At 40.6% G+C, this 144179-nt stretch overlaps 6 protein-coding genes across 9 annotated transcripts in view; 4 read left to right on the top strand and 2 right to left on the bottom strand.

Annotated features, from left to right (window-relative positions):
• Positions 1 to 46383, top strand: part of LOC147215233 (uncharacterized) — a 50574-nt gene extending 4191 nt beyond the window's left edge. Inside the window, exons 2-10 of one of the 2 annotated variants that reach the window (XM_086139732.1) lie at positions 25807 to 25961; positions 29906 to 30050; positions 32574 to 32780; positions 38918 to 39132; positions 40065 to 40195; positions 42772 to 42899; positions 43385 to 43502; positions 44616 to 44690; positions 45791 to 46383. In XM_086139732.1, coding sequence (XP_085995858.1) covers positions 25807 to 25961; positions 29906 to 30050; positions 32574 to 32780; positions 38918 to 39132; positions 40065 to 40195; positions 42772 to 42899; positions 43385 to 43502; positions 44616 to 44679 — 1163 coding nt within the window. In that variant the 3' untranslated portion in view covers positions 44680 to 44690; positions 45791 to 46383. The remainder of the gene's footprint in view (positions 1 to 25806; positions 25962 to 29905; positions 30051 to 32573; positions 32781 to 38917; positions 39133 to 40064; positions 40196 to 42771; positions 42900 to 43384; positions 43503 to 44615; positions 44691 to 45790) is intronic. The other variant, XM_086139731.1, reaches the window with a different exon arrangement.
• Positions 46384 to 49995: 3612 nt separating this feature from the next.
• On the bottom strand, positions 49996 to 64578 carry zranb1a (zinc finger, RAN-binding domain containing 1a). Of its 2 annotated transcripts, none has more exons than XM_086139734.1 (10): positions 64235 to 64578; positions 62940 to 63795; positions 58521 to 58708; positions 56154 to 56307; positions 55235 to 55306; positions 53537 to 53735; positions 52942 to 53062; positions 51611 to 51740; positions 50660 to 50889; positions 49996 to 50340 (listed from the first exon to the last, which is right to left on the bottom strand). In XM_086139734.1, the coding sequence occupies exons 2-10, from the start codon at positions 63769 to 63771 to the stop codon at positions 50128 to 50130; spliced, it is 2139 nt and encodes a 712-aa protein (XP_085995860.1). In that variant the 5' UTR covers positions 63772 to 63795; positions 64235 to 64578; the 3' UTR covers positions 49996 to 50127. The 2 variants fall into 2 exon arrangements, with proteins under 2 accessions (XP_085995860.1, XP_085995861.1); XM_086139735.1 differs by having other exon boundaries at positions 58626 to 58708; positions 64235 to 64543.
• A 3360-nt stretch (positions 64579 to 67938) lies between these two features.
• hpdl (4-hydroxyphenylpyruvate dioxygenase-like) lies at positions 67939 to 71977 on the top strand. Its single transcript, XM_086139774.1, has 5 exons — positions 67939 to 68633; positions 69330 to 69496; positions 69901 to 70052; positions 70391 to 70509; positions 70996 to 71977. The coding sequence occupies exons 1-5, from the start codon at positions 67939 to 67941 to the stop codon at positions 71165 to 71167; spliced, it is 1305 nt and encodes a 434-aa protein (XP_085995900.1). The 3' UTR covers positions 71168 to 71977.
• A 5122-nt stretch (positions 71978 to 77099) lies between these two features.
• Positions 77100 to 92321, top strand: fam53b (family with sequence similarity 53 member B). Its single transcript, XM_086139730.1, has 5 exons — positions 77100 to 77296; positions 83478 to 83683; positions 84467 to 84521; positions 86340 to 87103; positions 91334 to 92321. Exons 2-5 carry the CDS (start codon positions 83594 to 83596, stop codon positions 91667 to 91669), a joined length of 1245 nt encoding a protein of 414 aa, XP_085995856.1. The 5' UTR covers positions 77100 to 77296; positions 83478 to 83593; the 3' UTR covers positions 91670 to 92321.
• A 3739-nt stretch (positions 92322 to 96060) lies between these two features.
• lhpp (phospholysine phosphohistidine inorganic pyrophosphate phosphatase) lies at positions 96061 to 131045 on the bottom strand. 2 transcript variants are annotated; one of them, XM_086139729.1, is made up of 8 exons: positions 130893 to 131045; positions 130076 to 130263; positions 128101 to 128254; positions 126575 to 126638; positions 126377 to 126469; positions 122459 to 122550; positions 98397 to 98514; positions 97346 to 98062 (listed from the first exon to the last, which is right to left on the bottom strand). In XM_086139729.1, exons 1-7 carry the CDS (start codon positions 131021 to 131023, stop codon positions 98418 to 98420), a joined length of 819 nt encoding a protein of 272 aa, XP_085995855.1. In that variant the 5' UTR covers positions 131024 to 131045; the 3' UTR covers positions 97346 to 98062; positions 98397 to 98417. The 2 variants fall into 2 exon arrangements, with proteins under 2 accessions (XP_085995854.1, XP_085995855.1); XM_086139728.1 differs by having other exon boundaries at positions 96061 to 98514.
• Positions 131046 to 131306: 261 nt separating this feature from the next.
• oat (ornithine aminotransferase) lies at positions 131307 to 139952 on the top strand. Its single transcript, XM_086140035.1, has 10 exons — positions 131307 to 131448; positions 134799 to 135019; positions 135109 to 135333; positions 135411 to 135506; positions 135812 to 135939; positions 136499 to 136621; positions 137014 to 137142; positions 137290 to 137403; positions 137778 to 137922; positions 138497 to 139952. The coding sequence occupies exons 2-10, from the start codon at positions 134806 to 134808 to the stop codon at positions 138655 to 138657; spliced, it is 1335 nt and encodes a 444-aa protein (XP_085996161.1). The 5' UTR covers positions 131307 to 131448; positions 134799 to 134805; the 3' UTR covers positions 138658 to 139952.
• Positions 139953 to 144179: the final 4227 nt, after the last annotated feature.

The following is a 144179-nucleotide window of genomic DNA, read 5'->3' as shown; positions in this document are numbered from 1 at the left end:
GTCAGTGGCATCCCACAGAGCAACGCAGGTGGGTAAACATAACTTGGATGTCACGTGATGCACCCTGCTAGTTAGAGATGTGATTGGCTTGTAGCCTACATTTGTGCGTGGTCCGTAGATTAACCTTGGGGGATATATGCGTGCCGGCACGTGGCTTCCTCGCGGAGATAATCCACTGAACATCTTCAGATGTACTTTTCCGGGCTAGAGAATTAGAAGGCCGTGTGGGGATGCCGTCGGTGCGTCAGGGTGGGGCTGGATCGCAACACGAAGCTACGTAAGGGACCGGAACTTGGCCGCGGCGCAACCGTCAAATTAACATTGGCACGTTCCCTTGAAAAAGTTTGTCGGCGAAATCGTGCCCCGGTTGAATTTGTGAATCCCTGGAAAGTTTGTCAAAAACATGGCATAGTAATTCCTTTTTTCTCACTGACAGAAATCTTAATTGTTGCAGCTGACAGTTATGTAATTTCCCAGCGCATTGCTCTCACGGGAGGCTCGAATGGGATTTTAATTTCCCAGCCTGTTTTTGGAAGGACATCTACCAGGAAACATGCCTAATGTGCTCTCAGCTGTCCTTGTCTGAAATGCTTTGGTCAGGTGTCTGACATTGATTTTATCGTATGATCCTTGTTTTCTTTTTCACCGCTGTCCTGCTGGAAGGTAAACACGCGGCGTCCCTTTCATTTTGTTTCTCTTTAGTTCGATGCTTGCCGTTTTTTTTTTTTCCCCCCCCGCATAGCTGTGTGTGTATGAGGTCAATCTGATTTTAAGTTAATGCTTATGTTGCCTCCCAGTATGCAAGTGTCTCTCTGTTGTAATATAAAAACCTTTTTTTGTGCTCGAGTGCAAATGTACTCATGTACCCATTGTCAACACAACACTGTCAAACTCTTAAAAGCTCCAGATGTTCTTTTCCTTGCTCAGCAGCAGGAAGTGTTTGTCTTCATCTGAGGTCAGCTGGATGTGACGGAGCTGACAGCAGGACATGGGGACGGGACCTTAAATTTCCTCTCGCTTTCTTTTTCTTCCTTTGAGATGCTCGACATTTAGCGTATCATACTCGTCTTTTTATCATCAGCACATTTGGTAGAAAAATAGACCACTAGTTAAACTAGCATCCTTTCTACTTTTTATTTGAAGCGTTGTCATCCACAGTATATTCCATGACAACATTGAAATCTCACTACTTTCAGCTGAAGGATTTTCCGTTAATATGCCGCACGAGTGAAGCATGAGTTGTTTCGTGACATTTTAACCAATAACTTTTCATAGAATACTTTACGCGCTCCCGATTCAATCTCCTGACCCGCAGATCACGTCTCGGTCGTGAAAAACGGGACCCCGGGCAAACAAGAAAAACAGGCAGCGGCTCATCGGGTTTCATCCACATTTTTTTGGGCAGAATTTAACTGTAGCTTTCATGATATTTTTAAAGGAGACAGAAATATGCATGCTCTTTTATCCAAAAACTTTTATGATATAAGGAGTGATTTCTCATTACAAGTGCTGAGTGTCTGTATTTCTTCAAACTCACAAAATCAAGCAAGCTGTTTCATCTCCTGATTCATTCATTCAGTATCAAAGCTCGTAGAAGCATAGTAATTAGCAGAGGTTTGCTGATGGAATCCTGATTGCATATATATATATATATTTTTTTTAATCAAAGATGATCTAATCTCACCACTTTCCACAGAAACTAGTCACAGCAAGCTCAGATGAAATCTCCACATGCAGTCATTTAAAACATCAGTTAAAACCTTGCCGAGTCCGACCTTTCATGGTTAAAGGTGTTTCCATCGATTCTTCCTCTATTGTGATAATTTAGGATTCCTCCAAATGTCCTTTTTTTTTTCCATTAAATATGTGTGAATCAGAATTGGTATTTGAACCCGCAGGATGGAAACTTCACTGTTGGCCACTGAGTAAATCCACTCAATTGTGTTCACTTGAATTTATTCCATTTTATGTAATTACTATAATCCACAGGCTTATTTACAGGTATTCAGACACGGATGCAAACATTAAACGCACCTCCTAGGTCATTTTTCTGAAAGGTGCTGAATCTCAGAGCCGCCCCAACCATGCATCACCGTCAACGCACTTCCTGTATATTGATCCCTTCCTTACCTGTCGTTAACACGGTAGCGGGTCAGAGGATCTCATTGTGGAAGGCCAGAGGCTTATATTACCTGTCCAGGAATAGGCTGAGAATTAGTGAGGAGAAATCCTGCTGGCCATCTGTGTGTGTGTGTGTGTGTGTGTGTTCGTGTGTGTGTGTGTGTGTGAACGGAAAGTTAGCTCAGCTATGTGTGTGGATGTTACTACACAGGCATCACATGTCAGTGTGTCATCTTCTGTAATCCCTCTAATATGAATGAGTGGAGACAGACAAGCTTTTGGCTCACACAGATCAGATTTTTGCTGGAAATATTACTGTATCATGGTCACTCTAAGCTTGCTCTTTTATTAGTTCTAGAAAGAGATGTTTAATCCTCAAAAGCTGAACGATTAGAGCGCGTGGTTCTTATAGAGCCAGTTTCTTGCCTGAGTAGTTTATTGATATATGTTCAACATCATTTAATACGGAAATTATTTCATGGATTTTTTTTAACATGATATTATTGTCTGCATCCAGATATTGATCAGTTTCCAGTAAAAACATTTTGATTTTTTTTTCTCATTTTCAATTGTTTTCAGTAAATTCACTTGATCACAAAGTGTGCTCGCAATATGTACAAATTTGCAATCACTAATCTCAAAAATAGCAAAGACTTACCTCAAAAAAGTTGTTTTCTAAATATTACAACAATCAATTTAAATGTAAGTAGAAGGGAAGTTCATGAGGAAATTCCTAAGGAGCAAGAAGATAATGGCCAGCAAAATGTGCAAAATCAGGAATATTGTCTTTATATTTCAATAATTGATATGTATTTTGAATATAGTGGTAATGTGTTAACTTTAATATGCTCAAGGAAATAATGTAACTGAAATCAAGATCTTCATTATGCTTGAAAGGACTTTGTATTTCTACTCTGTTGTGTTTGGCACAAGCTTCACTGTACCCAAGCAGATATTGTGATTTATGTCGGCACTAAAAAAAAAGCCAATACTTAACGTTCACATTGTCTTTCTTATTCGATAAAATCTGAATGTGTCCGATCAATCTCCTCTTCTGTGATAAAAACAGATTTTCAGTGGAATTCAGATTACTAAAAAGTCTTGTTCTGTCAAGATCTCTGCAGGTGCCCTTTCTGTAAATCCAGGGTCATTTGACAATTGCAGTTTTTAAAGCTAATTCTGACACTCAAATATGTACAAATTTGCTCAAACTTCATTTTTATAACATCATTTTAATTCTGTCGGGCCGAAGTGTAAAACCTAAAACAATGAACCCCCACCCTACCCAGCATTTCCGGTTCATCACTTGATCCTGGAAATCTTATCTGTGCTCTGCATTCAGGCCCTCAGTCATGTGTCCCCAGTTTCAACACAACCTGGTGAATGTTACATGAACTATCAGCTGCTCCATCTCCACTCAGCCTCCGTGTTGTTTGTGTCCCGGGGGAAATATGTCCAGGAAAAATATATTTTTCCACAGCACTTTTTTTTTTTTTTTTTCCAACGATCAAAACACGTGAAAGGAAAAAAAGTGTTATTGAACACCCCCTCCTCCGAACCCCCACCTCCACTTGCCACTCTCCGCCCGTCCTTTGCTGTTTTCTCATGGTTGATCTCTCCAAACCATCAGTTGCATTCACAGAGGGATTAATGGCTTCTGCGAAGCCGGCCAACCCAAGGAGGGAGCCGAGCCTTCGAGCAAATGAGGAACAGCTGGTCTCCCCCTGCTTGTGACAGTTTGAGTGTTCGAGTGTGTGTTAGTGGCAGCTGACCCCCGCATAGGGTCACAAGGCTGTTCCTGGTCCAAAAGTGGGCTTTAAGTCCGAACTGACACATTTTTTTCTCTTGTAGTTTCTGTGTCTGTCTTCTGGTTACAGATATTAGGCTGTGAAAGTGTTACTCGACAATATGTTTTCAATTTCATACCCCTTTTCCACTGGTTAGAAACCACACCACCGCTGGCAAATATCAAGTGTATGAGTGGGGCTGTAAAGGTTAGGTATGGCTTGTTCTGCACCTCAACTTTTAGATTCTGGTGAGATATGTTCTTTGTTGGAGCAGTGGTAAAAAAAAAAAAAAAAAACATTTAGGTGTTTCTTTTATTCTATTTATGGTAAATAGCAGTTTAGTGAACAGACTATGTCTTACTTGAACTCGGGCGGTGTCTGTTTGGTGAGCAAAAGTTCCTTTGGCCTGTTTTTAACATTTGCTCCAAATTGTGGCGTTGTGAAGTTTCCTTCATTTTTTTTGAATGGTTAAATTCGGTGTCCTCCATTACATTCCTTTTTCACAGCTTGATTTATCACTTTTTTTTAACTGACCTGGAATTGTACGATCAGCACTCACTTCCACGTCAATTCAGTATGTTGTAGTAATGCATAATTATCAGCTCCATCTCTGATCAATAAATTGCGACAAGATTGGCAATGCTAATATCTGTCCATTTGTCGAGGCTAAGAGTCCGGTCTCCGGCATCTAGTATACTTTGTCATTTCTTCCAAAATATTCCATTTGTTGCATTAAAAGATCATTTAGTTCGATTTGAGATTCGAAATGAGCAAAAATGAACACGGTCAGAATTCCGTGATGCCTTTTACACTTTAGAAGAGTTGGATGTAACTGACGTCACCATTGTGATTTTGTGACTGAGATCGAGCATGACGGTTCCGACACATCGGAACAATGCAGGAAAACAAATAACAGAAACACTAACTTTTTTTTTCCAACACAACATTATGTGAGTTTTACAGAATTTGACAGCAGAAATGTCACAGACATCAGCAATGAGGGTTTTATTACACGCACACACACGCATATCATAAAGTACATAAATTGAAAAACAGTTGTGATATGTCCTCTATTGTAAGTCGCTTTGGATAAAAGCGTCAGCCAAATACAATGTAATGTAATGTAATATATCGGATCCATGCATAGATACTGTTTTGTAAGCAGAGAAGACATAATGTAATCACGATCTTTACTTCATCCCGCAAATAACCGATGGTTTGACCTTTTTTCTGGCTTGTTTATTTCCCATTACTAATGGGGGTACATCAGGAAAACTGTCCCAACATGCATTAACTTGTTCAATGTTGTTGGAAAATGGGTATATAGAGCACATATAAGGGTGTCGACTAGATACACATTTTCATTAGTGTGTTACGGACGTTTGTTTTTTTTTTAAACAAGTCTAAAGACCTGATGAGCGTGGATAACTTTTGAAGCACAGATTCACGCTGAAGGATGTGACCTATGATTAAATATTGAAATCTTGATTCGTGTTTAGTTATTCATAAATTAATGAGACTTAAAAATCGTGAAAAAGCAAGGCTCCCTTCCGTTTGAAGGCTTGACAGACATCAGAGTCGTTTAAAGGTTTAACGCGACATGCAAAATTCATAAAGGCATTGTAACTGTTTAAAAGAGAGTGCCTTGGAGTTTTTCTTGTTTTTCCATGTTAACATGCAAGCCGTCCAAACAGCGCCTCACACTGACCCAGTTTGAGGAGCTCTGCTCCCTAGCAGTGTTTTGAGTTCTTAAAAATACATTCGAAATGGTCCCAAAATGGACTGAAAATCTATTGAATTGTAATTGGAAATAAAGCACTTTCTTTTTTTAGGGGAGGGAGAAAAACAGAGTGCAGGGTAATGGCTTTACCCAATCTGATTGCAATTTATCTGCTGCCACATTGGCCCCTTCATGCTCTTTTACAGGCAAAAACTCACTGCTGATGACTGATGACAAGGGTGTGTGTGTGTGTGTGTGTGTGTGTGTGTTTTGCTTAAATCATTGTGTCATTGTTTTTGTGTTCACCTTGTGAAACGTGCTTGTTTGAAGAATCTCTCAGCTATTTAGGGAGAATGAATTGTCTTATTTATCGTGCTATACTCCCCAATCCGAGACTGTTTTGTTTACAGGATTGCTTAAATGTGTGTTTGCTGCAGCACTTTGATATAATCTCCCCCAATTATCTCCCGTCATTTCTGCCATGTATTAACGCTCTCTCCGTGGCAGCTGGGGAGGAGATTGGTTTTTGTGCTTCCCGAATGGCAACAGCTGCATCCACTAAAACAGACTACTACCTCTGCACACCTCCCTGGTCCTCCTTTTTTTTTTGGGTCTCCCTCCCCCTCTTTCTTTCTCACTCTGTAGTGGTGGGCAGGTCACCCTGAATAATTCATCAGTGTGAAATGAAAAAGCTCATGGATATTGAATATCCCCTCTGAAGTTGTGGCCAACCTTGTGCCCTCACCCTTCCGTTTTATGTTGCTGAAAAGAGTAAAGAGTGACATATGTCATTGCTGGAGTATTTCAAAGATTAACCGATTGCTTTACCTTGCACGTGTATTTACTTTTCTTTCAGTGGTCAGGGAGAGTGGGAGGATGAGATGATGAAATAAGATTTAGAAAAATGAAAAGAAAGGAAGTGGCCTCTTCCTCCTGAATAGACTAATTCCTCTACTCGGGGCAGTGGACTTTCTTCATCAGATGATTTACTAACCTTTCCTGTCATGTGTTGTGAGGCATTTCGCTTCCTGGCCAAGTAGTGCTCCTTGCGGTCGGTTGCGGTCGTCTCGATCGACCAGTTGTCATTATTCTTTCCCCCGTGTGGCCCACTGTGTTCCTCCATTGTCCTCCTGCCCAGTCTTTTGTGCTGTGTTTTGATCTGCGTCCTGTGCTGCAAATCAATGCTACTGGTTGCCATTCATTCAGTTCAGCAGCCAACAACCACAGCAGGGACTCTCAGAGCATGTCCCATGTGAAAACATAGAAAATGGGCTTGGGGGGGTTGGTGGGGGTTGGCAATCTTGAAGCCACCGAGCTCTGCTTTTATACGTCTTTGGGACATTTTCGTCATTTTCGCCATTGTTTGCAAGCTTTGGTGTTTCTATGTGCCCAACGCGGAATATTGTTTCAGTTCCCCCTGAAGGAAACGCCTTTAAAAATCTGATGCAAAGATAATCAACAAAGAAGTGCACACACACACACACACACACCCCCCATTCCTCCACGGTTGTGTGTGGCATATGTTAATAGGTGATGGAGTGCTTCATTCTTTAAATAATTTCTCACGATGTAGCTCTGACCCTGGGTCATTCTCATCGGCCATTATCCTACTACTACCCTGTACCCTTTTAGTTATTACAGTCCATTTTCTCCCATTCCCAATTTCTACTGCGGCATAGACAATTACCCAGGAATCCTTTTAAGAGTATTCCCAAGTTATACAAAGAACAAATGTGCCCACAGGAGGCAGCCAGGAGTTTAACCGGCTGAAATTGTCCAAAACTATTCTTAACAGACTCATAATGACATAATTGTGTGGGGGAGTACTGTTTTATTTTCCTATGTATGAAACTAGTCAAACTATTTGTTCTCCAGAAAATGGTTTTGAGGTTCTTCTTTTTTTTTTTTTGGGATGGAGAACACATCTTTCTTATTTACTGGCATGAAATGCATCAGCTGATGACTCCGAGGAAGAAGGGTACCCTGGAGGTGTTAGGTGTTCAAGGTGTCATATTATCTGACCAAAAACTGCAAACTCCAGTTACAGTAGAGATGTATGTGGAGAGGAACGTGTGAAATATCATCTGCCACAGTGAAGGGAGGAGGTGGGGGTGGGGTTTCAGGGGCGGCGGGTGAGTTGGTACGTATGGATCTTGTCTTTTCAGAGTGTGTGTGGGTGTGCATTGGGGGGAGTGGGGGGGTGATGAAATTAGCTGTAACTCTTTAGCAAAGTGGCTTTAAAAGGCAGTAAATGGACACCCTGTAGTATCCGATGGCGAACTCCTGGTTGACAAGACCCCGCGACCCTGGTGTATTTATCCTAATGGACCGCAGCTGGGCCGCAGCTCCGATGGGTTAATAACCATGTGACGGCTGGGTGGGAGGGTGAGGGGGGGGGGCGTTTATGGGTGAGTGTTATGCATTTTATTTGCTTGTGCAAGCAGGGGCCACACTTGGGAGGGAGGGTGGGAGTGGGCTGCATCTCTCGCTGCCAGGCCAGATGGCTCCTGTCACTGAAAGAGTGGGCGGAGCGGTGGAAAGTGTCGGGAAGGAGGGAGCTCCGAGTCGCCCTTAACAGCGCAAGGGTGACTCGTCCCCAGAGCGGCCACATCTGGAGGCCACCTGCAGCTGGCCCTTCCTGCTTTCTCTACCCTCATCCTACCCCCTTGCACGTGGGCTTGTTTTTTTTTTACTGTTATTCCAGAGGTGTGACGTGGGGCCAGGTGTGTGTGTGTGTGTGTGTGTGTGTGTGCGTCGATTCTTTCTTGAATTTCACCATGCCTGCTCTGGAAGGAAGCAAAGGAGGTGCTGAGCGGACGCACTAAAGTGCAGCATTTTTTTTAGAAGGTCTTCATCAACATCGTATGCAGTTACAGGTGTTGCATTTGTCGTTTTTCTTATCTTATTCATCCCGAAGTTAAAAAGCCATAGTCACGAGTCCCACTTTTTGCTGTTGCAGAGACCACAGGGGGGCTATTTGCTGTCTAGAAAATAAAGCATCCCCGCCCTCCCCTGCTCCCCCCCAAAAATAAATTCACTAATTTGCATTCCCATGCTGTAATTTAGCCTTCCTCTCTTTCTGTCTGTGTAACTGTGTAACTATATTTCTGTACCCGTTCCCTTCGTTTCCTCAGCCCTGGTCCTTGCCGTTCCGCAGGGATTGGAACGTGGGAGTGGAAGAGAGGTGGGGAGGCAGAGAAAACAAAAGCAGAGAGGCAGTGTTGACTCAGTGTTGTTATCTGGACCGCTGCTGAGGTGGTGGGGGCTCTTGTGTATGTCTGTGTGCATGCCTGGGTGGGGGCTATTTACCCTGGCTGCTGCTGCCATGGCAGGTGCCTCTCACTGGATAAACCTGGGCCTCCTAAATAAATATACGCCGCAGGGAAAATGAACTTGCATCACCAAAAAGCGACTCAGATGCAGCTTTCTCTCTCTCGCTATCTCTCTCTCTTTGTTTCTTTCGTATCACCGGTAATGTCCCGTCCAATCAGAATCATCCTCGAAATAAGCGTACTTGAGCATAAAGACCAAATAATCTCACATGACTTGTGGTTGTTTTTATGGAGCAATAGAATCCCCTTTTATTCTATGCAGATATCTAGTATGCATATTTCTGTTAAGATAAGTGATGTGCCATGTTTGTGCAGATTGTTTCATCTGGGCTTTAAGCTTCCGCAATAACTTAACCTTTGCTAAAGATATTATTTTACTAGTCGCACCTGCGTTCACCAATTCAGATTTTGTTTTATAGCCTGATAAAAACGAGAGACATTTATTCTGTACTTAACTTTTCATTTGTCTGCCACCCTCCCCCTCGTTCCCCCGGTCCTCTGTTCATGCTAATTAAACAAGAATTCGGGGATGGATGCAAGGACTGGTAGAGGAACAAGAATGCCTCTGTGACTTACTATAAACACAAGATGGCTGCCACCACGAAGTTGTACGCTTCCGAATATATTACCATGTCGGCAAAGACAAATCTTCATCATGTATTCCATTAATCTGATTGGTTTCACGTCTTTACGTTGCATCCTTGGTACGGGAATGTCTTGCCATGGCTTTAAGTACAGCCATGCCTGCTGGAAATCTGAAATTAACCTGCTGAGACTGGACCACTGGTGATTGTATTAAATTCTGTTCAACATTGTAATGAGCTAGGATAAAAAAAGGAAACAATATGACTGCTGCTGTGTCCCCAACGTCAAAATAATCAGCTTCGAGAACGGAGAAGGGGGTCATCTCCATAACCCCGAAATGTTTTATTCATGTTAATGTGTTGTGACACATTTGACGTTCATCAAAGAGTAGGCAGCTTCCGCCGTTCACTTGGATTTCAACAGTGTTTTGATTCGATTGTGGGGCCGTAATGAAAACCCAACTGTGACTTACATAGAAATAAGTCTAAATGAAAGCATTTCACAGTCAAGTCTGTGAACAATTATCCAGCAAATATTTTAAAGCATGGGCAGATCAAACCAAAACTATCTGCACATATAAATACCACAAAGATAAAGTAGGTGTTTTTGTGATTCAGGCAAACCAACCCTATATTTATAGTGTCCTAGAACTTCACATGAAACACAATAAATATTCTTGACATCAAAAAAAAAACAAAAAAAAACTTGGAAGGTAGGAAGATGCCACAAATCACAGTTGAGAAAGATATGTTTAAATAAAAAAAAAAACCTATAAAACTCACGCAAGGGTATTGACTCCAGGAAAGAGCGGCTCCGCGCCGACCAAAGTGCAGCATCTTTAACGGCACCCCGATGTTCTGCTGGTCAGCTGAAGGCACGACTCCAGGCGGCAGGTTAACTTGCTCTACCACTCACTTTCTTAAAATCCCTTTAAGTGCTTTAGGGGGATTTAACAAGCCTCTACACCCGGCGTCTTCTCAGCCAAGTTTCAGTGCTTACAGGAAAATGGCGCTTACAGTATAATTAGGTGGGTTAAAGAAGAGGGCTCTCGCTCCACGGCAAATCCACGGAGACCTTAAGAAGGCTTGGCCGTTTTGTCGGGTCTCCCAGAGCGTGACTTCCGCTCTTGATGTCTCACTGTGCTAAAGGTCAGCGCTTTAAGTATCAATACAGCAGGAGGGAGATGTTTTCTCAGAACTCAGAATTTGCAATAAAAACATCGATATCCATATCTACGCTGTAAATATATCTATCCATCTAATACGTGCATTTCTTTGCATGTATTCTCAGGAAAAACAAAACATAACTTGGTCTATTCAACTTGTATTATTAATATCAGATTGCCACACTTTCAATCCGCTTTTTAAATGTAAATTAATACATATCTCAGAAAGAAAAAAGACTGTTTATTTGAAATCCTAACTGTGAGGGTTTGTTTTGTATTATTTCAATGGGTGCACGTGTGCCGGGGCAAAAGGGTTAGGAGTTGGCCTCGCATTATGAGGACATTGGCGGAGCGGCAAACAGATGTTGACTTCACTACTGGATTACAACCAAGCCCGGCTGCTCACTATTTGAAAGCGGAAGTATGTGAATTGTCTGCTCGGGTGTGTGTGTGTGTGCGTGTGTGTTAGTGTGTGTGTGTGTGGGTGGGGCAGCAAACCTGTCCTGATTAGTGTTTACTTATCCTTCCAACATGTAATGACATGTATATACACTGCTGGATCCAGTAGTGTGACAGTGTTTATCTGCACCAGGTTTTTGTGCCCAGTGAATTATTCTGGACTCACCGTCAACCGAAACCCACTTAGGATCTGTGGTCGTCTAATCGGAATCAGGATTGCCACATATAATCCGAGATCAGACCTCGGCGATACGCCTTCAAGTCAATGTCACAGCTTACCTTGATTAGAATCAACGAACAATCATCATCATTTAGCTTTTTTCTAGATTGTCCTAACTGAAGCAAAAGGCGTATTGAAATATTTGCTCTATGTTTTTTCCTTGTGACGCTAACCACCACCTTTAATTGGGTTACCCTTACCTTGTATTAAAAAAACAAAACTCCACAATCCCTTTTTTTAATAAATGTTCTGTTTGTGAGATAATGAAGTGCTTAATGCTAACTAATAAATACTTCAATAAATAGGCAAGATAGGAATTGGCTAGTGTTCTTAAATGTCACATTTGAGTTTAATTGTAGTGGAGCACTGGCCTCCCTGTATCTGTTTCTTAAAAAAAAAAAAATCCATTCATATATTTCAGGCAAAAAGTCAAGTTTAATCTTACACAGTTTCCTTTACACATTGAGAAGCAGCCTGTCAGATGCACCCAATAAGGCATAAACCTTAGTGACTTTGTTAGATGTAGACATTGAACGCACCCACAAAAAACGAATCTCTGCATGTCAGCAAAATAATAGATGGTGTTTTAAAATCCCTTAAATATTATTGTACTACCGTCTCTATTCAAACCACCGTCCCGACACCTGAGACAGCCCCCCTTAGATGTATGACACGCAATTATCCCTCTCTGACGCCATGTTTTCGCCTGGGTCCTCTGTAAGTGGCAGTTTTAGAATCGGAGACACGCACCCATGACGATGGCTGCCTATTTTCCTGAAACAAGGGATGGCGTGTTAATATGGTTGGAAATATAGGGCTCAAGGAGAATGCCATATTGACTAATTTCAAGAAAAAAAAGCCTGCAAAACAATATAGTGACTGACACAACCACCCTTATGAATATGTATGATTTAGTCAAGGTTGAATGAGCTTTCAGTCACTGTTTATTTATAAAGTCTGCAACAATCTTTAATTATTCTGTATGAAACTTTGTCACTAAAATGAACCGCTTTCATTTTACAATATTTTTTTTTATGTTGCCGGTGAAAGTGAACATAAACAAAAACTGTGGACCCAACATCTGCGGCCGCTTAAAACCTCAGCCGTAGCTGACATTTTGATTGGTGAAGTTAAAAGTCACCCAAAATCTCCTCTGATACACCTCCGTCCATTTCATTTTCATACACATTACCAACCTTTCAGATCTGGCCTTTTCTGTATTAACATATCGCTGCCAGTCAGTGCCCCCTTTCCTCACATCCTCTAATATTATTAAAGAGAGGAAGATCAGAGGGCTAGCCGTATCCCCTCGCTCCATCCAAAGTATACATATTTGTGTGTGTGTGTTGGGGGTTTGGGGTTTGGGGTTTGGGGTGGGGGTGGGCGGACTGGCAGACCAGCAGGAAGCTCAGGCTGCTGCCTTTTGGTGGTTTCGCTTACATACCGTCGGTAGAGTCGCCTGCCCGGCCGACAGCCGACCGTTCGCCCGATTTTTCATCCAGACACAACAGCCGCCGATCGTCACCCGAATACACACGTTAAGTGGATACACGCAATTATTCCAGGCAAAGGAGAAAAGTGGCTTCACACTGGGATGGACACATCTGCACACCTTCTAGGTCAAAAACTGCTCAGGCTATTCCACCTTTCCACTTTACTGTCAGTGATAATCAATTTTGGCATGTGACCGTGCCAGGCTCTTTGTTTTTTTGGTTGCGCCTGTCGTGAAATCAGCGAGGTGTATGTCTACGCGTGTGTGTGTTTGTGTGTGTGTGTGTGTATCTCCGGCTACGCTGCAGAGTTACATTGTTATTCTAAACAGGGTGTTTTTCATCCACTCGTCCTTGCAGCCATTCACCTGAGCGATCTGGCAGCCCCTCTCTACCCCCCCTCCCCATCCCCCCAGGGACCAAACTGTGAACTTAACACACTCGTCTATGATGACTTCCCCAATGGTGCAAAAAATGGCCGGTTCTATTACTGTAATGTTATTGCTGGGGGAGAACTTGAATGTTGCATTGTTCTTCTGGTGTTTAAAGTGTGTGCATTTAAGCATGTATCACATATCCTGAGCAAGGGACAGGAGTGTGTGTCTGTATGGAACAATTCTAATCTCTACCCAGTAACCTGCAAAATGCCAGGGTGTGTGTGTGTGTGTGTGTGTGTGTGTGTGTGTGCGTATGTGTGTGCTGATGTGAATTTGGGTGTATAGATGAAAGTGGAAGAGCAGAGGAGGAAACCAAATAATCGGGAGGGAGAGGGAGGTGAGAAATAAAGAGAGTGTATGTGCATGCATGACTGTGTGTGTGTTTGTGTGTGTGTATGAGTGTGTGTGTGCGCGCTTACGTGCCTGCATGACTACGTGTGCGGGTGCGTGCGTGCGTGTACGCATGTGTTTGCGTATGTGCATGAATCCATATACATGTGTGCGTAAGTATTACTGCGTCTGTGTGTGTCTGTGTGTGTGTGTGTGTGTGTGTGTGTGTGTGTGTGTGTGTCAGAGAGAGGGGGAGAAGGGGGCAGGCGTTCTTAAAACACACTGGAGTCCAGATCAGAAATAAAACATAAAAAAGGGGAGAAGAAAAAGGAAGAGGAGGGAAAAAAGGAGGAGGGATTGAGTGTGAGTGTGTTGTGTGCTGATCCTATGAAGTGAACACAGAAAATTGTGTGAGCCTAGAGAGCTCTTTCCACATGTTGGAGCTGGCACTTTTGATTTTTTTTTTTCCCTTTAAGATATTTTTTGTGCACCTTTTGGTGTTTTGCCGGCTTTAGACAAAGGCAGGCGAAAAGAGCTAAAAGAGAGAGATACACTGCGAGATCCAGAGACGCGCGGTGACTAGATGTTGCGCAGCTGACATCGGAGGAAGCAGCGGAGTTTTCCAGCCGTTGCGTTCAGACCGCAGCCTTTTTTTTTTTTTCCAGAGAGATTAAAAAAAAAAAAAGGACAAAAGCGTCTCCCCCTACACCCCCACCCCCTCGCCGCCTTCGTCAACCTGATACTATCCGATCACCAAGCCTGCACATCGCATCCGTGTGTGTGTGTGTGAGTGTGTGAGAGCGCGCTCTTGTGTATGCGCGCACATAAGGACGCCGGGGGTGTATGGTGCTTTTCTCCCAGCCCTCAAAGGCATGGACCGAAGATGATGCAGCTGGGGGCTTAGTGAGAGCTCTCTCCACAAAAACCCCTTCCCCTCGCCAACAGGGCCAGACCGAGAGGAGCAACTCCGGGGAGGGGGAGGGGGGTTGAAGGAGTGAGGAGGAGGAGGAGGAGAAGAAGAAGAGGGGCGGCGAGGGGGGGCACTTTCCTTGGATTATTGTGAAGGGTCTTCCACTTCCCTTTTTTTTTTCCTTTTTTTTTTTTTTTTTTTTTTTGTGTATTTTTTCTCATTTTTCTCCCCCCCCCCCCCTTCCTCTCCGTCACCTTCTGTTTTTGTCGCGATGCGTACTTTATAAGCCGAAGAATGTGGAGGCAACATTTTCCAGGCAAGCAGCATGTTTCCTGTTTTCTTTTCTGGATGTCTAATAAAGTCTGGCATGTTGGAGGTGGAATGGAGGGTGTGTGGGGGGGGGTCAGAGTATGTGTGTGTGTGTGTGTGTGTGTGTGTGTGTAGGGGGGGTTGTTGAGTGGTTGGTGAGGCGGTTGATAAGTCCAGTGGTGTTGTCATTACCAGGTGCGCCTGTCCTGCGCCGCTGCACTTTGACCCCAACGTTTTCGCTTCCTCTGCAGTCTTGAGTGCTCGCAGTAACTCGGGGCAACGCCGGGAGAATAAAAGAGCGCGAAAAAAAAAAGCGAGAGGGAGGGGAGGTCCGGCGTGGCTGTGCCATGGATGCTGTTGACACCAGCTTTTGTTCTGTGGTGGAGTGCGGGCCCGGCCTGCCTATTCACACAGACGGTACCATTTAAAACAGGCGTGCGCTCATTTTCTTGGCAGGGGATGGATTGGTGTGGCGGGCAGCCGGGTGGTGACGGGTGGGGCATTGGCAGCACAGGACAAGTTGCCTTTGTGTGCTACTTTTGGGCAAGTGAAGGGAGGGAAGGGCAGGGAGGAGGCTGCCAACAAAGGGTGCTTTAACCCCCCCCCCTACACACACACACACACACACACACACACACACTCCCCTCCATACACCCTCTCTCCACTAGAACTCCTGCAGTGACCTCGCACTGTCACAGGCAGATGAAGGGTTGGTGCATGTTTATGGCAGGTTGTGTGTAAAAGAGAGGAAAGTAGTAAATGAGTAATTCAACCGCGGTAAACTTAAAGTACAAACTGGCAGAGAGCCACATGGAAAGGGAAGAAACTCCAGCGAGAAAAACAGCGTTGTTTGACCCAACTACACATCTGTGCATTATGCCAGGCTTCTCTGTTACTCCGTAGTGGAGACACTGGCCCTCAGCCAAGGTCGTGTGTGGGTTTCTGTTCGTTTGTTTCCACATCAGTGCTCTCCAGTTGTGCCCAGTGGTTTGTTCCAACTTGTGCATAGATTACAAACAATTAGAGCTGAGGTTTGTTCCCCTTTTTTTTACTCATTTACTCAGGCAACCTGCTCTCAATTGTTAGGATCGCTTAAATTATGAATATGGTATTAAGGAAGGTTTGTGATGCAACTATTCTCTGGTGAAAACCCACATCTCTGTTTGTACTGCCAAACTGCAAAGTCACATTTTCCTTGCAAATGTAGAGTGATGTTAGTCCCCCTCAGCCGAAATGTGTTTTCCTTGTTCCTACCGTTGAATGTTAGCTTTTTACCACGTACCGTGATTTATGCACAGAGTTCAACACGAGAAAGCCGTGTTTGCAATCATCGAAGAAAGTATCATACTGCGCTCAATGAAATCTGATTTTAGTCAGGCCCAGCCACAATTTTGGGAATCACAAGTCCATATTTAGGTAATTCTGGTCTAAAACGCGGCAAAGTAGGAATATGCCACGTGTAAACAAATGCTGAGAATAGACTGATGCAGTTTATAAGAAATAATATTTGTGTCGAGCAGTTCAACTTTATAATCATGCATTTATTATATTACATAGTGTTTTATGAGGATCACAGAGTAGAACCACTGTCACTTGGGATTTTTGTAGTCCTGCTAGTGGTGCATCTGTATGACCTAAATAGGAATAAGAGACCATCAGACAGCAGAATCTCCTTTCATATGTTGTGTTGTTGAAAAAGCCTGTATTGGTCAGAAGCACATTATCACATTTATTACAGCCGGGGTTTGGAACGCCCGGGGGGTTTTGAGACACAGATGTGAGATTGGGATTTAGGTGGAGGACTCCCCTGATGGTTTTCACAATTCAATTGAAAAATAATTAGACAAACAAAATGTTTTTGCCCAAACTAGTGTTAAATAGTAAGAAATGGCTTTTGGTTGTTTAATTTCCTAGTCACACTCTCGACTTTCGAAAAGCAATTAGAAATATTCCCTTCAGTTAATGTACATGATGACCTTTAGAATCATTAGAAATGGCCATGATTAATTTGGAAAGAAGATACCCTAAAATTATTTTCGAAATTAATCTAAAATTAGGGAGACTTCTGCAAAAAAATGGAAAAAATTGGAAATTTTGTTTTTAAAAATATGGCACTCCAAATCAGCGGGGGATCTTTTGAGAAATGAGTGTCTGGCATCTTTTATATTGTGGCTTTGGACTTGAGACGTAAAAAGAAAATCTCCTGCATTAGAGTATTTTGCCTTGCAGATGTGTTGAGGGAATCTTCAACTATTTATTTTGGCTAAGAAGAAATGACCATTTTCAGGAAGCCAGACAAGAGCCAAGTTCTGGTTTACGCTTCTGGGCAAGACCCTCAAAGAATCATCAATCAGCCACGGCTCTTAATCTACAACCAGCTATAAACAATATTTGTGAAATAAACAAAGGGGGCACCTGACTGCTCATAACCAAAAAAAAAAATAACGGCCCAGGAACTAATTCAGTTATATGAGTTTTTATGTATTTGTTAATAAATTCCAGCCATACATAATGGCCACATCATTACCCCAGTGGGCCCTTCCTTGGCGTGCTCTCCCACCTGAACACTGCCTCCTCTTGTTTGCTGCCCATGAAAACCACAGAGGATGTGGGTCATGTTTCAGCACAGCGCTGCCCCGGGTGGCACACAGTGAATCGCTGCAACAGTTGGCGGTCAGCAACTGCAGCAAACCTTGTAGTTGACAAAAAAAAGCCACCTGCAATCAGCAGGTTGAAGTTGCTAGGTAACCGGTGACGACAGGTAATGTGATTGAGAGCTTGTCTGGTTCCCCCGTTACCACTAAAGTGAACTTGTCTTCTCTACTGTGTATTTCTGACCGCAACGTAAATGCGTTTCCTTCTTCTCCTCTGGTGCCTTTTCTCCTCGCGGAGGCAACACAACACCAGCAGCTGAAGCCAGTGGTAGGAAGAGACTCCCAGCTCCCTTCACCACATAATGGAAACTCTGGCCTCATCTCCTGGTGCGCCGCTCCGCTTCCAGACTCTGACTAAGTGTTGCTGGCTCAGGAACCGCAGCCTCCAGCTCGGGCTGCGTTCAGGTTCCACAAGTATTTTTCTACAGGAATGAGTAGCATTAAAAATCTCGACGACTGGGAGCATGAGCAAAAAAAAAAAAAAAAAAAAAAAAAAAAAGATGATGTCATGGATGGAAGTAATCCACTCCAAGTAGTTATAAGCCTTTTCAGTGGAGACCTAGATTTCCAAAATAATTTTCATTGACCCAGTTCTCTTTTTGATGACTATTATATGCTCTAATCGAGAAAAATGTTATGTTTTGTTGATCGAGCCAGCTGAGCTCACCACTTTTTATTACAGAGATGTCAAAATATTTGACCAGAAAAAAATCTAATTTTGGGGGGATAATATAAAGCCTATTTTGATCATCTTGAACTCCACCCTTTAAATATTTTAATAACTTCTCAGATATTAAGAGGAGGCTTTTAGAGACTGTCACTGGGTAATTTTATTTCCTTAGAGTCAATTCCAGTTTAAAGCTGTAGGATGCACATATACATATGATCCAAATAGATACTTTTTTAGGATATTCTAAGACTAAAAAAGCATAAAGATCATTGAGATTTCAGTCAGAAAAACCTATTCATTTCCAAACATTCATATCTATATGCATTATGTGACCCAACTGGTTTAGACATCAGTTGAACATCATAAACATGTGAAAGTTATGGTACATTTAGTTTGGAATGAAGAGCTGGTTGGCATCAAAATCCAACATCTGCCTTAAAGCCAATACAATTTTAGCATCAAACAGCACTGCTTGGAGGATGCTTGATTTTAATTTCTTAAAAACTACAAAATATGCAATTCAGATTTGAAATTAAATGAAAGGCATAGAAGACCCCCTGCTTCCTGATATAACCTGCATTCAAACAAACGGTAACATCTAAGCAAGGTGGATTGACAGCTTCATACTGGCAGTATGAAGAAACGGCAAGAAACCGATCTTATTTAAAATACTGTTCTGTGGAGTTTTATAATTGGTAACAAACACAGTGGTATGTATATATCAATCAGGCATTAATTACCGGAAACATAATGTTTTGGTCGCATATGCCAGACTATTAGATTAGATGGTCAATTTTTCATCCACAATATGAATAAAGCGGGAAGGTCAATTAATGCCAGCGTCTATCATTTCCCAGAACAAGACACAGCAAGAGGTGCACATGTGTGTCAATACGTGTTACATGCATTTAGCCCTTTGGCAGGCAAAACCAATGACAGCTGCCTCCCCCTGGGAAACTATACTCCTCCCAAATCATATACACAAACACGCACGTACTCTGGCATGGCAGCAGTTTCGCAGCAAGCAGAGCATGTAAGAACACAGAGGAAAGGAAATGAGGGGGATTAATTAATGAAGAAGTGAAATTAAGAGCATTGTAATTCCTGCTGTTCCAGCACGCTCCCCATGCTGCACAACCTCTTTGCCCACCAGTGTGGACAGCTGTTGATATTTGATGCACAGCAAACAGTACGCCTTCTTGTATCTGCCGGCTTCATGGTTAGTTTGCATCTCCAACTGTTTGGCGTCAGGTGGCCAGCAGCTCCCCGACACCCCATTTCATTTCTGTGTGCAGGAGCTGTTACAGCGCAGTTAAAATGAGAGATGAGAGCGTGTTTGTCAGAGGCGGAAGCTTGTTTGCATGCAGAACGGCTAAGAATGTGTTTTTAATATTTATTGGTTTCTATCATTTCTGTGTTTCTTCTTCTTCTTTTTTTTTTTTTTCGGAAAGAGCAACGCCAGATTGGAACCATGCAGAGACGGTTAAATCACAATAGACAAAAGTAAACACTTTAAAAGATGCAAGAGCGACAATTCATACAAGTCATATTTCTTGTGAGATCTGCCGGGTAGTTTTTCTCTTTTCTCTAAACGTGGTACACAGGCTGGGAGTTATATTCATGATTTGTTAAAACGGAATCCAAAAGACTTTTGAATTCAGTAACATCTAAATATTTTCACAGCTTCCAGAATATTAATCATCAAAATGTATTAATGCATGTGTTTTAGTCAGTTGACCAATGCTTCCATCTGACATGCTCAACGAAACTGTTGAAATAATTTATCCCTGTGTTAATGTAGATGAGTGCTGTACCGGGACAAAATATTAAAAAAAAAAAATCAAATTGAAAAAGAACTAGAAATTTGTAATAAAATTTTCTTTTAAATAGCCACAGTAGTCACACTCAGTGTTATTTATTTTATCTACCAATCTGCATGCTAACTGGTTAACATGCTAACATCATCAAACCTTGATACACTAAGTCCAAGACATAATGATAAAATATGCACCTTAAGCTGTGTTGTTAGTTTGAGTCTATATTCTAATATTTTAAAACGCCTATTTATAGCATCAATAAAAGGATATCTATCCTAATTTTGAACGAAGTCAAAGAAAAGTCTGTCCTGCCAAATGGTGCTTGCTAAGCTAATAGAGGCACACTGCTAGCGATTAGCTTTGCGCCATCGAGCCGTGTTTACAGGATGGTGTTGCTCCTTCCCGTGCAGCCTAAGATGCAGCTTACTTGGGGTTCATCTGTTAATTTTTCCACAAGAAATTCAGAGAGGAGGCTAGAAACGTACATTACAAGTCCCATATACTAAACCTTTTTAATTAGACTAAACCTTTAATTAACCCACCCCTGATTTTAATATAAACTGCTAATCTTGTTAATGGTAATAATTGCGGTGATTCCCCACTTGTAATGTTTTCAAAAATGTTCGCATGTGTAACACTGTACATAAAAATGTCGGTACTGCTCATGGAAGATTATTATATGATATGAGATATATGGTTATGGATGTACTAAACGTCAGCGTGATGCAAGGAGGAAAGCTGATGAGAAGACAGTATCATTGTTATTAGAAGGGCGTCGGATGGCGTGGCAGTTGACAGACCAACGGATCGCGGCAGCTACCGGTTTGACGTGAATGCTGTCAGTTGACTACAGGTGGAGTGTTGCCTGTCACCAGTCTCCTCTCTCTGTCCTGACACATCATCTCCTCTCCATCACTATCACCAGCGTATGAATCAATGTCACACACACACACACACACACACACACACTCACACACACACACACACACAATTGCCCATTCCTCCCAGCAAGACAGAGATAGTGAGAGAAGGAACAAGAAGCAAGAGTTGGGGGGTTGGGGGGGGCGGAGTTGATAAATAGTGGGTGAAAATGATAGAAAAGGACTGGAAAAAAAACGACAATTGAGGAGACGGGATGACAGAAGAAGGAGGGGTTGTGATTCCTGGAAGACAGCTGAGGAATGATAGCTGAGGTGGGAAGGAAATTTATGTGAAAAGAGAGATAAAAGGGAGAAGTACACGGCGAAGAAACTGATATAGCAGGAGGGAGATGATGCTATCGTACGGCGAGAGATGCGGGCGAGTACGACACCGCAGACAATATGGTGAAACGTAACACGACAGTGAGAGGGAGATTGGAAGAGTAAGAGACTGAAAGGTCAGAGAGAGAGAGAGAGCAAAAAAAAAAAAAAAAGGTAGTGGATGATTCATGGAGTTCAGGCTGTCTGAGTTGTGCCTTAGGGTTCAAAGCAGCCTGCTGGCATCGGTTTCTCACCTGAACACCCACTGCCGCAAGTAATCTGCGTGTTACAAGCGAGAAGATGAAGCTGCGAGAAGGTTACAGGTGTTTTGTGTCTCTGTGAGGCGAACAGAGCCGTGCACGCTTCAAAGCTGCACAAATCAATACTTTGATATTAACTATGAATCAGATGATGTCTGTGAATGGTGTAGCTTGTACTATTGAAATCACTCAAGTGCTTTTCAGCAACCTTTTTTTTTTTTCGCTCACTGTTTATTTTTTTATGGTTTACCACTATGAACATTCACTGTTATGAGCTGTCAGTACTTGATAAACCAGGTTTACATTTTCTGGTTGGCGTAAATTAAACATCAAAATGCTTAAGATGCTACATAATGTTGTTTCTCCGCACCTCCTGGATGTTTGCTCCTACTTGTGTTAAGGTGTTATTCTGCATTTAAATGGAGCCTACAAGCTTGCCTGACATAGGAAATCATTTGCACTATATGTACGGCATTCAAGGTTGCTACGCAACACGGGCCACCACAGTATGGATGCTAAAACACTTGTGGCTCCCTCTTCAGCTATCGCATCTTGCCAAGAAATGTTGACTTTATTCTTAAACAATATTCAGAAATCTGTTCTGCATTAACATCAAAACAACTCAGCATACACTTCTGAAAGGCACTGCCTCTCTATGCGTGCCACCAAAAAGGCCCACCTGATAGTCCGAGAATTGTCAAGTGTTGACAAAAAGGGAGGCATTGATGTGCCCATTTGTCTTCTTTTTTTTTGTAATAAGGTCAAAGAACTGTTTGCCTGGAAGAGTATAACTATTCTTACAAAGGATAAAAAGCCATTGCTCTTACACCCTGAAAAAAATGTAACTTAAACTTAACATGTCCAAAAATTCAGAACCTCAAAATATTTAACTTGATGTCATAAAAAGTTAAAGAAAGTACATAAGTCTCATGATTAGATAATGTTTATATAGACAAGAAATTGTGCATTTCACTGATGTACATATATGAATTGATCAAGAAGACAGCAGGCATTTAGAAATATTGGAGAACAATTGATTCATTCTCACAAGCAAAGCGTCTCCTCCACAGCTTTTTCTTGAAAGTCTGACAAGCACTGTGTAATTCACAAGGTGAGCAGGAGCGTTCAGTCGCTTGACAGATTCCTTGTTTTGGATTATGACTTTAAAAGACCGTGTGATTAAAAATGCAATGATTTATGATGAAAAAAAGAGGCAACCTCCAAAGATACTTGAAATTTCACTTTTCAAATTTGTAATCAATTTTATGTCCGACGATAAATCAAGCGGTTGTTTTAACACTTACGTATTCATGGATGCAGTCGGACACAAAGTGCAGTTTGATGTAATTATATCACCCGCCCCACCCCCTCCACATCTATACCAGCCATCCCCATTAATATTCAACATGTTGTCAGTTGCGGATGTAGTCGCAGTTGCCACGCCTCACCTTTCCCGCTGCCTTGTCTCCCGTCTGGAACGGGAGTTTGCTACGATGGGGGCTGTGCATCAAGAAAGGAAGCATCTCACCTGTTCTCAGCGTGAGGAGGATGCGAGCTTTTGCTCCCGCAGCCCCCAAATCTTCGGCGCACATGCTGGCGGCACCAAAAATAAAGTGCAATAAAACTGGCAGTCAAAGCCTGTTAAGTGATCACCATGACAACAGGCGAAAGGCACGGGGAGACAACACCTCCGCTCTGATCCTCCCCCCTGCCCTGAGAGACTGCACTACTGGACTGCTCGCTTTCTGTCAGCCGGGCTTTCCATGTGGCATTAATGCACTTTCTTTTTCTACTCCTTCCCCTCTCCTTGATGTGTCTCCTGGGAGCTCCCTGCGCCAACGGGTAGTGTTTAGTTTAGTTTATGCATTCTTGTTTAACATGTAACCTCACCTTTTGTCTCCCTGGTCTGTGTTTGTGCAACGGCCACACACTTTCTCAGTCTCCAATCTCCTTACCTCGACTTTATCTCCTCTAATCAGCCTCCTCTGCTGCTGTAATACCAGAGAGCTTGACCATTATAGGCCCGCCTCATCTTCTTCCCTTTCCTTTCCTCCATCCTAGAATATTATCTTGATCCCAGCAACTGATATCATTGTGATATTTCAATGCTACTTGCAAGACATGCATATAAATATATATACATATATATATATATATATATATATATAAAGAAATATATAAAGAAATATATATATATAATTCATTTTATTTATGCAAAAACTAAAGGAAAATGCCATGAGGGAATTTAAATTCTAGCAAAAAATAATGCCAAATTCAGCAAGAAAGTCATTTCAATTTGAAGGAGAAATGAAAGAAAATAGAACAGCGACACATTGCTTAAAACCAACAAGAATTTACATGAAAGCTACAAAATATTGCTTTATAATAAGCGAGAAATAGAAATTGGCAAGAAACTTAATGAAAAATGATCCCAAAAATATCAGTCGGAAATTACCTAAAGTAGTGTTTTGTCACACTTCAAATGATTTTGGCACAAGCTTTTCACAAACACTGGAGTAAAAATGAAGTTAAGCTTCTCGTCGTCATGCCGGGGACACACTCCAAAACAGAACTGCCAATACCAGAGCAGATATTCTTCCATAAATCCTTATAAGAAAACTGCCCTCTGAATATTGAGATCTTAATTTTTCCTGTAAAGCCCACCACAACACGAGAATGAGATCACATAGAACCATCCAGATAGAGATCTTCAGCAGGAAACCACAGGAGAGCAAGAAAATACTAGATAAGAAGTAAATGGCTCGGTATCACAGCAACATCCGCAGGGGCTGCTGTTGTTGTAGGTCATTTCTGGACAGACTTTCGCGTGTTTTGTCAAATGGGAAGGATTCGAAGCAGAGTGAGGATCATGACCTGTCTAGTGTTGAAACACTGGCACTCAACAGGGAACTGTTCCTCTCCGTCTGGTCTTCCTATCCACCGGATGGCTTTCGGATGAAAACTCCGCTCTGAGGCAGCATGAATATTAATACTCCTCACTTGTTAACATTGTATGAAGCAGGCCTCATAATTGTCTTCCCAGCACCACGTCTTCCTCAGTGAGATGTGTGAGAAGGTCAGCCCGCTGGGGAGCGTGTCTCTCTTCACTTTAAGTAGGGATGGGAGCTGCAAGAAGCAAATCCCAAATTGTAAGACACATTTCATCAAGTGCGCTGCAAATGCACATGCGAGTCAGCTTGCAGTTTTTTTTGTGTTTTTTCCGCGTATCTTTTGACGCGGTGTTTTGTCTGTCTCTGATACATGGCACTTTCAGGCAGCGGTGTTGCACATTTGTCTATTCTCTGTTCAGCCCCTCCGCTACAGGTTTCTCTCCGTTGGTGGAAATTCAGCATCCTTGTCTTTGTGCATGTGTGAGCATCGGTACGCATTTGTAATGTGCACACACACAAGGGAATATATTGCTCTCAATGAGATAGAGTGCATGTGTTATTAAACCGGAACACAATGTTTTATCACCTTGCACATTTGTGCAGATTTGGTTATGTGATGTAAGTGTTTGGGAGCCATGACAGCGAGAAAATTCCAGTAAGTGAGGCGGTGGTCTAATCCAGTCATGAGTAGGTGCATTGATTTATTGAGCACCGCCTGTTAGCTCAAGGAAGCTCTGCTTTCTACTATAGCCTAATCAGCATACACACGTGAACACATACACACACACACACACACACACACTCACACACAAACAGCAGTTTGCAATTCTCTGTCTTTCTTTCTTTTTTTTTTTTAAATCCAACTAAACAGTGACGATTACCCTCTAGCTATCATGAGTCTGTAGCTCAGCTTTGATTGCCATACGAATAGAATTGAAGGTAATTTTTTGCAGATTTAGAATTACACACCTTATGCATCCTGAGAGTTGGTTGATGCTGGTAGCGACGGGCCAGGCTGGCTGTTTTGGGGAGATTGTTTGTGCCAGTATTTTTAGATAATCCCTTTTGTCACCGCTATGATATAATCGAAACCGTAATCTGACAAACTCTTCTGTTTTTGTTTTGGTTTTTTGTTTTTTTTTTCAAATTGTATTTATCTGTTTGTTTGACTGTCGAGACTTTTCCGAAGGATTATTTCTGCCGCTGAAAGTAGGACCTGTTTGACTTTAAATCCAACTGTTTGAAAGTCCGTTCATTCCCTTTTACGATCGTGAAAGCGGTTTCAGAAAAACATGTTTTGTATTGCTGTGAACCGACTAAAACTAGAACGATGGCCAAGTTCCCAGGCTGGAAGCCCAACATTCACCTTCCTCTCGCTAATCCTCTGCTCCTCTATGTTTATGTCCAGGTATTCGGCCCCAAATCATGAACGGGCCAATGCATCCACGCCCCCTGGTGGCGCTACTGGATGGGCGCGACTGCACTGTGGAGATGCCCATCCTGAAAGACTTGGCAACTGTTGCCTTCTGCGATGCACAGTCAACACAGGAGATCCATGAGAAGGTCGCGGTCACACACACACACACACACACACACAAGGGCACGCAGATACACAAACATACACTTTGCTTTTGCCATGCTCAATATCAAAGCAGGATGTTGATAGCGCTGAAGTCTGCCGTCCCTCATGTCTGCTTCTCTCCTTTCCCATCACAGTGCTGATATGTCAAGTGCCCTATACGGGGCTCGTGCTCAGTCTCCAGTTAAAATATAGTAGCTTCATTATGTTTTGATGTCACTTTGCGGTGCAGAGCGGGATGCCTACAATGCCATTGCCATTGTTCTAATAGAGAGTCTTGTAGAGCAGAGCTGCGGTGTAATTATATTCGCTTGTAGAGGCTCTTTATTGCTTTTATTCAGCACCATGGCTGCAAAACAATATATGGCCATGAAGATGGGTATCGCTGAAGTGCTATCTCTCTATCTGCAGACGGAGTGAGAGCTGCTACATCTCTCCTCTTACTGTTTTTATGAAAATGGGACATATTAAAAAAGCAGAATTTGCATAGAGATCAATTCAATCATAGACCTTGGGCGATGGGGAGCGAGTAGCTTTTTGTTTGTTTTAACACTGCCTTATCAGGAAAAACATGATTGTAATGTTCCCCGCGCCGGCATATTCAGCAGTTCACAGTAATAAGGTGCAGTCTAGATAGCCGGAGGGGTGTTGTAGATTGAAAATGTCCAATCTCGTCTTTCTGCGGCATGGATGCAGAGATGCAGCACTGATAAGTTAACTCAGGGAGTTTCGGTGAAATGCCGTCAGGCCAGACAGCAGCTGCCACGCTCGCCTCCGCTATATAAGCCCGGAGAAACTCATTGGAAAGGTTGGTCAAGGGTGGAATATGAAAGTTGCCCGAGGTGATGGCAGGTCTTCTGCCAGCTAATCCATTACTTTTTTTGGGATGGTACAGGCATGACAAACCACTCGCAAATACACAGCTTCGTCTTCCATGTTGGATGATTTCTGTCCGCCTCATAGTCTCTCAATTTCACATGAGGTTTGTCAAAGTTGGATGGCGGCCCCTGTGACACAGAGTCAACATAACATGCTGCCTGAGCGTTCATCTAATCGTGGTGTCGAGATTAACGGCTGCAACCAATGACGCAAGCTGATCATCTAATTGTCTGTTTTTCCATTAAGTGATTGGGCTATGTCCAAAATGTCAGAAAATTTGAATTATCTTGAGCACAAGATCTCAAATCGACAGTCATTTTTGTAAAGACGGCTTCTAGAATATGTGTTTATTCGACACATACGAAAACAAGGATCAGAATTTATATATTTCAAGTATCCCACTACTTTACTTTCTCCGATTACAGCTTTATCCCTACCTGTATGTCTTTTTGTTTGGACATACTTAAGGATGGTTAGTATATTGTTGTAGTGTCATGATTACCAATATGAGTACAACAACAATCTATTTTTAAATGTTCAACAATGAACATTTAAAAATAGAAGTCTAGAATTCTAGAAAAGAAAAGTAATTGATTATTTTCTGTTGATACATATATTTTTATACATATATATTGTTTGTATATTATTGATAAATCATTGTTATTTTTCACATTTTATTGTGTCTATTTATTAATTTCAGTTGCTTTTTTTTTCAAAATATATCGGAAATGGTGTGAGATAATCATCAGATCTTTCTATTTTTCTATTTACAGACTTTAAATCACTTTGACGCGGAATAGGGAATACCATAAAACCAGAAAAAAATGTTTCAAAACTGACTGAAATGACTTTGAAATTGCCAAAATCTAAATGAATTTCGATTGACTGTTATTTTTCACCTTGCTGATAAATTATTCATCTCAGTGTTTTGTGTTAAGACTGTTTTCCATCTTAATAGAAATAATAATAATTCATCCTTTATTAATCCCTGTGGGGAAATTCATTCTCTGCAATCAACCCATCATAGATGAACGCCAGGGGAGCAGTTAGGGGTTCAGTGTCTTGCTCAACAACACTGCGGCACAGGGAACGTTCGGTTCCAAAGCCGATCGCTCGATTTTAAAACGATTTGTTAATTGTTATTTGTTTTGGGGTCTCTCGGCCCCAGTCTCACTGGGATGAAGATTTTATTTTAGAGTGCGTAGACGATCACTCCTGATGCCAAACATGTTCCGTGATCCGTGATTCACCCCTTTTCTCAGTTTCCCGAAAATCATTGTTTAATCCTGCTGATAAACAGACACACAAAAAAAGAGCATGACAAAGTGCATGTGGATGCCAATGTGACCTCCTTGGCAGAAATAAAGAAGTTTTATCCCTCCTACTTCCATCACTGCTTCTTTGCTGAAGTGGATGGAGAAAGTGTGCGATCAATAACCCATTCAAGTTCATTCACTTTTGTTTATAACGCATGCAATTTTTGTGTTGTTTTGCAGCGTTTCATTCCCAGTTTGTGTAAATCCCTTGAAGGAGCTCTAAAGGCTAAAAAGACTCAGCCGGGCCAAATAAAGAGGCCTTGGCTGTGTTTTAGAAAAAAGCTCAGACATCATCAGAAATGATAGATGTTAAAAGCATTAAGGCTTTGCTGCAGTGGAGAGAGGAATATAGATTAAATCAGAGTTTATTTTCCTTAAAAAAAGGTCCATTGCTCAGGCTAAATAATACAATAGGGAGGTAAGCTGCCAGTGTGTGTTTGGCTCGATATGTGTGTGTGTGAGGAGGGTTTTAACCTTGAACTAGTATCTTGAAGGCCTGGCTGGGATGTGAGTCTAATAAAAGCTGTATGGAAATTTTCGAGCTGATTCGCGAATCATGGGAGCGCTAATGTCGTTTGGCTGGAGGTGAATGCAGAGCTGTTATTTAGGCGCTGACAGGGGAAATAGTTTTAGATCAGCGTTAGGCTGAACCGCAGACCAGGTCACCTTGCCCGTTTAAGTGACGTCGCACCAAATTGGATGTTATTTGCTTTGCTCTCATTTTTTACATTTTAAACCAATGTTTGCTCAAGTGCCGCGTGACGTTACCGAACAACGGAAAGAAGTAAATGTATTAGCTTTAGTCCCATCGGTATCCCCGTGTTGTCATTTAAGGGACTTTATTAACCGATTCATGTGATAGTTTCAGTAGGCCACTACAGGGGTGTTTGGGTTATTATTTTTTCCAGAATAAATTGTTATTGCGACATTAAAAGCCTTACATGCCACCCCCACCAGCATAAAGAGAATCTAAAATATGTTGATACAGATATTCTTTGTTTCAAATTGGCTGGCAGCAACATTTTTCCCTTCGATCTGAAACGGTCCATTTCCATTGTTCTTTACATGCCAATCTCATATTGGCTGATGAACGGATAGGGTCATCTTCCCAAACATTTGTTATCTGCAAAAACTGCCATTTTAATGCGAGACCCTGCCAATTCAAAATTCTGGACGATCATGTTTAGACATTCAACAGAAGCTGTAAGAAGAAAAGCATCTTTGACTGAAGAGAAGGGGGGGGCTGCGTTAATCCCTTGAAGCATCTAGGGGTCTGTTCTGTGACCAGTGGCTTCCCTGAGCTCTCTGTCCACTCCCCCAGCCAGATCCTTTGTCCAGGAAGTCCACGGGGGGTTCGAGTGCAGACCTGCTGCCCCTTAAAAATGCAGTATAATGACTTGTTTCGCTTCCCCCTCCACTCTGTATGACAGTGCACCACTGCTGCTGGTAACCATGTGATGTGTGTGGTTCCCCTTGCTGTGAAATCCTAAATATTTTTTTTTTAAGTGTCCAAAGTCATGCCAGACATGTGATTTTCATGGCTCCTCTAAAAGGAATGTGATCTTGTGATTGTCATGGGCCCTTATGTAAGCTTCGCTTCTTAGTCCTCATGAATGAATGGAAAGAACCGTGAAGAACGAATGAATCAAATGCAGTCGTCAAAAAGAACAACTCTTTTCACCTTCGGTTTTCTGTGAAGTTATCGGGTAAATGACATGACGGTGTGTCTGCAGGTGCTGAATGAGGCGGTGGGCGCCATGATGTACCATACCATCACTTTGACCAGAGAGGACCTGGAAAAGTTCAAAGCTTTGCGTATCATCATCCGCATTGGCAGCGGCTACGACAACATCGACATCAAAGCTGCCGGAGAGCTCGGTATGATTTCTCCTGGTTCCTGGCGAAATTTAACAACATTGAATTGTACCCCGCTGTTTCAGTGCAGGTGGGAGATACGACCTCAAAATCAATATCACCGTTACTTCAAAGCTTTTTCATAAATCACAATAAATGCGCTGTAATTAATTTCAAACTTCACTGTAGTCTGTCGAGTTTAAAGAAAAGTCAGGCTCAGCAGATTCTTTAGCTCGCCAGGTCATTTCCTGGCCATTTAGCTATTTGACAGCCGGCTCAGTTTAGTCATATTTCTTTGATGAAAAACTTTTCATACGGCCTTTACTGTAGTGCTCCACTTCACAAATGAGAGCCAAGGATGAAAATGAATGTCAGCATATCCCCCCTTCATCCAACACAATTGGCCTTCCCCAAAAAAAAAAAAAAAAGGCGGGCGAAGGATGAGTAGAAAAACAGAACTAATTCATTGACTTAAAGTGTCGTCCATTTTAGCAATGATGAGACCTTGCTTGTTAGTGACTTTAGTGGGGGTGTTTTACTTTATCGCAAGCCGATGCGGGCCGATGCTAAGTTTCTCAGAATAATAGACCGCAGGTTGAGACCACAATCAAATTGGTCCTGGTGGGAGTTTCCTAGCTATCTCTCATTTACATGTTACTTGTGGAGTAGCAAACCGATCAATTGTTGTATCCCCTATTGATTAATGGTTGGCCATTCTGCGCATGATATATCTCAGCTGATCGTGATCAGGTACGGATGAAGGGAGCAGCTGATCCCGAGAAGCGCGGTAATTGGGCAAAAGGGGGGCGCGATGCCTCAAAACACGATTTTACAGCCGACGGTGGTTTCGCCTGAAGGGGAACAGAGTTTACTTACTTTTTTTACCGCACAGATTTTCAAAACGGTATCAAAGAACGCAGTGAATTAAGGAGTCAGATGAATGCCGAGCACCCTGCTGTGAGCCAGGATGTTCAAAGAGACAGAACGGGAACAACAGACAGCAAGAGTTCAGTTGTGCCTCTGAACCACTACCCCGGCTTATCAGCAGGACGGTGGCTCAAACAGCCATTACTGTTGACAAAGCTGCCATTTCCCTGCCAATATGAGATACTGTGTCTAACCGCTACCCACTCACTGAAGGCGCTCGGCCTCGCAACGCAGGAGTCAAAAGCTATCGTGCCTGGAGAAGGCGGCGCTGATATGACTGCTGTTCTCTGGGAAAAGAAAAGGGGCCATTGGTTGAGCAAGCGCCGGATATTTTTCGCTGTCCAGAGACGGCGGTGCTGTTACTCTGAGATACAGAGTGGGATGAGGACATCAGAGGAGAGCAACAGCCGGCGAAAGTGTACAGGAAAAAGAAATGTGCAGTCGGAGGATAGGAAGCCCAAGGTTTGAATTTCCCAAAGGAAATAAAACTGTGATCCCACTGCTACAGTTAGGTACAGATAGAGTAGATATATGTTTAAGACCCGGAGGTGAGGATTCGCGATATTTTCAAAAGCGCCGCATCACTTGTGACATTCGTTGAAGTTTGGAATAGGGCCCCCTAGAGGTATCGAGAGGCCATGGAAGGTAATTTGTAAAGTAAAACAAATGAATGAAATGTTATATCTGGTTTTGTGACTAAACATTGACTGTAACGCATTTTAAGTCTTTACAAACTGTTTAATTTCTTGTCATCCAGATCACTTTGTTTGACAGTATATTGAATTGTGGGGTTTTCAATATTAAGGGAAACTTTTGTGAGGCAGTAAGTCAACTTAAAATATCCGCAAAAGGATACTTACAATTCCCTGTAGATGTACTAGTAAAATTACCAGAAAATAATGAAACATTAACATCCCAAAAATGTAAGAATGCAACCAAAAATTGTGAAAGAAATACCCAAAAAACCTGCAAAAAAAAAAAAAAAAAAAAAACAACAGGGAGGTATTGGATGAAAAAGTTTTTCGAGAGCATTTATTGATATTTGTATATATTTCATAGGTCAGATCAGGGATGCCTTGTCTCGATAAACTAACATCTGAAAAGTTGTCATTCGATGTCGTAATACCATCTTTCATCCTTATTGCTCGGCTCGGAAGACAAACACTCGACAACGGCTGACGCGTGACCTTTACTCACGTGTTTCCAAGCTTTATTATTTTGTGCTGTTGTACATTAGCTCAAATACTGAGCAGCATAAATGAACTTGTTTCTCTGTGCCAAAAAGATTTCCACAACCTCAGCTCATATCAATAAAGTAAGAGTGAATTTATCAATGTTATTTCAAAGATTAAATCTCACTTAACTAATGCAGTGCAATAACACTCGTGTAATAAATCCTCCCGTCGGGAGGATTATAATGTTCGGTTTTTATTGAATCTGTTTGAGAGATGTTTTGATTTATTTAAATTGTAATCAGGAGGCCGTAACTTACAGTGCTACGATGTAATATTTTATTAATACTATTTATGGATCTCTGGATTGACAATTCCGAGGTCTAAATCTCTTCACTGATTTAGATCAGTAAGTACGCAACTTCTGGGATGTCTCGTGTCTCTGTAGGCATCGCAGTGTGTAACATTCCCTCGGCGGCGGTGGAGGAGACAGCGGACTCCACCATGTGCCACATCCTCAACCTTTACCGACGAAACACCTGGCTCTACCAGGCCCTCCGGGAAGGCACGCGGGTCCAAAGTGTCGAGCAGATCCGCGAAGTGGCTTCGGGCGCCGCCCGCATCCGTGGCGAAACCCTGGGACTCATCGGCTTTGGTGATTAACAATTACACTGCCCTGTTTTGTTTTTGGTTCCTATCTCCAGTGACTCAATCTTAGCTTCCCTATTATTTTTGTCATGTTTGATTTGGATTTGGCGCTCCCTGCTACCCCCCTTCCCCCGCCCCCGTGTGCATTTTCATATCCTGTCGCCGTTTGCCATGCCCTCTTGTTTTTCTGTTCTGATAAGGTTATTTTTTCACCCTCTGCCCGTCCCAGATTATCTCAAGGTTGTCTGTTCCGCCTCCTTCCTGGGCCGCTTCCTTTCCTTTGCCACCCTGTCCTCTCACCTCCCACTGCTCTAATGTTCACCATTATATCTCTATTATTCCCCGCTCTTATTTTTTCACCCTCACCTCTGTCCCCGCGGTCCCTCGCCCTCCCTGCACAACAAGGCCCCTCATGCTCAGCTATGTCTTGCACCGTTTCCCAATCTGCACCTGTTTTACTGCTGATTGTGTGCGCTTTGTACGTTACCCTGCACTGTCTCAACATCGAGCGAGCTGACAGATGCTCCTTCTTCACACAAGCTTTTCCAGAGTGCCACCTTATCTCAATGTCCACATCCCATCCCCCCCCCCACCGACACACGTAAGCACACATCCCCCTCCAGTCCCAGACAGCTGCGTCGACGTGCTGTGCCCAAACAGCAGGTCCTGCCAGCATTTATTCCCAGAGTCACTCCCTTTCCAGACCAGTCCTCCCACCCCTGGCCTCATCTCCCGCTCTCCCCGGCCACAAAAACAATGTCTATTGTCAGATGGAGGCCGGGGAGAGCAAGGGCCTCCTGGTGACTGACTTATAAACACACACACACACACACAGACAGACACACACATACGCGCACAAAGCCAATGCCACAACTCTGCGGGCTGCAGATGCAGAGAATGGAAAAAAGAAATATGTGGCTTAGGGGCGGCATTAGGCTAAGGAGGAGCCCTTGAAGCACCAGCAGAGCACAGCTTTTACTCTTGTCTTCGAAAACACGAGTAAATGTTAACTGATTGTACAGCCCTTGTTTTAGGATTAATAATTTTTGGTCTTTTCAATGCATTTCAAGCCCAAAAAGTGAGACTATGATCACTTGATGCCTTTTTGTATAAGTTAGCCTTAGAGTTAACAAGTTTTTGTAGAGTCCCTGCTTAATTTGGTTTAATTGATTTGGGAATTTGTGGAGGGGGGGTGGGGGGGGGGGTTGTTATTTGTCTTGGAAGCTCATCCCTCCGTAGGCTGAAAGTAATTATTACTTTAATTTGTACATTTTAGTTTTTTGGGTTTTATTTTTCTGTTGGCAGTGGGGCTGGAGTTTTAATATTGCTTAATATTGTTTAGTTGCTGCTGCATGGATGAGTTTTATTCCACAAAAATATGACCACTTGAATGCCTCTTTTGTGTGAATCAAGAGCCCATGAAAATCAGATATTTTTAACAGTAACCACATTGTTTTTGTGGATCCTCGCCGTGACTTGAAATTGATTCGGAAATTTTGTAACGAGTTTATTTTTAAGTCTTACTTATTTCTCTTCAGAATAGAGATGATACCTACAAGTAATGCAGTAATGATTATTTTCTTGGAAGGACAGTTTCACGTCTAAGGATTAGCCTTTTTTCTTGCAAAAAGTAATTTAAAATAAATGTGTATTACAATTAATTGAACAAATGGTTTTCTTAATTTGATCAGCGACGCTAATTAGCAATGAGAAAAAAAGACATCAATAAGAAAAACTGAACATTTAATGAAGCTTTTGTTATTTTAATGTAAAAAGTAACAACCGATATGATTATTTGAATATGAAAATAATTTCTCTTTCATCTTCGCTTACCTAGTTATCAAATTAGTAGATTCAGTTCAAAATTCCTGTCATATAAAAGCAGTAAAAGCTGCTGTAATTAATGTTCATCTTTTTAAAACATTAATATCCATGTTATGTGAAAAGTGGCCAGCAATTACAAACTTTGATATTTAAAGGTCTCCTTTGGGTTCAGTTGATGTTTGACCGAAGATTTCACCTACTGTCCGGTAATGGAAAGCAAATGAAAAAAAAAGGGTGAGAGCGCTAAAAGTTACGATACTGTAACCTAAGAAAAAATAACCTATCTAAAAAATAATGGGCGCCCCATTTTTTGCGATTTTTCACTCTTTGAATTGAGCATTTTAGTGCTTACCCCGGCAGGCAATTGTATTCGTTATTCAAACAATTTGAACTGTAAATTCGACTGAACAAAGCCAGATTGTGGAGAAGCGCTGTAAATGGGATGGTTAGCGTTCTAATAAAAAGGAAAAAGCAGATATGCGCAGAAACTTTAATCTTAATGTCATGCAGCCAGCCAGTCTAGCTACTTTGGGGAGAAGGGCCGTGGAGCAAAGATATGGGTGACTTTAAAATGAATTAGTAATTTAGTATTATCATAAACTAAATTATACACTCATTGAAATAAAAACTAATGTTATGAGTTTTAAGTCTTATTTTTAACAGTCCTTTAACTGAATCTGACAGTGCCATATCCCTGAACATATATATATATATATATATGTCTATATATATATATATATATGTGTGTGTATATATATTTGTAATTTCTGGATCATTTCAAATGTGACTAATTGCTAATTTACTCTGTGATTTTTTTTCTATTAATCCATAATTATTATGTGTGAATTGGTTCAAGAAAAATAATACATTCAATTTACTATACTGTTTATGCAAAGAATATTCATTCATTTCCAATACCGCTTATCTTGCACTCAAGATTGAAGGGGGGTTGGATCCTGTTCCAGCTCTCGCGGGGTGAGAGGTGCGGGGCGGCTTACACTCCGGACCAGTCACCAGTTGATAGAATATATGCAAAGACATAAACTAAAACAGCAATGTCAAAAGTAAAGTGATATTTCATAATTCATATTTGGGAGAAAATACCCACTACAGTTAACATTTAGGACAGTATCGGTTGACATTTTTAGTCTAGCACATATCAATATTTGAATATGATGATGTTGCCATAGTTGTAGTTTTATGGGTCAATGCACCGCATTTCTAACTTGTTTCTTGCTGCTTTTTCACGCTCAGAACTAAAAAAACACCCATCCGCTGTTTTTATTGTTTCATGTTAGCCTTGACCAAATCACACAGCCTGGCTGGACAGTGTATTCCTCACATCTTTGACTTCTGGGGCTAGCATTGCAGCTCACTGAGTCTTATCCTCAGTCCTTAATATGTGAACAAATGTGCAACACACAGAGAAAGTGTAAGAAGAGTGAGGTGCAGATGAGGCTTAATGGGTGGCAATAACTCTGCTCCTGGTACTGTTGTTCCCTGTGCAACAATATAAAATGTTTTGCAGGCTGACAGGAATGTGCAGCAGAGGTACACGGTACAGGCTGAGTAACAGCAGATCTCCCAGGCCGTGGCATCCCTGCCAGGCTAATGTGATACCGAGCACATCTAAATGTGCCAATCTGTCAATCACTCTCAAATGAAAAAGGCTGTGGGATTTTTGGCAGGAAACTCAAATTATTTTTTCTTCACTTTAAAGCAGGTCGCTCTCATTATCTTTGAAAAACAACCTTTATTACTACTGATAAGAAAAAAACAAAAACAGCATGGAAGACACCGTGTGAACATTTTATTTTCTAAATAAAAAAAAAAATCCCCCTTTTTTTTCGAAATTATTTCATATCTTACATGAACTGTAGCCTGAGACAACCTTTTCTCATCCCACTTTTGACCCCCAGACCGTCCCCCAAACCTTCAAGAATTCACACGAAATCCATCAATATCAAGAAATGAACAAAAGCAGATCACTTCTGTCACAGTTGTTCCAAAATACAACATTTAGGATAATCAAGGTGGAAATAATTACACTGAAAATTTAGATGGACAGTAATAGTATCTTTGACATGGAATGGTTAGACTTGTTAAACTCCTCTTCTTCCTAAGTGAGGGTTTCTCAGTGTTTGGCAACCACAAAGTCTTATTATTGCCAAGACTTCAATGTCTGAGTCTTTTAAGTATGCTTTTCACATGTGGTCCTATTGCTGTTCTGTGCACCACTGCTATGGACACTGAGACCACTGCTGAAATCAGTGGTCTGCTTTTATGAGAAAATTCTTTTCTTTTTTTAATCACAGGACCACAGTAAGTCCTGTATCCAGTTTAAAATCTTGGTACTTTGACCTCCTTCCCGTACACCCCTTATTTTTCCATTTCTCCACCATCTCCGTCAAAATATAGCAAGATTGAGTTGTAGATTACAGCTGCTGCACAGGGAAATAAAAAGCGAAAAGAAAAAAAAAACTTCTGCAGCTGAATGTGATTTTAAAACAGTAAAATTAATATGAGCACAGGAAAGGAGGAGATTGCACCCCACCCCCCTTTTTTTTTCTTCCTGAAAACTTAAGGTGCAAAAGCACACAGTTAGTTATTTTAAGCCTATGGGTGCCAGGTATGGCTGCCAGTCCAAGAGTAATGGCCACAGATTGATGGCTAATTTAAACAAATTCCAGTTGCAGCTGCACTATATTCCAGTATATTAAGCGCACCCGTTTTTCATTTCCGAAAGTAATTTCTCAAATTGAACCCTTGTCCAGCGTGACCAGCCCAGCTACTTATGAGATGTTTTTTGTCTCTGCATCTTATAAGTAGTGAGAGGTAATTAGTAACGTGATGTCTCAGCGGTGACTGGGCAAGGAAAGATTGGGGAACGATGCTCTGCACTTGTGCAACTTCTAAAAGGGAGGAACTTCAGAATCCAGAGAACTTTATTGATCCTTTTCTTGTGCAACAGTGACAAATCCTGCAGACTCAGAGCCGGGCATGCAGCAACCTGCTGATTTTGGATTCTGAGTCATTGTCTCACAGCGTCACCGACAAAAATATGGACACATTGTTCATTGTTCCATTTTTTTTTTCCACAGCTCTATTATTTGTCTTATTATTTATGACACATTCCTTTCTTTTGTATCACATGGGTGCGTCTGCATGTTAAGGAATTTTTTTCTCAAGGATGAGATTAGTTTTAGAGGCCTATTTGTCCAGTGAACTTTTAAGACCAGGAATTCACACAAAATGCGCGAACGTACCAATTGTTACATTTTATTTTTTGAATCTTATTTATTCAATAATTCATACAATTTCAATTTTTTTTTTCTTTTTTTGCATACAAAAGTCAAGTGATCTTCCAAAGTCTTTCATATAAAGGCAAATTAATTGAATGTTCTAGTTTCTTTTTGAAACTAACTTACTGGCATTGTATTGAAATATTTTGAACATTTTAATGTTGTAATCAAGGTAATTTAAAGTAACATTTCAATATTTTTGTGAAAAAGCAAAATAGTAACATTAATTAATTGTCTCGTTTGGTATTACAGTTTTACTCAGACCTTTAGTGGGATCTGGTGCACCGAGTGAATCGACCAAACTACACCTGAGATTAATGGGACTTTTAAAAGAACTAACTCATATAAAATGATCAGCTTTGCTGGTATCTTTACTGTATATTCATATATTCATATATTCAAGTGTGGAATGAGATCACCAGGAAATCCTTCTTTTTCTTTAATGAGAAAAGGGCTGATGACTTGGCTGGATTTACAGGCAGCACGAGGGTGCAGTGGTTAGCGCTTCTGCCTCGCAGAACAGAGGATTCTGGTTCGATTTCCGCCGGGGGTCTTTCTGCGTGTTCTCTCTCTGCATGCGCTTCCTCCAGAATAACTAAAATAAATTTGAAAAATTGCCCTGATGTGTGAATGGTGGTTCGTCTCTGTATGCGGCCCTGCGATAAGCCGGCGCCCTTTCCAGGGCAATGGACGGGTGGACAGACAGCACAGTCCACACACTCCTGTTATAAATGAAAGGAAAAATGTCAACAAACAAACCCACTTTCTCAAAGTATACCATTCCTTATTATATAAGGATTTACATTAAATAAATCACAGTTCTTTTTCCTATATTGCAGACCAGTGACCAGTACCATTTTCCACCCCCACGCCCACACACATACATATTCTTTAATATTGACTTTGCTTGTTTATTAAACTGTTTTACCTAATTTATCAATACGTTTGCTTATTTCTTGTGGTGACAATGTGTTCAAAAGAACAGAACCAGAAAAGTAACACCTATGTTCTGCTGCAGGTCGTTCAGGGCAGGCGGTGGCAGTGCGAGCGAAGGTGTTCGGCTTCAACGTCATCTTCTACGACCCCTACCTTCAGGACGGCCTGGAGCGTTCGCTCGGCGTCCAGCGCGTCTACACCCTGCAGGACCTGCTGTACCAGAGTGACTGCGTGTCCCTGCACTGCAACCTGAACGAGCACAACCACCACCTCATCAACGACTTCACCATCAAACAGGTGAGTCAGCCGGTCGATGCAAGGCGAGGCACGACAGCGCCGCCTTTAGCGACACCTACAGGCAGCAGGCGAAACTTCACCGGCTGTCCAAAGCGGCTGTCGATATCTGTATTAGCCTCCCGTGGGCCTTTTATGCTCTCGCTCGCTTTGTGAGTTATGCGATGAGGGGAAGAGAGAGGTGTAGGTGTCGGGTAATAGCCTAACCCAGTTTAACTCTGTCCTTAACAAAGCTCAAGATTCTGAGCTGCCTCTTCAGAAAGAACACCGCTTCTTCACCAAAAAAAATCTTGGCAGTCACTTTCAGCTTCTAAAGTACAAAAAAAAAAAAAAAAATGTGTGCGTGTTTCTGTGTGTGTCAAATCCACCAAGGCCTAATAAAAGACTGCCAGTGTAAAGGCTTTTCATGCCTCTGGATTTCAGCTTTTGTCAAGATTAAGGGATTACTTTCTTCTGAGCATATTCATTTGATTTTTTTCTCCCCTTCCTCCCTCTTACACTTTTGTTGTGGCTTTTTTTTTCTTCCAACAAACAGCGAGAGGTGGTGGTGCTGCTGCTTCATTTTGCAGCTCATCCCTCATCCTTCATTTCATCTCTTGGTTTCACATAAAGACTGATCTCTATCCCACATCTGACAGTATTTTTCACAGGTGCCGTCTGTCTCCTAAATGTTCCAGGTGTCAGCTCTAACAATGGTTTCACCGTCTTTTTTTTTTTTTCCTCTTCTACCTCTGCATTTCTGTCCATAGTCGCACATATTAAGGCCCTTAAATGCAGACACCCAATCCCCGATGATGTCCCGCTTTGGATCCAGCAGATGCCTTTTACGACCGGGCTTAAAAAAACACACTAAAGCCCCTGGGCTTTTGTCTGCGTTTTAACTGGTTATATATCTTTTTCCTGCGCTGACATATCTTGTGATCCGTGTGCCGCAGATGCGTCAGGGTGCGTTCCTGGTCAATACCGCGCGGGGAGGCCTGGTGGACGAGAAGGCCTTGGCCCAGGCATTGAAGGAGGGCAGGATACGTGGCGCCGCCTTGGACGTCCACGAGACAGAGCCCTTCAGGTAATAATAGAAACAGTCAAAAAGTATGAAACGTAGGACTATAACGAGTATAACTAGTACTAAATCAAGATATCACTACTTTACTTTGCACATTCAGACACAGGTACACTAACTGCGTCTGAATTCTCTTTCTCATAATCACATTTTCTTAAGCCGCTTGCTTTCAAAATGAACTGACTGAAATGATCTAAAAATCTGCAATTTATCAATCTGCCTTAATCATCATTTCATCATCATCAGTTTATTTTTTATTTTTATTTTCAGTTAATTATTGAACAGGTCATTTTCTCTAGTAAAGCAGATATTGTGATATTTATATCAAGCCAGATGGATGGATAAGGTATGATGGATCAGTCCATATACAGTAACAACAGAACTAGACGGGCTGTTAAAGATAATCCGCGCTAAGAAACAGGATAACATCGAACTGATGTGCAGAAACTCAGGCAGGCAGAGACACGAGGCCACCGCTTCACAGCTTTTTACAGATGATTTTAGTTTTTATTCGATTCTCGTCGGAGTAAGCAATACAGTCATGGAGGTGTGGATTTTATACGTGGGTTGATCCAAAAAAAAAGGGAAAATAGATTTCTATGTTTTCTCTATTTGCTAGTTTGAGGGCACAGAATTGCCTGAAAGGGAAAACAATAACATGAGACTGGTTGAACAGAAAGGTAAAGGATGATTAAGGTTATTTTCGATCCTCAATTGTTTCACAGAATTGTTGACCTTCCTTAAACAGACCTTTGCTTCTTATTGCCTGACATTTCCACTATTTCCTCTTAAGATGTATTTCCTACTTTTTTTTTGTGCTACACATAAAACAGCTGTTGATCTACAAGAAACATAATTCAATTATAATTTAAATCCATCCAAAAAAATAATAATTTATTTTGCCGCTTCCAGCCAAGGCTCCGAAAATTACAATGACATTTAAACATTTAACGTCAATTTAAATCTGTCCATCATAGAAAAAGCACAGAGAAGAATCAGTGATGCTGCTGTAAACTTCTCCGAGCTCCGCGGGGATAATGTCAGATTGTCCTCCAGCCTAATTGCTCCTAAATGCTGAGCATATTTGCATCTGCCATCTGTGTGTGACTTTCTGTGTGCGTGTGTGTGTGTGTGCGCGTGTGTATGAAGCAATTTCAGTAGCACAGAATTGAAGATAACACCACAAAAGTGAAACTCCCAAAAATGTGTATGTGTATTTTGGATTTTACAATTTTAGCAGTTGTGCCTGCTAGAGTGATATATTACAAAGGTTGCCTGCTTGACACATTATTATGTTATGTTTATTTAAGTACATTTAAGTACAAGTTGATGTATGTTTTTTTTGTGTGTGTTTACTGTTTTTTCTCAGACGGAAACAATGCCTTTTGTATGAAAATGCTCATCTTATTCAAACATAGACTGGAAAACATTATGTCATATCAACAATCTTGAGACTTTAGGAATATTTTATGCACAAAGTAAGACAGATGTTCAGTGTTTGATATTTATATATTCTATATATAGGCCTAGTTTTCAATCTCCAGGTGAGCTTCATAATTCTTACTAAAGATGGGACAAGAGCCTGTTCTTTACGCAATACTTTTTTTAAAATTAAATATATGTTGTTTTAATCCCGATTTTATTTTGTTGGTGTCTCCAAATAGATGGTTCTCTGTTGTTGCTCATCTGCCGGTGAGTTAAAGTTAACTGGACAATAGTTATATTGTATTCGGAATTTAATCAAATCAAAACTTAGCAATATCGCTGTCTAATTAAAGAAATGCAGCAGCTGTACCTTGACGGCAGCCCTCCAACCCCCATCAGTATTTTCAAACATTAAAATGCTCAAAATTTCACATTTTTGTCCCAGTTTTTTCCATTTTCTTCGCTGCTGCGCATCACTGTTCGGCAGTGAACTCTTTGTTTTTTTTTCTTTCCCCTCCTGCTCTTCGCAAGAGATAACAGCTTGGCACGCTGCTCGGTTTCCCAACTTTCGAAGAAGCACGTTGGCGGTCTCAGAGGGTAACAGGTATTGATGTGTTGTTCTCACATCAGGGACGGCCGGGGAGTTTAGAGCTGCATTTTCCTGGCGGCTCCTCAGCCGGCCGGCTGCTTGAGAAAACTGAAACTCAGCCCCTCGGCACCGGCTGTGCTGCTCTGATGCTCCACTGACCCAGTGTGTCAGCTGGAGAGCGTTTCATAACTTCGGTCCTCCATCCCACACGGCATGATGTGGATCCAGGACGCTGCTGAGGCGTTATACACTGTATACACATGCATGCACGCGCACACGCGCGCACACACACACACACACACACACAGGAAGTGTTACAAAGGTAGGCGAGGAGGAGGTGGAGGGGGTGGAGGGGGAGACAATCTCTTTTTAATAACAACTGAGATGAAAGAAGAAACGGTTTGGAGAAAGAGGGAAAAACACTTTTTCAAGATTGAATTTTTGAAATGACGATGTAGCAACCTTATGAGAAAAACGACAACATTTTTACACAACTATGAAAAATGTTATTTTCTAATTTCCGGTGCTCATCGTCGAATTTTTTTTTATTCTATTATCTCTTGTGTAGTTTTGCTCAAGGTCCCCTGAAAGATGCTCCCAACCTGATCTGCACGCCGCACACAGCGTGGTACAGCGAGCAGGCCTCTCTGGAGATGAGGGAGGCGGCCGCCACCGAGATCCGAAGAGCAATCACCGGTACGCAGACACATGAACGATCCCAAAACGACATTAAGTTCTTCTCCTACCCTCCGTCGTACCACAGTGAGACCCCTGCTCCCCCTCCCCAGGGCCCTCCACGGTCTAGTATGTGACCTGTTGCACGTCTTTCTTCTCCCAGATGTCACATTTCCACTTCAATAGGCTCTGGGCAGCCTTTATTAAATCTGGACCTCTTAATAGATGTCATCATTAGCTTCCTGATGCTCAGCAGAGCAGAGCCTGCCGGTCAGCCTCCCAGAGCGAAGACAGAAGGGGGAAAAAACTGATTGTTAAATGATCGTGATTTGCATTTGTGAACCCGGGCCTAATATGTTTGTCCGTCCAAACTCATTAACACGTTGGCGTGGTGCGGCCACTCATTCCCTCCAACAAATTATAGGCTTTAAGTGAGTGCGATTCATGCCGGGGGTCCTCGCTGCTTTTAAATTATGTGTGTGTGTGTGTGTGTGGCTACATGACAGGCCGCATCCCTGACAGCCTCAGAAACTGCGTCAACAAGGAGTTCTTTGTCACCACGGCGCCCTGGGCAGTTATGGATCAACCAGGTGTTCACCCTGAGCTCAACGGCGCCGCCTACAGGTAGGGACTCAATAGGCAGACGGCTAATGATAGTTTCTTTTGTTTGAGTTGAAACAACGTTATCCTGTTTTATTTTTAGGACCATCTCTTAACTCATCTTTTGCAGTTATCCATAAAATATGCTTGTCTGAATGTAGCTCATTTTTAAATGATGACGCCAGTTAACCGTCTGAATCTCCAAACTCAGAAAGGGTTTCACAAAATTGTTAAGACGCCATTTAAAGACAAAATATCCGACTCTCGGACCTTTAATGAAACCCCTGCGTCGTCCCTCCAGTTAAGAAGATAATAATATAGATACATCATTTACAGTTTAGATAGTCAAGCCATTTCATCCCAGCACAGCACTGATATCGCACAAAAATTATAACAATGTTGGCACAACTGATGGCTAATGATTAAGTCGGATGAGTGAAAATAAAGCTGAACTGCTGATGTTTAAACAGAAAAACAAACAAAAAAAATCAAACAGAAATTATTTTTAAACAGCTTGTTCATACAGATTGGAAATAATGCTTCGGTGTTTTTTTTTTTTTTTGTTTGTTTTTTTTACCAAATATTGAATCACTCATCGGCTGTTTGGGAAAACGCTCCATGTACCGGGGCTGGAATGATGCACTGTAACCCATTCATGATTTATAAATAGTATTCTGTCAATCCTGAAGTTGAAAAAGATATTGAATCAGTCCTGATCCTGAGGGAAAAATATGAATTTGATCTTGGATTTTGCTCTTCACATCATTTTAGGGAAGGTGATCAGACTAAATCAAGTTTACTTTATAATTGAACCCCTAATTTGAATGTATCCCTAGAATTTTTTTCGTAATTAGGTGTAGCATTGTAATGGTGATGTACTGCACATGTGACATTGAGTTTTTAGTGCATCCAGCAGAAATTCAGCCGGGAGCGCAGCTCAGGGGTTCAGGCTGATCTGCAGTTCTATCACGATAGTAAGAAAATATGCCACTTAAATTCTGTGCATTGAATGAATCGGTCCGCTGTCGGCTCCATCGTTCCTCCTGCGCGGAGCAGAAGGTCCCCCTGTTTCCCCCCCTCCCTGTGGACCCTTCCTGATTTCAGCATGTCCGCCTCCATTGTGCTTCTTTCACGCAGCCAGGTGAACCAAACTCTTCCAGCCGTAGCAACCGGTGTCCCCCAAGACAAAATTAATGCCTAGATCAGGAGCAGGTAACTACAACCATCCAGGCTGACAGGCTCCGTCCTGAGTTCCTGGATAGAAACCCTCTTCTGTCCCTTCCCACCTGAGTTCACTGTGTGTCCTCTCTGATCCCTCAGTCAGATCCCTCACCTGTTAGAGATATGTAATATCCGTTTCGCGTGTTCAAGCATGACATGAAGCCACTCGGGCGCGGCGGCATGGATAGTGTCATGCTCTGAGGTTTCCTTACTCTGGGTTCTGTCCTGGCGTTTTGACCCTTCCCCCCCCCCTTCTCTGGCTGAATGGTGTCCTGGTGGTAGTTTTTTTTTTTTTTTTTTTTTTTTTTTTTAAACTTTCCCTCCTCAGTGAAAGAGTTTCGAAAATGTTCTCAAAAGGGCTTTTTTCCACCACGTATTCCAAGCAATCGAACTGCAGACACGTAAATAGTGGATTCAAAAGAGGCAATTTTGTAATGAGTCCAACAGTCATAGCGTGCAACTCTGCCGCTTTTCAGTTTTATTTTTTGAAAATGATTAAAATAAGCTGCTATCAAAACAAACAGTCTCAACTATTAGCTTGTTTCCTCACATCTCACAGCATGTTACCCTCTCACAGCTGACCACTGGAGAACTGCAGCTGTTGAAAAGTCAAAACAAAAATTATGGTTCTCTTTGGAAGGGGTTCCCAAAGCATGGGGGGGTCAAGAGGGCCAGGAGATGAGTTTTCGAAGATTTAATGAACTTGGAAAATGATTGGACGCGACTAATTGCCAGAAACTATGAATTAACACATAAACTATTTATTTAGAGGTTACCAGTGTTATTTATTTCAACATTTTTAATTTATTTCTAGACGGATAAAATCGAATTCTACTGGTACTTTAAGGATCTGCAGATGTTGGTGATTGGCAAATTGACACTTTGGGAGCCCCTTAAACCTCACTCCCTTTATCTGCGGTTAAATCGGTTTACTTGCTTAACTCATCAAACGGGAGCAGGTGAATCCTTTGTGTTTTTCAAAACCCCTCAAGGTGGAAAAGAGCCAGTAGTATCAGTAAATAGATCGCGTGTATTTAAGGATTCCCGTCTTCCACGGCAAACAAAGTGGACCTGTCTTTTCCCTCCCTCAGATACCCCCCAGGTGTGGTCGGAGTGGCTCCAGGTGGCCTCCCAGGGGCGTTAGAGGGCATGGTGCCAGGTGGGGTACCCATTGCCCATACCCTGCCCTCTGGTACACATCCCTCCCAGGCCCCGTCGCCCAATCAGCCCTCCAAACACGGCGAGACCAGAGAGCACCTCACCGAGCAATAGCACCAGAAGGGACGCAGGAGGCATCGTCCCGTCCGACCCTTCGACACTCAAAACCAATCACGAAGCAACCGACCAACTGGGACCAAGAGACAGTGAACCAACACAAGCGACTGGCGATCAGTCAGTAACCGGGAACAAAAGGAAGTGTTCCGGGAATTTGTACTTTTGACGTTTTAGTTTTTACTCTCTGTCTCTTTGGGTTCAGTACCGACTCTGCTCTTTGATGATGTTACTTTTTTGTCTTTCTTCGGGACACGCCTGATTGTGGACACAGTCCAGTGTTTTTAGCGCCACGCGATTGAGACTCTGTCAACCACCCCTTACACATCAGAGCTCATGGGAAACGTAGGCCCGTACGTCCATCTCAAAACACCGACAGGAGAACAAGAGGAAAAAAAAAAACAAAACAAAACTATGGCATCATGTGCTTCTGGACCTTATTCCCTGAAACCGCTGACCCCGCCTCTCGCCCCCCTTATGTAACTAATGTGTGTTGTTTAGGCCCCTCATGCCTCAGAAGAGAATTATTTTTTTTTTCCTTCAATCGTCAGTGTGAATGACTTCAAATGGATTATCAACTTATATATATATCATTTGTCAAACTAAAAGAGAGGATTGCTCATCAGTTATAGTACTTGAGTGGGTTTTAACCCTTTCCTGGCAATAATGCATACGACAACTATGGGTTACTGTGAAGAAATCCTGCACAGTCCAGCTCCGACAGTTCGTTCCCCTAAGTATATCAACTGTTGCGATCTTTTGAAGCAGAAAACATTATCAACTTTCCCTTTATCCACATGGTTGTAGCTGAAGTTTAAGATTATATGAGTTAAGATTTTACTTGTTTAGTTATTGGGAATTGGATGCGCAAGTGTTACTCTGAGCTGTGACAAGATTTTTTTTTTTTTTTTTTTTTTTAATGAAGTAGGAGGAATGTGTGACTGCCTGATTCACCTGTGCTGGGAAACATTTAAAACTGACAATAAAATAACAACCCAGTTTCTCCTATGAGCACATTTCACACTCTGATGACAGGAAAGGGTTAAAGCAAACTTATCTTAATGACTCAGGAAAACTGTTTTTGCAGATATTATTTTATTCCCAGAATTTTGTCTGAAGAAAAAAAGATGACTAATCTGGTTTAGTCTTAATATTTTCTCTCTTTCCTCGTCCTATCCATTGTGGTATTTTTATATACAAGGCGCATCCCACATTTTTGGTGTTGAAGAGTTTTGAAGAGTCCTGTTAGATTTGTATTGCCTAGGTAAATGTTCCTATAACCATAGTCCTATGTGATCCACCCTCTCTCCTTCTACTATTTTCTTTGTTCTATTGAAGGCCAGGTTCTCTGTAAGAGCAATAGCAGAAACTCCTACTTAGTGTCCCAACAATAGCAGAAGAGGCAGCCAGCAGTATGTTTTTGTTTTTAGTGTGAGTATTTGTATTTGTTTCTTGTATAAGGTGAACATTTAGCATTCAGTGCAGTTCAAATAAAAAAAAAAAAAAAAGAAGACGATTCTGAGATCCAGCTGCATTTATGATGGACGATGAGCAGTTCTTTTGTTTCCTGTTGTTTTGCTGATCTTAATTTCAGTTTGGTTTTTACTATTTTCACATTTGTTTCATCCATTTTTTTATGTCTGTTTTAGCTTTATTGGTTGGGTCATCGGTCTCAGTAAACAAGCAAGGTAATATTAGATGAGCCAATCTAAGGCTGGACAACACGAGGCAAAATGTGAATGTAATGCTCGTAGCACTTTTCACCATAAAAACCAGATGGGTTGGATACCCTTAATATATATTTCACTTTATTGTAAACATTTCAAATTAAAAGAAGCCATACCTAAAATGAATGAGTTAACCATAAAAAAATTTAAAAAAAAAAAAAAAAATCTATGATAATTTAGAGCATTTCAATCATTTCCTATTCATATTTTCTTTATCAAATTGATAGCTACTTTTCAGATACATTCATTGTTTTAGATCAAGTTTAAGAGGCAATATATTTACCGCCGGTGTGCTGATAAATTACTTTTTACACTTGAGTAAAACAGAGTTGTCAGCTTTTACCAACAAAATGGCTCAACCTAATGTCACTTCATCTGTCATATAGATGTTCATTCATTAGCTTTTCCAGTTACAAAATGAAAGTAATTTTAGTAAAGCCATGGTCGTGGTGAACTTTTTACTTATTCAAAAAGGGCTCTAACCCACAATTATTTCTACTAACAACTTGATCCACCAATTATTGGCAAATTCTTTAAATGCCAGAAAATGACACTTGTCTGTGAAAATGTTAATGCCTGCTTCACGCGGTCAAAAAACAGGTAATAGCTTGTTTCGTGGCAAAAAGGTCTCAACCCCAAGGATTTTTTTTACTGTTGCAGGAAACAGAAAACATTAACAGTTCAACTGAAATCTGAGGACAATTTCTTACACAGAACGTTGGAAGTAATTAACTATAACAGCCATCTGATTATTGTTCCTGCTCTGAGGTAAATGGCTATGGAGAACCCCATATCTGTCACAAGGGGGCGCCAGAGGATTAAGGTATTATAATGTGACAAGACAAACGGAGACAAAAGTCCTAAGCAGCAAATGCACAAGAAGACCATTGAAATAAATTACAGACAATCAGATGCACACAACAACACAAAGATCTCAGAGGTAAATCTTACTTTAGCAATACCATGAAAAGTAAAAGGAAAATGAAAACTTTTCACGTTGAAAGGAAAACAAAACTCTAGAAATGTATTTTATTTGCCAAAATGATGTTTAGTTTGGTTTTTCCCCCCTCATCTTGCAGGTCAATGTCACATAACTTAGATATCTGATACACTGTAATTTAATCAAAACAGCATTGCACAGGTCTCAAATTTGATTTCAAACTATTTCCTGTGTTCTTGTTCGAACTGCAAACCAAACTACGTTCCAAATCCACTGTCATCCAGCAATATCTTTTAAGTGTGTGTGTGTGTGTGTGTAAACATGGCAAGAACAAGAGGAGAAATAAGCAACAATCTATGGTCTCACATAAGACTAGGGGATGTGCTTAGCAAAAAATAAGAGTATTGACCCCTTGTTCAAACATGTCATGACATCTGCTGGGAAAACAGAAAATCATACTAGACAGAACTCCTAGTACATCGAGTTGTGTCCGTTAGTGTGATAAATATGAAATTCCACTTTTACAGAAACTTGAAAGAAACTCAACATTGCAGCACTGATCGGACAATTTTTATAGCACACTAATAATTTGATCTTAAAAGGTCACTTATCCTGATTTTTTTTTCCTCGATAAACCATCTCGCTGTGGTTTTTTTTTTTTTTTTTTGATACATTTTCTTGCTGATCTAGACCTAATTCTGAAAAATCACAATAATAAGAAAACAAAAAGTGACAAAGATGCAAGTGAGTCAAATTTAATATTAATGCACTCCACAGAAAGAGGCAGTGCCCCACCTCCCCCACTAGCATCACCACCACCCACTCTAACATGAACAAGAGCTCTAAATCACACGTAAAAATGTCAGTAAACTCCTGGGTCATCCCCCCCCCCCCCTGTCCCCCAAAAGAATGTAGGTATTATCTGTGCAAAATAAATACTTCAAGACAGAATGGATCAAACAGATAAAACGGGGCTGAACAAAGAAAACTTGTCTCGGCACACTAACTCTCCTAAACAAATAAATAGAACCCAACATCAGAGGGAGACTGCGGAGGAAACGAGGAACAGGGTGATCTCAGTTTGCAACTTCATTTCTGCCAGGCGATAAAATTTAATCTAGTGCAGTTTTGGGGAGTTCCTTAAATAAGCACATTATGCCGTTCTATATGTTCTATTACTTCTCTCGGGGCGAGTGATACTTTCATAATAAATGTGGAGGTTCCGAGTATATAAAGGTGAACTAAGTGGATCTGATGTGCTTTCCTGGGAGTGGTAATCGGGACTCCGGCCTCTGGCTCTGGTATCTTCTTCTAGAAACAGAGCTGACGGAAAACATGCATTACAACAAGTTAAAGGTTTACTTTTTTGGGGGGTGTGGGGTGTGGGGTGTGGGGAGGGAAAGAAAACATAGTAAGGTACTCCTCCCCAGAGCTTGCAGGCTACAACCAGTGTCCAGTCTTTTTTTTTTCCTCTTTTACTTTCCTTCACTCACTCGTCTTCCTCTTCCTCTTCCTCGCCATCGGACAGAGAACAGGGGCGGATCTGGCGGTATCTGTCCAGCCACTTCTCGACCATCTGTGTGACCAGAGGGTGGTTACGGCGGCGGGAGCTCTTCTGCATGGCTGCCAGCATGCCGCCTTCTGTCACGCAGCAGTCTAGCCATTCCCTCAGCAGCCTCTCCTGCTGCTCCTCGTTGCCCATCTGAGCGGTACAAGAACTTGAAATTAGCTGCTGCAAAGAGGAAAATGCTCGACGACGCCAGCAGTCGCCACTTTAATCGTCAACCTTATCCGATCATTCAGAACGGATAAGGTTCCGTTTAAGACATTTAAACTCAAATCAATCAAGGAGTGTGTTGCGGGGGGTCAGAGTGGGGTTCTGATGCATTCAATAATTGAATAAAATGGATGGCCTTTTTTGTGTAGCCATAATTGTAAAGTGGGAAAGAAGTGATTACTACTGTGAGATCCATGTGTAATAATTATTACCATGATAATCAAGAGAAAGTATCGGCCTTTACCTCCTGTGCCGAGAGGAAGTGTATGTGGAGCAGCTTCCTTTCGCTGTCCACCAGTGGCAAAAATGTGACAGTGACATCATCGTCAGTATTGAGGTTGGCGCCTGCACCGCGATTGTCGTAGCCGTCGTTCTCCATGGCCACCAGGGCCGAGAAGTGGCCGCGTGTGTAGCCCAGAGCGATGGGGCTCTTCCAGCAGAAACTCTGCTCCCATAGCAGAGGCAGGTACACTCCTGAAAACACATGTCGCGTGCGCACACACACGCACACACACAAAGTCCAGTTACTCAAGTCACCTGGAAGAATGGCTTTAGCCGCTTTAAAGCTCAAATTCTGCTGTGCGTGTAACTTGAGACCAAGCAGCGTCTCAGGGATGATCTGACATCAGAACTGGGTGCTGACTGGAAACAACTGGCCCTTTGTGAGCAGCTCTGTGGCGCAGCCTGGTGACCCGTATTTTGCACCTGCACCACCCTTTCTTTTTCCGCTCTCTCCCAACTTCGACTCCAAAACCCACACAAACCAGTCTAGACAATCTATACGTAGTGAGAGGTAAAGCCAAGGCACTTTCTGCTCTGGGTGGTACATGATGCTGGTCACTGAGTCCAACATACTAAATCATCATATGACTTTGTCTTTGCAAATTGCAGGCAGTAATTTGAGTTGTGCTCGACTGCGTTTATCACAATAAGATAAGTTAAATGGGTTGCTTAGCTAGACTCTCAAGGGGTGGGAGAAGCTTAAAATGGTCTGAGGTTACTTCTCTTGGTATGAAGTCATTACATTTTGTTATATTTGGCTTGGGGTCAAGATGTGTCTTACTGTTCTGTAATGACTTGGATTTGATTTTTTTTTGGGAGCCTGCAAATCTGGAAGATAAGCTGTTATAATGGTTCCCTTAGGGATTCGGGAAAAATACGAGTTTCTATTGAAATAATGAAGTCACTGCCTTACCTTGAAAACGAGTGTATCCTAACGTTTCCCCACGGAAACTTTTGTAGTATTTCACTCCGTAGACTATGATTGGTCTGCGAAGAATGTGTGCGAGAACAAAAATGTGGGTCTGCTCGAGGCTGGCCCCAGGCTGCAAAGAGGAAACAGATAGAGACACATCAAACAGTCGCTGGAGTCATACGGACTTCCTCAATTGTACATTCAGTATCAGTCGGTCTAAAAAAAGGGTTTGAAAGAATTGACTGCAGGGAGCGAGGTCCACTGTGGCAAAACTCAAGTCTCTGCACACAGTGGACCAGCCAAAAAGCAGGTGTGATTACAGCAGGTCATAAAAAAAAGAACAATGAATACCACAGTATCTGCTTTGGCAATAAAGCTTCACATGCTAGTAAAAATTCAATTCAATTGTTGTGGCCTCAGCAAAGAGAAGAGTAGCCTGAGACATAATTTGTAAAAGAGAATTGCGATGATTTTTTTTTTTTTTGGTGGGGGGGGGGGACGTCATTCTAAAGGGTTTTTTGCAAACTAAATTCTTGCTTATTTCTCTCTTCTTCAACTAGGACATTCATTTTTTTGAATTTATGCATAACCTGTTTTGCAGTAAATTTACAAATGAAAAATGTTCTTGGAAGTTGGTGGCATTTTTTTAAAGAACACCGAAACACTGAATTGACATAAATAAGACCGGGGAGGTGTATGTAAATACTATTTGAAAAAGGTAAAATGATAATGTATATCAAAAAGCTTCATTGGGGTGATATGAGACTGAACTGATATAGTCACTGGATGATGTCCACACTTTCCTTCACATCTCTCCATTGAGCTGAAAGATTCGGTTAAATAACTACTTTAAAACTGCAGCTTCCATGACATTTCATGACAAAGACATCTGCAGTTCAGGGATGTATAAAGGCTGACCTTACTCTTCTATCCATCACCGTCAAAGCCCCAGCCAAGGTTACTGCATGATAGCTTTAGTTGTGTTTGTTTATACTTCTATTGGAGCGGCTCTCAGAGCTGAATGTCCGTAATCCCACGGTCACATGTTGCGTAGGATTGCTGTTCTAGCATGCATGCCAACCAAGCAGATGAGCTGTCTGTCAATCTACAACTCCCTCTGAGGGGATCTATGATAATTGCTTATGTCCTCTCCTGTCATTCACAGAAAAATCCACCTGTTGCAGTTGCTGCTGCACTCACAGTGTTGGATTGTTTACACCTTGCACTCAATACATCTTATACTCTTCCTTTTAACCCCAACACAACAATCCATTTTCTTTTGGTAAATAATTGGGGAAATGAGAAAAACATCAGGTAAGCTTGATAATTACCTGGCTGGCCAGGGACAATATGAACGCCCAGTCTTCCTGCCACTGCTCCTCTCTCAGGGAGAAGTGCAAACCAAAGCTCTGCGAATACCAAGACTCCCACTCCTTCCAACGTGTGTAAAACCTAAAAATAAATATCATGAAAAGCATGTTTATTTTTGGTTACAGTACCTTTAGAGTCCATTCAAATCTAATTCAGACATTGTGCCTGTATTGGAGAACTTTATTTTAAACTTTAGTTGTTTGACAGTTAGCTGACTTTAAATCTACTACTAGCCTTTATACTAAAAAAAACAAACAAACAAACAATTGTTCATGACCAAAACACCCTATGATCAAAGAGGCAGAACATCCAACAAACAAATAATAATTCCAAATAAACTATTAAGAACCAAAGACATCGCTATAATTATACTCATTCTGCACAATAAAATAAATATTTAAGTTTTAAGCAGTAGAAAACTGCATCTTGGATGTCTGCCACAAATTACAGGAACACTAAACATAACCCTACATTTAGATACGTTAAAAGAAAAGGTATTTCTAAAGTGCCACACAGATAAGGTTTCTGCTTATTCGTATTACTGCTGGATCTCACCAATGGGAGCAGTCATGAAGGCTGTCATGCAGGGTCTTGCGTAGCACAGAGTCCTTATCATATATTCCCCATGTGGCTTGTAGAACGGAATCTAGCAGACAGTCTCCAGCTGTGCGGTTCCACAGGGCGTACAGGCGACTGTCCAGGCGCGTGCCCAGCTCCAGGGACCAGTTGATGACCGGTGATTCTTCTTCCAATTCTATACAAACAGGATGTGTGGGGGGAAAAAATAAAGATCAAAAACAGGATGGAGGATTTACACAGGCATCTTTTTGTCAAATTAACAGAGAGGGGGTGTAGCTATGCAATAGGATAAGCAGCTTTTCAGCATTTTCCTCGATTGTCATCAATTGGATCTAAGGCGAGATGATACACTGATTTTATAACGCCATTCAAAATGTATAGTTCTAAACAATTTGTAATACTTTAATACTTTGTAATGTGTAATTGTATGTAATTATGTGTAATTTTAATACTTTGTAATACTTTGGTTTTCAGATTCACTGAGGTAGCTACTCTGATCTGAAGTAGCTACTCTGATCAGGCTCCTATATTTAATAATATCCCTCAAAGAGTATTCAACATCGAAAACTGCAGGGTGGCAGTCGTTACCTAGGAGATTTATTCTTCAAAAAAAGGCCCTCAGTTATAAGGAATAGGTTGGTTTGCAGAGTCTGATATTTAAAGAACCAGCGGGTTGTAAAAATTCTCTAAACCCTGTGTCACCTAAAAGCAGTTGCAAATAATGTCTCGGCATGCGAAACCCATACAGAGAATGAGAAAATTGCAAGAAATTGCAAGCAGCAAGTGTCCGCTTTCAGAGACCTGTTAAAAAGAGGCCTCTGACATTAGCAGAAATATCTTTGAAGCAGCCACAGAAAAAGGTAGAAAACACAGAATTTAGACATGGTGATGCATTTCATACAATCTAAGGGGAATGGCGACTATATTTAAGGGTAGCATGATTTTTGAAACAGATAAAGTTACATGATTGTGACCACTCTGTAGTAAATTATTTTCATAATTGCAAGTCATGAATTACATAAAAACATTTAAAATTATATCCACATAATTGTAGTGTAACTGTGGGGATCTGGCCCAATAGACCTCTTATATAGTTCTTTGACACATGTTTACATCTTTAAAAAATATTGGAGCTTCTTGTGATTTGAAAAATGTATTTGGCAGGATTGAGCTTTGAACTGAAAGTCAATCAACCAAGTCTACAGTACATAGTAATACATAGACATAGGAATACTTTTAATTTCTTTCTTATATATATATATATATATAATATAAAGGAAAGTAATTTTATTTTATCTTTTTTATTTATTTTTTTTTTCCCCTCAAAAACGGGTATAACAGAATAGGAGGGAGATTTTAATTTTAGGCTGGAATAGCAAAAGTATTGATTACTCATTACCTTAACAAATGATTTAAGGACAAAAAGAAACATTTGATGTTTAAATTCTAAATGTATCTTATTTTAGGAGGTCAGGTGATGAATCAGGAGACAATGTGACAGTTGGAGACAGAAGAAGGCGGGAGTAGATGCTTGTCGCTTCCTCTTTTGAATTGATGACCGATGCATGTTTTCCCCCGGAACAGTAAGACGGGAATCCCAGATAACTTCAACCCACGAGGTCAAAATACGTGGGCGGTCAGTGAAAGACCTGCACAGGAATAAACCACAAGTACCTTTCTGCACATCCCGATCTAACACCTCATCAAACAGTTTCTCCTGGACAGCAGGTGGCAGGTCTTCAATATCTGCAGACGCATAGGGAACTATATTACACTCATTATAACCCAATGTTACACTCTAGCAAAAGGCAACAAAACCCCTACAGTAATGACACAGAGGGGGTGTTCTTTGCATTTCCTTTCCCTGGCTGACATTTTGTCAATGACACCCAGTAAAACACGCGCTCTGTCTAGCATGTTGTGTTTCTGTGTGTTATTGAACTGTGCACACACAAAGCCAGAACACTGGTGGCTATTCTCTTGCTCAATGGTGAATGGCAGTCGCTTTGTGTGAAAGAGAGCTACAGAAACCGAAAAAGCAGACTACAGCTGGTCCCGGGCCAAATTCAGTCTGAAAGGAAATACTTGGCATAACAAGAAAAAAAAAATCTATTAAAAAATTTAAATTGATCGTTGATGTCTGCTATATCTTTCATCTGACAGCTCTGAAGCCAAATATAACTGGGCAGCAGTTCTAAAAATCAAAGCTCATGTCATATCAGTAAATCCAGCCAGAGAGAAGAGACACTGAGCTGCTGTTTCAATGAGCAAAGCTGTACAACAAGGCTGGCCACCATTCTTGTCATACTCCAGTGAGACATTTAAATAGTGTATAATTACACAAAAAAAATGTTACTGATGGGGGTGAATCGTCAGCCCAATCCCATAAATCCTGCTCTTCTACCCCTGAGTAAATTTGCATCATAATATTTAGCAGGAATTTGAACATGAAGCCACGCACAACACAAATGCAAAAAAGTAGACAAGTTAATAAGTAAGAAAATGCAGAATATCTTGTGAGGTTAACATTCATAAAGTAATGTTACTTAATATTGATGTAAATGAATGCACAAGAGCGGTGTGAGATGCATACCTGCAGGCAGGGTAAAAGTGACCAGGTCAGTAAGGAAATAACAAGCAAAGTCTCCTTTGCGCTGATGTAGTGATGCCGCGATCTCCCTGCGGATCTGCTCTGTCAGTTCCATGCACACCATGGAGGGGATGCACTTCGCCGCCTGCTGGTTCACCTGAAACATAAACAAAAAGTACACATCAGGAGATCCACAGGCAAATACGCAATAAACCAACCACTGAAGGTGCATGTAAATGTTTGTTAATTGTTTTTCTTGTGAATTTAAACAGCTACTTTTAAAGTGATTTATATCAAATACTAGTTGATGGTGAAACAGACGTACAGACATAGCAATCACAACATGCAGTGGAAATGGGTGGGCGTAACTAAAAATCCAATCTCTGTCCCCAATCGTTAAAAATGAAAGTAAATCTTCAGCACGGAGCAGTCCAATGAACATCCAGATGGAAATAAAATAAAAAGCGACAGTGCATTTCTAATGACATTCCATCCCTAGATGATATACATATAGTCAGCCATCAGATAAAGAAGAAAAGCTCCTTATTTCCACATATTAATAAGGACTGGAATGGATCTGGGAATATTAGAATTCACAAAACATTTTTTCTTACATGCTCATGGTATAAATGTAATTGGCACAGCATGGGATGCAAAAGTTATTTCTTTTAAGACTTGGATCATATTTCAAATGGGATTTTTGCCCCACAGCAATACACTATCAATAATAATAATAATACATAATAATACATAATTTATCTTTTATAAATGCCCATGGGGAAATTCATTCTCTGCAATTAACCCATCATGGATGAACCATGATGGTTGCATCCTTTTTATTTTTTTTATTTTTACATATGCAGTTCTGAAGCAGCAAATTCAGTTTTTATGTCCCTCGCTCTGCCTCAGCTTCGTTCATTATCTCCGTCGGCTCCAGAGAGAACTATCTGGCTTTTGAGCATTCAAGTGCTCCACTATATATGCCTGCTACTCGCTAATGTCATCAGTCTCTTCTCTGAAAACAGCTGCCTGCCGCAGCCAAGGGCAAGGCTATTGGTGAGATTGAACCAAAACATTACATATCTGGGACATTACACAGTGAATCGAACATCACTTTGGATCACCAAGAGGTGATGCAATGTAGATGGAATATTTTCTGGATTGATCACTATTTAATGCTTTAGCATCTCAAGGTAGCTGTAATAACTATTCTCTATGAAAATGTTATTACACTGTACTGTCAGAGGTTGTTTACGTGACAAAGTAAATAAGGGCAATATAGAAAATAAAAACCATCTAGCCTTATAATTCATACAGACTTGCAGTAATGTGTGAGCTGTGGGGATTTGTTCTCCACTTCCCCACTAACCACAGAGACTTGTTTAACTTCACCACCCTTCCTTTTCTAATCTGCGTGCCCTGCTTGCAAACCACATCATCTCTGTGGCATCACATCCATTAGGGAGCAGTGGCAGGACTGCAGCCAGGTTAATCCGGCACCTAATCCTTACTGTGCACTTGCGCTGTAATTACAGGCATTACAGCCGTTTGCTATACATCATCTTCTTTAGCGCAGAACAATTATAGACTGATGTGGTTGGCAGGAGGATGAAGAGCACTGGAACTATGGAAATACTTCTCCCTACTTAGAATAAAAACAGCTTCACTTTAAAGTTTCTCCAACAAATTCAAGCACCAATACGCTGTCCTGGTCATTTTTAAAGGCCAAAATAAAGGTTCAATGGACTTGTGTACCCCATTATTCAAACCAGTGGTTGAAGGATACGACTGGACTCATCCAAACACATTTTAATTTGGGAAAAAAAAAACTAGCATCAATGAATAGTTGCACTCCCCCCACCTTGGTAAACCACTGCTGTTGAACAAGTAAAAAAAATTAAATCTTTGGTTTATAATGCTCTGAAATATTCTTAACCCCTCAAGTTAATGACTGTTTCTCAGGTCCAATATAATCATCGATTCTTAGGAGGCCCCAAACCAGCCACATTCTAAATAGTAAAAAAAAAAAATATGGGAATATGGTCCAAAATGTTAGCTAAAATTCTTTAAAGAAAAGTAAGTAAGTAGAAAAAAAAAAGACTGTTTAGGAACATAGGCAAACCAAAGATAAAAATGTTGGCACAATGTGAAATATTATGAATATTTCAGGCTGTTTCTACCATTACCAACTGGCAACTAAACCACACATGTATTCTAAGGAAATTGTACATCCTTACTCCAGAAGTAAGTGGGATTTTAAGAATTTGTTAAACAACCTGGATTAAAACCCCTGATTATTTCATTATAAAACATTTGAAAGCAGGCAATGAATCAAACAATTCATCGATTGATAATTGTAGCTCAGCTGACCTCTGTGAGCAGGATAGCAAGCATATCCTGCCTCTGAAAGCGGATGGCCAGATGAACCAGGGTAAATCCTATGTCAAAAGCCGAGGATCGGTTCAGGAGCTGCACCTCGTCTGAAGTGAGCTGCCGAGCAATGTCTCCGCCAGATGACTTGTAGGCCTCTACAGCTGCCATATCTCCCTCCACCACACCTACAAGAATGGAAACCAAGGGAGGAAGGAAGGTTACGAAACAGGAATGCATTGCTGGGACTGACTCAGTTCACACACATGAGCTACTGAACTTTGGGGAACAAGGATATTAGTGTTACAAACCATTGTAAACAAAGCACTTTGGTCACAGGGCATGTCAATTCAGTTTGGATTTTTTCTGGATATCCCGTTTATGCTGGTGAAACTTTGAAAGCAAAGAAAAACCTTTCCAACAATACCTGGAAATTGAAACCTTTGTGGATTTAGGATTTAAGAGGCATGTCAAATACGTGTCATAAATTCTAGTCTACTCTGCCAAAAATTGCATATTTTCTTTTTAACATAGCCGTAAAAAAAAATATTGAAAAACCATGTAACAGGACATCGGATTGCTTACAAAAAACAGCCCCATGCTTTGTAAACGGATTAGACTAGCTTTTGGAGAGGCTCCAGCCATATCCTTGATTGTAATACAAAAAAGATGTAGACAGCTGGCAAAATGATCAAAGAAAGAGAGAAACAACCAGTAAACTTAAATATGGAATTCTCGTGAGTTGAAAAAAACATTATTTAAATAGAAGAATTTGAACAACAAATCACTGCATAGGAAAAGCAGAAAGACAAACAGAGGGTGCATAACAAAACCTTTGAGACCAAGCTAAATAAGATAACCTTTGGATGTAGCCACTGGCACTGATAATGATAATAATAATAATAATACTCAATTTTATTCTTACGTCATCTTACTCAACACTTGTCTCAGCATCTGTTATAAATAACTTGGATGCTAATTTTTAGAAAGGAGATGCATTTTGATCGCTCTAATTTAATTAAAATACCCTTGTACAGTGCAACAATGATTTTTTTTGTACATTCTAAGACACTCCTATCCTAAATGGAATTTCAGAGAAGTTACAACACAGTAGTTGCTTGACCACAAAATGTGGTATGACCCTCGCTTTTGACATTATATTCTGATGTGTCCCTAATAACCAACATCCTTGGTTAAAGTCTAACTGCAAGTATTTCATGCCTATCATCAAATTCTTTAGCCTCTCTTTCCCGGAACCCATCATCTGAGAACTCACATACACTGAATAAGAACAACCCTAAAAAAGGCAGTTCCAATTCTCAAAAAAACAAACAAAAAAAAAACAACAGTATACTGTGTAGAGCGGAAGACATTCAAATCTGAGACCTTTCACCTCACAGAGATCGCTTTGCTCAAAATGTTTTACATTCTCTTATATCTTGTATGATGCCAAACAAAATCAAAATCCTAGAAGTCACTGACCTCCCTGATTCCTTGAGCTCTGCACACCATGTTGATCTTACATGCCACCAAGGGGGGCATCATTGCTTTGTAGTCAGAGTTGACAAAACTCAGTCAGAGGTTATAATATTTGCTAAGTTCATAACGGTTTGCTTTTGTTTTGAGTAGCCTGAGCTAACAATATCTCCAAACAACATGGTCTAATATGGTCTATTTCATAGCCAGACCTTTTTTTCATATTATGGCAACAGAAAGAGAAAAAAAAATCCAACTGTGATCTAGGTCTTGAAAGTAATTCTCAAAACTTTATACATCCCAAGTTCCACAAATCTTAATCTAACTATAAAAAAAATGTTTATTCACACAGTCCCTGACAGGAACAGCAGGAACATAACTTTCAAGTTGCAGAGTCCCAATGAAATTAAGCAACAATATTACATAAACAGTCTGCTTCCTTTTGTGGGAAAGTAGAATCAATGAGATAATCAGATTCTAGCCCGGCCACAGCTCCCTGAAAAAACATGGAATGGGTCTTGAGTTATGAGAATTGAGGAAGTGGCTTGCTTTGCACTAATTCATTACTTTACTCAGAAACTTCCTCTATCGACAAGCATCAATGTGAAAAGACCTACAATACATGCAGTGTAAAATGGGGGAGTATATATAAAATGAAACCACAAGACAGTTGTAGTACTGGATTGGTCCAGTGAAAGTGTCCAGTGTCAGGTAGATTTTGGCCATAGGGATGTAAAACTGGCTCTCTTTGACCAAACAGTGATCTTTCCACACCAGTGCAAAAGCCAGAGGGCAGGGGAGTGAGGGTCAGGAGGCAGATCATACACGACCTTCGTGTTTTTCCTTTTTTTTTTATTTTTATTATTGACCGGTATTCATTTCATGTCAAGGCTATTTTTTCCTCCTGGGGGGCCCTGGTTAGTACATAAGCGTCGCTGTTTACAGGGTGAATTGAGCATGAGCCAGGAGGGTCTCCGGACTACAGGCTCTACTCTTGTAGTGCTGCCCAGACTGCCCATTCATCCCCAACAGCTGGGAAGCATTCACACCCTCTCACTTTTTCAAAGGCACTCTCAGTAGCAGAGCAAACACATCTAGAGTTCTAGTGGACTCCAGGGATGAGCTGGATTAAAATCAAAGGTCTTTATTAGCATAGTCTCTCAGTAATTTCCCTGGCAATTTTGCATTGATACACCAACGCAATGTATTCTTAAATCACTGCAAATATCATTAAAGTTTTTGATGCTAGTAAGATGAATGCCATATTTATGACAGATTTATGGCAACAGAGTTTGGTCTTCACAGTTGTCTGTTAAAGGACAATAGTAGTTTAGAAAACAAACAAAACGTCAACGGGTCATAAATCACCAATCTTGCAAATGAAATAGATAAAATTCTCTGCCATATAAAGGACATATGAAACTGTGATTCAGACAATCGGTGAAGTGATGTCACAAAGAGCACCGACAGTCTGTGATACATTTATAACGGGCCCTACATAACTAATACTTTTACAATGTCCATAATATTGTCTAATAAGGCTTATGATATTCTGACTCTGAGTTCTATGCTTGCTTATTATGTAGTGATTCACCATCATTTGAGGTTTGTTGAGCTTTGAGATGGTGTAAATATCATGTTTGAAAAATTCTTGTTGTGCTCTTCGGGGGGAAGTTTGTCGGCATACGCTAAGTAACAGGGAAAGAGGTCAAAGAGGAAACGGTATCTATTTTCCTTTCAGCGGCTTCCTTCAGGGGTCAGCAATTCATCTACCTCCATCTAACCTTATCCCCTGCATCCTCTTCTCTCACACACTGACTTACTTCTGTCATCTCTGTCATCTTTCACCAAATCCTGAAATCCCTTCAGTCATCTAGGCCTCCTGCCTTGCAGTTACAACCTCAGCCTCCTTCTACTAATACATTCACGATCACTCCCATGCACATGTCCAAACCATCCCACTCTGACCTTTATCTCCAAAACATCTCACATGTACTGTCCCTCTGATGGACTCTTTCCTGATCCTCTTGATTCCTGATATTCTTTTATTACATGTTACCCCTGACACCACCAGTTCCAACTGGCTTTATTAGGTTCTTTCACTTCTTTTCCTCACGCTATTGCTCTGGACTGTTGACCCTAAGTACTTAAAATCCTCCACCTTCTTTATCTCTATTCCATGTTTATTCACTGTTCTACGGCAGGGTCCCTCCCATTCACACGCATGTATTCTGTAAAAGAGGAAACTATATACTTGGTTCAATCTGCTGATTGTCTCTAGAATGCAGTGATCTGTCATCCCTACACATTTACATTGCAGGGTTGAGAGTATAAGAACAGGAAAAAAGATTAGAAATTTGACAAGAATATAATTAAAGGAGCAAAATTAAGGACAAAGACTCCTAATGAGCAAGCTTTGTTTAAACAACAATAGTGGTACAATAAAACATTACAAATATTGAACATATATGGACCAAAGCGCTTTCTTTTGTTGACCCAAAAGTTGAGTATGTGCAGTCTATAATGCGACAGCATATAGTCACCCTCTTAAAATAATCGCCTAAGTCATTTTTTTCATATTTTTCAGGAAACACAAAAAACTGAACCATTTGACATACTCTTGACATAGACAATTTCTACTAAAGGGGTAGAATGGCACAATCTGTTTAACTGAGGATGTAGGCAATTTTGCCAGAGGTGGTCAGCATCATGAGGAGATGATTTAGACAAAAAGAACATTTTTGTAAAAAAATGACTCAGGCGATTATTTTAAGACGGTAACGATGTGAAACTGAAAAAGGCTAGAAACTGCTCATGCAGGCTGTAATAAGGTAATTGAATTTCTGTTACATGTGCTCAGATAATCAAAATGTAGCACACTCCTTTATTTTGACACTGACAGATATAACAGGAAGGGGGAAAAAAAAAAAAAAAACCACTCACCTGCACATGCATTGAGAAACAGCCAGTCTGTTTTCCTCATTCTGTTTCTTATCTGTTTTAGCTTTTTGAAATCAATCTCTTGTTCCTCCCTGCTGCCCATGGCTCCAGCAGCAAGCTCTATTCTCTGGAAGTCCGTTTTGATATTGTCCTCCTTCTTAGGCATAGGAGGGGATCTCCTCAGGCCCTGACCTCCACTGCAACCACCTCGCCACCGTGCTATGTCCTGCTCATTTATCAAGGGTGAGGGCTCTGCAGACCCAGCCAGCTCAATGGCTTCTTGGTTGTTGGGTTTGGGGTGATTACAAACCACACACTTCACAGTAGTGGGCCAGTTCTGGTAAGTGCAAGATGTGCATGTCCAGTGTTGCTGGTGAGTATTAAGTCTGTTTCTATCATTGTACGTCTCACATGTGTCCACTGGAGAGTGGACAGTAGGGCGGCTGTCAGCATTGGAGCTTGAAGTGTGGGGATATTCTGTAGGGCTGCTGGTCTTTGGACGCTGACACAGACATTGCGTGCAGCGGACTGCCCGGGGCCAGTTCAGGTAGGTACACATCTGACAGGACCATTTTGTTGCAATCTCAGCCATGCTGGCTGGTCTGATCCTGGGCCTGGCACTGGAGTCAGGGCAGATGAGGAGGCTGCTGCCGCTCTCGGTGACAGTAGGTCCCCACTCCGGATTGGGGTCCAGATCGAGGCCACTTTTGTACGGCTCCTCCGTGATGATGGGACCCCTCGATCTCTGTGCACGGCACATAGTGCACTTAATCGCAGAGGGCCAGTTTTCATAAGTGCAGTAGTCGCAGGCCCATTTCTCCTTCTGTTCTGTCATCGTGGATCACTTTGGTTGGTGAAACTGTGGTGACAGATTCAATTAGATCCGAGCCATTATCAATTTAAAAAAAAACTTAGAAAGAACTGTTGAGTTGAACACACAAATCCAACGAATATGGAAGTTCCTGTGAAGGTGAAGATACTGGATCTAGTCATAACAACCAGTCATGTTCAATAACAGTGCCAGGCTGCGACGGCGGTGTGTTGGATACACAAACTATCGTCAGCAGATCAGCAGCATGAGTAATCATTATCGTTTTTTTCACAGCCTTCACACGACGGCACTGTGCTACTATAATGTAATATTTCAGTGTTTAGGGTTAGCTTAAGAAGCAGCTGGTAAGCTAACAGCTAGCATGACAAGCTATCGTCAACTTCAAAGAGTTGGCATTGCGTTTCCATAAAAAGTACAAACGTCGACTAGAGGGAAAGGGAAGGGAAAATGTCGTCAAGAGTCTTACCGTTTCGCTGCGGGGCTTGTTTGCCAAGTGCTGTCGAAAACCACAACAAACCCTTCTTGTCCAGTACCCCCCCCCCCCCTCCCCGCTCTGTCAAATCGTTCCCTATCCGAGTTATTTCGATCCCTTTACTCGCTCACATGTTTACCTCTATGGACACATGAACCCATGGCTGAATAAAAAACACATTGGCAAGGCCTCTGTGCGCCTAGAATCATGGCGTAAATCCGCGACACTCCGGTGGTTTACATTGCCCCAGTGTTGTTTAATGGCGGCGACACCGAGACAAATGAGTAGCGAAGCCAAAATAAACGCTGAGCTGTCGTCGTCACCAATCATCTGGCACAAGACTCAATCTGATTGGCTGCGGGGGAGGTAGGGTGCTGCCTTCACGTTTCACGGAAATATAACTTTTCTTTTATGAGCCGTTCAATGACAAGAAGAAGAAATAAAGATCACGTTACAAGCAGACAACGCGTGGGAACAAATATGATAAAAGTATATTATTTCTGTTTGATTTTTTTATCTTGTTTTCCCCCTGAACAGATTGTCTCTCTGTTGTTAGTCTTTTTTTTTTTTAATCATGTGTAAAAATCATGTTTAAATCGTGTTGTGATGGTGTGTAAACTAGCAAAACAAATCGAGATCTTTGTGGGATCAGAGGTTGTGTGGCAGCAAGTAGGCGGTTGCAAAGTTACATACAAAAAAACAGAAAACCCTAACAGAGAAATCACAAAAGTATGAAGTATTTCTATTACTTTCAGGAGATCTCTGTGACTTCTTTGTGCCTGTGTGACGCGAGTGGTGGGAGGGGGGACAGGCTGTGAAAAGGGATGCTATGATTTCACAAATGGGATTGTGATGGGACTTTGGCAGGTACACGGGACAAGGGCTAGTGTCATTGATTGCTGTGAAGGGGAATCTGTGATATAGCTGTGAATGCAACAAACTATGAAAAAAAATCACTGAATAGATAAAACAAAGACATGGTTTAATCTCATTGTTCCAGATGCAGAAGCCCATCCTAAATAGAAATTTGTGGTTGGTAAGGTTAAGCAATCATGTCTCAGCCGCCGTTTCAGAATTTTACTCACAGGACCTTCTGCTGAGGGTGGGGTTATCGAGCTTGGGTTTATATTCCAGCCCTTAGCTATATCTACCAGCTACAAAATTCTGCAGTGTCAGATGCTTGTTTGATAGTCCGACAAGATCACTGGCCTATGATCACATGACCTATGAATAAAGACAGACACATGATACATAACTGTGAACCCTTTGGATGTATGGGAAGAGATGACAGGTTACAAATGCAATTCTTGAAGAGCTTTGTATATAATAGCTTAATAGCATAATAGCTTTGCAAGGGGTTAAACATTTCTATTATTAGAATAGAAAGTCAATTTATATGATTAGCCAATAAAAATAAATCTTCAAGAATGTAACAAGACAAAGGATCCACATGGAAGAGTCTTTAGAGAGTGAAAACTACAAAAACATAAACCGAAAGTGAAATCAATAGACAAATATAAACCAAAAGAAGCCTTCAGACTGAGCATTGGTGTCATGAGATGTACTCCCAAGTAACATCATGCAGGTTGAATCAGGAGAAATCCTACTAAAGCTCATAGGAGACATACTTTCAGTAGCTAAATGGATCTGACATAGATCATGAGGGGAAAACATTTGTGGAAAAGCTTGGAGAATGTAATTTATGTGTACACTTCGCCAAGTAGTTGAGGATAATGGATATATGGTGATATGGTATTACATGAATTGATCAGAGGTACTTTAGACAATATGGTGATAGAGGGTCAAAAAAAGAAGTGTATGGAATGGATACTGCAAATAAATGGAAAGACAAACTTCAGTTTAAATATTCTCTCATCTGTTTTAGTGTGTATTTATGTGTGAGTCTGTAGTTTCCCATTTTCTGTAAATAATGGGATCTTTGATATATCCCTCTCCGTCAGGATCAAATTTTATATTGTTTGTTTGTATCCCACCTTCGGAGTGTCTACAAATCCTGTTCAAGTGTCATTTTACTCCAAGGCTGTAGGAGGCGATGATATCCCAAAGCATAGGTCCAGTCAGTAACACAACGAAGAAGACATTTTATGGCATCATATATAAATATATATATATGTGTGTGTGTGTGTGTGTGTGTGTGTGTGTGTGTGTGTGTGCGTGCGTGTGTGTGTGTGTGTGTGTGTGTGTGTGTGTGTGTGTGTGTGTGTGTGTGTGTGAGTGTGTGTGTGTGTGTGTGTGTGTGTGTGTGTGTGTGGTGAATTAGGTCTATAGATGGATAGATAGATAGATAGATAGATAGATAGATAGATAGATATAGATAGATAGATAGATAGATAGATAGATATAATAAATCCAGTTCAGCGAATATAGACTAAATATATGGAATATATAGAATATATAATTAAGTAAAGCTACTGGTGACTCTCACATGATTGGTTTATTTTCATTTTAACATGAATTCCATACAGAAAGGCTTCCATGAGCAACAGAACCTGTAACCTTGTTGCATACAATATATTTAATTCAATCTCATATTATTAAGTTATTTATAATTAAAACATATACATTCACAATCAAATATGCTATCATACCATTAGATCTATAGTATATACTATTACATAGTATGTATCATGCAATGACTATCACAGGTACAGGTAGTTACACAGGTACAACACAGAAACATTGATGGCCAGTGCTGAAACAGCATCCCTGATTCTGTCCTCATCAACAGGCTCAATGAGATAGTCTTCACATCACCTCTGACCATATAAATTCTGTGGAGGCTGGCCACTTGCTCTGCGAACAATGTGATGGATGTTGGCTCTTGTGATAATGGAAGGGGCCAAGGCCACTCTACAGCCAACTGGTAAACAAATATGTGAATGTTACAATATCCTTGACCCATCTATAAAAAGCTTTTAACTCCAGAGTATCAGTGATGGGTGGGAAGGAGTGATGATAAGGATGCAGGACTAGGGGCAAGCCAAATGCGTCACCCATGTGAATTACCTCATGAGCAGTTCTGCTGGCTGTTACATAGTAGATGGAGTAATTCCCCAATAACGAGACAGGCAAAAAAATATATTCTATTAATTACAAGGTATCTTTACATTTAGATTATTTTACATTCAGTAGAAGACTGAAGAAGTCCATATAAATGGACCTTTGTTGCATAACCCGACACCACTTTTGTAACTACAAATTTAAATAGCGTTCAAGCTTGATAGCATGTTGTTTAGTATACAAACTACTGGCAGTTCTGAAATGCCTGACACCACACAGTGGACATTATGCAGCGTAACAAAAAATACTTATTTCTAAAGGTCTAATTGAAAAAAACATTTTAATTTACTGACACCATATGAATTTTAATGTGGTCGCACGGTATGGCAGTTCTTACCAGGTTAACATGTATTCTGAATCGTCAGAATTCACAAAACATGAAGCGATGTATCTTTACAATTAGTTAATTTTTTCCCGACACAGATGCTGGGGAATTGCAGAAATAGTTCTCTTTACGTTCGTATTCCCAAAAGTTGCCAAAAGATACATCGGCTCACAGGTGATGCTACCGGAAATAAAAGCATGTGACCGGAAGTGACGACTATTATTATGCGACGGCAGACAGTATACCATATCGAGGAGGCAACCAATGATAATTTAGAGGAAATAGAAGAAGAATGGCGGCGTCCTTGAGCCGGTTACACCATGTGTCGCTTCATGTTTCTAACGTGGAAAAACTAGCCACCGACTTGGTGTCCAAGTTCAAGTTCAATTTGTTCGCTGCCAGGTTAACCGATGCGTCCCGGCAGCTGGCTTTCAGGAAAGGAGCCGCGGTTTTCGTCGTAAATGAGAAGACGAGTCGTGTGAGGGGACGACTGAATGAACTGTCTCCGGATATTACGGGCGAATACTCGCATTGTTCGCATCGGGTCAGGGTGGGGAACGACACCCGAGATGTACCCGCGACTTATCTTTACGATGTCACCCCGCAGTACCCGTTGGATACTGTGAGCAACGTGTGTTTCGAGGTGGAGGATGTGGAAAGGTCATTCAAAGCTCTCGACCGGCTCGGCTGTAGCTTCCTGGTGCCGCCAACCACCGTTGAGGACGGGGGCGGTTGTGTCACTTATTGCGTGGCCAAATCTATCGTTGGGAATGTTTGCCACACGCTTATTGACAGGACAAAATACAAGGGAGACTTTTTACCAGGTTTTAGTCTCATGGAGAATAACTGCGCCTCGGAGAAAGAAGACCATTTGTGCCCGATCACGCATTTCGATCACATAACTTACGCCTGTCCCAGACAGACGACCCAGCACGTCATGAAGTGGTACGAGCAGCTCTTTGGCTTTCAGAGGTTTTTCATTGATAGGTGAGAAACTTGAAATTAAAGCAGTGTGTCTCTGGTGGAATTATTTGTTACCCCAGATGTACTTGAAAGAAACGCAATAGTAACACAAGTTGCGAAACTACAAAGATGGTGTAGGTGAGGGTTCTCAGTCATTCAGGTGACGGTATCTTTGTCAAATGTGTCTTTGGACTCAAGGCCACTTACCAAGAGTGGATTTGACAACGAACTTCAAAGATACATTTATAATTTCTTTATTATGGGACCACATTTCCATATCAAAAATCTATACATTGATGGGGCTTAATTCCACTTTCCATTAAAACTTTAATCAGCATAAATCTACTATATATCCTTATTTGTGAGATTCAGACAAATCTTTGCCTGTTTATGTGGTTCTTTTCCAAAGTAGACCTAAAATGTTCAGATGGATTGAAGAAAAGAAAATTGAAGTGGCGGCCAAGGATTCAAAGTATTTACTGCATGCTTTTATGTATTTATACTTTTGTGTGTTTCCCTGTAGTGTGCTATCTGCAGTGAGTGTCAGAGAGTAGAACAAGGTGTCAGTAACATAGAATAGACAGAGGAAATTACAAAGAGGTGTCCAAAATGAAGCCAAAATGTTTGAGAACCACAGATTTAGAGAAAGATAAATGCTTTTGAGATATTTTCTCTATTAACAAACAGCTGTCATGCATTTCTATATGTTCCCCGGAGTAGAGATGAAGGCGTGGATGAAGGGTACGTCATACACCAGGAGGGTATTGGGCTACGTCTCACTGCGATGGAGTACTGGAAATGCAGTAAAGCTGGTTTTGCATTGCCCTCCCTGGACAAAAAGGATCCTGATTGCAAGTTTGTCATTGCAGAATCCCTGCCTGTACAAGGTGAAAACAGTTGCATAGGATCTCTGAGTTTTCTTTGGTGTTACATACAGAGCTGATTGCTTTATACTTTCCTAGATATTTTCTTTTAACTTTATAAGTTAACTTCATAACTTTACAAGCTAAAATGCATATGGATTGTCACATCATTCTTTGTCAGTTTACATAGGGTGTCTTTTTTTTATTTCCATGCGTTTGAAAGAGAATATCTGGAAAATCAGGAAAAGTGATAAGGCCTGTTTTGAAAACATGTCAAGAGTTTTCAATATTCTGAATATTTTCATTTTTCGCATGTTTTGCATATATTGCTCAGCCCATGTGTTATGCCATGCCTTCTTACATTAGGTAATAAATTACAGTAGACCAATGCAGTTGATATTTAATTTTCTGGAACAATTTGATTCCAGATCGAAACCAAGTGGACACTTTCTTGGAGGAGCACAGGGGCCCAGGGATCCAGCACATTGGCTTGTACACAAACAACATAATCTCCACAGCACAAGTCCTGGCTGAATCTGGTGTACAGTTTTTTTCCCCTCCTCCTGCATACTATACCCAGGTTTGTTAAAATTCCTTTGCCTTGACAATGGCATTGCTTCCATTATTGAAAGAAGCCTGTATTTTCCACATGAACGTTAAAGTGATATTGCAATATGGAGTGAAATCCACGTCATTCTCATTATTTCAATGCCTATCTTTCAATCTTTTATCATACTCTGTCACAGTTAAGGGATTGCCCCTTACCTTATCATCAACAGGTTATGTCAGCATGATAGGGTTTTCCTCACCAGATCTGTAGTGAGATAATGTTGCTGAAGAGCAGATTTGAGATTTGCTGCAGCTAGTTTGGTCGGGCTGCTTCTGGTTTCTGTCACTCACCCCCTATGCTTTGAAAAGGTGGGAAGACAACAAGAAATAGAAGGGGCAGGACTCAATCCCATGATGCTGGCTCAGCATGGCATTCTCCTAGATACAGATCTGCACAAGGATCCCGTGACAAATACAGAAAATCGAAGGTAAAGTGCACATTAGCTCATGTAATCTTGTGTTCCAGTTGATGCCAATTGTTATACAGCTTGTTCTTTTGTGTTTTATCCTGAAACTGAATATGTCATTTAGTAGTGTCTTTTGTTCATCAACTAATACTATGGGTTGTAAATTTTAAAGCACCGTATGTTCAAAAAACATTTCAAGATTTACCTATCATATCATTAAGTTCACTTTTTAGATACCAATGCATTTAGAATGTGGATAGAAAATCACAAAAAATTGGCAATGTTTCAGAAACATGAGATGTTTATGAGACGCTGTAAGAGGCATAACAATAGACCAACTGTATCTGACAATTGAGGCTGACTTTGAAATATCAACAAATATTTCAATGTTGCCTAAAACCTACATAACACCATTCATTATCCCCAAAGAGGCCATAGCTTGCATCAAATATAGGCTAAAATGCAAGACAAATGGGACCAACCTAATTTGTCAACATCTCTTTCCAGATACCTTTTCCAGGTATTTACCAAGCCCCTCTTTACAGAAGACACCTTTTTCCTTGAACTGATCGAGCGACAAGGGGCAACGGGCTTTGGTGAGGGGAACATCAGGGCTTTGTGGAGGTCTGTGCAGTCCTACATGGACAATAAACAGGCACATACTCAAAGACAGAATTAAATAAAAACTGAAAAGTGCAAACATGCTTATTTATTAATTGGTAGCCGTTTTTTTTTTTATCTATGTTTACATATGAGAGGGAGGCTAATGTTGTATCTAATGTATGCCCACCGGCAGCCAACCTGTCATATTGCACATTTATTTCTTTTCCAGACTATTTAATTCGATTGTCGCATTTTAGTGTACTGGAGTCCCACACAACAATGTAATAATGCAAGTTGTTTGGAAAAATGTGTCAATGCCTGTCCGGTTGAGGTTTGACCCTCTTGATATGAAATCTCCTCTTGTTATCAAAGCATGCATTTATCTGAAAACCTCTCAACAAATATTTAGTGAGGTCCCAATGACCTTGTACTTGAACCCAGATGACAACAATAAAGCTGCACTGGGGAAAAAGGAGTTGGAGAGAAACGTTATGTCATACTTGAAGAGCATCAAAAACTTGATGCATCTCATTATCATGGGTCTAAGTTATGCAGTGATGAGTTTGTATAAGATTTCATGCAATCCTGATTGTCAAGGACAATGGAATGTCTTAGTAATGCAAGAGACCTGGACCTGTCGAAGCTCTACATTTCCTCACCATCACTTCCCTCAGCTCTACTTGCCTGTGAGAAACATCTTCAACGAAACAGCCACCTGCTATGACCATCTCTTATTCTAAAGCACTGTCCATCATGCTATATCACTGTCTCTCTCTGTATTTAAATCTCTCTCTGACCCCCCCACTTCCATTTCCCTGTATCCCAAATGAGCTTGTAACACCGGAAATAAAGGAAGGCTTTAAACCTCACCATGTTGCACTTTAATATCAAAAAAACTCCAAAATGGACTGTATTCAATTTATATTCATGAAACTTTCTATACACCCTCCTCCTGACTGAAACATGTTTCCTGTGGGACACTATGCTCCTGATCCCCTTTAAAAAAATCAGAAAAAAAATACAATCCTTTGTTCTCTTCCCAAGTCTTAATGTCATACATAATGGAGACCAGGCATGGACTGAGGCCAGATCCAGCAGCAACTCTGAGGACTTGCTGACTCCTAAACAGCGAATAAATAACCGCACCAGTGCGCCTGGGCGGATTCACAGCTCTCTGCCCATTAAAGCACAGCTAAATTATGGAATACAGTAGCATAACTGTGCAATTCATTACAATCTCACTTCTTTCAAATCAAATGTTTTTTTTTTTTTTTCGACTAAAATACTGGTAGATAATCTGTGGTTTTAACTTTTAATTTCCTTTTTTCCTATCTTCCAGTATAATGTTCAATAAAATGTCTGTAAGAACTACTATATCTGTCCATCAGAGGGAGTTTTGAATACCTGATTTCTCTCTTCCTTCAGATTCTCTTTGAGTTTGGTAACATCCACAGGTCTCAAAAGCTCTGCATAACTTTAATTAAAAATGCCGGTCCAGATCTTATCATACCCCAAATTCATGGATGTGAGGGCAGTATTATCACACAGACTTTAGGCGATGGTGCTTCTGATAAGTAAAAAAAACTCATTCTGGGAGACTTCATTCAACTTTCACATGAAGGAAGAGATATTAACCATTTTAATTGGATATTTGTGATAACTTTTCAAGACACTTTTGGAGAAAAATTGTTAATTCTCTATTGAATTTCACAGATGCTCCAAATAAGTATCACTACATTTTTAATCCTTTTTAATCTATGACTATTTTATTATTATTTCATCATTATTTCATCTTAACTACCGTATGTTGACTAACCGTGGTCGACATCCCAGGTAGTGGCTGGTCATCAAACGCTGCTTTTCATTGAACAACTGGATGAGGCCAGCAAATGTATTTGTTAATAATCCTTAATCCAGTTTGATCGAGTAGGGAAATTTCTTCTAATAATATGCTGATGCTGCGTCATGCTTTAACAGCATTTAGACACTCCTGTAATCACAGCATGTTTGGATGCAATAAAAACCTTTGAGGGAGCAGAATGTCTTTATCGCCAGTCTACACTCCCCAGACTTGAATTGGGACCCCATTGAATGCAGTGGGTGAAGGGACTGTATAATTCACGTGTCTTGTGCAATAACAAATAGATTGATTTACCAAGCATTACAGGATCCATCAAGGAATCCTGTGTCTCGTTTCCGATTTGTTCTTACCCTGGAGCCAGTTCTATACCATCCCTGGCAACACAAACACCTAGCTGTGTGACTATACAGTGCCGTATGTGTACAATTAAAATGTATGCAAATGAGATCCTCATAATCCTTCAGCCTTATTTACGGCTCTCTTTCAGTCCTTTAGCCCGTTGTAAGGATATGAAAACATCTGTAAAACCATGGCGGGAATCATTTGGCAGAAATATAAGAGGGAAGCAAAGTATGTAATGCTTTAATTGAATCAATTAGCTGTGAATTGACTTCAACGTCCGTCTCACCGACAAATGCCCTTAATAGAAGATGATGTTTCATCACTACCGCCCTTGTTCACTACTTGCCTTGCAGAACACCATGATCATCTGATGCAGGATTATTTGAATGTTCTAGAAATAGCCAAAGGAAAACGCTGATGCTGCCTTTGTTAATTACGCCCCAAAGCTTTGGAACAAACACACTAGATAACAGCGAGGCCAGCTGACTAGATATTATCAGAAGAAGGCTAAAACCATACTCATAAACTGCAGCCTTTAACTAAACCTTTCTTTCATACTCCACATCTTTTAAGATATTCAATCTTACTCATTTAATGCTTTTTATCTTTACTTAATGCTTTTTATCTATACTCAATTAGATTGGATTTGTGTCTTTGGTGTTGTTCCCAAGTGAGTTTCATTATTTTGTTTCATTTGTAGCATATAGTGGGTTTTAGTATCATAAGTGGGTATGTATTCTCCATATTTTTTGCTCATTTAATTCAAAGCACTCGGATGTTTATTCCTTTTTGAAATGTGCAATACAAGGTTCATTAGCATTTGAAATGTTCTCAAGTCATGCAAATATTAACCCTGATATTTTTACCCAGTTTATTTGGGTGAATCAAAAGTCGTCAAAGCAAGAGCTCATAGAAGCCTAGGGAGTTCCACTTATATAAAGTACAGCTACTGCAAGATGCTCCCTCACAGGGGCCATCATAGCTGATGTGATGGAGGGGAAAATTATAGCAATTCCTGCATGAGATCTATTACTCCATCCTCCATGTGGTGCCCCGCTATCCTACAGCAGCTCTCATCAATATTTTAATTAAGCTGTCAAGCTCTATCTCAAAAATTCGTCATAGAATGCTGGCAGCAAATAGACTGTCACCATTTTTTGCTATCTAGTCCGACACTGCTGTCTCTTTGGGGGGTGGGGGGGCACCGACTGCACTACAGTTACAATGTTGGGATTTCATTTTCACTGTGTCAAAGTAAATGGCCTCAATAGAAATTATGCAGAGCAAATACTTTTTATCAAACGTGTGCTATGCAACAGGCCTGGGAAGTTGTTTTCTTTAATGTTTTGCACGGGACAACACGATCATTAGGAAATTCATAATTCAGTCATTACCTACGTTATATGTCAGCTGTTGGCTTCTCCATCACATCAAAGGGAAATATCATACTGTACTGTTTGGCAACTATTCTCGCGCATTCATGTTTTATACACAAAAACATGATCAGCTTTGAAACTTTTATGGATTGTATGTTCTGTCACTTGTGAACCGTTACTGAAGGAACAGCTGCATCTTTTGCAACTGTGGCTCAAGAGCTTCTTAGAAGGGATCTCCAATTCTGAGATGAGCCAGTTAATTAACTTGGCCATAAATATTATAGGCGAGGATTAGTGGGATAAATGAAGCAATGAAATTTCAAAAGAGTTCCAATGAAGCCCATATGCTGTTTTAATGTTCTGGTTGTAGATACTGGATCCCATTAAATACCATCAGCTAATAATTTGAATTACAAGCTGCAAGAATCAAGCTGAAGGATACTTGTAGATGCATGTACTTCAGCATTTTGACAAATGGTGTCAGTGTTTTTCTATAAGCCACCCTCCTGGCCAATCAAAACTTTTTGTTGGATTACAATATGCTCGTTGAAAAAGCTTAGGAAATCAAGAATGATAAACTCAAATGGCGCATGTGTAAAAACAAAAAGTTACTTTTTGAGTGTTGCGTTTTATTTATTATATAGCATAAATGGAGCAAAGTAAATCTCGTACCAGTATGGAAGTATAAATGCACAGACTGATGTGCATTATAAAACTGGTTTTGTCATAAGGAGGGAGAGGATTAACTGTTCATTAAAGTTGAGCAGGGATGGCTCCTGTAACAGGAGTCCTTTAGCCATCTGTCCAAGGCCAGTGTGAACCACAGATGGCATTCAGCGTTCTGCATGGGGTCAGTGGTGGGAGTTGGAAGCCCACTTCCTTTTTACTATTCACCATATGCTCTCCACTGTTACATTATCAAAGTCGTAGAAAAATGACCATAATCAATCATTCTTTATTGTAAGTCCTCAAACTTTTAGAAACTCCTTTTGTCTTGCAGCCCAACACCTCATGGTAGGTAGACACTGCCCCCTATGGTTCTCACCTGCACAACACATAAACAGCAACGTTGGAGTTGCAGGACCATCTTACTACAACTCTTATTATCATCCACATCCTTAAGGAGTTGCACCATGCAAAAAAATGTAGTCTGCATTCTGTATTTGTTTCCTAAATCAGTCCTTCCAGTTGGAAGGATTTAGGTTAAAAAAAAACCCACTCGCTTCGACTTACATTGTAAGTTGTATAGTTGCAGAGACAAATCCTCCGTGCCCTTTAACACAAAAGACAGACAGTCTAAAACCGAGAAGGACAGTCTGAGGGAGATTAGTGACACACAACAGATGTTACCCCTTGATTAACAATAGTGTCTGCCAGGGGTGAACCTTGGCTCCCCACCCCTCTGAGGCCTCAGTGTGTTAACTCGAGTCCCCTCAAAGTAAATTAACACACTGTACATCAAGTGACAAGAAACTTTTTACTGATATGTCTGTTTATGTTTTTGTTGAAAATGACAATGTATGCAGTGCAGCTGTAAAATCAATTAGCTACTCTAATTACTTATGATCAATTATTATGTGGCTCATAATAGGGATGATAACCGATAAGTATTTGGACTGCTATGAATTCCCATTTCAGTAAAAAAATTCCATGATCTAAACATGTGATACTGAACTAAACATGTGATACAACAATATTATAAGTAAACTATAGGTCCGATCAAGAAATGAAGGTTCAGAACAGGAGAAAGGGCCAAAAGGGGGCATTTCTCTTGTAGAAGTATGTTTCTGATTAGGCAAAAGTCTAAAATGAAAACAATTTGTAAGCTATAGTCTTTCTTCAGATAGTATAGATTACTAATTCAGTTTTTTCTTCATGAAATATACACCAAATAAATGGCAATATGTATGAAGGTCTGCTCTAGTTAATGACCTCATTTCTTTTCAGTTGTAGTCCATTTCTTGCAAGATAGGTGATTGTTTATATTACATGGTTTTGTTCGCTCTTTTTCTGACGGATCGTTTTTAAACTTTAAACTGATACGCACTTCCGATACTTACCTTCTCCGTTTGTGTTTGTCAGTCAAATACAGTTTGCTAGTTCGCACATTTCACCAATGTTTATTGTGAAAGTGCCTCGTCCATCGACACAACTCAAAACTGTGATTACTTTTCATTACAGCAGGGTGGAGCGATCCACTACTTGTAGGAGCGGGGGGGGTACTGAGAGTTACCCGTCATAAAGAAGTAAAGTTTAACGATAACAGTGTTCTTTTAAAATCCGCACAACTAGAACAGACTCCTGATCAAACTACAGTCGTTAAAAGGAGGATATTTCAGACGAGGAATAAATAGAACACCGTACCCCCACACCGGCAGGAATGGTTTCTCCTCGCGTATGTTGTCACAGGCTCATTAGCGTGCAATGTTGGACAGTAGAGCAGTGGGGCAATGTTGTAGTTTGCAGAGACAGGCAGGAGTGGGACTTGAAGTTAACTGTTCTCATTGCTTTCTGCCTGTCTGACGCCTACTTGCCTTCTTTGCAAAACAAAACCTCACGATGGTGAAGCAAAACTAACCGGCTGCCCGGCGTCTTCGGTGATTCCGACGGGTTCATCGCGATGCTCGTAAGTGGTAGTTTTGCCCCAAAATAGTAAATAATTGTTCATGTTCTTGCTAATATGGCATCTGTTGATAGTTAAAGTATGATGCTGCCTCGTGTTAAAAGTAAGTGGTTCGGAATAATTGGGTGTAATATGACGAAAAAAAGTATATTAACATTCACCAATAACTAAGTAGACTTCTCTTTGGAACTAAAGTTAGCCCCAATTAGTTAGCTTAGCAACTTTTCCTCATGTGTACTGCATTAGCCACGACTCTTTTGTCTTGTGTGGGTTTGTACTAACATGAGTGCTGGTTTTTAATCTGCTGTTTGTCTTTGTTATAACCCATGTGTTACATTTGAACAGTCTAATACACGGATTAATTTGGTGAACATTGTGGGAATTTGTATTGTATGGAGTGTCAATAAGTTGATCTGATACTGTTGAGATATAAGTGAAGGTTAAGAATCCCTGATATGTGACTGTCATTCAGTTCATAATGTAGGAGTTCAGCCTTTTGACAGTGTACAACAATTTAATGCCTACTTATCCTGATGTTTGTCGATGAGGTATTACAACATTTACAACATTATTATAGATGCCATCTAACTTTGCAGTGCAAACCGTGGGACTTTCTTTGGGTCCCTTTTTCTTGTACGTTACATTCAGACCCATTACAGTGGAATGTTGTTGTCTTATTTCCATCTAACCAACCTTCCCCTCAGGTATGAAGACAGGCCTGGCTGACACACAATCCAACCGATTTTGAAAGTTAAGCACACAGTGAGATCATTAAGACAAGAACCTGTTGAATCCGACTCCAGTGTCCCATGGCCATGATTCTAACTGCCAAAGTTAATCAGTGACTTGAACTTGTATACATTATTACATGGGGAAAATAGTTAAATTAAGGACAGGATTCAGATGTGTCATTTCCCCTTCCTGGTCGATTTATTTCATAATTTATCATCAGTTGGCCTTTCTCTTGAGTTCAAAATCCTGTTTGCTCTGTAGTCTGCGTGTAACATTCTGTGAGCTCCCGTCACACCAATTTCTTTGCCAAACTCATTTCCCTTTCATGAGGGATTTTGGAAAGGGGTGTAAGGGACTGTCTGTGCTGGTTACTTAGACAAGCTCAGTTTTCAGGGCCTTTTCTTCTGCAACTGAGAGGCATCCACCTGGTACTTGAACAGTTTTATCACAAGTACAAAATGGGGTTCCCAAAAGATCTTGATTATTTCTATCATTGCCAGGGTCAATTATGTTCTGTTAAATATGAGAATTATGACATTATTTCAGCAATTACTTGCGTCTTTGTGTGCAAGTATGGTCAGGGGACATGCGGTGTGGGGGAGCGGAATTCCTGCATGCAATACTAAAGAGAGCACTCTTCCCCCTCCACTAAAGTTTAAAGTTGATAGAGCTGTGTCCAGTGGAAGTGACTTATTCGTATTCGTCTATTAAGATGCAATGTTATTCTGCTGAGGAAGGAGGACGATGTTGTGTCCTCAACCCTTTGTAATTAAGAGACTTTGTTAGATTTAGCATTCAAGTGGGCAACATTTCTCTCCAACTTGGCAGGTTTGTTGAAAGCCTCGATTACAGAGCTCAACAAAGCTCTTGTTCTGAACAAATGTATACAGTGCAAGTGATTATGTATGAGATAATTAAACAGCAGGCCTGCTTTAAAACGTAGGCCTCCTTGGCTGCCCTGCATAGCCATGCTGAGCCTTTGTGTTTATGGTAAGTGGGCAGCTGCAAGCTTGTGAGACCTTGGCTATACCCCAGGCCCTCAACCGAGCCTGATTACTACAATTGAGGCCTCCCAGCCATGCTCATTTCTAACTATTCACTCACTGCTTTAAATGTAGAGCGTGCCTCCTGTTTGACATAGCCTAATTTCTGAGAACATGCAGGCAGCTGAAGGTTAGCCTTTACTGTGTATTTCATAAATTTCTTTTTTTTTGTCAGTCATTCTTAGCACAACTCAGTGGCACCTGCTCTTTATGGTTGCTAATTAATTACTACACTATCAAAACAAATGACATGTTCACAAAAGAATTTCTGCAGTAAAACTTTTTTTCTTTCCGTAAGGCATCATTTGTGTTTCTTGTGTGTCTGGCCACCATTTATGACATCCTCGATCAACACACCTACCGTTATGACACAATAAAACCTCAGGGGTCCAAATATGGATCCTATATAAGCCATGCAACCTGCAGGATCAGGCCACCTGGGCCAATGTCTGCTAAAGTATTTTGACAACATGTATAACTTCTCTACGGGAGTGAAGACTTCACTTTTACCCAGTATTCCATTTCGTAAGTAGTACAATGATCAAGAGTAGCACAGATCCTTCAGTTTGGTTCAACTCAGGCTGTCTCAGGTACTCAGCAGATGCTCAGATTACACAGACAACCACACGCCTTGGATTGATGTGAGCAGCGTTCACACCCGGCTGCTATGCGTGCAAGAGTGTCAACTTGAAATTTCACACGTCGAATAATTTTTCGTGTCAGTTTACGCAGATCAAAGTTGTGATAGCCAATATCTTATACGTGTGATAACCCTAATACATTTATAAATAGTCTTTTTAGGTACACAAGGTACAGCACCGGTATCAGTCTTTTTTTTCCACCAGCTGTCTAAGTGCTGTAAAATGGATTAGTATTAGCTCTAATTGTCAGTCAGACACAAAGCTGCCAAATCCTTATGTAATGTTGGACTAACTCATAGGATTACAGTCTGAGTAATGTATGGAAAAGCTGCTCTAATTGGGGAAAGAGCTTTAAAAAGGCTGTACTTTAGATGCCTGTTTTAATGGCAAACATGACCGCCTTTTTTACTGTTTGAGATTTGAATGTTACCAACAACAACAGCAGTCCAAACAAGGCCATAGAGAGATTAGTTGAATTTGTGGTTTCCTATCTTGTCCTGTCTAGTGCTCACTCGTACTTTGTGCAGTGCAAAAGACACAATGGTTCACGATCCTTTTGTGACCACAAAGGAAGTGGCATCCACTCATCAGAGGAAGAATTTTTCTTGTCTTTAGGGAAGGGTGCTGTCACTGCAGGGTTTGTCACAGTTGGCCGGTTGTCTGTTTGCATGTGATGCAAAGCCACGTCTGAGGGATCGTCCCGCATTGCTCTTCCCGTTTTCAGCGATTAGGCTTCTCAGTTGTCACATTGACTGCCCCTGCCAAGATAAAGTGTTATCAAGCTGCAGAGAGTACCACTGATTCCTGATAATCACAGTGGCGTTTATGAAAGTGAAATGGTCTAGACGTCAAAAGGGAGTGGCCCCTCTTTTGGAACTAGATAAAGATAATGTCCTCATCTGCATTCTGGAACGTAACAGTTCATGTAGCATGAAGTGCGAGTATTGTGTAGTTTCATAGTTTCATTGAATTGATATTAGTAAACTTCTTCAACTTCAGTTTGTTTAAAAAAAAAAAACAAAACAGAATCTTGCTGGATTGCTGCTGCTTTGCAGCTTTGTATTTACTCAATACTGTACTGAAGTATTTTAATGAGTTTTAAGAAGGGGTGTGTTTATCCGATTTGAAACATCTGGATCACGGGAGATCCAGGCACTTTTAATTGGCTTCATTGAACACCAAAAGAAGCCTGGTCCCTTTTTCCACACGTGCCACAAACAGGGAGTGCAATTTGTGGCAGGACATAACACTTATGAGTGAGCTAAAAGGGCTATAACCTGATTATATGTCTGCTATTGTTTAAAAAAATAACAACAATGCTGCGCTAACTAGAATTATAATCATCCTAAAATTATTTCCATATACTTATTTCTGTGGCATTCTGTAGTTGTTGTTTTGTAAAGCACTACATTTAAAAAAAATCCAGAGTACGTAAATTTCTACTTTTAAAAGGCTCTGGGGGTTTACTCTAAGTGTTTTTTTGTAGTGTTATAAACCATGACTATTTGAAATTATCTTAAATTTATGATGTTGGGAGTTTTTTGTCACTACAATCATAACTGATGTTTAAAGTTTTTGAGACTTGAATATCAGATAACACTTTTTGCATCTCGTCTTAAAGTACTCTTTAAGCTAAAATTAGATGCATTTCTTTTATACGGGATTTCTTTTAGTTTGTTTTGTTTCAATCTCCCTCCATCACAGACCCATTAAAGTAACATGTGGACAGCTGTTTCCTCTATTTTAGCATGCCCCTAGTTATTTTGCTCCTCAGATCTGTGCGGTTGCTGCAGATGTACACTCTTAAGTTGTTTTCCTGATGTGATAAATGCTGGTAATGGAAATCATATGGTGAATGTAAACACCTCTTCCAGTATGTCAGCTCCCTTAGGGTCTTGTGATCTTGCCCTCCTCTCCTTTATTCCCTGATACGCACGCTCGCACGTACACACGTACGCACACACACACACACATACCTCAACTCCTGATGTCATCTCTTATTTCCCACGATGTCCTATCTTCCTTATAAAGTGGTCATCTTTTTCACATACACATCTATCTGTTTTCATTTTTGTAGGCCCGCAGTTGTTCTGTCACTCAAACACACACTTCTTGACATTGCATTTACCATCTTGTGTCCACAAAACATGTTCAACACCCTTTGTTGCTGTCTACTCACAACAGACCCCATGCAGTGGGGTCTATTGTAAGTTCGATGTGGCAGTAAATCTTCTGATTAAAAAGTTTTTTTTTACGGGTGGTCAATAATCAATTCTCCTGTAATCATGGTGCCGCATAAATGTGACAAGGGTTGTTTTGATAACTGCAAGGTCAGCTATTCCCAGCTAGCCCTCAAGGATTACATTACACAAGTTTGACTTTGCTATATTCCGCTGTGTAGGCTTCAGTGTGGAACACTTTGAGGAAACTTGCTCTCTCAAATGACTGATAATCCGCCACATAGTCAAGCAATAAGAAAACAAGGTATAGAGTTCCACTTTTGGTGATGGGGTGGAGATCTATGTGGAAGTGAAAATGCAGCCTTTTCAAAATGTAGTCTGCCCTCTGGCAATGGCCGAGATGCCATGCAAATGAAAGTGAGTGTGTATTGGAAAGATGAGGTTTACCTGCTCCCTTGAAATTTTAATTTTTTTTTTTTAACCATTCACCTCTTTACTTTCCACTTTCCATTCTCCACCATGAAGATATTCAACAGGTTGCTCATGTGGATAGAAGCAGGGGCTCTAAAAGATTCAGTATATGCATAGTGGTTTGGTTAATGTCACAAACTGACAGATCACAAGTCAGTTTTAAAAAGCTTCAAAAAGATTTCAATTACTTTTTCATTCAAGAAAAGTCATTCCAAGACAGTCTCTCTCAGACATCGCATTGATGTCTTTCTAATGTCAAATTGACATCCTGTGTATCTGGTTCTTGGGAGACAATTTATCAGTATCATCTATTGAAATTAGCTAAAGTTTGTCACTGCTAAAATATGCTGCAAATATAAGACAGTGTAACATAACAGCATTTTTCAAATTTTCTAATATCAGTATTGGTATTCTCTCTTAAAATCCAGTACTAGTGGTGGCATCATAAATAAGGTAGATTGTAATACTAGCCCACTTTAAATACACAGTCAAAAGTAGATAAATAAATCCTGGCCGTGCCTCAAATAGACTTTGCATGAAAGTGGCCCTTGTGATTTTTGTTGACCGATTGTTAGCATTGTCACCATTAGCATTTACCTCAAACTCAGATTACAGATAATTAGAATTATAATGGAGATAATTATAGATCATAATAGAGGACCATTTGAATGCAGAGTCAAAAGTAAATAAACCAATCCTGGCTGTCCCTCAAATAGTAACAGGCTTTGCATGAAAGTTGCCATTGGAATTTTTGGTGGCTAATTGCTAGCATTGGCACCATTGGCATTTACTCAACTGAGCCTTATACAGCCCATAATGTGGCTGAAGATATTTATTTGAAATGACATAAATGAAACCCATTGTAACAGATGTGACTCAAGCTGCCATTCTCACCATGACCTTTCAAGTCAACAGATGGTGAGTATTTGATACCCTATGGAGTATTCCTTTAGAAAAGCTTTGGATTTGCTCTCCGTCGACCGTGTATGTTTAAGAACTTCTACCCTGGGGAACTGATCCTTTCACTCCTGAAGGATTTTTCGGCCTTGTCCGGTTGATAGAATTTCAAAAATGTACTGAAGTCTAATCCTGTGCTCATCTTTTTGTGTCTGCACAGGATTGGGCCCAAGAGTGAAACACATTCCTGGAGGAGCTGAGAACTGGCCTGCTCACTTCATGTCCCTTCAAGATGGCCAGTTTGACCTTCCATCACTTTAATAGTTTAGAACAAGGATGTGTGTTGCCATGGTGATAATTTACAAGAAAACACTGGAAAAGAAGGGTGCCGACGATGTAACATCTAAAAGTACAGAGCTGGGCCCGGTAAGAACTTCCACTTCTTTTATCAAGTGCATGTGTGCTTACTTGAACGAAGTATGGGATGTTTTGCTGCAAGCCTGAACCGGGATTTTCAAGGTGACAAAGGTTGTTGGTTCAAAATAGGGTATTATTGCTGGCAATTATGTGGCTTTTTGTTGAATTTTCCAACATTGTTTCAACTTTAAGCAAAGTTTAATATTGACACAGAACTTCCTGAATCTTTTTTTTGGGGGTGGGGGGGGGGGTGGGGTAAACCAGCTCTGTCTTACAAAATCTCAGAGGGAGAATGCCCACAATTAGGAATGTGGGTTGTTTTTGTTACAATTACCTGAAATTGCATCATAGCCCCTGTCAGCTATGATCAACAGGGTGATTGTCATCTGGTTTTGAGTCTCCCATTAATTTAGTTCCAAATTACAATTAAGTATTTGCAGTTTCAGAAGGTTGAGCAACACTGGTTCGTTTTATAGTCAGCATTCATGCATTTGAAATATTCTTTCTGCGTGCCTGGAGTGAGAAATTTCCCCCACTTATGTGGACTCCAGTTGCCCTCCCAGCCTCGTGAAATGAAGTCATCATGCTTGCAGCCCTGACCGTCAATCAGTAGCACTCATGGAAGAGCTGTTTATTGATTAGTTGCACCTACCCTTCACCTCTAAAGCTACGAGAAATGCCCTAAGACACACGCTTGTGGGATCTACGTACAGACATTTGACTTGGAATTAACTTTGTAATGCCAGAACCTCTGGTATATTTCCACTGGGCTGACAGTGAGTCTTTCCACAGTTCCAGACGCAGACCATGAGCCAGGGGACTGCCCTTTTCTCTTGTGGACTCATGGGTAAGAAATGCTGTTAACATATATGTACAGCTTCAAATCTTGAATCTTAAAATCTTATCCAACTGTGTAATCTTAGTCATGCAAAACAAAAGTAACTGGACATTTGAATCTGTTGCTTATAAAACCTAGCTACATCTATGCACATGCAGTCTGGTTAATTGGCATTACTCATAATGGCCCAATATAAACTTTGATATTTGAGTAATTATTATCGCAGTATAATTAAATGTATATTATACATCAGGATACTACATCATTTCCATTGACTCACTGTGTATTCTCTTATTAATTCTTTAACGGGGCACAGATATTGTGCTTTTTTTATCAATCTTTGCCTCCGTAATGGGACTTGGGCTGTGATAGCTCACTTATTGTTAGGAATTGTCAGAGATTTACTGACAAAATGCTTGTAACACTAAGGAATAATGATCTCCAGAACAGCAGCGGGTCTTCCCTCTTGCGTCATTCTTGATCATACGCCTGTTTGTGTGCAACATGTTGGACACTTGTTTCTGCCAAGACGAATGGTTGGTAATTGTTTGTTGGCGCCTTATCAGCTGGCATGCTGCTGCTGCACGGTGCTTTTTAAAAAGTTGAAAATTTGATTAGGACTGGAAAAAAAGTTCTTCCGTAATTTATCCGCTGTAGGTGAAACAAACCCAAAGCATCTAATTCCCCATACTTGTGGATTTTCTCTTTTGCACCGCAAGTTTGCCTGTGCGGATGGCAGAGTTTAGCCACGCCAGTAGGTGCTGTCAACAACGCCCTTTGTTCTTTGTCCTGCCATGCACCATGGATGGCATTTTAAGTTTAACCTTAATGGGAAGAATAGTCCTTTGCATACCAGGATTGGCCTTGTGTTTTAGCCTGACTCCGAGTTAACTGACAGGTTGAGATGGGCTGACCGGTTCTGGGTTTCAAGTGATTTTCTGTTTTGGCAATGACTGATGTGTTTCTGGGCCGGCAGTTCAAGGGCTGAGGCAGAGTTGGGCTGTTGATGTCAGAAAAGAGTCAAATTGCTAAGTTTGATGGGTCACTGAAAGTCTTGTCGTACGACAGGGATTGAGCTTTCCTTTACCAATCGCTTATAATATGCGCATGTACTGTGAGCAAAAAGTAGCACCTGGAGGACAGGTTATATTTTTTTAGAGCTATTTCACAAAATCCAGAGTTGTGTCAATATTCATGCAAGGACTGTTGCGCAGACCTGGACTGAAGCCGTGTCATGAATGTTGGCCATGTCAAGGTTGCCAAACTTGACCTCGTGATCGTAGTGCCTCTGACTGGAAACCGGTTTGTTTCTATTTTTCTTCAAGAAAATACATTTCCCTGATGTGACTCTGGCCAGATGGAATTTGGGGCAGTTAGTTTCCAGTTAATGTCTAAAATGATTAAAACAATGTGTTTGGTCTCCAAAAAGATGTTTACAAGTTATTCCAAACGCATCATGGTTTGCATAAACCCAACCCATTTTTCATCCCTCTTAAAAACGACACTAATATAAAATTCAGTGTCTGAAAAGTAATGATTCTCATGATGCCAAGGAGAGAAAGTGAGTTGATAACCACTGCTGCTCAACTTGGGGAGCTCACATTGATGGATTTAAAATGAAATGCAAATGATGATAGTGAACGATGGGAACATGATGAAATCATGATTTGAGTTAATCCAGATCAGCAGCTACAGTAGTAGTTGTTGCCAAGTGCATCAGGGGGACTACTAGACACCTTGTTTTTTTTCCCTCATACAGCCATATGTTATCATATACAGTTCAGTTATTTAAGCAGAATAATTCATACCAATCTTCTTTGAATTCAGATACGAGCCGGTGGTGTGAGGTGGGACACAGCTGTGTCATACAGCAGAGGCCAGTGGGGACCAGCTTGGAGAGTCTTTGGGACGTCCTGCCCGAAGTGCACAAGAGTTCTGCTCACTGGGGTTGGGATGTTGGCTCCACTTCGAACACAATCACCAGCTTGTTGCAGAACCTCAGCCTGACTGAGGCTGCCTCCTCGCACTCCACGGCCCCTCCAAGCAAGCGTCAGTGCAGGTCCCTGTCTTGCTCAGACGAGCTCAGCGGCTGCCGCTCTACCTGGCGCCCGCAGGGCTCCCGTGTGTGGACCACAGTAGAGAAGAGGCGGTGCCACAGTGGAGGCAGTGTCCAGCGTGGCTCTGCCGGAGCCGCCCAGCTCGGCTTCCCCGCCATGCAACGCAGTTCCAGTTTCAGCCTGCCCGTTCGCTGCAACACTCTGGAGCTGCCCTGCTTCACACCGCGCCCCCCCGGCCTGCCCACCTTCACTAGCATTACGGCTTCCTCCACGACACTGCTGTCCTCCACGCCCTCAGCACAGCCCCTCTACCTCTCTCATGAACAGATCTGTGTCCCTGAGCCACATGGACCCTCGCCGCCCAGCTCCCCCGACTCTACCCCAGAGCTGGAGCGCCGTGGAGGACAGGGGGGTCTCGCTCGTAGTCACTCGCAGCCTTGCGTCCTCAATGAAAACAAAATTGGCGTAAAGCGCAGAAGACCAGCCGACACACACAAACAGAGGCCTTCTCTGGATCTGGCCAAGATGACTCAGGTTAGTACTTTAGAGGTGTAAGTTTCACACTATAATCTGTTATTTAATCAGGGTACTATAGACAGATTTTTCTTTTTATAATGCAAGGACCAACATGTTCAGTTTTCTGTAGCTTGATATCCAGCCGTCTGCTAAACAGGTTCCTAGCATTACTGGCACAACATATCACAGCACCAGTGTGTGCTTCCCAGCAACACTATCCAGGCCTTTAGACAAGGCCCTCAGGAAACCGTCATGCCAACTGCAAGCTCTGCTAGCTTCATGGTTTCACTTCAAGTCGGGCAGTTATACCCTGTAGTTGTGTCAATTTTCTCTTTTTTATGTTGAGAAAACAAACCACTCCATTGTGTCTGTTCTCCCTCAACACACACCTCAAAGTGTTTCTGCAGGCATTGACTTCAAATGAAGGCGATCGTTCATTCATGTAGGTTTGTTCTGGGTCACATTCCACTATGCTGGTATTTGTTCTTGTAGAAATGGAGAGTGTGACTCAAAGTATGGTTTGATCAAAGTGGGAATTAAGAGGTCAGTGAATGGCTCAGATGAGTTTAGTTATATTAGAAAAATGGCCTTTTGAAACATCTGGTTTGAGCTTAACAATTCATTTTATCAATTGGTTACAGCCTTGTGTCTTCTTGACACACACACACACACACACACACACACACACACACACACACACACACACACACACATGCTCTAATGTTTCACACATTCACCTTCTGGATCATAAACACAGGGCTGGACTTGGCCCCTCTCAGGAAGTCATCCAGAGTTTAGCTTTGTCTTAACAACAGCGGTGCTGTGACACAACAAGCAAACGGCACACACACTCCAAACAGGGAGGATGAGGTCAGCGCAGAGAAAAGAGTTGGGGGCGAGGCAAACAACAATATTTTTACAGCAAAACGTCAGGGTGCCGAGGTTGTTAGCATTGGATCTTTCCTGCTTTTGGTGCAACGTGTTCTCTGGTCTGTCAAAAGAGCAATTGTGTTATTGGTTGTTAGCACAGCCAAAGGGAAGGACGCCTTGATAACCACGAGAAACTCTCAGTGCTTCATATTAAATCATTTGTTTTGTAGATTTTAGAAACATGTCTCTCAAGTGACTTTGATTAGTAAAGTAACCTCAGTTACGCAACTAAACCTGAGTGGTAAATGGAAACTACAGTATTATAAATGCCATTTTTTTCCGTTTTGTAGGTCAAGAAATATTTGCTGTGTTTCAAAAGCTGTCAAACTCACTGCTGGTCAGATAGTTGTATTGGATTCCTGGATTTTTTTTTAAAGTTTTACAGACTAAACAGTAATTCAAAAGAATTGGTGGCCATTGGAAAAGGCCGTTACTGCATAACCTTGGAACCTCTCCCCCCCACTCAATAAAGGTATTGTGTCACACACACACCCCCCCCGCCCCCCCGGAGTCTGGTCGAAAAACTTGAAATCTGTAAACAATTGGGGTGCTGATGCTCAACTTCAGCACCTCTTCATGCTTTTTACTTCGCCCTATCGCTATGCAAAGTCACCTTACTTCTCAAAGACTGGCCACAGTGTGGAGCGTGTCTCTAAAGTGTCCTCTCGTCCACATGCCACAGTGCTGTAGCTTTCCAAGGAAAGAAACTGCTACCATCTGTGTGGCTCGCTGCAGCTCTGTGAATGTCAGGAAGTAGAGCAGCTGTGGCAGGGGTTATGGATCCTCACACTGGGGAGAAGCACGTTGGGTAAAGAGATATTGATTTCTGTAAATTCAGCTTAGTGGGTAGATCACTGCCACAACCAGGCCTCATAAGCTATTGATTCGCTTTTATTGATGGAGAGTCAAGGTCAGTATAGATGGCAAGACTTTCTCTTCTGATCGCCATTAAATGGGGGCTACTGTAATGAGATGCAGTAAGTTGTTTAAGGAAATTATTTTATGTATTCATTTTTGTTTTTATTTTACATCAAAAACACAAGAGCTCATCAGTTGTTAGTCAGAGCTATTCCTGTGTGGTACATGTTGAAGCTGTAACCAAAATACTTGGGCCTTATCAGTTTGGTCCCATGGTCTGGGCATGAAGTCTGATATAAAGACTGAAGTGCTAAAGCCGAAGGCAGATATGTGACTGGCCTGGTGTTGACAAATGTACCAACTAAAACCAGAGCCAAGAAAAACAGCAAGAGCCTGATTGATCAGGCACCATTGTTGGGCTAAAGATGCATTTTGAAAATATGCATCCTTTCTTGTGCATCCAACTTTATTTACAGCTCAGACAAGCTATATCCCTGTGAGTGGGAAACCGCAATGGCACGCTAAATGCAAAGATTAATAAAAAAAATAGGGCTATTCTATTTATTGACTCTAACTTGAATTCTGGTTCCCGATTTCCAGTTTTAAAATGTGTTAATAATTCGGCTGAAGTTTGAACTGTATTTTAAACACTCACAATAGTTCCACACAACCAGCTGCTCTTGGTGTCATTTTCACTCGAGAGAATCTGTGGACATTTAAGAAATAAATGTCAACCTTAAAATTCAAGGTTGGACTGTGGATAAACAACAGACATTGGGCCTCTAGTTGTAATTGATAGTGTGATAATCAAATAAAAAATCTGAAGTTAAAAACAGTCTCCCTCATAAAATGAAGATCAACGCTCTTCTCGATTTCCAATTTGTCACTTAGGCTGAATGTTTCATGAACTCTTAGGACACAACTGAAGTATCTTAACTATGAGATTGGTCCTCCAGACATGAGGTCTGCATATGAATCCTTCTGGTTCCAGCCAGCCAGACACATCTTTTAAGGTTTGCATCACCAGCAGTCTACACATTTTACTCTTTTGAATCCAGCAATTTAAGATCTTCAAGATAAACTTTTCTTCTGAAATTTGGTTGCAGCATTCATGGCCCAGAATAAGTGTCCTAATGACTTGGATTGCATTAAATCCTGCACGGACATTCATGTTTCACACTGGATGAACCTGTGCATTTTCGCTAACTTGTTTGGCACACACTAGACTGGTGCCAAACTCAAGTTTTGAGCAGTATTTTGCGTTTTAAACAAACATCCATAAAAAAGTACAAACTAGGGGGGTGTATTAAGTTTCGTTATTCTCGTGTGTAACACGGGGGTATGGACTTTGGTATTTAGCTTACAGAACAATTGTCCCAACAACGATTTAATAGTTACTGGATGTGTCTGGATGTGCCCCCCTTTTTAATGTTAAATTACGAGGGAAATTATCACCTGGCTTCTAAAACACAACATGTTCTATGGGTGTTTGTAGTTTCTTGTTGAAAGCCAACAAAACAGTTTGTAATGCACAAAATAAAAGTGCTGAACTTCTGGAAACATAAGCATTTGTAATATTAAGATTTTGTAGCCTCCCAGAGTCCCATGTCATTAAAAAATAAAATCTGTTTGAGGCTTTTGTAATTATCATTAGACGGTCGCCAGCGCTGCATCTAATGTTTTCTGAATAGAAAAAAAAAAATCTGCCAATTCATTAAAGATCAGTTTTATTCTTTGTGTTGGCAGAAAGACATGCATCTCCCCACAGCCCTGTGCCTGTTAGTTATTGCGTAAGCCAAAAGTGACAGGGGTTTTCACAGGGGCTCTGTTCTCCTGTGCCCTTCTGGTCCAACACCGTGGCGGTCAGGCATGAGGCAGCTGTTCTGCCTTCTCCACATTAGTTGCACAGATTGGATAAGCCGTTTCATAAAGCTTCCCACTCCAGTGCACGCAGCTGTCAAGGGACTTGCCTGCAGCAGCATTGGCACATGTGGATTTGCCCCAAAGAAGTATCTGGGTGTCCAGTATCTGTGTTCTCATTGTGCGGCACCAGTGAAAGGCCGGCAAACCAGTGTTACTTGGCTGATGTCTGCCCTCGGGGTATTTAGACACATGCCGCCTGGGGTCTTCCTGGTTCCTCCGATGCATTGCCTTGTGCCATACAGACAGACGTATGCCCTTCCAAGCATTTATTTTTATACTATAATGGCTGTTTCTTCATGTACATTACTGACATCAGACTTCCCTTTAATAGTACAGAAGAGTGTCTGTTCTCATAAGATGGCTTGTCCAATGGACATGGGTCATTGTCCAAAGCAATATTTATGATTTCTGCACAAAGTATGCCATCACCACAGTAACTGAACTATGATGAGATGGCTAATTTGACATTTACGCTCAAATGCGTGTTCTTTATGTAAAGGACATTATATTAACCTAATAATGCTGTTCAATCCACAGAAACTAAGGAATTTCCACAGCCTGAGCTGCCCTGGAATCACAGGCGAGGACAGGTGCGAGTCGAGCCAGACCATCCCCACTCTCAGGAGCGCAGCTCAGAGCAACACTGAGGACTCATTCATGAACGAACACTGTTTGGACAATGTTCAGGCTCGGACCAAAGAGGGCGAGACCATCGAGGAAGCGGACTGGAACTCCGCTGACTTCGGCGAGGTGACGCCGGTGACAACCGGTGGGAAGGATAACACGCCTCAATGGGAAGGAGCGAACAGCACGAGGAAGGATGCGTATCAGCTTGGAGGAGAGCTCGACATTGAGCAAATCGAGAGGAACTAAGCTGGACTGCCTCCCTCTTGGGGAAGCTGATTTAGGGGACTCAAAAGTTTATCACCACACGGTGCAATAAACTATACTGATAGTCTTAAGGACAAAGTTGGCAACAATTCAGAACTTGCTTTTTTTTCCCTCAAAGAGATTAAACAGCTTATGTGCTATTGTTTGGGAACTTGGCATCGTCAAATGCTGTTCCCTAATATGTCGTGTCTCAAGTGTGTCTCAGGAGGACAGATTCAGGTGAGAATAATAGAACTTATAAAAATGAAAATAAAATACTAATGCTGGCTCAGAGACCGGGGTCGTAACATTTCTTTGTGAGCCTGATTACCTTTGCTGTACTTCCTTTGGAGAGAATTCACAACAGGTTTGTATACATTCTCTGCCCGACAAAAGTATCTGGCACTCTGACGTTCTTCAGCAGTACATGGGTACATGAAGGATAGAAATGGAGACTACTTCGAGAGCTACTTCGCCCTTTTCACCCAGCCTGTATGTTGAAGAGTTATAATTTCACATTAATGTCAGGCTTCTCTCAGATTTATGCTCTGGTTTGTTTGAGATTAACATGATGCTAATAGCATTAAATGGTTTGTAACTACAAAATGATGTAAATCATGAGCATATTTCTATACGAATAAACAGTTCAAAATGCTGTTCATGCAATGTCTGTTTACTCATCAAATATAGGACGGTTTCTGCGTGTTGCTGATTGTGGATGATTATGGACGCTAAGTGTGAACTCATTCGCACAAGTTAAACCCACAGTTTAAGTGTTTTAGAGGGTAAGATGTGAGAAGAGAGTAGTTTCCAATACTGAACAAATAGAAAATAGAAGGGTGTTCTTTGGCCATGGCCAATGAAGAAAAAATATACAACGTGTGTCAAATGGATCTACCCCGAAATGCAATGGTTTTGTCCTTGGAACATATTACAACCCTCAGAAATGCTTCCTGAGAACCCACAAACAGATGCATGATGGTAATTAAACAGTTTTTAACCACTACGCACTGTTTGTCACAAAGCCCAGATTGGACCAAAAAAAAAATTCAACATGGGAGCTCATTATAACAGGGCAAGTTAAACTGCTGTAAACTGTCACAAGGAAACAGTTACCTGCAACTAAGCTTGTGAAGTCGCCAAAGCCTGGTTATTAATGTGAAGCCCGTCGCTCGTGCCAACAGCCAATCAGCTGTCAGGAGAGATGGTAGTTCCAATTACAGAAACTTACTGGTATGGAAACAAAAAGACTAGATCAATTAAATTGAATGCTATTTCACTTTGTCCTTGGTTCAAACTACAAGAGGGATTGTAGTATCCAAAACTACATAACATACTTTTACTGATGCACATTACAATACTTAACACATTACTTTTACAAGCTTCCCGATGCATATCTTTCACAATTTATTTGAAATTATGAATGACAGATTCTTACTTGTATCTCAGATTTTCTTGCCATTCTTTTGTAACTTTTACAAACAAAAAAAAAAATCAATTAGTGCCCCACCCCTGTCATTAGCAGGGTACACACGTCAACAGCAGGGCCATTGTTGGGGTTGTCTTCGGTGCTACAATGCACACTGACCCAATTAAGAATCAGGAAAAAAAGACAATCGCAGTCGTAGTTGTGGTACTACTGATGAGCCTGTTTGTGTGCTCAAGCGCGGAGTGAGTAGGGAGGATGCCAGGCAGGGGTGGGAAGTCCGGTCCCTTCTCTCTCTCTCTTTTTTTTTTTTTGGGTTGACAAGTGGAGTGGTGGAACTGTGCGGCAGTTCACCCCAGAGACCTCCCTCCCTCCGTGCGTAGCGAAACAAAAGGGGCTTTTTCTCTGAGGAGCACAGTGACGTGTGAGGCGGCTGTGAATGTGGGCCATGTGTCAGGGCTGTTGCTGCTGCTGCTGCTGCTGCTGCTGCCGCTGCTGCTCGCTTTGACTGCCTCCCCTCCCCAACGCTGGCGCCTGTACAAACTTTCAGAATTGCACTGTTGTTAACTTTTTGATCCGCTGCTACATTGCAACTGTGACGCAACATCTCGATGTTTATTCTGACTTTAAGATGCCAGTCTTCGAAAGTGTTAGGAGCCGGGAAGAAGAAAAAGTACCTCAATATAAAGGTAGCTAAAACAATCTGGAGAATTCTTGAAACACTTAACCCTACAAATACCATACAGAGAATGACATTTAATTCGCCTACATGACTAATGCATATTCATGCTACTGCATAAAAATCTTCAAACTTGCACAGGAGGGCATTCAAGCCACTTCATTTCAGCATTTAAGTCCTTTTTGGGATAATGAACCAAGACAGAGAAAGAGGGGCCTTGTAAAAAGGCCAGCGTCTCAGATGTACTGAGACACTGGCCTTTAAACTCATTGGAGTTACAGGAGACCGTGTTCTGACGGAAGACAGGAGGACGGGTGCAGTATCCTCGTCTGCAACCCCCTCCAGCTCTGTCAAAACAGGGTGGCGTTCACTTTAGAACCACTTTTTTTCATACAAAAGTCTTATCTACTTGAGCGGAGACAGTCACTATCACACTTTAGTCAGTTTCCTGGGTCGATTGTTGCCACAGTTCACAGTAAAAGCGATGTCAGTGTTTTTTGCCTATCTTGGAAAGTGAATATTTTATTTTTCCTGTTATGAAGAGGCTGATGTGGCAGCTTGTCAGTTTTACCTTCTTGATTTGCGGCTTGGTTTATACAGCTGTATGTCAGCGCCGGTTCTTGGATTTAGTGCCTACACCTGCTTGGCAGCACTTTAGTGGCCAGAGTAAGAACGGACACACATCCTTTCCAGTTGAGCAGGTGTTGTATGAAGCTTTTCTATTAAAAGCAAAGGAGCGGAATACAGAGAGCACTCACTTGACATCCAAAAGGAACCTAAATCAAGCGCCATGTCCGTTTTCTATCGTTTTCATTTCTAGCAAATAGACATGTTGAACTTCACACTCTTTGGATTAAAGCATGATCCAGCCACGAAAGGGAAACGTTTGGTGCAGCTTTTAAAAGGGAAAGTCATGGATATGTTGCAGTAACAAGGGATGTACTGTACAAGACCGCTCACATCAAATGGTCATAGGAGGTCTAGGAGGTCTCGGAGGAACCTCTTCCATTACAATACTGTATGATCTGTGACGTCCACGGTCACATACTGAATACTACGACTTGATAAAAGAAACTGGACACTTTAAAAAGAGACAAAGACAGGCAGCTTTAGAACTGAGGTCAGCTGTAAGCCGTCAGACCAGGACAGTTAGTTTAAACTGCATGGTAATATATGAGCACCTTTTGGCTGGGATTAAACATACACTTGCGCTCCAGTTTGACATCACAGGGTCACGCATTGTATTTGGTTGAACGACACTGAGGCTCTGGTGGACATCTGAACTAAGGTCGTGTCCCTGGAGGGGACCTGTGACGACTATGAAAGTGTTAGCGGGGTACAGAAAAGGCAGTGTGTGAGACACATCTCCGATGTCTTTTAAAAAGGAAAGAGAGGGAGGAAATTCCTGGCTCCGAACCTGACAAGGTCTGTTTCAGAACTCTGCAGTGCCACTATGTGCTGCTGGCATGGTTGCCCGCGAGAAAAGGGGAGTGATGAAATGTGGGGAAACCATATGGCTTGGCAACTGAGAGAAAGAGGCTCCACATGGACTTTATTCCATGCACTGAAGGGAGGGGACGAATAACTGGCTGTCAAAACAAGTGCAGGTTTCTATGGACATCCATGCATTTAGAGCTGCAGGTGTGCAGTTTGAAGCTGACATGCTGTTTCCTGTCAAACAGGAAGAGCCAAATGAGCTGGGATGAAAGTTGAAGGTAACACACAGCTGGCACTTGTTAAGGTGGGTAAATGCACGTGCTTTACAAGAGCAGCAGTGTGTGAGCGGTGTAAGAGGAGCTTAATCCAAACAGATGACATTAAAAAAAAAGTATATAAATGTTGGGTCGAAGTAGGCGTGCCTACTCAGCTGAGGCCTTCTCAAAGGGGCCGCATTTCTAAGAAGAATAACGTCTGTTAGATATCGGGGGTTAATACGATTTGCTCATGAATGGTCATAGATAACAAAATAAATGCAGCTCAGAGACATTTCAAAAGGAGTTTAAAGGTGAATGCCAAAAATTAGGCGGACCACGGCGAGCCGAAGCCTCCTCCACTGCCTAACAGATACATGCCGCAATACACTGTCCCCAGGGTGTCAATCAACATAAGATGGAAATGAGATCATTGGCTTAGTGACGTGAGGTTATAGAGGGAGAGAAAGAAGCTGAGGGTGGGGATACTTCAAACAGCCATAACAGTATTTGGGTTCTATTTCGGGATACATTTTACAGCTGAAGTGAGACAAACATAGTGACTTTTTTTCTGGAAAACATGATGCGTAGTCAGCGATTCGAGTTCATTACTATGCACAACTTTTTATTGAAGATAGAAGTCTAGAATAATCTTAAACACAACACAACATACAGGCAAACATCATCACTTGTGACAAGCTTGGTGTCCTTTCTTCAGCCTGTGCTCATTATTTCAGTGTAATTCTCTCTAGGAGCCATCCCCTCAGCCAATACGGCATTAAATGCATAAATCTCAGAGCCATCCGCCAAATAAAATCCCCAAACCGAGGGTTCAGTGGAGGTAACAAAAGAGGTGGAGCCACACCCGGAAAAAAACGCGAATAGTCCAAGGTGAGAGCCCAGATGAAGTTTGTTATTCAAAATAGGACAGAAAAAAAAAAGAGAAAAAAGCTTGGCATTTGGTATTTGGCATTGACTTTTCAACTTCTGGCACTATTTGAAGTGGAGGGTGTTGGATGAAGCACAATGTAGAGTTGGCCTTTTAGTTGTTAAGACAGGTTTAGGCGCCGGCATAGGCTTTTCCATCGAGATGAATGCAGCATTTAAAAAAAAAAAAAAAAAATCACTGTATTTCAATTCATGATTTAAAACTGCAGATGAAGACAGAGGTCGGTCCTATTAAAACCTAAAAATGAGAGTTCTTGCATTCTAAAACACATTCCCCAACATTTTCAGTGTGTAAGCCTCCTTAATGTAATTAAAGAAACTAGAATATACAAATTTGTGGTATTTTGATTTGATCTGTTCCTAAAGTCATTGATCTATTGATCATAATATACATTTCATGCTTGGCTAAAGAGATTTAACAATGTCATGTGATAAGATTATTACACTGCAGATCAGTCAGCTAGGTTTTTAAGTGTTTTCTGTGTGTCCATAATATCCTGCCCTACTGCAGTTGTGCATGCCTGGACATGCCTGCTGAAATGAGGTCATCTCTGTTATTTGAAAGGTAATCTTTCTTTGCAGTCTCCGGTCACAAGGGTGGGATCAATGAGCTTCCCTGCACAATAATTATATTACGGCTTACCTATCAAGGCGGCCTGAGAGGTAAAGTGCAGCTAATTTGTAACTTGTGTGAAACTGGTGGCTGACCTTGCGTTAGCCCGTGAGGTGAGGCTGTCAGCTCGTGAGCTCTGGGGCCTGCGTGTTTGTGTTTAAAAAAAAAAAAAGGAAAAAAATAAAAAGAAAAAAAAACTTAGTGTTGATGAAGCTGCCAAAAAGTTGTGGGGGGAAAACTGGTCCACATCCCTGGGAGTTCTGCACTCTCATGAAGTGGAAAAACACCAACCTGGTTAAAGCCAAGTGAATTCATTCGAGAACAGTCAAATGCAGGTTTAATAGGTCCGTGTGAGACCGCGAGGCAGTCACATAATGAACAAAACATACAGCTGAACAATGTGCAAGGTGTGAGAAACTGTGTACCAGCCGCAAGTACTTTGCGATATACGTGGCTATTTATTTCCCTAAATCAGGAAGAAGTGGTAGCCCCGGCTCGGCAACGGTTTCGTAACGCACAGCATTTCATTACCTTTAATTGCCCAGTAACACTCAAGCCTGTGACAGCTAATGGTGAAGTGAACCAGAAAGACCTCAATTAATCACTTGGCAATGGGCTTTTGTTCTTGTTGAATCTATTTGGTACACTGAAACCTCGGGGGCAGCGATGGAGAATCATTTGTTTTACGCCCCACTTCCAGAGGCCTCAATGATCCAGCTGGCACACTGGAGCCCTATAACCATTTTTTCCCTTCTCATTGTTTTATTTAACCTCGCGGTAGATAGCGAAGTGAGTGTTAATGAGTTGTTAATGATATAACAATGACACGGCAGTCTCCGGGAGAAGCTTAGGATGGCGCAAATACAGATAAGCAGCTGTAGATTTGTGATGCTTCACTATGATGATGGAGAGCTCATGCAATGTTTGTTTACAGACGGGGGGGGAAATGCGAGCACAAGAAATCGGGATGATTCATCACACTCGGCTGAGTTCTGCATTCATCATCTCTCGGGGCCGGCTCACTTCCCATTTCGAGAGTCTGATTCGTGGGGAACAAAAAGCTGCAATGTCATGTATTTCACTTTAAGGCGCAAGCAAAGCTAAAGGTCTCATGGCTTTAACATTTAATATTACCTAGGTTGAGATTAAAAAAGGTTGCGGATGCAAACATTTTAAACATACTTCTAGAACCGCTTTATTATTAAAATACAGCTATTGAAATGGTTAAAGTAGACCATTTTAGTTCACCATACTGACATATAGAATTTTACCCATCAGCCTCTCAGCAGCTTGTTTCCAAACACACTGGTATCGATCGCAGGTATCTTATCTACGCAAATCCGACAAATTCCCGTGGCTCCAGTCTGCGTCACCTGGGGTCTCCTGCCTTGTTCTCAGCTCCCCCTTCGCTCGAGGATCGCGTCCACGGCCTGGGCCAGGTTGTCCACGGTGCCGTTCGCCGTCACATTCGGGTGCCTCTCATCACTCGGCCTGAGGGACCAGAATCAAAAACATACTTGAGGGGAAAACAGCTGCAGGAACAAACAGCAACTACAGCACACTTGATTAGCAAGGATGACCAACAACGGCAAGATTCCAAGATCCTTCGTGTGTGCACCGAGACGGCGGTGTCTACTCTGACTCAGGAGAGCTAAAACTAGGACATAAATTAAGAAAATTAGTTTACAACCTGTTTTTGTCAAGTCCAAGGGGAAGCTTGTGTTCTAAATCATATCTCAGAGTGATCATAGTAGCTGACTTAGGATGAAGAGACTGCATTTTTCAAACGAATCAAAGGGTTTTCAGGGGAATGTTTGGTGCATGGCCATCACCCACACTAAAAGGTGTGTGTGTGCAGCAGCTTGCCAAACGCCCCTGGAGGGATGCTCGTGTTTTCTATCACCAGCTGTAAAACTGTGCTCAAGACCTTTCTTTTAACCCTACCTGCAATTCAAACAGACCAAAGGGTGACCTAAATGGAAACAGCCGACCCCAAAAACAACAGATACTGAAAATAAAAATAAATCACTCATGCAAATGTGTCAAACCTCGTACTGGGACGAAGAGCAAAGTACCCGTACAGCTGAGCAGTGTATTCTCAGAGGGCTGTTCATAGGAAGTTTTAGGAAAAGCTCTGTATCAATATTTGCAAGGAATACGCAATAGACTGATTTGAAAATCTCTAAGGTGACTCCACTAGGGAGTTTCCGCTGTATCCTGAGGGACACACAATCTGAGCTCTTTAAACAGTGCCTTTGTTTTTAAAATTCCTAAATTGTTTTATTGTTGCGTCAACAGCCACCACACATTTCACTGTAAATGTTACTTTCTTAAATTATATTGTTATGACGTGCTGCTGACATCTTGGCCGGGTCACCGATGTGAAAGAGATCCTGATTGTAGTGTTTTTTTTTGTTTTTTTTTTTATACTGGTTAAATAAAGGTTAAAAAAATGATAATCAAATTTTTTGGGAAAATCCTAAGACTTGACATCAAGTGACCTGTGCATACTGAAAGCCAATAAGAAAAGGTGCAATGCAGGGGTGATGCATTTGCTGGCCATTGATAATTAGAAAAATAAAATTAAAAAGTTGTGTGGGATTTTCAGTGCCTCTTTCATTGAGTAATACACCAAACAAAAGCAAAAAAAGAGAAGTGTATTTTTTTTTCCTCATGATTATCCGCTTTACAGTTTCAAAAGCCCCTATGATGCTTAATAAGTGATACGCACAATATAAAGAAGAGTATCACATCAAGTTGACTGTTGAGCATCGATACGCCTTATGGAATACAAATATCTCAAAAACTCATAACAGGCAAGAGTCAAACGCACAGGGAGAGATTTGCCGGAGCTATAATCATAATCTTGATTCAGTTTGTAAATGGAGGGAAGCGGACGGCCTTGCCTATCTGCACACTGGTTACTGCCATTGTGTGGCTCTGGGCCCAGCGATGGCTGTAGATATGGCTGTTTAATCAGCTGGTAGGGGAAATGCGATCCATTTAGCGTGGCAATAGGCCGAGGGCAGCATTACAGGACCCTTTTCCTCCCCATCACATCAAAAGAAGGAGACACCCCCCCCGACACACACACACATTCATCTGCTGACTGCCTTAGACTCTTACACATTTATGAAGTGGTGCCGAAAGAACCCCCCTCCCCAGGCTGCCTTGACCAGACTCTGTGAGCTGCCTCTGTTCCCCCAGTCACAAGTTGGAGAACCAGATGGGGAGGCTTTGTCCAGCCCTGGGTGTGCGGCATGTACCGCCATTAATCCTGCCCTCTGAGAGCTTGCAGAGGACCATGACAAATATTTGTGAGCTACAGAAATAAGAGGCCTGTGAGGGGGCGAGGAGAGGTGTTGAATACTGAATCTGCGATGAATACGGGGAAGTGGTACCATGTGTTTATGCATGTCTGTCAGCCACCAGTGCTTGGGTTATGTGAGCTGGTCTGCTAATGGTCAGGGTGTTGTGTCTCCTGTGTGTTCTGGATTACTACCTCACCCTTGCACCTTACGACTGACTTCATGCACACATGTGCTGGCATGAATGCTTAGTGGCATGGCTCCAACCTCGCTGTCTATCTATCCCGATGCACCTTTAAATCTCTCATTGTCTCCACCTTTTAGACATGCACTCATGTGTATTCATTTTGTTGCTGTCCTCTTATTGCCATGAATAATGAAGGAGAAACCAGGTCAATGTGACCATGCAAAATTCAACACAATGCAGCTTGTGTTACGATGAGGTAATGTGTGGCTTACAGCATGTCCTTCAGGTCAATGTTATATCAATACACATGAAGAGATACTCAGGTTTGGCCCCTTAGTCCAAAATACATCACATATTAATGTAATATATTAATACATATATATTAATGAGGCCATTTAAAAAAAAATCAGGAAGTAGTAGCACTAAAGATGTTAGTACAACATAAGTGCCACCACCTTGAAAACATATAAAAAGTGGGAACTAGACACGTAAACACCCAAATCATCGGCTTTTAGGTCGACATCGAAGCTATACACGATTACCGAGAATGAAATCAAAATACGAAATATATAACATTTTGGTTTTTCCCAAGATACCATTTAGAATGATTGATAACTTTTACAGATCAATGACTTAGTTTTCATCACATTGCTATCTGTGTCGAATTTCGTCGCCTTAAAATGTGTTTGTAAAATGGGCCGTGACCTTGACCTTTGATTATCAAGGCCAATTCAAATAGATGGACACACAGGGGGAAACCTTGATATTCCTAAAATATGACATTCATTAGTTTAGGACAGATTTTGGACAACAGAATTAACATCAGTTCATCCATGGATTCAGACATTGATTGGTGTTGATGTCAACCTGCAGAATCACTGAACTCTTAACAATGCTAAGAACTGAGACCAAAGACAAGCATGACAGTAACTGATTATAAATCAAAATGACCAGATTCCTAATGATGTAAATAAAAACAACCAGTGACAAACCCATATCTGACCTTAATTAAGTGTTCTTCATATCACGAGTCACAGATGGCACTTATTAGTACGTGAGAAATTTCAATAATTTTTCTTTCAATCACTGTTCTACATACACATAGATACAAATCCCTTACAATAGCTACGACATCAACTATGATTAAACAGTTGTACATTCTGAAAGTTCTGAAAGAATGAGAGGATGGGTTTCCTATTTATTTAGCTCAGGCAATAGAAGATTAGGGACTGATCTATATTACGATACCTGGCTTTATAAAATATTGAGATATAATTTTTATAAGGACAGACTGTGTCTCCATGAAATGAAATTGGATACGAATGACTCATCCAGAAAGTGTACTCGGGGGTGTGGCTTGAGATTTGGAGATCCATAAAAAAAACACAAGATGTTGCATCCTATCAACCATTTCATTTTATGTCACAATAAGTTGTTAAGGCGTGGGTGTCATAAACTGAGAGGCATAAGGTTTGATCCATATAGGAGGGTTCTTGTTTTACCAAATGATATTAAGTTCATGAGTGTTGGGTGCAGGGCATGACAAACTCTCCATGAATCAACGCCTGACAAATACTGTCACACGATGGAAGCAGAAGTGTTCCTCGCACACAATTTCGGTTTGCACTTCTCCCTTAACCTTTTCACCTTTGCTGAGCACGCTCTTCACTCAACGAAGTGCAGATAAAGCAGATAAGACACACATGAGGGCATAAATGAAGAGTTCAACCTGAACCAAAGGTACATGACACGTAGAGCAATGTTGTGTTCGAAAGGTAGTGACAAACACTATAACTTTTGAGAAACCTAGGATCAGTTCCATTCCCAACAGTAGGATTGCAGTGTACAGAAATATTTGGTGTTCAGAAAATTTCCAAACCTTACTCTGAACTTTGGGACATCAAATACTGAAATTTTGCAGACAAAAAGTGGTTGCCCACGAAAAACCCTTAAGAGATGATTCTTGTTAGGAATTACTCATAGGACTGTGAGGCTAGGTAAATAACTAAGACAGAAAGCACAGTTTTTAAAGGTTGTGGTTCAGCGGTAAAACAGATGGATGCCATCAAAAAAAAGAAGGGAGAGCAAGTTGAAGCTGACTGACCAATGCAGGAGAGCAAACACCATTTATTTTAAAACTTTACAATCTCTTTCGTTGCTATGTGAGACACCAGTACGGTGGTTTCACTAAACTGGTAAATGAAAGAAGCTGAGACTCAAACCAAGTGGAGGAAAACAAACATTTCTTGTCTATCCAGTTAAATAAGGAAAACCAAAATAACACTACTAAATGCATAAATGAAACTGTCAGTTACAAATATTACATATATATATATACATATACATATACATATATATATATACACATACATGTACATACATATATATACATTCATATATATATATATACATATATACACACACACATATATATATACGTGTATATATATATATATATGTATACATCACATCTCACGCTACATCTCATCGACTCAGTCTAAAAGGCTGAGGCTTTCAGACACCTGGATTCCGCCAACAAACAGTATGTAGGCGTTTTGTCTGTTTTTTTTTTTTTTGTAGCTCAAGTTTGGACTTAAGTCAAAAATAACTTTTGGTGCTTGGAAAGAAGTGGCAACATGGTTCTGCTTCATAACTCTGAGAATTGGGCAGGGAGGTGGGGACGGTGACTTACAAATCCATCCTTTTCTCAAAATACAATCAGCAGACAGTGACTGGATTTTCAATTTCGGGGGAAATATTCCATCGGGGTTGAGTTACTTGAGAATGATGACTAAAGGAGAAAGTGATTTCCATCTATGTAGCTTTCCTAAAAATACATTTTTTAAATATAATTGGTCAATGCAATACATGCAAACCTGGCAATCTTGTTGGATGGTCAATACACCATCCAACGATCATGAACGAGCAGGTCAGTGCAATAATAACTACATTTGGTCGAAGTGAAAGAGAACGACGGCACGCAAATGCTGAAAAATAAATAACAATAATCGAACCAATAAATTAATTGATCACCTACACCGCTTATGCTGCCCATCCCAGCCGTCACTGAGTGAGCAGCTGGGTTCACCCCGGACCCTTCCCTTAACAAGTCCACGTATTGAGACATTCAACCATTCACTCTCTCATTCACACATCTGGGCAATTAAAGGTCTCCATAGACACTTACGGCATGTTTTTAACTGCGTGAGGAAACCGGAGATCCCGGTGGAAATCTGCGAGGATACTGGAGAACATGCAAAATCCTCACAGAGAGGCCCCCTGTTGGAATCAAACCAGGAACCTTCTTACTGTGAGGCAGAAAAGCTAACCATCCTTGAAAGCTGATGTCATGTTTAGTCCCTGTTGGACATGTTTAAAAAAAAAAAAAAAAAAAGATGCGTTTCATTCAGAAAATTTGAATATTGTGATAAAGTTCTTTATCTTGTGAAATGCAATTACAAAAACAAAAATGTCATACATTCTGGATTCATTACAAATCAACTGAATTATTGCAAGCCTTTTATTATTTTGATATTTCTGATTATGGCTTACATCTTAAGAAAACTCAAAATCCTATCCCAAAATATTAGAATATCATAAAAAAGTATGTTTTTTTTAAAATTGCATTACAGAAGATAAAGAAATTTATCACAATATTCTAATTTTCTGAGACAGTCCTGTATGTACTCTTAGTTTCAGTTTACTTACATTTTGAATATAAAGTGAGACGATACCATTTTAGCAGCTCCTCAGCTGATTTTGCCTCTTTTAATACACCATGAGCAATCAGAATTTCACAGGGAATTTCACCAGTGTTTGTCATTACAATTTCATATGACTTGTTCAGTTTAAGCAGGGATTCCACAAGATTCTCATAAAAGTATTTCGGGGACTTCCTTGAGTAATTATGGGTCATTTGAGAATTGCATGTGACTTGCATGTGGAATCTGAACAGTCACTATAGGCCCCGCTGTATGAAGCCAGCTCAATAAAAACTTTTCGAATAAGTGACATCTCCCATCACCTGGGTTTGTGGTGTGGAATCCCATTCATGGCCCGTCAGCGAGAGATGGATTCATTCATTGTCTAGTTCATACCACACTAGTGAAGGCACTATTAGCCAAAACACTGGCTTTTCTCACACTCAACAACGCTATATAATTATGACCCCAGGGGAAATACTGTCGGATGATAACTACAGTCTTCATTTTCAGCAGTGCCTTTTGGATGACACGAGATACTAACACAAGAAAGATTTCTCCATTTGCCCCAGAGGGAAGGATAGGTGATTTTTTTTTTTTTTTTTGTGACTACAGAGGTCTCTTGAAATATGAAAATGTGATCGGTTTGACTGCCTTCCCTATAAATAAAAGAACATGTTTGACAATCCTCAGAGACAATGAAAGAAACAAATCCAGACAGTTGAGATGTCACAGCCTGGTTTTATAATCAGTCTATTCTGTTCTCTTTTCTCCTGTACCTGATATTTACAGAAGACTAGCAGGACACAGATAACAGGCTTGAAATAATACAGCTGCAACGTCTTACACGAAACAGCCCAACTGAACTGTGGAAACCACCACGTTACTTGCATGTTATGGCAACAGAAATGACAGATGCTTAACTGGGGCTTCACATCCTTCGCTGGGTTTTTGGCCACACAGCAGCCGTTATCACTTTTACAGCGCAATGGTTGTATACTGTCAAGTCACGATCAACCAGCTGCATAATGTTGTTTCACATTTTACACAGATCAACGGTTGTTTCCCATGGAGGGCAAAAAGGGGAATCCCTTATTGTAGGATTTAGACCCACTTTTATTCCATCTTGCAGCATGCTGAGACAAAGACAATGTCCTGAGCTGTCAAAACCACCCACTGGAAATGTTCTTCTTTCCTCGACCACAAACACATGTATGCAGAGCTAAATGAACATGATGTGAACCGTAGCTTTTCCTTTTCTGTCTCCAGTAGACTTTATAATGTTTTTGCAAGTTTTTATCTAAAGGATACGAAAGATTTTCTGGAGGCTTTATTTTCCTTTGCCAGCCGTATGCCATTTGTTTCCAGTCACATGTGCACTACCCTGCAGATCTAAATGTAATGGTAAGGAAAATAAAAGTGGATCTGGTCAAGTTGCAGATCAGGGAACATAGAAAAAAAAAAAAAAAAGGAGAGGAGGGGGCGACACAAGCTGAAACAGAGCTTCTATTCAGTTATGGTAAATAGTTTGTAATTTCTGCTGAGAATGCCAAACCACCGGAGTGGTCTAAAAAGGAACTTCAAAAACACCTAGTTCACACTCCATCTTTCACACGAGATCTGACTTTGATCGCGGCTAGGTGTGGTCACATGTGGCTTGTTTGGTTACTGATTGTGATGTACATTTCTGCGGCGGCCAGCATGGAGAGAGAATGTGGTTCAACCACTGGTTGAACGAACAACCAAGATAATTCATTAAAGTGAAATTACTCCAGACAACATGTCTGAAACAGGGGATCTATATCTAGGCTGGTAGCTATAAGATGAGATGTCCTAATACCTCGAAACCTTCACATGTTGTTAATATCTGGAAATGTATTATGTGCATATATTTTTCTGCATTTGTATAGTGGCCATCCACTGGCTTGAATATAATTTCTATTGTTTTATTATATTGGGCATTTTTCCCCTTCAAAGACACACCTGTACATAGACATATATGTGAGAATTATTTTAACATTCTCCCCTTTTAGAGATATTTCTGTGTCCACCGTGCTGCCTCAATGATGCAATTCCCCTGAACAACAAGACGAATAAAGGATTTTCTTATCTCATAAAAAAAAAAAAAAAAGCTCAAGGAATAAGTTGAAGACAACAACTTGTTGGAACCACCCATTCCAAACACTTCAGACTCGTAAAAAAGATACAATTTAATATTGGCTTCTTCTTTACCTGACATTTGCTAGTTGAGGATGAGGGCCAGAAGACACTAGATGCAAAACCAAGTGCTGCAGTTGTGGTTGTTTTCAGATAAAAAGAAAAATCAGCAGCAGAGGCTAGTATGAGAAGTGAACCTATTCAGTTACATTTCATTTGTCTTTTTTATTTGTGGAAATGTTGAAAAAGCACGAGAAACCATTGCCCTAAGACATCTATAGGAAGTCTCCAACCGCTTTGAGCCCCAGAGCAGCAGAGAATGACAGTTGCGCGATTGTTTGTACATTAAGCTGCTTGGAATAAAAACATATATTGCATGTCGACCCATAATGAAAGCAGTCTCAAGTTTGCTTTGAATTTTTTTCTCTTGAGATTTTCCTCCTGTGAATCGAGGGTGTTGGGTTACAGGTCTTGTACAGTTTGTTGCTCTGATCGTTGAGACCCTGGAGGCTCCTTTGTGAACTGTGATTTGGGGCTCCGTGAAAGAAATTGACTTGACTGGTGATAAGCATTGTATTGCAATAAGTTTGGGGTGCAAAATTTTGAAGGGGCTATTTTTTCATTTATTTTTCAATCTGAAATGAGGAAACAATCAATAGCAGTAAAGTTATAGATTTAAGTCAAACATGCAAACCTGACCAAAAGGTGTAAAAGCTTTAAGTTATCTTGATTTGGAGCTGCCAGTTCTTTTATGATAAGTTTTTTTGTGATAAGATGTTGCAAATGTGTACACACTGCTCATTGGCAGAAAAAAACATGGCTGCACGCACGCACGCACACACACACAGCATCTAAGGTGCTAACCCAATTATGGGGAGCAAATGGATGTTCATTGTCATGTCCAAAGACGCTTGAGGATGCAGACAGGAGGAGCCAGGAATTGAACCAGCAATCTCCTATCAACTGAGCCACAGTGGCTCTAGCCAGTCTGGCAACGTGGTTGATTGTGCAAAGAACAGCCACAGAAAGAAAAGCATCTATCTTCTCGCCTTACTATCCCAACACTATCCCTCAAGGAGCAGTTTCAATAATGTTTTTGGATTTGTATTGTTTCCATAGAGATACCTCTTGTATACATTTTAGGCTCCCCAGCGACATTACCGATGAAAAGAAATGGATAGTTCAAAAATAAACATATAGAGCGTTAAACAGTTGCACTAGAAGGGCATTACTTTTGCTGATTTGACATATTTATAGACCAGAAAATCATCATTTCACAGGTGCGACAGCAGACCGTTGCTTGGTAATTATGGATTGGCTCCCCATTGAAATGGTCTTGTGTTCACGTGTTTAAGAGGCAATTCTGTGCCTCGGTCTGCCATCTGTGGACTTTGGCACCCCTGATTCTGTTCCACTCACACTACTTTTCTTTCTCTTTCCCTTTCTCTCTCACTCATGGGTGGAAAAGTACCATCGAGGGATTCGGTGGCCAAAACCCTGTGGCCGCCTTTGTCTCACCATGGGAGTGTAGCCTCAATGTGAAAAAAAAAGGTCCTGGTTAATTATTAATATCTCATTGACTTATAAGGCACGGCGGGCTTCAGAAGAGCTCGCAGGCAGGGGAAGCTGTCACCCCAGGGTGTTGAGGGATGGTCGGCCAGGCTCTGGCACCCACTGAAGTCCCATGGGGATTTTTAGCCCCTTTGTCGAGCAGAAACATTCATCTCAGCTCTGGACTGAGTCTGTGGTGGACAAATATGGACTGATGCAAAAAAAAAAAAAAAAAAAAAAAGAGTGCTTAACAATGACATTCTTACTTATTTGATCTTTTTTGTGTTTGTTGTGGATTGATTTCTCATGTCCCAGAGTCATCCCGTTGTTAACACGAGTAAAAAGTTAATGAAGTATTCAAAAGCTTGGAACTGTGAAAAAGTAAGCTCTCAGGGGTTGCGCTGTGGTAGCTCTTGATTGACTTGTATTTCCAAGGCAAACTATTTACGCAAAATGTTTGGGAAAGCCTTTAAAACTACAGTCTTTTTTTCATGAGAATTTAAAATAAATGGACATTTGCACTGCAGTGGATTTCCTGCAGAGGAACAAGGATATGATTTAAGAGTAAAGGCCTTTCACGCACACACACACACACGCCCTCATTTTCAGAGGTTCAAAAATAATTCAACAAAAGAACATGGTTTTGAAATACTTTGAAGCAAATGCTAAGCAATCAGTGAGTGCCTGCAGACTGAAGCCCACTGACATCACTAAACGCTAAGTCTTGTCCATTTGGATACTTTGCCAGAGCTTTGGTGCAGTAAAAATTGAGATCTTGCTTGTTTTTGCTCCTGCTGTTTCCAATTTATTTTTCTTTTAAGAGTAAAAAATGCCCAGAGGACAAGGTGACTGACATATTATTTTACATCAATCGGTCGGTACCCACCTGCGCTCTCATTTTCGGAGCAGTATGAATGTATTTCGGATTTCATGTTATATCTATCGCCTTTCCCGACATCACTAAACATCAAGGATGAAGTTCAATTAGTAGACATACGTGCCTGTACATTATTCTTTCTCTTCCATGTTTGACAAATGTTGCCTGGGTCACGAGCAGTTCCTTTCCTTGTCAATACTGCTCTCAGCTCATCATTTCATCTAGTTTCATCTGGCCAAACTAATCGAGAACTTGATGGCCTTTTCAGGCCTTTTCCTGTCAAGATCCAAGTTGTTTGTTAAGCAGTGATTTGCAACTCGCTGGAAATCCTCTATCGACATTCACAATGTTTCTCCATTGTACATTACGACAATTATGTACTTTCAACCTGACTTGCCTCAACTTGGATTCTTTCTGTGAAGGGGAAGCAAAATTCCGCAATCATTCACTTCCAGCCCTATTTTCACCTTCGCACTTGATCCAGGCCTTTTGATGTAGCTGAGCTTACCACTGTTGATTTGGGCACTCCAGACCCTTTATCTACTAAACCTATCACAGAATGACAAGGGAATGAGCCAAAACTGGCCACGAAACTGCCCGTCCATCAGATATCTGATCCCTTTTGAGCCTCCGAAAATAAGAGACTACGTGTGAAGAAGACCGCAAAACACATTCAATGGAAAGCTGCGTACACTTCCATCCCATCTACATTGCATCCATTCATCCATTGTGAAAGTTTAATGTTACGAAATAACATTCTTATTCAAGTATTTCTAAACTTTACTGTTTACTTCTAGAAATTATGGCTGCATCTCATCACGCTATTAGTCTTGCAATGTAAAAAAAACACTGTTTGGTTTCACCACATTTTAGCAAAGATGAAAGAGGAAGTGGACAAGCAATGAGTACTGCAAATTTGAAATTTCAGGTTCAGTTCTGCATGCCACCAAAAGCATAGGTATATGAATGCAAATCTCCAGCACAGAGACCAAGGGAAAAAGACAAAGCATTGCTGGGTCTGCAGCCAACTCCAGCATGCCAGCTGGATGAGGAAATCATTCCCAGAATTGATTGTGTTTACATTTCCCTCAGAGCTGCCAATTTCAATCCATGGGAAAGGGATGAACCCATAGATTACTCTATAAGTTAATTAGCGTGTATGGAGTCATTGTGAATGCTCTTACTGAAAAACTCTTATGCAATTCAGAATATACGTTTGTGATATGAAGGAAAAAAAAAACCATAATGTTCATTTATGAATTAATATAGAATTAATTTGCAAAGTGTACGCATTTGTAGGTTGACAAACTATGTCATGACGCCAATCCCGAGGCATGTTGACATTTCTGGAAACAAAGGCGTATCTAGGAGAACATAGCCAGGAAAGAGATGTTTAACCAACACAACCCAGATTTCATGTGTTATCAGTTAAAAATAAGGGAAATCCAGCAAATGGAAACAGAGACCTTATGCAACTTCTATCTTACTATTTTATCATGCAAATATTCGGATGAGGAGAGCGAGGGCTGCAAGAGGTGGTCAATAAGAGGAGAATCACATTCTAAACTGCAAGACGTTAAAAGTTTAAAATCTCTAGACTGTTATCATGGCGTTGTTCATTTTTCCCCACTGTTTCCGACATCGCAATATTTTCTCAAAGCTGTTCATTCCACCATCCTCTGTTTTATCGATATCTCTTCATGCAAATGCGTAATGGATCGTCAAATCGTTTTTTTGGAAAACACGTTAAACAAGAATGCAATATACTAAAGATGGCATATTTATGAACGCTGCGGCTTCTCCATTACTCCAGGGCCTCGGTTAAATAATGAGAATAGCAACAAACCAGCAAGCATGCCTGTTCGCTCGAGAACAAAACCCAAAGGATCACATTCCTCAGCTCCTCTGATGATCTGAGAGCATCTGGGCACAAGAAGCAGTCCCTGTGGATTCTGCTTGAGCTCCAAGGCAATACTGTGTATATATAGCATGATTCCCTGGATTCCCGGAGCAAACAGACCTCAGTGACACACTCAGAGAGAGTTTAGCTGCTCTAAGTGTTTCAGCTCACAGCCTCAGTGCAGAGGAGTGAAATGAGATATCTTCACTTCCTTCTCATGCTGACAAAACCAATGTGCAAACAGCGATGAGCAAAACAGGGTGTGGGACTGTGCAGTTGTTCCAGACGCGAAGAAAATGACTGTACGCTTGTCTCCGCTCAGCTCAAAGTACAGCAACAGGAGAATGAAAAGGGAGAGGAGAAAACAGGTTTTCAATGTTACAAGTTACATAAATTCCACATTATGCCTCCCTGTGTGTTCAGCGTACACCTGAAACCATGTACATTATTGTAGCCAGTGACACTATAGGACACTAGTAGTGCTGAAAGATAAGCTAAGCTGAAATACAGTACGCACTTGAGATGCAACCCAGGGGCAGTGCTCACTTTATAAAAGAGATTAAGCTACAGCCGCAGCCATCCACAGAATACGCAGTTGCCCTGTCAAGGTCCAGGGTCACCGACATGAAAAGGAGAAAACCCTCCGTAAACCTAACACTGCTGTGCCGTGATCAGTATTGTGTCTGTTTGCTTCACAAGGACAGAGATCTGATGTCGGCGGGGCGAGGAGAGCATCGCCTTTCTGTGGATGCTCACAAATGTTCCCGCTTTTCTCTAAAACCTTTTGTTTGGTCCGAGGGCTTAATGGAGGATTTTATCCTTCGCTGTAACCAAGAATTGATATAGATAGATTGATAAATAACTCATCTAAACTATAAACCTTCCATTTTTAACAAAAAGTATCTTTATTTTTCTTAATTGTCAGTCAATTCTTCCCCCCCCCCAAAAAAAAACATAAATTATAAAATTTATATGTAGAATTTAAGAACAGAAATAAGAAATATTCACAAACTGTGAGAAATAGGATTCCTATATAACAGAACAAAATAACCTAGATTCAGTTAAAAAAATAAAATCAAATCATAAAGAAATCAGCCAGGAAACAATAGGTATTTGATTATGGTAGAGTTTAAAGCTTAGATAAGCATTTTTCTTTGTATTTTCTTTGTAAAGTATCTTTATTTTTTAAGTATTTTATATTTCTTAATTGTCAGTCAATTCTTACCACAAAAAAAAATAAATTATAAAATTTATATGTAGAATTTAAGAACAGAAATAAGAAATATTCACAAATTGTAAGAAATAGAATTCCTATATAACAGGAAAAAAAACCTAGATTCAGTTTAAAAAAAAAATCTGGAAAATCATAAAGAAATCAGTCAGAAAACAATTGGTATTTAATTATTGTAGTTTAAAGCTTAAATAGGCATTTTTCTTTGTATGTGCTTGGGCTGATGTGTGTATGTCCGTAAGTCCGTTTGTGCGTAATAGAACAAAAGGCTAAATGCTTAATGGCAGTGGCATTCAATAATATCCATTCTCATGGATCTGTTATAGGCACATGTATCCCGAACAATATTCCTAATTTTCATGCATAGTCTAGTCCATCTGAATGGGAACACAAACATTTCAAGGCTGGTCTCACATTGCTTTTGAACTAAAATGACGTCGAACGATCTACAACTGCATTCAGGTCGAGGCAGGTGCCGTTTTCAGTCATCTAAGTCATGGCATGTGAAAACAATCAGGGTGCGCTCTTTTCAAAAGGTTGTTTTCCGAGGCATTTTAAGCAACAATCTAGGCAGTGTGACAGACATAAATATGGTCTTCTCCTGTTACCACTCCTCCTATTAAGTTTCCTCTCCATATTTCAGGTAATTTCCTCTCAATTTATAAGCCATTTTTAGATAGTTTGCAGGTTATTTAATGTTCATTATGAGTAATTTCTTGTCATTGTCTGTAATGCTTATTACATGACAGTAGTAGTTAAAAAAACTACTGTCACGTGACCCTTTCTGTAGGCCTTGTTTAATTGCATGTGTCACACTCCACAAAATGATTAAGTTGTTTCCATGGAATTTAGGTAAGATTAAATAATATAATGTCTGGCAAGAAAAGGGAGATATTTTAATATTCAATATTCCAGGGTGGAACCTTCCATGGATTTTCATGAGGTTACCCCGACTTATAAACAGGTCAGTTGGGTTTTAGGTTGCTCAGACTTTTCAGGAAACATAATAGCCTTGGTAGCTGAATTAAAGTTTTTTCTAAAACACACACATAATTGGAAATAACTACATCTGTGACGACACACTATTTATACAGGATGGTACGGTCACACAAGGTTAGCACATACAGTGACAAAATGGTAGTGAAGATTTCTCTTTAGTTTTGCCATGTTCAGTCATTTCCACTTTTTGGACACTGATCATCTTTTCTATTTTTATTCTTTTTTATTCTTTTGACTTCACAGTGAACACTGAAAAACTGCTCAGCCTCAAGCTGACTAAGTTGGCATCCCCTGAACTTGACAAAGAGGATTTTAGTTACCAGGAGATGTTAACAGAGAAATGACTCTTTGACTTTTGTTCTAAATATAGTATATTTCGCATTTCTGAGAAACACGTGGTAGCATTCAATACCATCCTTAAAAAAAATTGGACAAATGAATTGCTTTCAACTACGGCATAAAGCAATGTTATTTTGACTTCACATTACCGAAAGACCTGCGGGTCGTAACTGCATGATACTTATCACAAGAGTAGTGATTATATCAACGTTGCAATGTCACTAATCCAATAACAGTCTTATAGGATCAGCAAGTGTTTGCATGTTTCAAAACAGCTGTTTTTATTAGGTGTGATAAGCAACACATTTGATCTTGTGTGTTATGCATTTCACAACAGCAGTGAGACAAAAACAAAATCTACTAACCCGCTAGGCAGTAATTCTCACGAGAGCACGGGAAACCTGTGCGTATAAACAATAAACTAAACTTCAAGCCTTTCTTTTGATTCAAACTTGTCCTTTAGATAAAGCCAGATTGAAAAAACAATCACAATTAAAGGCTTTTGTTGCATGTTTATTCTAAATCATGTTAAGTGCAACATGGCAACATTAGTACGCTATCAAGCTGAAGCCACATTCTAATTACAGGCACCAGTTGCCCTGATCATGACAGCCCCTAATTTGAAGTCAAAGATAAAGAGCGCTGATATCTTCCAGTTAAGAAAATAAAAGACACATGCATCAACAAACTGGGGGCATAATGGCTGCCAGAGATCCAAGAGATCTCTTCAGGAGGAAAATCTGACGTTAACATAAACAGGCGTGGAACGAATGAAATCCCTTCTCAAGTGGACACTGGATTACATTACTAGAATAATATGAAGTAGATGTACCGGGGGAAAATAATTAAGCATTAAGCAATTCATTTATTAAGTTCAATTTTCTGGATATCTGACATTGGACTTACCCAAATTGGCTGTTTTTTAATCAATGGGAAGTTTAAAAACAAAATCTATTATGTTATTCAATTTACTGCATTTTTTTTTTTTTTGATAAATGTAGCTCAGAAAAGAGGTTTGACCAGAGAAGAGATTTATGGATGCACTGAAGGAAGACATGAAGAGAGCTGGTGTGAGAGAAGAGGATAAGCAGAGCAGGGCTGGCTTGGGGAAGTCAATTTGCTGTGGCGACCCCTAAAGGGAGCAGCAAAAGGGAAAAGAGGAAGAAAAGAGGTTTAACCATGAGTGGGAAATGATATTTGAACCTAAACGATGACTGGCATTCTTGCAAGAGTCAAATGAATACGTTGCTGAACTACGGCAAAGAAAACGTCAGAGAGAAAAATCAACGCTGTTGGTTCAAAGTTAAATATTGGAATGAAAAGATGGAGGAGAAAAACAAAGGGAAAATTGGCAAATAAAAGATGCCTGAACAAGTGTAATGATTTATATTAAAGTATTATTTATTTGTACAAAATAATGTACGGGACTGAGTGAGCTTTGGTCAAAAGAACCCATTTTGTTCTTCTCATCTAAATATTGTGGACATCAGTGTAGAAATCTTTATTTATTACGGTAAACACTAAACACACCAAGTGTGTAACAAACGCTCGATATTTGTTATGTTGCTCATGCACTACAAATGAATCACAACGCAATCCATTGAGAAGGAATACTGCACACTTCTTCAGTTTCTCTCCCTGGATGAAACTGTTAAATCATAAAAGTACAACAATCTGTACCTTGATCCCAAATGCTATCATTTTATGTAATTAGTTTCTCATTTAGCTTGATAACAAACAGTCGTGACCAGGATAGAACATATATTGTATCCAGCCTGCTTTATTTGCTATTCCTGCAAACAAATTGAGCTTTTTTTTTTTTTTAATTACGTGAAAACAATCGAGTTGGAATATTGTCCAATATTGTTATCCCTGTTCTTTCCATTCAATCATCATGGAAAAACAGAATTCAATCAACGCGTAGATGCTTGCATGCTGTCAACATACACAGCTGCTGCAGATTGGCAGTTTTTTTTTCTGACTCAGAAAAATAGAAAGTAACTGCCTAAATGCAACTCACCAACAACAGTAAGAAACAAAACTAAACTACTGAAGGAAAGCTAATCTTTATGGCTGTCACATGACTACTCCCCCTCAACCAATGTGAAATGCTGACTTCCTGTTGTGTCCCACAGTGATGGCCACAGACAGAAAGGGCACGAACCAGGGTGTGGTTTTAAGCAAACTACTTCATAACTTGTGTCATCGGGGAGAAGCTCTCAACACAGAGGTTTAATCTGGCTCAGGCTGCTTGAAAAACAATTTCCACAGCACTCGCATTAGCAGTCAGGAGTTTGTCCACAGTTCGAACTTTACACCATAAACCATTTGAAGGGAGGTTGTTGCTACTGTGTTCTCTGCCAGATCCCAAGGGGGATCCAGAGTGGCCTTCCTCTGACTCATTTGGCCTTGTTCTTATCAATTCTACGTCAATACATATCACATAATGTTTTCCTTTTTTTTTTTTTTCCTCAGGAATAACAAAAGCAAGCAAAGGGTGTCGGTTTACAACAGCAGCTACGTGACAATTTCCATGATTAACGAACAGTAAAAGGGTTGGGAATTTCAGTGTCTTACAAGACAAAGGAGTGTCATGATGAGAACCTGCTTTACCGAAGCTTCATTACTGCAACAGTCTGGGAGGTACTTTGAAAAGGTAAAGTGACACTTAAGAGAAAGCAGTAATATGGAGAAGAGGCATATTTGCAATTTGACTTCTTTGTTGAGGTAAAACACTACAGTGGTATGCTACGGTGCTGCAGTCTAAAATTATCTCACAGGTAAAATTTGGAATTCCAGATGGTACAGAAGAAAAAGTCAGAAAGCGTAATCAGCAAAATAGTCTTAAAATACGAAAAGGAAATGTACCGACGAAAAAGACTGCATAAAAGCCATATTTGATTGATTTGTAACTTATCCTTATGTACATTCTTGAGCAACCGTAGCAATTCCTGACTGATGCCGTGTCATCATTCAACAGTTTCTGACAAGTCGACAAAATGTTGCTAAGTTTGCAAAAACTTAATTGCTGGAAAAAAAAATGTTACCACTTTGTCAATTTAATTGTTTTTATTTCCACTGCGTCTTTTAAATCTGTACTTTGTAAATGTACATGTCTGCACGGTATCCTCGAGTGTAAAGTAAGGAGCCTTGAATAAAATGTATTATTATCATCATCACAAAATAAGCATTTATTACTGACAAATGATCATGCTTCAAAGGCTTCTCTGACAAGCCAAGTTCCCTCGGCTTAAAGACAGCTTTTTGGCATCTTTGAACTATTTTGCTTTGAACTTATTTTGTTTTTTTTCTTGCCCAAAACTCTATTACTTGGAATAATGACCGTAATCAACCTCTTTCCAACTGCAGCAGGTAGGTGTGCATGTTACCAGCCCTTCACCAACAGCTGACTAAGATACCAAACAGCTGGTTACATTTAAGTGGACACGGAAGGCTCACAATTCCATTTCTGAGTGTTTGGTATTTATTACGTAGAGGAATCTAATATATCACAGGAATCCTAATTACCTGAGGATGATGATATTCTAAAACATTATTTTGTCAAAAGGTCTCGATTTCAATGATCAATACACAAACAATCGCATACAGTGCACATTAAGATAGACCATGTCAATATTTTCTCCGGCTGTGAAAAAAGTACGGAAAAAATATCAAGTTCAACCTGGTGCTTTGTTACATTTAGACAGAGTCAGCACGGTAGTGACAGGGAAATGGAGCCGCCATACAAAGAGCCTTACTGCCTCATTTATGAACAATTGGTCCTGCAGGACACATTTGAGTCGGTTTATGGTTTGAAACGGGCAATTGCAGGTGGAAATGTAGCATTACATTATTATCAATGTAGGCAGAAATCCCAAACCGATGTCTGGAAGTCCTTATGTGATTATTTGCACCCAACTCAGCAGCTGTCAGTCAATGACACGCACCCATATTTATACCATCCAATATCAATTTAAAAGCAATCCGATCAGAAAAGTGAGCGCTTAAGATCGTGAGTGCTTCAGAGCTACCTAAAAATTAAATCTGGTATATGCTAACCTGGAGGGAAACAGATTAATGCCCTGGCTCAGGTGGCAGAGCCTGTCAGCTACCGGTGTTGGGGTGATCTAGAGAGTGTCTCTGCTAGACATCGACACCTTAAACCACTGTTTGTGCGTCTGTCTGTAGTGTGCGATTGTGCGTTGTTATGTTTGCAACACGGCCCTTTAGGCAGCTGCAATGAGTGGGAGAACGGGTGGATGGGATGCAGTGGATTTGCAAGTTGCGAGCAGGAGACCATCGAGGTGTTTTGCTGTACCTCAAGGGGATCACCATCTAATCTTAATATAGTTTATGGCAGAACATAGTTCAATACGACCTGAAATAACACGGACCATTAAAATGAATTGTTCCATAAAATTGTAATAAAACTGAAGATTATTTCCTCAAAAAATATTAATATTCCACTATTCTCCATTATAGTTCAAGTAAGACAAGAAGATCGAGGCCCTTTTCTCCTCCGTGCATCAAAGTGGCTCCACGCTTGTCTCTACGAGCCAGCATAATATATTCGAAATGACCCGTGTTAAAATGTTCCCACAACAAAGAGAATATTTCCTTATGATGAGACTCATCTTGACACAATCCCTGCAAAGGACTCTATCGAGCTGAATGTAAAAAAACTGACAAAGCAGGAATTTATATTTTGTAACAATCAACATCACGAGCTCAAAAAAACGTAGCATCTTCCGCTTAGCGTAATGAAACACTCCACCGCACCCTACGATTTAGTCAGGAGAGTAGCTCCAGCCATGCATTTGTATTCATGACGACAGGGTCCTTGATTCAGGGTTATTATTTCATCGATCATGAATGCACATCACAACATGTACACCAGATCCCAAGCCGCGGCGCAATTTTGATGGAGGCGGGCTGCATATTTCATGCTCACTGTGCTATACTAATCGCAGTAGACAGGGCCCTTGACACAGACATCCTACAGCATGAAGAGAAGAGCATCTATCTTCTTGGTTTATTGACAAAATCACAACAATTGAATGAGCAGCCCAAAAAGATGATGTGTTCTTCTAAAGCATGATTTATTGCTGGATTAGTCTAAATCTAAAAAGATTTAATTTAACTCATAATTGACCACTCCATGGAACATATATAATGTAGTTTTTTGCCATATTTGTTAACTTGTCAAACGATCAATAATACAAAGAAATGTTAAGAAAAAGGTAAAGAAAAAGAAAGAAAATCGAACTGAAAACTTTGAAACCAATTTGATACACAAAAAAAAGCTGACATTTGACATACAGCTGTAAAGGCAAAGTGTTACTGCCATCAACATCGGCAGTCGGGTTTCAAACCTGAAAGTCAAACTTCCATTTACTTTTCTCTGCAGGCCCCTCTTTGAAAACCTGTTCTCCATTAAAGAGAAAAAGGATCTCCAGTTCCCTGAGGAAACATTCTCCCACTATTTAAGAACAAGGGAGGGTTGCCTGCTACCAGAGCACTTCTATTGCCTGCACCCCTATATAATGGCTATATTGTAGTCTCAACAGCCGTGACTGGCTGCGTCTGTAATATCACTTTGCCTGGTTCTCATGTTTGTATTTAAACTGCTGGAGCCGTCACACCGCTCCAATAATGAGGACATTCGGGGTCTCTATATCGTGTATGAAACCGTAAGTGAGCGCGTACATGTGAAACTTGCTTACCTCATTAGGTAGCCGACTTTGCATCGTGCAGTGCAGGATGTGAAGTTGGTTAAATGTGTTGTCTAACATAATAAAGTCAAACTAACTAAGTAAAAGTTTGAACCCGTGGCACATGTTTCAACTCATTCTTTTTGGATCAACCTACAGACATACAACCAACAGGTCAATCAAAGTAATCTTGTCAGGACAAATCAATTCACTTCAAAGCAGGCAAGGGTATGGTAAGCGTTTAAAACGTCGAAGGCCAGAATAGCGAAAACTATTCTAACAGACATACAAAGGCATTTAAATCTAAAATGACCTCAAGGTTGTCAGAAGGAGTGGGATGCAGAATAACAGTATACCGAGTCAAAAGCCTTTTATTACAAGATGATATGATTAGATTTGTCCATGATTTGTATCTTTTTCCTTTTCTGTCTGGCCACCAGACCCGGGGTATTTGAAGCAGCTCTTTTCTCAGAGCCTGATGGGAACTGGAGGCCTGCTCAGCATCTGGTTGACTTGGAAACAGCTGTGTTTTCCCACATCTGACTGAGCGTTTATAGCTGCGCAGAGCAAGCCCGAGTTCACCGGGCCTGTTTGGCTAAACAATGTTAAATCTCACGTCTCGACCTCAGTCAGTCATACACAGTAACTGTCACCATTTGTCTTCCTATTCTCAGAAAATACATGTCCACGTATATACTAAGGGTGTAGTGGTGCACAAGCGTTTCGGTAAAGAATGTGCATCAGTTTTGAAGTCACAGCTCAGTACGTTTTTTGTACAGCAGAGACCTGAACAAAACAAACATTAAACTGCGGTTATTAAGAACTGTTTTGAAAATATAGTTGTCTCATGGATCTTCTTTTTTGGTATCTCCTGATAGAATGTGTTTACACATCTATGTGTACTCGTGTTTCAAAATAAAAACTCAATAAAGAATCTGTCCATGAGACAATCGGATCATTTACCAATACATGGATTCCTGTCGGTTCCTATCTGCAAAAGAACAAAAAATAAAATAAAAAAAACTGCCTCAGCAGCCGCTGAGGACGGCTTGTTACAAATGATGAGATTTTGCACACTGACAATCTGTGTTAGACAAAAGTTCCCGTTCCTTTACCAAATGCAAAGCTTTTGGCTCCTCAACACAAATACCAGTGCAGATGTGGACAGAGACAAACGCATGCTCATACATGCCGGTATTGAATAACATGTGCAATTGCGCACGAACGCACACACACACACACCCACATGGATCTGCGTCTTGCACACTGAAATAGTGCTGCACAAACATAGAGTAGGTTCTGCAGTGGCTGTGCTCTTTATTGCAGGATTAGAGCTGACTGATGCTCAAGAAGATTACTCTGCGTTACTCTGGTCACATGACACGGACCTCCATGTTGATCCAGAGGTCATCAAGACTTATCAGTAGGTCACAGCAAAACCAACCGATGTAAAATTTAGGAGACAGACTTAGTGTCTTCAGACGCTCCGGTGAGATGTGATGCTTTATTTTACACTTGACTGTTCCCTGATGTTTTGTTCCGAGGACAATTTACAAGTAATTTAATAACAATAAGAATAAGAATAAAAATAAGAACAACTTTATTTATCCCGAAGGAAATTATTGTGCCAGAGTTTCAAGCAAAACATAACAATAATAAATAATAGTAGGTAATAATAGTAGTAAAATTGTATGAACAGTAAAAAAAAAAAAAAAAAAAAAAAAAAAAGGGGGGGGGGGGGGTTAAGAAATACAAATAAAACTATAAAGTGTCAAAGTCAAGGCTATTTCTAAGGTCCTAAGTGCAAAGATGTGAAGATTCCCTGCAGCGTAAGGAAGAGGAATTAAAAAGTCTTAATGTCACTTTACATTCATACACCACTATGAGAAATAAAAAAATCATTATGATATTGTTCCACTTTACATATTTAGTTCCCATTCTTGATCAGAGATCATTTCCCAGGCCATCCGTTGTACACTTTCCTCAACTGTCAAGCTGGCATGACAGGCAAGGGCTTTATCACGCACCACTAGGTTTCTATCAATGGAATTAAAGGGAAAACTAGTCTTGATAAAGAAAAAAAATAAATTAAAAATTAAAAATTTAAAAAGCCCTTGGCTCTTTTTTTGGGAGCAATAGTAAATATACTGACTGGCTTTCCTTTTTATAAAAAAAGTTCATTTAAGGGTGAACAAAGTGTGGCAAACCTGTCTGCGTTTGCTTGCTTTGATAGAAAAACTATTACACTTTTTAAAAACATCAGTTAAGTCTCTTATAGTTTCCAGACTTTGAAAGGTAAGCAAAGACCTTGACTGGCATGAAAATTTTCATACAATCAACAGTTAAGTGATCCAATAATCATGATGAAAATATTAAATTTGTATTAAGTTCCATTTTAAACAGGATAATTCAGCTGTATGCAATGACACGAAAAAAAAACATGCATAATTTTGAAATCAATGTGAAATATTGTACTTGAACAAGTTCCATAATATCAACTCATGTACTACTTCATTTATTAGGGCAGTTAATCATAGCCCTAGCGTTACTCAACAAATTAAAATATTTACTTAAGGTCTAACTTATTTCTACTCAAATACCAGTGACTATGCACTGCCTCATTTTAATGCACTACTGAACTGTTGGTGTCTTTTCCTCCACGTGTGCAACCTGCGCTCAGAGCAACACACACACACGCGCGCGCGCACACTCACACACACTATGCAACATTGATTTCATAGCAATGAAAACACAGCTCCATGGAACATCTCATCTTTGAACTCCTACTTCCATTCTTCTTGTCTAGCCCGAAAAACCACATAATGTATTTCGTCTAAAATAATCACTGTATATTTCAGTAATTACAACATGAGTCAAACACCCGGGTAATCACCAGATCTGACATCATAAATCCTTCAAGGACTGCAACCTTGTGGTAAATAACATTCATCATGTGGAGAGAATAAAGCTATTTTGGGAAAATTCTAAATCAAATAAACAAATATGGGATGACCGTCACAGTCAGGGGTGGGCCCATTCAGCGTGTGCATTTTGTGACTATTTTAGATGATAAAACTGATGTAAGAGCGCCCCCCTCTGACTATAATATATATAAATATATTTAATGGATTTACAGTTTGTGATAGCGTGATACAAAATATATCTATATAAAATAATCAATAAAAGAAAAGACAACTATAAAAGTCACAAGTAAATAAAATAAAATACAGAAGGCCATTTTTATATGTGTTTTTTATATGTACTTTACAGTAGTATTTAACTTTTCCCAAATTCAAAAATAGATGGAGTTAAAAACAGATTATCTCATCAAGAACTTCCTTACGGCACATGCTGTCATGGTAAAAGGCTGATAAGTACAGCGCCCAGTGAGGGGCCATTTTCCTGTTTGGAAAGATGAGAGCTTAATTTCACCTTTGTGGCTATGAGCGCGTGTAGATTCAGGACAGAACTGACCTGTATTTGCCAGTTCGGACTTGTATTCCTTTCATTCCACATTGTTGCGCCCCTCCTACATCATTCACCAGATCGTCCCCGATCATCAGTACCTGCAATTGAAGAACAGGAAAAAGAAGAGACCTACTGTACCTCTGTTTGCTTTCCAGACAGATTTACAATTAGCTAGAATAAAATAAAATAACTTCTAAAAGAAAAAAAAGACATCATCTGTTGATGCGAACCATGGTTGTGGAACATAGAACCCCATCATTGGGGAATCATGTATCCACTACCGGTAACATGATGTTGACTTCTTGTGCACAGATATCATAATATTCTTGGTTATGAATTTTATTCCTTGTTTATGTTTCTCTTTATGTAATTTTTCTTTATTCTAAAATGTCTTCAAAATGCTCCAAATAAATTTGCTGCTGCAACAGTAGACCGAGCCCCCTCTGCTTGTGGTCTTTATCAAGGTCCTCATAAATAATATTATTCAATCTGGGAATCTATTTAATGGTCTTGACAATACTTTCTCCTTGATCCCATCTTTTTCTTGAAATTGTAATCCTACCTGTTTTTTCTTTGAACATTGTACAATATTCGTCTCCTTGGCAAAGCTACACCACAGCAAATTGACACTAGTTTTTGACATGTATTTTTTATCTTTCTTTTTTTTTTTTTTTTTAAAACATACTACTCTAATTTGAATCACCTCTTTCCGACGGAAACTGTTAACACAACTGGGGCAGAACTATCTATACAAGAACTTGGGTGAATGGCCAGGACCACCGGCAAAATGAGGACACAAAAGCATAAAGAAATTTAACCCGAGAACAGCTGCAATATTGCCTCATGCAGGGACATGCAAAATGAATAGTTAGTCAAAGAAGAATTTAGTACCTAGAATGCCTACAGGAAGAACGTATTTATATGTGCCGTATGTTAAACAGTACTGCGTCATTAATTATATATATTTGTTTATATTCAGTATATTTTTTGGCTATTTCTGTCTTTCTTTTGGTAATTTACTATAGCGGTTTTGAGTTGTTCCGGATCAAATGAAAATGTTATACCAACAGGTATAACATTTTCTTTCAGTGAACACACTTAGAGGTGCGAGGGCACACACTCACAATATTAACAGGACGGGCGAGCGAGGATTGACTCCCTAAGGCGGGATGTGTGGCAAACAAGATTTAGTGTGTGCTCGGTCTGGTTTACATAGTAAGCAGGAGGATCAGGGTTAAACACATAGTCACAGATGTTATATAGAGGTCTCGAAACCAGAGGAATGCAGGATCAATTGAATGTGCCAGATTAAATCCACCAACCCAGATCCTTCCAGTTGTTTGACAAAATAGGCCTTTGATTATGGTGCCTATTTAGAGATTGGCAGAAGAATTAAAGGCATAATTAACACACAAGACCAATCTGTGGACAGGGACCAAAGTATTTCTGATTTTAATTCAACATTATTTAGGAAAGGGAAGTTCTACTTTGGGGGAAAAAAACAAACAGTTGTGTATGATGTCCTCCCTGAGGTACAAGGTTTTGGACAGGGTAGCATAGATAGCTGTGGAAATGTTTTAGAGGAGCAAGGCAATTCGGAGAATTCTGCGAGGCTTAGTCGGAGATAACTCATCCATTTTCTACAAACGTACTGCCAAGTCCACAAATAGAAAAGCCTGAGGAATGGCAGCCATGGATCAGATTCGGCTGTAGTGAGTTAAGCAGACACTATTAAAGATGCATTCTGAGTGAGAATGTAAGATTATACGATCACACCGGGATTGCCTCTTTTCTTTTTTAAATGATCAGGCACAGGATTTTTTTTCCTCCGAGGGGTATGTTATAATAATTGGACGAATTGGCAATGGGTTGTTAATTTTTGCAAACTAACAAGAATAAAGATACATTATTAAGACAGAGGATCTACATTTGATGGACTTCTTCCTGTCCTTCCAGCTTTTCCTTTCTGAGGTCGCCACAGCAAATCAACCTTCTCCTTCTAACCCCATTCTCTACATCCTCCTCTCTCACGCCTACTACCTTCATATCCTCTCTCACTACGTCCATAAATCATTTTGGTCTTCCTTGAGACTTCCTGCCTGGCAGCTCCGTTTCTATCATCCGTCTACCAAATATATTCACCATCCCTCCTCTGTACATGATCTTCTCTCCAAAACATCTAACATGTGCTGCTCCTCTGATAAAGTCCTTCCTGATCCTATCCATCCTGGTCACTCCCAAAGAAAACATCAGCATCTTCATCTCTGCGACCTCTAGCTCTGTCTCCTGTCTTTTCTTCACTGTACTGTTTCTAGGCCATACAACATTGCTGGTCTCACCACTGTCTTGTACACCTTTCCTTTCATTCTGGCTGATAGTCTTCTATCTCATAGTACTCCTGACACTTTTCTCCACGCTTTCTAACCTGCTCTTCACCTCTTTTCCACACTCTCCACTGCTCTGGACTTTTGACCCCAAGTACCTGAAATCCTCCAACTTCTTGATCTCCACTCCCTGCAGCCCGGCGTCCCACCAGGGTTCCTCTCATTCACACACATATACTCTGTCTTGCTACGACTACCCTTCATTCCTCTCCTTTCCAGAGCATACCGTCACCTCTCTAGATTTTCCTCAACCTGCTCTCTGCTCCAACGACAAATCACAATGTCATCTGCAAAGATCATGGTCCATGGAGATTCATGTCGAACCTCACCTGTCAGCCTTTCCGTCACCATTGCAAACAAGAAGGGTCTCAGAGCTGATCCCTCATGAAGTTGCACCTCCACCTTGAACTTCTCTGTTATCAACCAAGTCTCCTTATCTACTTTCCCTCCAGACAACACACCAAGTACTCTCCGGTCTCCCTGATAACATTAGCTGTAGTTGTCCAGTCATCTGGAAGCTCTCGCTGACCACCCAGAACTTTCTCAACTCCTCCCTGAAAACCATACAACACTCCTGCCTTTTCAGCTTCCACCACATTGTCCTCTGCACTGCCTTTGTCTTCTTGATCTTCCTTGTCACCAGAGTCATCCAACAGACCACCATCCTATGCTGTCTGGCTACACTCTCACCTACAATTACTTTGCAATCACTGATCTCTCTCAGGTTACCTCGTCTATAAAAGATGTAGTCAACCACCGTGCTCCTTCCTCCGCTCTTGTAGGTTACCCCTGTCTTTTCTGGAAAAAAGTGTTCACTACAGCCATTTCCATCCTTTTTGCAAAGTCTACCACCATCTGCCCCTCTGCATTCCTATCCTGAATACCAAATCTGCCAATCACTTCTTCATCCCCACTCTCATCTCTGTGGATATTCTGAGTCTCTTCATATAACTCATTCTAGAACTTCTCCTTCTCCTTTAACTCACATCCCACCTGTGGGCCATAGCCACTAACAACATTGAGCATTTTTACACCTTCAATTTCCATTTTCAGACTCAATATCTGAAGTTCTTTTCACCTCCAGAACGTTCCTCACAAACTCCTCCTTCAAGATAACTCCTCCATTTCACTTCCCATTAGTACCATAATAGTACAACTTAAAACCTGCTCCTAAGCTTCTAGCCTTACAACCTTTCCACCTGGTCTCTTGGACACGCAGTATATCCACCTTCCTTCTCTGCATGTCGACCAACTCTCAACCTTTTCCCGTCATAGTCCCAATATTCAAAGTCCCTATTCTCAGTCCCAGACACACACACTTTTTTAATTTTTTTTTATATTTATACTATAAATATGCTCCATGCTTGCTGGGACAATAATAAATATAGATCAGAGCCATTTTCAACATTATCAGTAACATCTCTACAGTATCTTCCTTATGTCAACACATTATGAATATTTTTCCAATCTGAACCTCAAAATTTTACATCCTGATTTGCTTTCATGTGCAAAACTAAGGTATGCATCTGTTGTTACACACCTCATGAGGTTGAAGGCCCATGTCAGTGAGAACAGTCTGGAAGAACGTGGAGGATGGTTTTCCAATGACTTCGGCCTCTAAATCACAGGCATACTGAGGAGAGAATCAAGCATTATAAAAAGTAATTAGTGGAAACTAAAATTGACTTGTACATAAACTGTTCTTAGTCATCTGTGCCAATAAAGAAAGCTGCTGTACCTCCAGGGCCTTCATGTACACGCCTACATCAAGTTTCAAGCCATCTGTCTCCTTGTAGTACTTCCTATGAGCATAACATTTAATGACTTATGTTTCCTGGTTCAACACAGTTTATACAGATTTATTTAGAGGGTCAGGTGTCCATATTTTTACATGGAGAAATTTATGATTCTTAAGTACTTCAGAAATGTTAATATACTGTACATAATATAATTGATACATACAGAAAATGTCTTTAAAGATTCTCAGTTATCCAGGTCATGGTTTTCGATGATACATCTAATCATGGCTCTGGAGTCGCTTCATTTATTGCAGGAGTTTTGTCTTTCACCCAAAGAGGCTTGTTTCATTCTTGTCCCAGTATAATTGTAAATACAGTATTTATATAACTTATCACGCCTACAGTTCGAATTGAAGGAGCCCTTGGATTAGGGGTGAAACGTCTTCAAGGAAAGAAAACAAGTCCCGTTGCCACAATAACAACTGATGATGATCGACCACAACCTGAATAACTGAGAGCCTTCATGGATGCATTATAATTACAAATTGTGAAACACTATTATACGAGTGAAGGAGTCTAAATTTAAATGCAATGTCAAATAGATTATCATTTAACAGGCACTGATATTCATGACTTAATTTAGCTCTTGGCTGTAAGGTAGCTGGGTGGATGGTTGAGGCAGCTCTCCAGCATCCTATCACTTGTCAAAGGCAGAAATTATAGCTGGCAACAGAGGCCTGGCATGGATCCACGGAATAAAATGTGACCAAATTCTGATTAGTTTACTTTGCCTCTCACTGAACACATTTTATTACTGCAATTTTCTTGTGTCCTCAATGTAAACAAGTCAAGGCATTGTGAAGTCAGCCTTGTCTCTTCATCTAAAAATATTCATCTGTGAACGCAAGCCACACACACACACAGACAGAGCATCTAAGGTGCTAACCTAATTATGGGGAGCAAATGGATGGATGTTCATTGTCAAAGTTACAGATTTACATTAAATATGCAAACCTGACCAAAATGTTTTAAAGCTTTTAGTTATTTTGATTTGGAGCTGACAGTTCTTTTATGATAAGTTTTTTTTGTGATAAGGTGTTGCACATTAAATGAGTACACACTGCTCATTGGCAGAAAAAAAAACATGGTCACACACACACCTCAAATTAGAATCATCAGCCTTTTTTTATGTGATCATATGCTGAGGCAGCCAGAAGCAGCAGGGGACCAATTTCAACTGTTAAGGTGGGGGTCCTGCTCCTGCGCTCAGTTTAAATAACCCAGGAATAATTACTTGGAAGTTATTACTTCTTATGCCTGAGTAGAATTAATGTATTTTTTCAGCATTTTTACTTCATTGTGATAATTACTCTCTTATTGTTTTTTATTATCATTCCCTAAGATGCTGTCTTTCTGGGGTCTTGAAAATAAACCCCAGAATCTAGGCTCAGTAGATTTGCAATGACCAAGCTTACAGAAAACCCACGATAACTTTTAGCTTGGCGGAAACAAAATATGCTCTTACCCTTTTCCAAGAGAGAACAGAATGGGCTTCTCCAGGTCTATGAGGACCCTGAAGGCATCATTCAGGTTCTGATAGGAAAAATTTTCAGCTGCATCTCCGATGACCACACAGTTGGGGTTGGTCTGGTCGACACTTTCAAACTCAGGCAGGAGTGCTGAGGATGAGAACAAACTCCTTAACAATAAAACAATAAATCAAATCTAAGCAGAAAAATTCATAATAGGAATTCTGTTGTGGTTACAGAAAGGGATTAATTGCTCAGGCTTGCTCAGACAGAGGGGGTAGAGCTGTGTTCCGATATTGTTGCAGTTGCTTTCTCAGTGCTCTTTTGATTTTAATGCGCTGAGCTGGGAAGGTTTCATGTGAGTGCAGTCCACTGCCAGGTAGGTGAAACTATTCACTGTGTTGCTGCTAATGCAGATTGATGGAGGAGGGTCTGTACCCAGATGCATTGTCTTAGTCTTGTTTGTGGATGAACTCCAAACAGTGTAGGCGCTAACATACAGCTCCACTTGACATCATGGCAGATTCTGTACGGGACCAAGGTCGACCTAGCATGCCTTGCATGTGAGTGCGGAAGGACCACAGAAAGTGTAAGGGTGATGGAGACCAACCTATCACTTCAATCTTATTTAGGAGATGGTGACTGGTGTAGAGCAGTAGTCTGAACAGTGGTTGGTGTACACCAGTAGATGTTTACTTTCCATTGGGACTATTTGGGACACCTCAGGGGGTCCACTGGCACTCTGAGACCCCTTGCTATTCAGTGTGGGTTCACATGAAGCCCGGTTGTCACGTGTTACCACAAGGAGGCACTGCAGGGGTCTTGGTGCAGAAGAGGCAATGAACTAGGTTCAGGAGATTTCCCCGTTTTTTTCCTCCACAAGCAGAGGAAAGTGTACGTACTAAAGCAGAGGAAAGTGTACGAACTGCAGCTGCAAAGTGGTCAGGGCAGCGGCACTAGCGCGTCAGATAAACCATGGGTTTTGCAACACTACACACAGAAAGATTAGTGATCATATAAGTGGAAGATGAAAACCATCTGATGCATCTTGAAAACACTGAAAGAGCTTTGGAAACAGTCAACCAAATGATAGAAGAGAATTTGCCTTTAATCGTCCCACAGTGGACAGTGCAGCAGAGGTATTTAAGTTATAAATATTTTAAGTTAAAACAGTAGCATGCAACAAAGAAGTATGTTAGACTGGTGCAGGACATGTAAGCTAGCTGTGAGACAGTAGTGTGGTGTGCTGTAAGGATAACAGAGAAGTTCAAGGTGGAGGTGGGACTCCATCAGGGATCAGCTCTGAGCCCCTTGTTGTTTGCAGTGGTGATGGACAGGCTGACAGATGAGGTTAGACAGGAATCTCCATGGATCATGATGTTTGCAGATGACATTGTGATCTGTCGTGAGAGCAGAGAACAAGTAGAGGAAAATCTAGAGAGGTGGAGGTATGCGCTGGAAAGGAATGGCAGGTTGGAATGGGTGGAGAAAAGTGTCAGGGGCACTATGAGATAGAAGACTATCAGCCAGAATGAAAGGAAAGGTGTAAAAGACAGTTGTGAGACCAGCAAAGCTGTATGGCCTTGAAAGAGCTACAATGACAAAAAAAAGAACATTTATGGACGTAGAGTGAGAGGATATGAAGGTAGTTGGTGTAAGAATAGGGTTAGAAGGAGAAAGTTGATTCGTTGTGGTAAACCCTGAAGGGAAAAGCTGAACGGAGAAGAAAACAGTAGCATGCAAAAGTATCAGAAAATATAAAAAAATATAAGTGCTCTTGTGCAAAAAATGAAAACTAACAGCAGATAACAGATTCTTACAGAAACACACTACACAAATTCAGTCTATTGGGAGAAGAGCTGGGTGTTACGGGTCTCTGCATATGTGGGGTTCATAGGCAGACTGGAGACTGAACCAGAACGTGGTGTGATCTCCCCAGGGGAGGGAAATGCAACAAGTGAATAATATTACCATCATACACCAGCAGGTAAGGCCGCAAATTCCTCTTCTTAAGAACAGCAACAGCTGCAGGTGCTGGAGAGAAGACTTCAGATACTGCGATGTCAAAACCCAGTCTTTGGAGCTTGGCAACAAACTTTTCCCGGGTGGCCTGGGTCTCATTGGTGCAGAATCGCAGCTGCAGGTTAGATGCTTTGAGCCTGCAATAGAGTCAAAAGGTCAGATCAGATCACGCATTAGGTTTTTAGTAATACAGGATAGCTGAGATAATGACTATATCTCATAAACTAAAAATAAAATTATGATGACTGCGAATTCGTAACCAAAATTACTTTGCAACATTCGACAGAAATGAAACTGAAAAAAATATCAGTAGATTGCGAACCAGTTTGTGTTTTTCAAACTTTCATTTCTTTTCAAAATAAAACTTTTCCGGTGTCCAGGGAACACGGAAACAACACGCCCCTTGCACACGCGGCTTCTACGTTTGAATTGAAATAAATATATATAAAACCTTGTATATAATACTGCCCTTATTGGCTGAAAGTGAGCACTTGCAGATTGATTTGCAGCACAACGGAAACCCCAATGCATGTTATTTGATTTATATGCATAAAGGCATAAAACAAAACAGAATTCGAAATGAGCAAAACTGAGTATCCATCGTTGCAAGTGGACTTGAATTTCCTGAATCAGAACTGAAGAAACTTCTCGGGTGAGAAAGTCTTCAAGAAATTCAAATCCGGTTGCCACGACAAGAAGATTCCAGCAAGAATTCACCATGACCGAGACGACTGAGAACCTCTAAAAATACCATCATATCACTCACTTTCTGACAGCTTCAATCGACCCCGGAATTGCAACTCCGTCACCCTCCCCGCTGTCATACAAAACACCACACATGTCCAAGATGACACCTTTGCAAGTATTGGCGCACTCTTGCCAACCTGATTCCGCCATGACGGGGAAAACAGTGTGACTGGAGTGCGCATGCGCACCGGCTACTCGGGCCGAACTAAATGTCAGCGCGAAAGCTCGTGAAACCTCCTATAACGCACAACATACGATCAAACTCAGCAAAGCTGGATGAACACGGCGTCTTTGTTTTTAAATTTTATATGTTTTTCATTGAAATTTCACTGTGTTTATATTTTCACGATTAATTATGAGTGGCGAATTAATACTCGAGCATCAAGGAAGATGTTGCAATATGGGGGCGTGTTCACTGACGTCACGATGACGCAAGTGCTCTTCGCTGTGCATTTGTCATGCAATACGACGAAAGCTAATATAACGGGGCACCAAGGCGTAAACTGTACACTGCTGGCTTGAGTAGACCGGCGTAAGGAACTTTTTTTTTCCACCACAGACAACAGCAACATCTGGTAATGTTTGAGCCCATTATCACCCGTCCGCCTGTTCTATTCTTACAGGTAGTCAATTTATGGAGCGATGAAAAACGACTTGACAGCAGAGATCTTCTTACATATGCTAGCTAGCTAGTTCGCGGTTGCCGAACCCCGGCAACCGGTGCCCCCTTAGCTTTCTAAAATGGATAATCAATCATTGTAATCGACATCGATTTTCTCTTTAAAATGTAACACATTATTTGACGGGGGGAGGGGGGGTGCCTGGGCAGGTGATGCCAGGGCACAAAGATTTTAATAAACCGTGCAAATATTTCGTCACATACGTTGTTACACAAGTGACATGTCTGAGGAAGTACCCCATCATCCAGATCAAGAGTCGATAACGATGATACAAGTTATTTTATTCCTTACAACTGTATATCTATGTTCATACGTGTGCGTGTGTGTCTGCGTGCGTGCGACTAGCAGTGAGAGTTGAGGAGCAGCAACCAGCGCTGGAGTATACGTTTGCAATTTGCCGATAACACAAGTTAACTGCCATTGACTGTACCTGCCAACTGCGCATGGCTAATCTACTAAGCTAACATGGATGCTTCGATAGACTTTAGCAAACAACAACAAAATGTAATGTCAACAGACGTTTCCGTGGCAAGCACACAACATTTCCTGAAAAAGTACAAATAATTAATCTAATCTAGTCTTATTCATCCTCCTCACAGGGATTTGGCAATGATTGGCAATGAAAAAAACGGCAATGATTTACAGTTTTCTGTTTCTAGTTATACATTGTGTGACACCACAATTTAATTTAGGCATTTAATTTTAAGCTCCAAATATGATAGTGTATTATCTAACTGGCTAATATTTATTTTTAATATATCTACTGAGTGTAAACTGAAGCGAGGGGTGGGTTAGTTGGAGTGGCCCAACAGCCTATCACCTCTCAAGGACAAGTTCATGGGTCGGGAACAAATGACTGGCACAGTTCTGTGTTTTTCAGTTAAACCCAGTCAAGGTGGTGTTTGCTTTGCCCTTAAGTGATTAATATCCACTTGCCATTTTCCATAAATGTAAATTTCAGTTCATTTAACAAAGTAGCAAAAATCTCCTATCTCCTGGCTTTCATTTTGACCCTATATTAAACAACCATGTAGACTCACTTTTATCTATACCTGTGTATGTACTGCTTTGTGTTCCCGTTTGACCACATTCCAACAAAAAAAAAAAAAAAAAGGCTTAAACTTTCTTAACTGTGCAGGCAGACTGACTAATTTTCTAGTATTGACACTGAACTGTGTCTGTTAATTTTATTTTATTGTATTTCTTATTCTCCCTCCTTCCTACTATTATCTGCTATTGTTATGTTTTGCTTGAAACTCCGGCACAACAATTTCCTTCGGGATAAATAAAGTTGTTCTTATCTTATCTTAACAAAAGCTGAAAACAATGTTCAAACTATGCTTTTTAAGAGTGGAACAGTAAGTTATGCATATTACTGAAAGCCTGTCCCAGATTTGGAGAGAATGTGAATTTTTGTGCTATGCCCTCCTTTGTCCCTGTTGAGTGTTTTTTGCAAACTAAAAAACATTTTAGCCATAATTTGGCTCTGTGTCAGCTCCAGAAAAACTGTTTCATGCAAGTTTTACACAGTAACTCACTGCAGGAGGCCTTTTGACAATTATTAACATGAAGTTAGACTGGCTACTGTTCGATATAAATAACTATATTGTCGCCTGACAGTTTTACAGTCAAAAGTTGCTTTTGCTTATATATCGTAAACCTGAATCTTTTGTTTCAATCTAAGTTTCTAAAATACTAACTGTTAAACTTGTGCAGGAAAAAAAATACAATCTATAACATTTAGACAGTATTTAAATTTTCAATTTATTGCCCACCCCTGTCTGTGGAACCCACACATCAGTACATTATCAGTTGCCAGTTAATTTTAACACTCTCATTTTAAAAGTCGATATTAAGTCTTTCACAGTATTTTTACCTAAGGCAAGACCAAACAACAGCCTAATCCTGATGAAAAAGTGCTTGGGAATTTCAAAAATGTTTATGTAACTATAACTTTATAAGCTTATCTAAAGCCTATATAAATTCTCTGCAGCAAGGAATGCAGTAGGTAACTACCTACTGCATAACTACCTGCATAACTACCAACTGTAACTACCCAAACTGGCTCGCAGTTTCAAAGAAACAAACTTGTTTCTTTGAAACTGCGAGCCAGTTTGGGTTGAGTCGCCATGTCACTGTGGAATCAGCCCTTTGTCAACTCGTGCCCAGTGAAGCTCTCTCTCTCTATTGTGTCTCCTGTGAAAGGGAAGTGTTGTTCAGCAGACCTGCAGAAACATGTGCCCTATCGAAATCTCACAAAACAGTGGAGAGGTATATTAGGCCTTACCCCTCTAGCTTTGGTGAGGATTTTCGGGACATGTCTGAGTTTTGGGGTATCCCAAAAAATAGTAATACTAAGTAACAAGGTTTTTAAACCTGATTTTTTAAAAGGCTGTGTAATGGCGTTTGAAACTGATGTGATCTCAACCATTTCAGAGGGAAGAACTCGTGGGTAACTGTAATAGCCAGGAGATGCACCAACAGCTGTTTCTTCATGGGCTCTGAACAGAAATGTTTCATGTAATGTTAAAATGACAAATCACATGTAGCCAGGCGGCTCCATGCCCTCAACTTGGAGATTATGAATAGACAGACATATGATATACATTTACCCATTAGGCAAGTGTTGTTTGATGGCTACTGAATTGTCTTCCAAAACACAGGGCAAAAAAATAACCACATCTAAAAATAGTATTATTTTTTAATTGATCTATGTACTCACTGATTTATAAGTGATTATAAATCAGAAAGTGCAATTGTAAAACCAGGCAGTTATGAAACAACTTTATTATTATTTGTGTATTTCAGTAGTGATATTTGTAACAATGCGAGGATAATAGGTCATAAGGACAGTATCTTCAGTAAAATCCTAGAAATCTCATTTGCAAAACATGTTTGGAAAATATAAAACTTTTTTTCGACTTGCATTTATTGTTTATTTAAATTGATGAGTGATAGAGAAAATACAGAGGAAACACTGAGTCACTGGCCCAATTTCAAAATAAATTCAAAAACAAGCCTATGCCTAATTTGTTTAATTGTAGTTTTATTTTGCTAAATGCTCTATTTTTTAATCTTCCTGCATATGTAATTCGTTCACCTATTTTTTTATATATTTTTTTCCTTTGGGAAACACTTGTTCTCAATTGATAAGTACTGTGTCAGTAAAGATGTAATTCCTCATCACTGTTACTTGATGTCTTCTAAATTACTTTCTGTGTATGATTTTTTTTTTAAACATGTAGACGCAGCATGAAAGGAATTTTTTTCCTGGTGAGCCGTTCCCTGAGCCGTGCTGCCCCGCTTCTTCATCGCAGCATCCACTCAGGTGCAGGTGCATCCTGCTCTGCAGCCTCCAAACTGAGGGCCGATCGCTTGCTCACGTCAGATGACGTCTATGCTCTAGAGGAAAAGTATGGAGCACACAACTACCACCCCCTTCCTGTGGCTTTAGAGAGGGGCAAGGGTGAGTTCACACCATGCCCTCTTAAAATTAGGCCTATTTTGCTGCCATTTTCATGGGAAAATTCATGGGTCATCGACACTTTTCTGTAGGCATCCATCTGTGGGATTTGGAGGGCAATCGGTATTACGACTTCCTGAGCGCTTACAGTGCAGTAAACCAGGGCCACTGCCACCCCAAGATCATTGCGGCGCTTACTGCCCAGGCCTCAAAACTCACCCTGACGTCAAGGGCATTCCACAATGATGTTCTGGGAGTCTATGAGGAGTACATCACCAACTTGTTTGGCTATGACAAAGTGTTACCCATGAATACAGGTGAGAAAAGCACTCGATAGTCAGAAATCAATCTAAAGAGGAAAGCAAGTGCGTGAACATGTGTCTTGTTTTTGAAGGTGTGGAAGGCGGTGAGACTGCCTGCAAACTTGCCCGGAAGTGGGCATACAATGTGAAGGGGATCCCCAAAAACAAAGCCAAAATCATTTTTGCAAGTAAGTGACTATGTATTTCTTCCATTCTATTGTATACAAACATTTGTCCAGTTAGGCGCTAGTGTCGCATTAGCTATTTGATATGTATCATATGATGCTCAAAATAAGATGATGCTTGCTGTCTCATGGAATTGGAACTGGTCTTTAGCTTTTCCTTCATGCTTCTTCTTCTTCATGTTCAATAAAAAACATCCAGTTACTCTTTAATCAAGGTGACCAATAAGCCAAACACATGTTAATTGTATTTGCTGTTATGTAAACTAAGGGAAATAAGATATTTATTTTTAATCCAACTGACTGATTAGATGGTAACTTCTGGGGCCGTACCATGGCAGCCATCTCCTCCTCCACTGACCCCAGCAGTTATGAAGGCTTTGGTCCCTTCATGCCAGGCTTTGAGCTGGTCCCCTACAATGACATTCCTTCTCTTGAGGTACCATTTCTGGCTCTGTCTTCCCTTTGTTTTCATCAGTTCTGTTTATACGGATGATATCATTCTGATTTTACTGTCACCAACAGCCAGTCAACAGATATATTTGTGTCTTAAGTCGAGCCCACATGTCAAAATTTTAAAATGTAATTTGTGAGCGTCGATACATTTATTGTTTCTTACTTTATTCCTGGAATTTTCATTGTGGGATTGTTCTTCCGTTGTGGCTGTTAGGAATGGAGAGAAACACTGAAGTGAGATAATTAAAAACTTGTTAGTGTTTTGAATCTATGGAATGAGTTATATGAACTTATCGATTGATAATGATCAATCAAGATCAGCAAGAACATTGCTGTTTTTACTGGATATATTTGATAAAATCATGTAAAGCTTACTGAGTAAACGGCTACATTGTAAACACAGCGGACTCTGTGTTAGCTGTTGAGATTATGTGGTCTGGTAATCATCTGTCAAATATTGAAAGGAGGATGACTATTACTGGTACCATGGTTATTTGGTTATTAAAATATCTGACTGTTTATTTATTTATTTTTTATTTCAGAAAGCACTTCAAGATCCAAATGTGGCAGCGTTCATGGTGGAGCCCATCCAGGGGGAAGCTGGTGTGGTCGTGCCTGACAAGGGCTACCTGGCCAAAGTCAGAGAGCTTTGTACCAAGTACAATGTGAGTTTCTGCGAGGAGATGAATTGGAAGGAATTGTCATTAGTTTATCAGAATACTGTCAAGAGCTCCTTATTGTGGCCTGAGATGACTCGGCTGTAATCTTAATAGTAATAGTAATATACGCAAACAAACCAGTTCAAATAGTGATCGACAATGATTAAATCTGTTGACTGATGCAAATGGGACTGAAAATTTATGATAAAATGATAACATAAAACAAATTATGTAAAAAGTTTCATTGCCCGGAGATACCGCTGATGAGTGAAGCAACATAAAATAGAAACTATTTAGTAACCTTTTCTTGATCCCCAAGTAACTGGCACTTGTGCTCATGCAATTTTTAATTGAATCAAATGAATATAAAGGCTATAAGTTTCAATGGTTATGCCCAGGTGTTGTGGATTGCCGATGAGGTGCAGACAGGCTTGGCCAGGACCGGGCGACGGCTCGCCGTAGACCATGAGAATGTGCGTCCAGACGTGGTGATTTTGGGAAAGGCCCTTTCCGGAGGAGTGTACCCTGTAAGCGTCTTTTCCTCGTGTTGTTTCTTTGGTTTCATCAAGTGAAATTACAGATTCATTTCACGAAACATCAAACTTGGAGTTTTGGGGCCCCTCTTGTGTTTTGCAGGAGCACTGATCACAGTTGCATAACTTTGTCTGCTCCAGGTATCTGCGGTGTTGTGTGATGATGAGGTGATGCTGACCATTAAGCCTGGTGAACACGGCTCCACGTATGGTGGTAACCCAGTGGCTTGTCAGGTCGCTATCGCCTCTCTGCAGGTCAGTATGTAACATATGCACTTTTCTCTCCTACCTCGTTACCATAATGAGGGTTTTTTTATCATCTGAGACCCAGCACTGGTAATTTCTTTACCTTTTATGTCATTGTTGTTCTTCCCCCTTAAATGATTATGTTTTGGAGCCTAAAGATAAATCTTTTTTTTTTAGTTCAATTTTGGCACATTATAGTTCCACTGGAAGGGACCATTTCTCTATATGGAGAAAGAAATTAAATGAATACTTCATATACATTTTTCACATCTGAAACAACGCCCTGAACACTTAAGTGTCTCTTCTCTGCTGACCTACATAAGATACTCAGTTTAAAGAAGTATTTCCTTGCTTTTAAAAACTCATCTTGTTCTAATTTGCAGGTAATGGAGGAGGAGAAGCTGGCAGAGAATGCAGAAAAGATGGGACAGCTGCTGAGGTCTGAGCTGAGTAAACTGCCAAAAGACATCGTGACCACAGTCAGAGGGAAGGGCCTCCTCAATGCCATCGTCATCAAAGAGACAAAAGGTGCGCTGTTGACCAGATTCTGCGAGTGTTATTGTCAGCAATATGTAGTAGCTAAACTAATGTCAGATACGAAGATTAATTGTGTAGAATTAGCTGAATTAATCCCAGCTCTGGATAAATCTGAACCCCAAAATTCATATAATTACCAGGACACCTTTTTGATACTTCAGACATGCAATATAGTCTGTCTGATATCTGATTCTGTGCTGGAAGGCTGACTAAAAACAGTGCGGGGTTTTGAGTATTAACAGCAGAACTGGATAATTACTGTTTAAATCAGTGACTGGGAAAATGTTATGGCTCAAGTTTCATCTTTGGCTTTAGAGGAAAGTGTGTAGATCTGATGAAGAGAAAGCTTCAGATTCAATATAAATATATTATGCCTTTTAGCTTTATTCTTTGTGGATGGGATTTGTTGTCACCTGTTGCTCAATATGCGAAACTTTGTGTTTGCTCTTTGCAATCACTTAATTTGAGTCTTGATATTTTGTATTAGCAAGTGCACTATGGTATTTAAAACCAACCAGTCACCATTTGTTGCAAAATCTAACCAGCTCTAAAATATTTTCTTCAGACTATGATGCCTGGAAGGTGTGCTTGCGTCTCCGTGACAACGGACTGCTAGCCAAACCCACCCACGGTGACATAATTCGTCTGGCTCCTCCTCTCGTCATTAAAGAGCATGAGCTTCTGGAAAGTGTTGATATTATCCAGAGGGCCATCATGTCTTTCTAAAACAGCAGTTTGGCTAAACAGTGCAATCAAACAGAAAATTTCAATTGAAGGAATTGCGGTTTGTTGAGGTCACTTCAGTTATGTTCTAATTTCTTTTCTCTTATAGGCAGATATAGGGAAACTATGAAGTTCCTGTAATGTTGCACAATATTATTGTACTGCTGCGGTTAAAAGTTTCTGCTTGAAAGGAGATTCCCAAAAGCCGGGCTCTGAGACCTGCAGGTCATGGAGGATGGAGGTCCACAGTTGTTACAAAAGACAAAATTGCAGTTACATATTAATTAGGAAAAAAATGAAAATTATTAGTAGTTTTCTTTGTGTGGATTTAATCCATACATATTTCATTATTGTCGAAATACACGCTGTAATTTAAAGCATGCTGCGTGGCTACATGTGACTACTTTTTAGTGAGTATGAGATGAACATACCTAACATTCACTCTGTAATTGGCTTCATTTTTGCTGCCTTGTCTCTGGACCTGATACTGAGGAAAGTAATTAACAGTCTGCAAAAGAAAATGCCGTTTTGTTCCACAGACGTGCTAATTAAATGTTACAATTCTCGCATCCTCCACTTCGTAAAACCATATTCTTGAACACGCTGCAAAGCATGTTCAAAATGGTTTTTACCTCTCTACCATATCAAGTTTGAAACACATACAGCTTGGATTGCAGTACTGGTTAAATAAATAGTTTTTAATATGTTGTTCATCTAGATAGATTCATTTTCCGGTTGCAAAATGAAAATATTTAGTGGACTGTCTTTAATGACGTGTTTACGTTTTCATTAAGTTATTTCAGCAGTGAAATGACCTTTACTTCTGTGCTACTAGAGAGTACGGAGAAGACAATCTGCCGAAGAGCAGCGGCATAAATTACATAACCGAGGTATATTCAAAAGCAGCAACTACCACTAACAACTAAAACCAGACTATTTATTTTTTTGGACTAAATTGCCACAAAAAATCTAGAATTTTAAATTTACTTTAAAGTTACTGAGTTGAAAAAGAAAAGGATCAACATGAATTGTTAAAAAAAAAAAAAGATTTATCCTACATTGAAATATATATTGTTTTCTTTTTTCCCCTGCAAGAATTTGCCGTATCAAAACTGAAGAGTAATTTTAGAGCTCATGCTGCTATTGTGGCTAAGGCTGTTTTACAGTATCTGTACATCGCTAGACCAAATTTCCTGATGAACATTTTATCAAAAAACAGTGTTCCCTTTGTCATTTTAAAGATGCAATGGTTTTGTTCCAAAATGCATTGTTCTTCAAATAAATTATTGCAGACCTAATTCCTCTCCTGCTGATTTTCTGAATCGCCTACACCTAGTACTTCATCACATCTGTTACTTTTGGTGTATAAAAACACATATTACTGAAAAACAACTGTCTCTTTCTCTCAAGGTAGTATTATTAGTAGCCTCATGTACTTGACTTTTTTGTCTTGACTTATAAGTTCCACAAAAAGCCACAAAAACCAGCCCAATTTCTTAGTACTGTATTTGTCTGATTTGTGCTAACTTTGTACCAGTTTGTATATAAGGATAGTGAAAGTGGATGTTTTCCACGGAGTAATTAAAGCAATTAATTACCTTTTTGGGTAAATAGCCCACACAGCATGGCCTTAAAAGGCCATGATTTCCAAAATACCACTAGGTGGTGGTGTGTCCTCACTGATCTGAAAACCTGGGTGTGCAAGCCAAGTTTAACTCATAAAGATCTGTACGGGTGTTGATGCAAAGTTAAAATATTGAAGGAGATTAGAGTTGTACATCAAAATTAAATAGAGGTTCCCTCGACCAAATTTCACAACTTTCAAATCCCACTGAATGAGCGAGACCAGAAGACTGCTGGAACATTAGGGAATCTTCTGAAGGAAATGTGACTTGTCAGGGCTTTGTGACGTTGAGGAGATCGGATATTTTGTGCCTGACTGAATTGAATATTGCAGCAATAAATGTGCAGCTTCCTGTCACAAGCCCCCCCCCATGGCTTTCATGAACCCTCAAGCACAATTTTATCCAGCTGGAATTTGTCTCCCCCACTAAATCTCAAGATAGTCACACCGTCACGGGAATGAAGCATTTAGTCATGCAGCTGGAAATACAAAGGTGAAGTTTTTTTTTTTTTCATGAGTGAGTATTTACTAAATGACTGTCTAGCCCATTGTAGACCAGACATATTCTAAGCAAACGTACTAACATGATCCCGCTAAATGGATGAGTTTTAGAACTGACATCCATTTATCTACACTAATTGAACGAATTGTAATCATTTCAATCATGTCAATAGTTTCAACTTCAATTCCAAAAATGAAAATTTCCTTTTAAAAAGCAAAACAAATAGATCTAGAGCTATAAAAATAAATCAATATATTTTTTTAATTGGTGTAAATCCAGCATATTTGTGGTTTTGTATGCACTGGGAAGAAAATGCTTTACCCTTCATCCAGTCAAAAAAGGCATCTGTACATGCTTCTGTACTGTTCTTTTTCTATACATTCATATCTAAAAAGTGTTTTGTATACATTTTCTATATATGATATACACCAACTTGAATTATAGAGAAACACCAATAATGGGGAAGTTTTTCTTACTTCAAACATTTCATGTGAGATGTGTCAAATACAATATTTTTAAAATATCTGGGACATCTTTATGTCTGAAATTGTGCATAGGCATAGAAGCTATACAAGAGTAGACAGAATACAACAAAGAGAAACGATGAATTGAAAAAAAGGAAATTAAGTTAAAATCATTCCAGCAAGACTGAAATAAAAAATGACTAGAAGCTTCTTAGCCAGTCTGACATTTAGTAATGATAATTATGATTTAATGGGATGTTCTATTCAAGAACAATAGGATAGAACTCAGCCCTTTAATGTACTCAGCTGAACTGTTAAAACCCGATTAAAGTTCAGAAATAATTTTAAAAAAAAAGTGCACCAGCAACAATCTACAGCGGGAAAGATAATTATTTCATACGAAGGGAAGCAGACATGAGCAGGGCCCGGAGTTTGCTCGTGAAATATGAGCGGAATCCTGGCTGGCACATGAAATGAGGGCTATCACCCAGTGACACCGAGAAATGTGCTTTTTTGTCCTGCGCCCTCTTTGATCCCGCGGCCCGAGCGCAGACCTGCATCGGACTCGGCCGTGCACGGAAGTTGCCGTGTTTTCCCACAAATGAGCTCCAGTTTTGGCAGGGGAGTGACAGGCCATCGGCTCAGGGGGGATCTAGAGGCGCAAGAGGTCCTCTGACAAGGTGGTGGTGGGAGGGGGGTTTTGACAGCCTTGGCTAAACCTTAGGATGCTCCTTCTGTAAAGCTACTTCATTTTCTTGCCAATATCCAGCCTGGTCCAGTCAAGCATGTTAGGCAATACCAGCTTCAAAGACTGGTGTGTGATGAACCGCTGTCCTGCAGACAGAAGGTCAAGAGGGGCTCATTCTCTCTCTTCCTCCTCTTTCAGCTCTTTTGTTTCAACCATTTCTGACTTTCCTCTAATTTGTTATCTCTTCCCTGCGTCTCCTCTCTGTGTCTGCTCCCTCTGTCTCCGTCTTAGCCTGCCCCATTTGTATTCATTCCTTACGTAATGGAGAAATCAGATTGTGGCACTTAGCGGGGATGTAATCAAAGAACTGCGCCTGAAATTAATTCAGGTGAAGTTGCAGTTAAGAAGTAGATAAAGTGTAAAGCTCCATGTCCGTTAAAATATGTAGTCCCGACTCGAGAATTATGACTGACACAGTGCTGTAATCTATATCATCTCGTACCGCCGCGGATAAATCAAGGGTTTACTTGGGAGTTCTGCTAATAAATGGTCTTTTGAATTAAGTTTATAGCATCTGGCCGCACTGAAGAAATGCTTGTGCATCTTAAAGGGCAAATAACACATAATACTTTCACGGTAATGAGGACGAAGCACTTCTCTCCTCCCCTTTTTCAGCTGCTTTTAGTTCATTCCGCAGGAAATGTATATCAAGCTCAGCAAGGTCAGAAGGATGCCTCCCTCCCCGAACTATTCAAAAAAAAAAAAACACTTGGCAAGTGACTGGCGCAGCAGTCGTTTTGATTGTCACACACTTCCCCGATTTTATTTCTGGTTACGTCTGTGGGCTGTCGTGAAGAGGAAAAACAAAACATCTCCCTGCCCTTAGAATAGCTGATGTTCGGTGTTGAAACGGATATGTATGGAACTTTGTTGAGCCACACACAAGCAAGTCATGCGTAATGAATCTGTCAAAATAAGGGCAAAATGCCGCAATACTGGCAAACTGATTCTTTTTTTAAAACATGGAAACAAAGGTTGTAAAAAAAATCAATCTACTAACTAAAGGAAGTCACATTCAGATGAAACTCAAAACATAAAACATGCGGAAGATGTTCTGTTTAATGCAACCCTGTAAATAGATTCATTAAATACAACTTATCTTTAACTTGCTCCATTTTTTTCATCTATCAGACAGTATTTAATATGCACTCACATTAATGTAATAGTTCAAAGAGTTGTCAAGCAGATTCCAGTTCTAACATCACCTGTTGAGAAGGGCTTTCTTATATAAGGCATTATAATATTTCCCATAATAATCCTCATTCACTCAGTGGAGTCACTTGGGTGTTATCAGGTATAAAACGTCTGTTCAAATCCCAAGAATATGACAAACTGTATGTCCGTGTTTATCCGCGGCTTCGGCGCTAATGAAAATAAAACTTCACTTTCTACGATGCCCGAGTGGAAGCGTGACTCATCTACCTGCTGTCCGTGTCTGCGGGCAGTCTGGCCTCATTTTCTCTTTGAGAAAAAACGCTCACTGAAAAATTCTCACGGGTTATTTTTAAGCATATTTAAAGCGAGCTTCAGTACTTTTGCACAATGAAGAGTGACGGTTTACGAGAGAGGTAAAGCGGCAGCCGACCAAAAACCCTCAGAGATGTCCATTACAAAGAGAAAAGAATCAAAAAGCACACCCATATGGAAAAGATGTGGATAAACTAAACAGAAAGTTGTGAATAATTCATAGCAACGTCGATCCGTGTACAAGATCCTCATTTCTTTTGTAAGAGAGACTAGTTATTTGCAGACATTATATAAGATATCAAAGATATGAGAAATTCTCTGAAGAAACTTTTGAAAAATATACGATTAAGAGGTGCTTCTCTCATAAATAGAGTAAAATTCTATTTTGAGTCCCAGAATTCTTCCAAGATGTGAATGATGATATGTTTAACTTTTCGCGTTGTTTTTTTTTTTTCTTCCCGGGCAGTTTGGAAATGTCACTACGGAATAAAGGTCATAACTCGCCGGTTCCTGCCTGTGTTTACAGTCTTTAGACCTTACTAAAAACCCAACGTAGCAGGCCGCCGCAGCCGGGAGCTGCCCAGAAATCTGCAGTAGATTGGGTGCGCGGGTCATTCCAATACTGGTGTCTCTTCACAGTAAACTACTGAACTCGTTTTAGGGGCCACCGGTGACCTTTTCACAGTTAATGTTCTGAACAGATCACTGACTGTTCCAACT

This window comes from Fistularia commersonii, chromosome 32 (genome assembly GCF_037954325.1).
Source record: "Fistularia commersonii isolate RoL2024-O1a breed Wild chromosome 32, RoL_Fcom_v1.0, whole genome shotgun sequence".
NCBI lineage: Eukaryota > Metazoa > Chordata > Actinopteri > Syngnathiformes > Fistulariidae > Fistularia > Fistularia commersonii.
The sequence above is the reverse complement of the archived record's forward strand: the minus strand, read 5'-3'. Positions and strand labels throughout refer to the sequence as shown.

Coding starts and splice junctions, on each gene's coding strand:
- oat (XM_086140035.1), top strand. CDS start 134,806: ATGAAAGGAATTTTTTTCCTGGTGAGCCGTTCCCTGAGCCGTGCTGCC. Junction 135,334..135,410: donor AGTGTTACCCATGAATACAG/GTGAGAAAAGCA, acceptor TTGTTTTTGAAG/GTGTGGAAGGCGGTGAGACT. Junction 135,940..136,498: donor ATGACATTCCTTCTCTTGAG/GTACCATTTCTG, acceptor TTTTTATTTCAG/AAAGCACTTCAAGATCCAAA.
- fam53b (XM_086139730.1), top strand. CDS start 83,594: ATGTGTGTTGCCATGGTGATAATTTACAAGAAAACACTGGAAAAGAAG. Junction 84,522..86,339: donor TTTCTCTTGTGGACTCATGG/GTAAGAAATGCT, acceptor CTTTGAATTCAG/ATACGAGCCGGTGGTGTGAG. Junction 87,104..91,333: donor ATCTGGCCAAGATGACTCAG/GTTAGTACTTTA, acceptor TTCAATCCACAG/AAACTAAGGAATTTCCACAG.
- hpdl (XM_086139774.1), top strand. CDS start 67,939: ATGGCGGCGTCCTTGAGCCGGTTACACCATGTGTCGCTTCATGTTTCT. Junction 68,634..69,329: donor CAGAGGTTTTTCATTGATAG/GTGAGAAACTTG, acceptor TCCCCGGAGTAG/AGATGAAGGCGTGGATGAAG. Junction 70,053..70,390: donor CTCCTGCATACTATACCCAG/GTTTGTTAAAAT, acceptor TGCTTTGAAAAG/GTGGGAAGACAACAAGAAAT.
- lhpp (XM_086139728.1), bottom strand. CDS start 131,023: ATGGCGGAATCAGGTTGGCAAGAGTGCGCCAATACTTGCAAAGGTGTC. Junction 130,264..130,892: donor TCGATTGAAGCTGTCAGAAA/GTGAGTGATATG, acceptor ACTCTATTGCAG/GCTCAAAGCATCTAACCTGC. Junction 126,639..128,100: donor CTGTTCTCTCTTGGAAAAGG/GTAAGAGCATAT, acceptor TTATGCTCATAG/GAAGTACTACAAGGAGACAG.
- zranb1a (XM_086139734.1), bottom strand. CDS start 63,771: ATGACAGAACAGAAGGAGAAATGGGCCTGCGACTACTGCACTTATGAA. Junction 56,308..58,520: donor TTGCTATCCTGCTCACAGAG/GTCAGCTGAGCT, acceptor TTTATGTTTCAG/GTGAACCAGCAGGCGGCGAA. Junction 50,341..50,659: donor ACTTCCTCTCGGCACAGGAG/GTAAAGGCCGAT, acceptor TGTACCGCTCAG/ATGGGCAACGAGGAGCAGCA.